Source organism: Lycium barbarum, chromosome 12 (assembly GCF_019175385.1).
Source record: "Lycium barbarum isolate Lr01 chromosome 12, ASM1917538v2, whole genome shotgun sequence".
Classification (NCBI taxonomy): Eukaryota; Viridiplantae; Streptophyta; class Magnoliopsida; order Solanales; family Solanaceae; genus Lycium; species Lycium barbarum.
In genome coordinates, this window is record NC_083348.1 from 94120645 (window position 1) to 94243493 (window position 122849).

General features: G+C 35.5%; 7 protein-coding genes, 1 long non-coding RNA gene and 1 pseudogene across 9 annotated transcripts; 8 read left to right on the forward strand and 1 right to left on the reverse strand.

The window, feature by feature from the left end:
- The first annotated feature begins 6049 nt into the window (after positions 1-6049).
- LOC132624989 (putative Peroxidase 48) lies at positions 6050-9727 on the forward strand. Its single transcript, XM_060339756.1, has 4 exons — positions 6050-6672; positions 8114-8305; positions 8747-8912; positions 9009-9727. Exons 1-4 carry the CDS (start codon positions 6415-6417, stop codon positions 9491-9493), a joined length of 1101 nt encoding a protein of 366 aa, XP_060195739.1. The 5' UTR covers positions 6050-6414; the 3' UTR covers positions 9494-9727.
- Positions 9728-15876: 6149 nt separating this feature from the next.
- On the forward strand, positions 15877-17144 carry LOC132623372 (ribulose bisphosphate carboxylase small subunit, chloroplastic 3-like). Its single transcript, XM_060338121.1, has 3 exons — positions 15877-16137; positions 16498-16632; positions 16726-17144. The coding sequence occupies exons 1-3, from the start codon at positions 15961-15963 to the stop codon at positions 16954-16956; spliced, it is 543 nt and encodes a 180-aa protein (XP_060194104.1). The 5' UTR covers positions 15877-15960; the 3' UTR covers positions 16957-17144.
- A 10641-nt stretch (positions 17145-27785) lies between these two features.
- Positions 27786-29695, forward strand: LOC132622971 (ribulose bisphosphate carboxylase small subunit, chloroplastic 3). The gene is made up of 3 exons (XM_060337662.1): positions 27786-28001; positions 29056-29190; positions 29284-29695. The coding sequence occupies exons 1-3, from the start codon at positions 27825-27827 to the stop codon at positions 29512-29514; spliced, it is 543 nt and encodes a 180-aa protein (XP_060193645.1). The 5' UTR covers positions 27786-27824; the 3' UTR covers positions 29515-29695.
- Positions 29696-32122: 2427 nt separating this feature from the next.
- On the forward strand, positions 32123-39460 carry LOC132623771 (ribulose bisphosphate carboxylase small subunit, chloroplastic 3-like). Its single transcript, XM_060338579.1, has 3 exons — positions 32123-32495; positions 38677-38811; positions 38905-39460. Exons 1-3 carry the CDS (start codon positions 32319-32321, stop codon positions 39133-39135), a joined length of 543 nt encoding a protein of 180 aa, XP_060194562.1. The 5' UTR covers positions 32123-32318; the 3' UTR covers positions 39136-39460.
- A 2679-nt stretch (positions 39461-42139) lies between these two features.
- On the forward strand, positions 42140-44059 carry LOC132623505 (ribulose bisphosphate carboxylase small subunit, chloroplastic 3-like). The gene is made up of 3 exons (XM_060338272.1): positions 42140-42358; positions 43458-43592; positions 43686-44059. Exons 1-3 carry the CDS (start codon positions 42182-42184, stop codon positions 43914-43916), a joined length of 543 nt encoding a protein of 180 aa, XP_060194255.1. The 5' UTR covers positions 42140-42181; the 3' UTR covers positions 43917-44059.
- Positions 44060-46066: 2007 nt separating this feature from the next.
- LOC132623341 (ribulose bisphosphate carboxylase small subunit, chloroplastic 5) lies at positions 46067-47283 on the forward strand. Its single transcript, XM_060338083.1, has 3 exons — positions 46067-46324; positions 46629-46763; positions 46857-47283. Exons 1-3 carry the CDS (start codon positions 46148-46150, stop codon positions 47085-47087), a joined length of 543 nt encoding a protein of 180 aa, XP_060194066.1. The 5' UTR covers positions 46067-46147; the 3' UTR covers positions 47088-47283.
- A 27197-nt stretch (positions 47284-74480) lies between these two features.
- On the reverse strand, positions 74481-83786 carry LOC132622157 (uncharacterized). Of its 2 annotated transcripts, none has more exons than XR_009575831.1 (2): positions 80598-83786; positions 74481-75098 (listed from the first exon to the last, which is right to left on the reverse strand). It is a non-coding gene; the product is annotated as an uncharacterized LOC132622157 (long non-coding RNA). The 2 variants fall into 2 exon arrangements; XR_009575832.1 differs by having other exon boundaries at positions 74481-79729.
- A 5890-nt stretch (positions 83787-89676) lies between these two features.
- On the forward strand, positions 89677-108521 carry LOC132623586 (caffeoylshikimate esterase-like; annotated as a pseudogene).
- LOC132624667 (uncharacterized) lies at positions 103964-108447 on the forward strand. Its single transcript, XM_060339410.1, has 5 exons — positions 103964-104044; positions 107026-107055; positions 107784-107997; positions 108078-108149; positions 108314-108447. Exons 1-5 carry the CDS (start codon positions 103964-103966, stop codon positions 108445-108447), a joined length of 531 nt encoding a protein of 176 aa, XP_060195393.1.
- Positions 108522-122849: the final 14328 nt, after the last annotated feature.

Consider the following 122849-nt stretch of genomic DNA (forward strand, 5'->3'; position numbering starts at 1 on the left):
GGTATATTGTCATATTTTATACATAGTATAATTGAACATATACTATACTGGTGTTAAGGTATAATATTATACACCTGGTATAAATATAATATACATGATATAATCAATTTTTAGAGGCATACTGATGTATTTTATACATAGTATAATTCAATAAATATAATATATAGATTACTAAAATGGAAAGGAAGTAGGAACACAATTGTTGGTGTGGAAGATAATTTTTTAGCAAAAATGTAGAAAAATAAGCAAGGTTGCTAATGACTCATCCAACTACATTCCTTTAATATAGAGGAATCCTTAGGATAGGTAACTCCTGACTGCCATTCAATGTTGATTAGATAATTATACTAACGTTTTGTAATTTTTTTAATATAATTGTATAGTTATGTTTTTTTCCACTTTAATTTTGGAAAAACATCACTAATTGCCCACTCAACCCAAACTAATGCTACCAGCCCATGTCCCTTCCCAAATTATTTTCACTTCTGTTCAGCCTAGCCCAAACTAATTACCTGACGTGCCCCCTCGCCCAAACCCCTTCCTCTATAATATCATCGCAGTATATTTATATATATATCATGATAGTATCATGGAGGACTAAGAGAAGGACTGAAGCAGTCCTCCGTGATACCGTCTCAGTATATTTATACACCGCGATGGTACCATGGTCTTGAGGAGTGTCTCATTGAAGGACTGAAGCAGTTACCATTAGGGGTGGGCGTTCGGTTCTTCGGTTCGGTTTTCTCATACATCGGTTCGGCTATTTCGGGTTCGGTGTTTTGAACGTGGACACCAAACACCGAACCAAACTAGTTTGGTTCGGTTCTTTCGGTTTTGGTTTTTTGAAGTTTGGTTCGGTTCGGGTTCGGTTTTTTCAATTCGGTGTTTCAATTCAGGCTTTCAGCACCACAGTTTCAGCAGCAGCAGCACAACTGAAACTGTGGCAGCAGCAGCACAGTTCAGCGGCAGCAGCCAGCTGAAACTGTGGCAGCAGCACAGTTCAGCGGCAGCAGCCAGCTGAAACTGTGGCAGCAGCACAGTTCAGCGGCAGCAGCAGCACAACAACCAAACGAATATTGATACAAAAGATACGTTATTAGATCAGATGTCTGATGATTGAATATTGATACAAAAGAATGAAAGTGGGCTTGGGTTATTTTCTTTTGGGCTTAAATTTAATAGGCATGGGCTTGGACTATTTAATATTTTTGAGCTGATACATAATATTTCGGTTTAAACCGAAAACCCGAATACTAAACCCCGAACACCGAACCGAATCCCGAAATTTTTGAAAATTGAAACCGAACCCGAACTGAAAACCCGAACACCGAAAAACCGAATTAATTCGGTTCGGTCCGGTTTTTCGGGTTTCAGTATTTATGCCTAGCCCTAGTTACCATCACATTATATGTATGTAAGACGATAGTATCATAGAGGGTTTTTTTCGAGAAAAGTGTGTCATTTTTAATAAATGAACATGATCTTTCATAATATCATCTCAATATATTTGTATACCATAATGGTATCATGTAGGCCTAAGAGAAGGGCTGAAGTATCTTTTATGATACCATCTCAGTATATTTACATACCATGATGGTATCATAGAGGACTAACAGAAGGACCGAAGCATCTTCGATAATACTTATATACCATATTGGTATCATAATTGAGGAGCATCTTGAGTAAATACTTTTGATTTTTTCTGGGGGTAGGAAAGTAATGGGAGTATGGGCGGGTAATTATTTTGGTTCGAGGGGCATGCATGATATTTCCCTTTAATTTTTGCCCCTCAAATTGGTGGTCTTTAATGACCCGACTTCTCATTTAAGGAAAATTTGTGGCCCAAAATACCTTTATTCGTTGGTCTATAAAACCAGAGATTCGGGTTCAACCACGGCAGAGGTAAAAAAATAAAAATAAAAATTAAAAACAATTTCGCAAGACAGAATTTCGTAGCAAATTTTGCCTATTCGAGCAAAAGTTATGTCTTAAGACCTAACTTCTGTATAATCCTACAGAACTATGTCGGGCAAGGGGTAAAGTTATGCCTTAAGGCATAACCTCTATATAGAAACTATGTCTTAAGACATAACTTATATATAGAAAGTATGCCTTAAGGCATACTTCTGTAGGACAACTTAATTTCTACAGAACTATGCCTTAAGGCATAACTTTACCCCAAATAGGCACAGTTTGCAATGAAATCTTGTTCTTATGATTTCTTTCACTCTGTTGGGTTTTGTATTTCTGCCCGAATAAGCACAATTTGCTACGAAATTCTGCCTTGCGATCTTTTTTATACTCTGTTAGGGTTTGAACCTAGAATTTCAGGGGTATTTTCAGCCATTTAAAGTGCCGAAGAGCAAAAATTAAAGACCACCCCTGAAATATAGGGCATATGTGTGAATAACCCCTCAAATGGGAAGAAATTACACGATTTGTCCTTTAAATGGGCTAGTCTTTAATTTTGCCCTTCAAATGGGCCGGTATTTAATTTTGAAATATTTACATGCCGGAGCTAACTATAAGGGACGTTAAATTAATTACAACTCGTAGCTATATTGTGTATTTAATTTACCGCTCATAGATATATTGTATGTACCCTTCTCCTAAATCCAACATATTCTCATCTTTCCCTCTCTCTTCTCCCTTAGTCTTGTCTTCTTCATCACTTCTCTTTCTCTCGCTGTTTCACCATTAATGACTCGCGCGGAGTTGGTGTATTTGCTGGCGGTGGCGGCCAGAGATAGGGTTTTTAAAATTCAACACCAGCATAAACACCACGCCGCCATTGAAGAAGAAGTCCCAGACAACAATGTTTTTTCGCTGAGAAAACTTAGACGATGACGATGTATTTGAGTGTATTCATCGATCTGTGTGTATTTGCTCAATTTTCAGAGGAACTTCTACATCTCTGGCGGGAATCCATGTATCCTTCTCCTTCTTGTATCTTAGATCTGAGTGTGTTTTTATTTCTTGTACCTCCAGATCTAAGTGTATTTGAGTGTATTAATCATTTTTGTTAGTGTAAATATTTGAGTATATTCGTCGATCTAAGTGTATTTGGTTAATTTTCAGAGAAATTTTACATCTCTGGACGTAATCCATGGCTTCTTCTCCTCTTGTATCTCAGATCTGATTGTATTTTATTTCTTGTATCTCCTCTTGTATCTCATATCTGATTGTATTTTATTTCTTGTATCTACAGATATGAGTGTATCTGAGTGTATTCGTCATTTTTTAAGTGTAAATATAAGGTATAAGTATTGGGTCGAGTGTATGTGTTGTTTGAATGATTTATTCACATTTTGACTGACTGTACTTTAAAACTCTGTATTTGGATAAAACTGAATACACGCATAATTGTGTATTTAAATACACTTAAACACACCGAAATAGCTATAACATAGCTACAACATGTAATTAAGAAAAAAATAGCTAGGGTTGGTTAAAAGCCTAGAAATTGTAGCTATTTGTGTAAGTTATCCTTTAATTTTTATTCTTCAAAATAAAACTTAAGCCTTGCTTTTAAGAGTTCGAGGCATAATTAGTGGGTTATTATGATGTGAATATAAACTTATGCCTTGCGAAAATATTATTTGCCTTGAAGGATAAAAATTAAAGACTAGCACAAAATTGGGACAAAGTGCAAATGACCCCTGGAGTGGAAATAAACTTTCCGGCCCAGATATTGATAGGATGGCCCAAATGACTTTTGGATTTGTGAAATGGTTTAGAATTAGAGAAAAGGACACCGCGTGTCCACTCAGCCAAACTAATACCACATTTAACCACTGTTTGGGCTTAATTCTACTAGGTGTCCGTTCGGTCCAAAATAATGCCAAAAAATGGCCGGTCGGCCCAAAATAATGGCAAGGCTGGCCGGCCTAACAGCCCAGGCGCTTAAAAAAAAAGAGAGAAAAAAAGACTTTTTGTGGTAACTAAGTCGCCACTAAAGGGCTGCTACAGCATATATACATGTGTTGGAATTATATATACACTTTATATACAAGAATTATACATTTTATATACATATGCTGGAATTAATCATACATTTATTATAAATAAATTATTCGTTAATTATACATTTATTATACACATATTATACAATAATGATATGATATTTATTTTTAACATATACAATAGTGATACATATTATATACCACAATGATACAATTTCTATGATACATTTTTTATACGTATGACACACTTTCTATACAAGACTTATATAGTTTATATACACATGCTGAAATTATATATACACTTTCTATACAAAAATGATACATATTATATATAAAAATGATACAATTTTCTATTCTATAATACACATTATATACACAAATGATACATATTATATACAAAAATAATACATACCTTAGTGATTCATATTTTATACAGTTTCTATACATACAGATAGGTACTGATACATATTTTTATACACAAACGATACATATTATATACAAAAATCGCCTCAGAGTTTTTTGGGATATTTTTTACTAAATATACACATATTATACATGTTTTGGAATATTTAACCTTTACTGGCGACTTTTTTAATTGCCACTAAAAAGCCTGATTTTTCTGACAGCCCTTTAGTGGCGACTTTTAGTCGCCACAAAAAGTCTAACTTTTTTTTTTTAAAGCGATGGGGCTGTTGGACCGCCCAGCCTTTAGTGGCGACTTTTCAGTCTTTTGTGGTGACTTTTAGTCGCCACAAAAGGCTCGCTACAGATGTTGGCTACGGATGGGAATAGTTTATGGGCTAATTTTTGGGTTTGGAAATAGATGAGTCAGCGCATGAGATTATTTATGGCCCAGCGGCCATTTGTGTCCTTTTCCCTTAGAATTAATTCGAATTTTCCCATTCTCTTTCCACTAAATTGAATTAATTTGTCCTAATTAATTTCTAGCAATGTATACATATATAAATTACATAAGTAACTTGGTAAACGTATTTATTTTAAAGAAAGAGTGATTTTGTAATTCGGAGAATAGAGTAATAATATGAGAAAATCATTAAATTATTAAAAGTAAAAATACCGATTGGAGTATCAAAATAGATTTAGGTGTTTATGTATAAAGTATAAGATATAATGTCAGTAATTTAATTAAAATTAAGGAGATACTATTTCAAAATTAATTATGAGATTTAGAGTTTAAAATAGATTAATCATTTAGGTAAATTATTCAGGACTATGAAGCATAATGAAATTAATTAAAGAAAAAATGAGAGTCAAATTTGGTGTCAAACAATTACTCCTGCATATCCTGCATATATATTGTGCTTGTTTCTTCCTAATTATTGTTATTCTAAAATTTTAGAAAATTTTCCCCGAATAGGGTTGCGGAAATAAAGACATGCTTGCCTCTTTCACTCTAAGAAGGACATTTGAATCTGAATCACTTATTCTTTTTCAGCGGATGAAGAAATAATATCGATTTTAAATGTTCAATCACAGCAAGATATTAGTATAATTTTTATTCACATAATTCATAATTTGTGTTGTTATTTATCTTTTGATTAGTCTCATTTTTTCACATAGGGACAATCCTTCTCGATTGGGCCAAAAATATCACTTCCAAATAAACTAAAAAATTGCTGTGTATTGGTATGTCCAAACCGTGGACAAGAAGTGAGAATTGCAATAAAAAAATATTCAGTGTATGAATTGTAATCAACAAAATATTTTGATACCCAGACACTTTTTGATCTAATTTTATAAGCATATTCAACGCAATGTCTATCAGAATCTTTCTCTTCTTATAATTTTTTTAAAAAAACAGACACTATTACAAATGTCGACTTGATGTGAATCTTCAAGATATTTGTGGCTCAATAATTGATATATTTATAAGCAAAGAATGGAAGAGATTTACGAGCAAGCTTCAGTTAATGTAAACATTCTAACTAAATTATTTACACATGTTCACTTTACGATTGAACTTGCAATTAGTATTATTTTCGACAAACTTAAAGAATCAAAATTGGTTAAATTATTTTTTAAGGACTATTTTAAACTTACTATATAAATAAGGGACTATCTTTATCATTTTGTCTCCTCGTTTTTTTCCATAGACCAACTTTCCCAATTCCTCCTAATAACTCCTCTACCTTTCTGATCGACTTTGCTTTCAATTTCTCATATATCTCAATGTCTCAGTTCGGGAACCCACTCTTAATGTACCCCCTTCTTCCAAAATCTTGGCCCAAAGGAGAAAAAAAAAAAAAAAAAAAGAAAAGAAAAGAAAAACTTATTACACCCCATTTTCTGTTTCAAATTTTGGCGCTAGCTAGTATAGTTCTCTCCGTGTGTGTGTGTGTGTATATAGTGGTGTAGGCGAGTGAGGTGTGAGTCCACGCCAACACTTTCACAATCTTTACTTTTCTCTTAAGCCATTTCCCACAAACTGAAAATGATGAGCAAGAACTGGGCTATTATTTCGGTTTCTTCATTCTTGGTTGCTTGTATTGTGATGAAAATGATGGTGCAAGCAGAGATTGTTCCAGGAAGTGCTTCTCAATTTCGTATTTCTCTCAGATATGATTATTATGATGAGAAATGTGAGAATCTTGAGAGCATTGTGTGGAAAAAGATGAAGAGTATTGTCCACCTGAAACACAATGCCCCTGCGCAACTCTTACGCCTTATGTTCCATGACTGTTTCATTGAGGTGGGTACTCTCCTTTTGATGAAATATATTCATTTTATTAATCTTTTCTTGGTTCTTTCCCAATTTCTGGGTGTTCTTGCATATGCAATAGTGTTGTTCTATTCATATTCTACATTTCGGTTCTTTGTGATTCTTGATAGTGCATGATGAGTTCTTTTCGCCTCGTATTAACGGAGTTTTGTGGGCGTAAGGGCTTTGTAAATGGTGCATACCAGTACGCTTCATGCAATTGGGATTTTTGTATTAATCTCATTTTTGGGGATTAGGGTAAGCGAGAAACTTAGATCACTATGAAAGTCAAGAAAAGGATTTAGGACCTTTAATGAAACAGAGAAAGGGGATTGAAGAAGCTTGTAGTCGTATTAATGGTGTATCTCATGTTTATGAGGGTTCCCTTCCACATGTTTTGGTGTCACTTTGATAATTGCTGATTAATTTTCTTACTACCATGAACTATTGATCTATTTTTGTCTTTCCTTCTCTTATTTTATGCAGTTCTTAGCCTTTTTTTGGGTTCTACAATCTCTATTGCGTGTAACCCCGATGAACACAAAATAGTTCTAAGTACTTCCAGCCTTTTGTCACTTTATTCCACTGTTACACGTTCTGTATTTCTCTTATAGCATTGTAGACATTTATTTAAGAATAAATAGCCTTATGATTTTTGTTATGTTGCGTTGTGTAAACTTTTCGTGCCTTGTCTAAGTTTTCTGTGTCAAGGTCCTTAACTGCTTCAATTGGATCAGTTCCAATCATCCTCTCTATTTTCAGAAGTGTGTTTTTATGAATTCAAATTATTCTCTCTATGTTGATTTATCTGTGGTTGTCCATGTAGATGTGTATTGGCAATGCTTTTGTTGATTTTGTATTTCTTCATGTTTGGCATTGCTTCCTGATGCGCGCATGTTGCACTTGCATTTCTTTGACATACTTGTGGATGTTTTTCTCTTTATAATTAGCCGTTTGATCTTGAACATCATGCAGTTGTGATTCATCATATGTTGCCATGTGCCTTGTGTTCTTTGATTGATTCAGATGGAGGTTTTAACTGATCCAATTTTCTCAGCTTTGAGTTTGGGGACACAGATAAATATATGTATTGTTAAATTCACTAGATTCAGCAGCATCACGTCTGTCTCTGCTTGTTGATTTTCGTATACTTTTCTATGTATATTTTCCTGTAGTTATATCCCTCTGTGTACATATCCACACCCCTTTTCCCATTTTTTCTTTGGTAATAGAAAGAGGATGGGATGACACTACATCTGAAAAAGCAGCGGTGAGCCTTTAGAGTCATAAGGAAGTCAAGAAATGATATTAAGCAAAGGAGGAGCTCAGAGCTAATTGTGAAAACAGTTAACCTGACAATGATTCTTTTTTTTTTTTTCCTTGATAAGGTAGATTTTCCAGACAATGAATTATCTGTTCTATTGATTTTCAGGGTTGTGATGCATCTGTTCTGCTAGCTGACAGTAATCAGAATGGGACTGTTGAACGTGAGGCTATACCGAACAGGACGCTGAAAGGCTTCAATTTCATTGACACCATAAAGGATGAAATTGAGGAGGCATGCCCTGGGGTTGTCTCTTGTTCTGATATCCTTGTCCTTGCAACAAGAGATGGCATTGTTCTGGTATGGATTTGGCCATGTCCTTTGTTTCTTATAGTCCAGCACCTTAAGTTTCTTTGATGATTTCTTTATTCTTACTCTTAGTACTTCTCTATTTTACATGGATTTGTTTTGTTTTCCCTATTCAGCAATTCAAGGAGCAATTAAGAGAATACAATCTGGCTAGTGAAATGGATGTAACTAATGCACTAGCATGTGTATCATCTTTCTTAAAATAGTTTAGTTAAACGATCTTGTAGTGCATATTTAGATATTTAATACATAACAGAACATTTTACACCTTCCAGTGGCATCATATGTTTACAACAAAGTTCCGAAAATTAGGGATATCCATAAACAGTGCATTATGGGATCTTCTAGCTTTTCGAACCAAATTAGCTTTTTATCATCAAGTATGTTTAGTTTTCCGCTTTACCTCTCACGTGCTGCTTTCCTACATTTTAGGCTGGTGGACCATATTATCCTGTTCTTACGGGCAGAAGGGACAGTAAGGAGTCATTCTTTGATAAGGCCATGGCTGAAATTCCACGACCAAATGGGAATATCAGTGAAACTCTTAGGCTGTTTTCTCTCAGAGGATTTGATGAGAGAGAAACAGTGGCACTCCTTGGTAATCTTTCCAATCCCACTACTTTAATCTTCATTTACTGCACCTCTTTCTGGATTATGCATATTTTAAAATTTCTACTTTTTTCATCACCTGAAGGAGGACATAACATTGGGAGGATTGGTTGTGAATTCATTCGGCCAAGGCTCAGTAATTTCTTGGGGACAGGTTTACCTGATCCAACAATTCCTACTGACTTTCTTGAAGAGTTGAAGCGGAAGTGTCCACACGATAACAACACCATCAATAATATGTTCCTCGAACATACAGCTAGAGGTCTGAGTGAGTCTGCTATGTCATACTCCCAGGGACTGTCAGTGTCGGCATTTTCGTCAATTGCAGCTTCATTTGATAATCACTACTACAAGACTTTGATGAGAGGAAGAGGACTGCTGTTTGCTGATCAACAGTTGATGGCTAATGAAAAGACGGCTGCGGTGGTGGAGGATTATTCTTTTGACGAAGGGACTATATTTAGGACAGAGTTTGCTCATGCCATGGCTAAGATGTCAAATATTGGTGTTCTTACTGGATCCAAAGGAGAAGTTCGGCACAGTTGCTCCCATCTCAATTCTGATCAATGAGAACTACCGGGAATTGTTTCATGACTTTTCCTGGTGCTAGATTTAGGGAAAATTTGGATGGCATATAGTGAACTATTTCTTTGGATGCTAATGATCTAGTTACAATTACTAACTGATTTGACAAACTTTCTCATGCTTAGCTTGCGTCTTTTGTCTGTACAACTATGTGTGTCAATATGATTTCCTGTTTTTGATTGGCATGAGCCAGACGGCAATAGGGTGTGGCGGAATGCAGAATTGCCTTATGCCGCATTAAGGTACGTACTGTTATATGGTAGTATAGTATCTTGTATCATCTTTCTGCAAGAAAAAAGGGTTTAAATCAACAAGAAACTCAAGAACTTATCAAGATTTCTGTTAAATTTCCAGAAGCATGGCTGAGCATGTATCACCTTCATCGGTCGCGGAAAAAATAATCATTGCATGTGACGTTCCCTAATGTAATTCCAATGCAAACATACATGCAGGAAAATTGAACCGGTTGGGACACCCTAAAATCATGCATGTGGCAAATATAAAAAGAGGGAAGGTTCAGTTCTTGAAGAAAGCAATTATCATCATGCATAAACAAGGGAATCATATACAGTAGGGTTATAAACACGAACTTTAAACATAAAAAGAGAGATTATCCAAGGTTTCGTCTCTTTAATTTCTTCAAGTACCCCCGAAACTTGCCAAATCTTGTTGGTCGAAGAAACATAAAACTATAATAACTCGTTCTCGAGTAGATCAAGGTATCAAAGAAGTGATTTCCAATAACTTTAAATTACATGAAACTACATAGAGTCATAGAGCACATAGCACGAGCAGACTTTGTTTTGCAAACAAAAGCGTGAGAAGTCATACCTGTTACTTTGTTCTAGCAGTAGTAGATCCAATAGACGCAATGTTCATTCATGGACTGAAATCATATCTGAGAGACACGGGATTGCAGACGAAGAAGCTGTTCATGTCTCAATCCCGTATGTCCCTCAGATATAGTTTCAATCAATGAAGTTGTTCATGTCTAGCTTGTGACTTCTTTGTTTTGTCTAGCTAATCAATATACTTGTATGTTTCTTGTGCCACCCTATTTATAATAGTAGTAAATGACCGACTTTAATTAGGAATTGGAAAACCTATTCCTATATGTATTTGGATACAAATCCTATTTAGACATGATGAATTAAGGAAACTAGCAAATACCAAAACCTAAATATATCTATATTAAGTTATACTAAAGGGGGGGTATTTAATGTAATTATCCATAAATAAAAAAAATTGACTACGGGTACTGCCGTACTGGTTGACAGATCCAGGCTTCCCAGTTCCAGTACTCAATAGGCCATGCTCCTATGTATTAGTGGAGAAGGTGATCAAGCCGAAGCGTAAGAGCTTATTCTTAGCCGACGAAATGTTTTCATATCAGTTTATAAAGTCTATACATAGATAGTATAATTTTTTAAAAATATCAAATCATTTAAAAGTTCCGTAAATATTCATAATAGATAAAATTATTAACAAAGAAAGAAAGGCACAATCCAATTACAACATAGTATTAGATTACATAAGTAAGGCACAATCTAATTACAACATAGTATTAGATTACATAAGTAAGGCACAATCTAATTACAACATAGTATTAGATTACATCCGTACGTATAAATTAAAATCTTTGCAGGTTCCATAGTTAAAGATTTCCTGTATGACAACCAATTATATTGAACATTCATGGTAGACAATGAAGCATTCATTAACCCAAGTAAGAAGCAAAACGATATTTTGAATGTATTGACATACAATTACAAAATTTTCATTCAACATTATTTAGTCGAAAAATGGAAGGTGGCCTTAAGCCTCTAACAAATGATAATACATGGATCAGGTATTTCATGACAAATTCTACAACAAAAGTATGTCTTCTACACAACAAAATTTGTTGAGTTAGATCTCGACTAAGTATTTACATAATCTTCTTCTATCTAAAGAAACAACTTACTGGAATATTGAGTCGCCATTGATATTGACACATATCGCCAAATGCTCGGAATTCCTCTATTCGATCCTTTTATAGCAATTTAATGTGACCTGGATTGCATGAATATTGATCAATGCAGTTGGTTTCGTTGTCTTTTCCAACCATCGTATTCGTGGATTAAGCAATTTATTAAGTTCCTTAAGTTTGTTAGTATCTGCGTTCAAAACAGTAAACAAAATATACGAAATAATCTGAAAAAAAATATTTAAACAATTATCCGAGCCCACATAATTCATTGTGTGTCCTTAAGGAACTTAACCCCCTCAAGTGCCCAAGGTATAGGATTATTTCCTTCCAGAATAGAACGGATATACCTGTTATTAGGGTAGCAGTACCTCAAACGCCAATCACTTCATCGAACTCAACAAACAGCACAAATTACACGACTCTACAGTTTTTTTTTTTTTTTTTTTTTTGAAAAAACAATGCAGAAAAGAGGGGAGAAATTTCAGAATTTTCAATCTCTAAAATCTGATGAAAATGGTAAGTATTTATGTTATAGCCAACAAAGTAAAGGAGAGTGAAAGGTGTGACGTCTTTTCCATGAAAAGTTACAATGGTCCATTTTCGCTTGACACCCATTCATAAAACCCCCACAAAATATTGGTGTTCTTACTGGTTCCAAAGGAGAAGTTCGGCACAGTTGCTCCCATCTCAATTTTGATCAATGAGTAGACTAGTTAATTCATGACTTCTCCTAGTGTGAGATTTAGGGAAAACTTGGATGGCACAGAGTGAATTATTCCTTTGAATGCTAATGATCTAGTTTTCAAATCACTGTCTGTTTTACCAATATTGTTTCTCATTCTTGCAACTTTTGTACGTACAAATATGCGTGTCAATATGATATCCTGATTTTCATTGGCATGAGCCAGACGGCAATAAGGCGTGGCAGAATTAGTATTATGTAGTATCTTATATGGTCGTGCTGCAAGAAAAAGGGTTTGAATTTATCAAGATTCCTGTTAAATTTCTGGAAGTATTACTTCATCACCCTTATCGATTGTGAAAAAATAATCATAGCATGTGTAAAAATCCTTCCTTTTCCCTGGAGTAGTAAATCCAATGCAAAAATCATGATATTTGATCTAAAATCATGCCACAAATAATTGGAAAAAAGAAGGGGGTCATGTTCAAAACTTGAAGATACCTGCTAAAATCATGCATGCATATTGCATAACAAGGGAATCATATACAGAAGGATTATAAACACGAACTATAAACATCAACAAATTATCCAATATTTCGTTTCTTTAATTTCTTCAAGTACCCCCGAAACTTGCCAAATTTTGTTGGTCGAAGAAATATGAAACTATAATAACCCGTTCTTGAGTGGATCAAGGTATCAAAGAAGTGATTTCCAATAACTTTAAATTACATGAAACTACATATAGTCATAGATTACAGAGCACGAGCAAACTTTGTTTTGCAAACAAGAGCGTAAAAACTCATACCTATTACGTTGTTCTAACAGTAGTCGATCAATAGACGTAATTTTCATTCATGGACTGAAATCACATCTGAGAGACACGGGATTGTAGACGGATGAAGTTGTTCATGTCTCAATCCCGTATGTCCCTCAGATATAGTTTCAATCAATGAAGTTGTTCATATCTCTCTTGTGACTTCTTTGTTTTGTCTAGCTAATCAATATACCTATATGTTTCTTGTGGCAGCCCTATTTATTATAGTACAAAACCTACTTTAATTAAGAATTGGAAAACCTATTCCTATATGGATTTGGCTACAAATCCTATTTAGCATGAATTAAGGAAACTAGCAAATATCAAAACCTAAACAATTTTTGGTTTGCTACTCCAACTTTAAATTAGTCTTGAATATTTCACAATTTTTTCTTGCAGAAATGATAAACATAAAAGATTGTAAAAATCTTTAATTTTAAAATATAGAAAATATATATACAATTAAGTTAATATAGGGGTATTTAATGTAATTTATCCATAATTAAACAAAAATTGACAATTGGTACTAGTTGATACATCCAGGCTTCCAGTTCCAGTACTCAATACCACATGCTCCGACGTATTAGTGGAGGTCCTCAAGCCGAAACTTAGGAGTTTATTCTTAGCCCACAAAATCTGTTCATTAAGTTTAGTTTTTATACATAGATAGTATACTTCTTAAAAAAAATTATCAGATCATTCAAAAGATAAATTTATATAACTTTTCAAAATAAATAAAATAAATAATTAATAGAATAAACCAGAATCTATTACAACACTTAAATCACATCATATGTATAAATTGAAATCTTTACATATCACATTGCTAACTGCTGGTCCTTATATATGTGGAAAAAAAAAGAAGAACCAGTCATATATGGTAGACAATGAAGCATTAACCCAAGTAGGAAGCAAAAAGATATGTTGAATATATTGACATAAAATTACAAATTTGCCCATCAACATTATTGTTTAGAAATTGAAGGTGGCCCTAAGCCTCTAACTAAGAGCACGTATCATCCTTGATGATATATATATATATATATATCATGGTGAATTTTTTTAAAATAATTGTGTCTTATGTGGAATTTAATAAATGAGATTTCGAGTAAGTATTTACGTAATCTTCTTTTGTAGAAGAAATGATTCAACAAAATAATGAGGTCACTATTGATATCGACACATATCACCAAATACTTAGGAATTCCTTCATTCAGTAATCCTTTAATTTATAAAAAATTTATGTGATCTGGAGATTTAATTTCATTATTTCACATACTGTTGATGCTTTACCTTTGAGAAGTCAACAATATATATTAATGGACATGAACGTACACGGACGTAAATTAATGCAGCTGTTGGTTACAATGAATAAGTTCAGGAAGATCACACGCTTCATGTTAAAGGATGAAATACTGGAAGAAAATATCTTTTCAATGCCATGGCACGAAATTACAAATTTGTCCATTCAACAAGATATTAAAGCCACTTGACAAAATAAAAAAAGATAAGGTAGCTGTAAAAAAGAGAACATAATGCAGTTTTGTCTTTCTGATAAGAATTTCTTACAAATTCTAGGATACAAGAAATACAATATCGTGCATTATTATATCCTCCAAGGAAATATACGTTAGCGAATATTATACATATTTGGTGAGGCTAATTTTCTGCACATCTAGACGAGACATAAAAATTTGCTAGTAAGAAAATATATGATCGAGGAAATGGAGCTTTTGCTCTTGACAGATTTAGCAATAGAACTTATAGAAAATTTTAATATTTTTATCTAGTATTTTTAATTGTACTGAAAAAAAAAAAAAAAAAGAAACCGGTCGTTTGTAACAGTATACGTTAACCATTCGTTTCTAGTTTTATACTCGGGACATCTTTTAAGTGGTTTGGAAGCAAATTAATTTAGATTATTTTTCACCACTAAAATGTAATTCTAGTGAAACTTGGACCTTCATAGATATGCAGTTCTAATTTTCTTGGTCTAAAATATAAGAAATTTAGTAGCTGATCAAATGGCCTGATTTTTTCTTTTGGAATAATAATAAAACCTTTTCATAGAGAAATTAAAGACTTGGCTATCAATTCTTGATCGGAGACGTTAAATTCCACAAAGGACAATGGTGATAAGAAGATTTACAAGTTGCAACCAAGTTTGGACAATGCAAGGAGGATTTGATTTTGAACTTGAAATCATCAAATTTTGAAGAAAAAAATAAATAGATAGGCACATATGGAAGTGAATGGACCAAAATTGAAAATGTTTTGCATGGAAACAAAAAAGTCTGAGTCGTCTGCACAAAGGAATGGTCTCCGAATCCAAGCAAAACGGCTGCAAGTCGCATCCAGATCCAATAATGCAGAGATACAAGAAAACAAATAAAAGACTGCCCCAAAGAGAAATTAACCAACCATTTTCACTCGTTCATATCCTATTCCTTACCCCTTTTAGGATGAGATAAGACTACTGACATTCTTCCACGTGGCACTCCTTCTTGTGGCTTAATGAAAATAACTTAGCTCCAAAAACAGAAAAGTAAATAAATAAAAAAAACAAAATAACATCTCCCAATTGCTACACTTAACGTGGTCAGGGCGGAGCTACAGTTCTGCTTACTAGTTCGCCAGAATCCACTAATTTTGGCTCAGACTTTATATTTCTATGTAAAAAATCACTTAACATTTATAAGTAATGTATTTAGACTAGTGAGCTACATATTCTAAAATTCAGAACCCATAAACTCAAAATTTCAGCTCACTTTTGTATGTGGTCATTAATTTTTAATGTCAAGAACAAAATAATCCAATGGTTACGAATGACTAATGAGGTTTGCTTGATTTGTGTCCGTGAGATGGAGAAATTATGTGAAACCTTCTCATTATATATACAAGGGGAGACTACAACTCAATAACCTTCCTGAAATTAAAGTTGAAGGGAAGCGTATCAGTAGCTTTAAGCTAAGCACTTATTTTCAACAATGGCTTCCTCAGTTATGTCCACAGCAGCTGTCGCCACCGGCGCCAATGCTGCTCAATCCAGCATGGTTGCACCTTTCACTGGCCTCAAATCCGCCGCCTCTTTCCCTGTTTCAAGAAAGTCTAACCTTGACATCACCTCCATTGCTAGCAATGGTGGAAGAGTTCAATGCATGCAGGTTAATTTGTAGTAGCTTGAAGTATCGATTATTGGATTTAACTTGTATACGATACTGGCAGTATATGAAATTTTTTCACTGTTAATGTATTTTAACATGTTTTAGTGGGGAAATTGCCTTATTTTCTAGGTTACTAGTCCCATTTTATGGATGCCACATGTAATTATCTTTAAGATGATGTGATAGAGTGAAATTTCGATAATATAAACTATTTTGCCTTAATTTCACCAAATATAAGTATGTACTACATGGGGAAGGACAAAATTTATTAACATTCCAATGAGTGTTAGATAATAAATTGTTATACTCCATATGTACTTGTGAAGTTTGTTTCATTAATTTTTTGTGGGATATGTATAGGTGTGGCCACCAATTAACATGAAGAAGTATGAGACTTTGTCATACCTTCCTGACTTGTCTGACGAGCAATTGCTCAAGGAGATTGAGTACCTTTTGAAAAATGGATGGGTTCCTTGCTTGGAATTTGAGACCGAGGTCAATATCTCTCTTTTAAACTTAGCTACTATTAACTATAACTAACATGAATATCTTAAGTTAATGTTTTGTTTATGTTGTGGATGTGTGCAGCACGGATTCGTGTACCGTGAGAACAACAGGTCACCAGGATACTACGATGGTAGATACTGGACCATGTGGAAGTTGCCCATGTTCGGGTGCACTGATGCTACCCAGGTCTTGGCTGAGGTCGGAGAGGCAAAGAAGGCTTACCCACAGGCCTGGATCCGTATCATCGGATTCGACAACGTTCGTCAAGTGCAATGTATCAGTTTCATCGCCTACAAGCCTGAAGGCTACTAAAATCTCCATTTTTAATGTACAACTGACCCTATGTATTTAGGGGAAGCTTGTTAATTCTCCTTAGGTTTTCCCCTGGAGAAACTGTATTGATTTTCAGCTGTTGCCGTTCTTCTTTCTATTCAATGTTATGAATTTGAATTCCAATTCAAGTTTGCGAGAACTATTAATGGCATTTGTTTCTTTACTAATATGCTTCAGATACTTGTTTAATTGGTGGTGTATATCAATTTTGATTTGTTAGAATAATATCTGCATTCTCAATGCAATTGCCTACATTAGCACCACAAACCCAGGCACCAACTTGCCCCTCCTAAATTCCTGCAGCTAAACCTGAACAATTACCCCTTCAAATATGAATCTGCTCTGAAGTCTGAACCAATGAGTACTCCTCGTGGAAAGATCCTGTTGGATATAATTTGGTAAATATGTCGTGATCTCAATCACACAAAACAGAAATTAACGAACTGAATGGGAATTGCGCGAGATTTTGGGACGATTTTCTGTATATTGATAAAACTAAATTGCGATTACAACCTAATTACGAAAATGAAAGATAGATTGGAGCTCCATTGTAGCTCAGATTTGCAGAAGAAGAATTAGAAGAGAATTATGTTGGGTTTAAATGATAGATTGAATGGGAAATGGAGGGAAAAGAAGTGGAGGGAAAATGAGTTGTTCTTCTTGATTTATAAAATGAGCATTTGTCCCTCATTGATAGTGGAAAGAAAAGTTCACTTACTTCAAAGTAGAAGTACTCCTTCTTGTTGCTAAAGGGTTAAGAAGAGGGTCTTCCCTCGCGCCGTCGTCGCTCGGCTCGGCTTCGGCTTTGAATTTGGATTTGGTCAAATGATCTAATTGATTAATAATCTTTTTGGACCAAATTTTCTTTAATTTTAATTAATTAACTTATCCAATCCTACCCGTTAGTGACCCGGATCCGCGTGTCTGACCCGCGACCCGGTTCTTTCCCATATTTTATTTAAATTTCCCACCGTTTTTAAAGTGACTGTTCAAAAGGGTTGCAAACATTCAGAAACAGTACTTCCGTGGCTATAAATTCGTTTGATTCCTCAGAAATTTCGTAACCTCAGAATTTTCCTTACGAAATTTCTGAACTTCAAAGCTTCTTCTTCTTCTGCACAAATAAATTCTAGTGTAGTTTACTGCTGTTGAGTGGTTCGCTGACACCGTTGTTTTAGGTACCGATACACCGGTGAGTAAGATCGTTCTATCCTGGGAGGATATATTCCATTAACCTCGGGTACTTGAGGGGAATAATTTCCTTAAGGACACACTGTGCATTCAGTGGGCTCGATTTTAATTCTTAAATATTTTTCAGAGACTGTTCTTATTTTTCCAGTTTCTGTTTTCGTTTTCTACTGGTTTTTCCAGAATCTGTCCAGTTTCTGTTTTCTGGTTTCACCAGTTTCTGTTTTCTGGTTTCAGTTTTTTTTTCAACGTTTTTGCAATACAGTTTAATAACAATCTTAAGGAAATTATTTTTTTTTATATTAATCTGTATTCTGTTTTGGAGACTAAAACCTGTGTGGTTTTCTACTCCGTATGAAATTTCGTATTCTGACTTGAAGTCATAAAAACTTCATTGGAATATTAAAGTTTATACTTGTACAACAATTTGAAGAACATAAAAACTTCATCGTTGCTTTTGTAAAAAGTTTGCTATTTTGAGTATTAAGACAGTTTGTCTATCTTGATAGTGAAAAGAAATGGCAACTGAAAGCGCTACTACTTCTGCAACTGTTGCGGCAACAAGCCGAACTGCTGTGCCACCGGCGGAAAAACCGGGGAAATTTTCTGGAGCCAACTTCAAAGGATGGCAGCAAAGGGTGTTCTTTTGGCTTACCACTCTTGGTATGCAAAAGTTCACCAACGAAGACCCTCCTGTGCCTGCTGCTAATATGCTGGCCAATGAAAAATTTATGATTTCTGAGGCGTGGAAACAGGCGGATTTTCTATGAAAGGGCTACATCCTAAGTGCTTTGGAGGATGATTTGTATAATGTCTACAGTGCTATGAAAACTTCTAAAGAATTGTGGGATGCACTTGAGAAGAAGTATAAGACTGAAAACGCATGCTTGAAAAAATTTGTGGTTGCCAAGTTTCTAGACTATAAAATGATAGACAGCTGAACCGTTGGAACCCAAGTTCAAGAGCTTTAACTTATTTTTCATGATCTTATTGCTGAAGGCATGGTAGTTAACGAAGCATTTCAAGTGGCTGCAATGATTGAAAAGTTGCCTCCCTCGTGGAGAGATTTCAAAAATTATCTAAAGCACAAGCGCAAGGAAATGAAGTTGGAAGATCTCGTGATTCGTCTCAAGATTGAGGAAGATAACAAAACAGCTGAAAAGAAGTCGCGTGGAAATTCAACGATTATGGGAGCGAACATCGTTGAAGAAGCTGCTCCAAAGAATAAGAAAAGGAAGAAACCTTTTGGAAAGAGTAAGGAGCAGAACAAGAAAAAATTCAAGGGCAATTGCTATAATTGTGGGAAAGCTGGCCACAAAGCCCCAGATTGTCGTCTCCCGAAAAAGGACAAGGGAAAGGGACAAGCCAATATGGTGGAGAAGAATGATGACATGGATGATCTGTGTGCAATGCTATCGGAGTGCAATTTGGTTGGAAACCCAAAGGAGTGGTGGCTTGATTCTGGTGCCACTCTACATGTTTGCGCTATAAAGGAAGCATTTGCAACCTATGCTCCCGCTGGACCCGAAGAGGAACTGTTTATGGGAAATACTGCAACAGCCAAGGTTGAAGGATATGGGAAGATACTTCTGAAGATGACTTCCAGCAAGGTGCTGACTCTCAACAATGTTCTGCACGTTCCAACAATTAGGAAGAATTTAGTTTCAGCCGGACTACTCGTCAAAACGGGTTTAAGTGTGTGCTGGTTAGTGAGAAAATTGTAATAAGTAAGAATGATATGTTCATAGGAAAGGGCTACCTCACCGAGGGCCTTTTCAAACTCAATGTAATGGTTGTTGACAGTATTAATAAGAATTCAGCTTCGTCTTACTTATTGGAGTCAAATGATTTATGGCATGTTCGTTTAGGACATGTCAACTACAAAACCTTGCGAAAATTGATTAATTTAGAAGTAATGCCTAAATTCGAGTGTAATAAATCAAAATGTGAAATCTGTGTTGAATCTAAGTTTGTTAAACATCCATATAAGTCTATTTATAGGAGTTCAAATCCTTTAGACTTAATCCACACAGATATATGTGATATGAAGTCAATACCATCTCGCGGTGGGAAAAGTATTTTATAACTTTATTGACGATTGCACTCGATATTGCTATGTGTATTTGCATAATAGTAAGGATGAAGCAATTGATGCATTTAAGCAATACAAAAACGAAGTGGAAAACCAATTGAATAAAAAGATAAAAATGATTAGAAGTGATAGGGGTGGAGAATACGAATCTCCTTTTGCAGAGATATGTTTGGAATATGGGATTATTCATCAAACTACTGCCCCCTACACACCACAATCAAATGGAATTGCAGAAAGGAAAAACCGAACATTAAAGGAGATGATGAATGCTTTATTAATAAGTTCCGGTTTACCGCAGAGCTTGTGGGGGGAAGCTATCCTTACAGCTAATCGAATACTCAACAGGGTGCCCCACAGCAAAACACAATCTATTCCATATGAACTATGGAAAGGAAGAAAACCCAACTTGAAATATTTCAAAGTGTGGGGGTGTTTAGCAAAGGTCCAAGTTCCTTTGTCCAAAAGGGTAAAAATCAGACCAAAAATTATGGATTGTGTTTTTATTGGCTATGCTACAAACAACAAAGCTTGTCGGTTTTTGGTTCATAAATCGGACAATCCCGAAATTCATGTTAATACGGTAATTGAATCAGATAATGCTGAATTCTTTGAAAACATTTATCCGTATAAAACTGAATGTGAGTCGTCAAGTGAAAGATCTAAACGACCGCGGGAAGAACCAAAGGAAAGTACACCAAGTGAAGAGGATCCAAGGCGTAGCAAACGTCAAAGGACATCGACTTCCTTAATTTGGACCAGATTTTGTGACATTCTTGCTTGAAAATGAGCCTCAAACATTTAAAGCAGCGATGTCATCTTCTGATTCAGCATTTTGGAAAGAGGCAGTAAATAGTGAGATTGAATAATTTTTTGAACAACCATACATGGGAATTGGTTGATCTTCCTCCTGGAAATAAACCTTTAGGATCAAAATGGATTTTTAAAAGGAAAATGAAAGCTGATGGCACTATTGACAAATATAAGGCAAGACTTGTGGTCAAAGGTTATAGACAAAAAGAAGGCCTTGATTACTTTGACACATACTCGCCGGTAACAAGAATAACATCTATTCGGGTGTTAGTGGCACTGGCGGCCGTATATGGTCTTGAAATCCATCAAATGGATGTCAAGACAGCTTTCTTAAATGGAGAATTGGAGGAAGAAATTTACAAAGAACAACCTGAGGGTTTTGTGGTTCCTGGTAAAGAAAGGAAAGTGTGCAAACTTGTTAAGTCACTTTATGGACTTAAACAAGCACCCAAACAATGGCATGCGAAATTTGACCAAACAATGTTGGCAAATGGATTTAAGATTAATGAGTGTGACAAATGTGTTTACATTAAAAATACTCCAAATCATGAAGTGGTTGTTTGTTTATATGTTGATGACATGTTCATAATGAGTAGAGATATTGCCGATGTAAATGCTACGAAGCGTATGCTCGCTAGCAAATTTGACATGAAAGACTTAGGGGTTGCTGATTTGATCTTAGGAATTAGGATCCATAAAACTCCACAAGGTCTAGCATTATCACAGTCACATTATATTGAAAAGGTACTTGACAAGTTCAGGAATTTAAATTTCAATGTTGCAAAGACTCCAATTGATGTAAGTTTTGCACTTCAAAAGAATGAAGGTGAAAGTGACCCACAATTGGACTATGCACGAGTTTTGGGAAGTTTGATGTATATTATGAATTGTACACGACTAGATATAGCATGTGCTATTAGTAAGCTGAGTCGATTCACGAGTAATCCCAATCAAACTCATTGGATGGCAATGAAACGAGTCTTGGGGTATTTGAAACACACCCAAAACTATGCTTTGCATTATAATAAATATCCCGCAGTAATTGAGGGATATAGTGATGCAAACTGGGTCACCGGATCATCTGAAGTTAAATCCATGAGTGGATATGTTTTCACCGTTGGTGGAGGAGCAGTGTCTTAGAAATCATCAAAGCAGACATGCATCGCCCGCTCTACAATGGAATCTGAATTTATAGCTTTAGATAAGGCCGGTGAAGAAACTGAATGGCTTCGAAATTTCTTGGAAGATATTCCATTTTGGCCCAAAACTTTGGCACCTATATGTATACAGTGTGATAGCCAAACGACAATAGGTAGGGCAGGGAGCGTTATGTATAACGGAAAATCGCGTCACATTCGACGGCGACACAATACCGTTAGACAACTACGTATAATCTCTAGTGGTGTTATCACTATTGACTACGTAAAGTCAAGAGATAACGTATCGGATCCGTTCACAAAAGGCCTATCTAGAGAGGCGGTTGAAAGATCATCTAAGGGAATGGGTTTAAGGCTAAGGACAAGTCATCATGGCGGTAACTCTACCTAGCAGACTGGAGATCCCAAGAGCTAGGTTCAAGGAGATCAAACAAAGTTGTGACTGACAGTTCGGCATTGTCAAATAACTCAATCCATTCTCATGATGAAGACAATGTTCAGGAATAAGGATAAAACGTTAAGGTTTTTTTTAACGAGTTAATAAAGCTTAAGTTTTTTAATGGTTTCTAAGTTTGGCAGGTTTGACCAAATAGTGTATCTACGCGATAACACGTTTAGGAATCACCTATGTGAGTGTGAAGTGTAAGCCGCTTCAAAGAGGATGATTGTAAGAAGCCCATTCTCTATACACTCATGAAACCAGGAGGTGTTCATGACTGAAACGAACACAACCGTAAAAACCATAGACGGTAAAGGATTGATTGTGTGACATGTGGTTGTCTAGGTATACACCAAAGCTCGACGGTTCAAAGATATCAAATCTACCGATTGACCGAGTATATCCGACATATGTTCACTACGGAAAGTTCAAAGGGAAACCTACTTATCCAGATGCAATTAATCCTTGCTTGTAAATTACACACTTGTCCGTGCATTCCTTTATCTTATAGCCATTCCCCATTCATGTGGGGGATTGTTGGGTTTAAATGATAGATTGAATGGGAAATTGAGGGAAAAGAAGTGGAGGGAAAATGAGTTGCTCCTCTTGCTTTATAAAATGAGCATTTGTCCCTCATTGGTAGTGGAAAGAAAAGTTCTCCTACTTAAAAGTAGAAGTACTCCTTCTTGTTGCTAAAGGGTTAAGAAGAGGGTCTCCCCTCGCGCCGTCGTCGTCGCTCGGCTCGGCTTCGGCTTCGGATTTGGATTTGGATTTAGTCAAATGATCTGATTGATTGATAATATTTTTGGACCAAATTTTCTTTAATTTTAATTAATTAATTAATTAACTTATCCAATCCTACACGTTAGTGACCCGAATCCGCATGTCTGACCCGTGACCCGGTTCTTTCACATATTTTATTTAAATTTCCCACCGTTTCCTCAGAATTTTCCTTACGAAATTTCTGAACTTCAAAGCTTCTTCTTCTTCTGCACAAATAAATTCCAGTGTAGTTTACTGCCGTTGAGTGGTTCGCTGACACCGTTGTTTTAGGTACCGATACACCGGTGAGTAAGATCGTTCTATCCTGGGAGGATATATTCCATTAACCTCGGGTACTTGAGGGGAATAATTTCCTTAAGGACACACTGTGCATTCAGTGGGTTCGATTTTAATTCTTAAATATTTTTCAGAGACTGTTCTTATTTTTCCAGTTTCTGTTTTCGTTTTCTACTGGTTTTTCCAGAATCTGTCCAGTTTCTGTTTTCTGGTTTCAGTTTTTTTTTTTTTTTTTTTTTACTGTTTCAACGTTTTTGCAATACAATTTAATAACAAATTAGAGTAGGAAAGAAGAATTAGAAGAGAATTAGAGTAGGTGAGAAGAGAATTTGAGGAGAAGAAGAATTTTGGAGAAGAGAAGTGAAACCTAATTTTCGTTCATGCCCGTTCCACAATAGTTCCAGTATATTTATGTTGAAGGATCAATAGCATGTGTCTCTCACGTGACACTAATTAAAGTGGGGTCATGACAATCCTTCTCGCTTGAAATTGACCTTGTCCTCAAGGTCACTCGTGATACTCTCAACTGGTATCCGTTGAGAATTGCTCAATTTATGCTAGGTAGAATTGAACACCGGCAAAACCACCGATGCCAATGACTGTAATTCAAACGGATCAGCTGTTGCAATAAAGCATTTTCAAGCTTGCCATACAAATAGCTAGTGTTCTTACTGATCACTTCTAAGCAATCATGCTTCAACCTGACAATTATTCTCCTTTTCAGTTCCTCGATCATTCCTTTGCACATTTCATAATGGTATACTTGAACTCAGCCTTTCTGATTTTCTTTTATCAAATTATATTTCTTTTATTCACTACGAGAAAGTATAGAAATGACAATAAAAAATTTAATATTTGGCAATAACTTAGTTTTATTGTTGGCAAAGAACTTTTTTGTTGCCAAAGAATTTAATGTTGTTGCCATAATATTGATTATTGTTGCAAAAAATACTTTTCGCACCAAAGAAAAAAAGTTGTTGCACTTTATTGCAATAGCAGCCGTTGGGAAAAGTCTATGCAAAAAAAAAATAAAAAAAAATTGTTGCCAAAAATACTTTTTAAAACACTAATCAATCTATGGCAACAAAAATAATTTTGTTGCCAAATATATTTTTTCTTGTAGTGACTCTTCGGAACCTAATGAATGATCATAAATCTTCCTCTTAGCAGCATGTAAAAGATATTGTTTGAGTCTGTGATCATAATTTAGGGATATTTCTGTTGCACCCCGTATCTTCGAAGAGCACTTATCAAATTTGAAACATAAGTACGTTGAGTTAGGGTTAAGTAAAATCACTTTGGAATATAAGGAGCAAACATTATTAAGTATATTTAATGAGTGAAGGATGTATATAAGGTATACCGGAAGGTTTTATAAGGAAATGAGTGGAAGAAATGGAGTAGTACGACTTTGGAGAAAGGACGGGTAAAGTTTCATGAGAAGATTTTGGTCCAACTTGAGGGAAGAATATCTCTTAGCATATGAAGTATTTTAAGGTGTTTCAAAATCTTAAAATGAATTTCGTCGAGTCTAGTTTCCAACGTAACAAACCACTCATTGATAGGACATTGGAGTGGAGAATTATGAACGTTACAAGTTCGGCTGACAGAACAGAAACGCATGCTACAGTACTGCTACAGCAACCGACTTGCTACAGTACTGCTACAGCGACCCCGACCCGAATTTGACCCTTATATAAAGGGTAATAACCCATTTTTTTCCATCAGATTTGCCTAGAAAATTCCAGAAAAATAGTTGAGGGTGTGAGAATATCAAAAAAATGAGCAATTTTCAAGTGACGGAATATTAGTTTAGGTCCGAATAGCGCGTGGTTGTGATTGTAGTCTTGTTTTGCGGTGGATTTTGACATGGATTCAAAGCGGATATCGGGGATATTGCTACTTCAACAAGATTAAGGTGTGAGTCTTTCTCTTTTGGTATTATTTAAGGCTCATTCTTGGAGACAAAGTCGTTAAATAATTGTGTAGTAAGTTGGTTAGTTATGGAAGTTGGAAAACAGTGTGTGGGCTGTTTTATGGTACATATTGGTGTTGTAAATGATGTTATTGATTTTGGTATTGTTTTTGTTGGTTGCTGAATTGAGATTCCGGGCTAGGCATAGAAACAGGGGAAATGCTGCCCGATTTTCAGCAGGATATAAAATAGTTTGACTTGAAAGCTTAGCACAAATATACTACGATGAGTCTAACGATTGTGTGAATCCTCTTAAATGTATACTTGCAAGCTCGGACAAATAAGTGTAGATAATTGGAGGTTGAACAGGTATGTTAAGGCTAGTCCCTTTCTTTCAAAAGGCATGATTCCTATGCTATGATTCCATATATGTTTCCATAACCTTCTTACTTCCAAAAGTTAGAAGTTCATGATTCTTAAAAGCTTTTTATGATACTAAAGACGATATTTTTTCTATGATGAACATGATGATGATGATTTTAATTCTAGAAATTCCAAAGCTTATGATTTTAATGCTAAGATGAGATTACTGAGCTTATTTCATGATTTTCTTGATTCCACTCATTGTTGTTGATCTCACCTTATAATCATTGTTCCTTCAATGTGAGATAGAGCGATGATAATTGCTCCATAATATGTACATATGGGGTAAGGAGAAAGGTGAGGCGTTATATACGCATAGCCACCTGATCAGCTGGATATCGTCGTGGACGCGGGATGTCCGGACGCGGGATATATGGGATAAATGGATCGGGCCGTTCGTTCTGCGGCAATATATATGCAAGATGATGATACGATATATGGATTGGGCTGCACGTTCCGCAGCAATATAAAATATTTATGGATCGGGCTGCACGTTTCGCAACACTATTATTTGTATATATATATGAGGAATGTTTTTTTTAAAAGAAAGCTAAGCATGTATGGTATCCGCCTTATGAGGCAATCAGATATACAGGTTATTTTTATTTTATGTTATGTTCTATATTTCCTATTATGTTGTTATTCATGCCTTACGTACTCAGTACATCGTTCGTACCGACATCCTTTCTTGTGGACGCTGCGTTCATACCCGCAAGTGTAGATAGACAAGACGAGGATCTTTCATCGTAGGCTGCCTTTAGGTACCAGTTATGATTGGTGAGCTCCACTTCTTCCTGGAGCGCTGCCGAGTCTGGATGTATATATGTTTGTATGATTTTTGTTCAGGGCATGTCGGGGGCCCTGTCCCGACTTGTATACTTCAGTCATGTTCATAGAGGCTTTGCAGATAGTTCCTGTGTATGGTTTCGTTATGTTATGTTGGTCGTTATATTGGCGTCGTGGGTCCATTGGACATATATTTATGCATGATATTACGTTCATAGCTAGCCTTAGCCTTATTTTGTCATGCGAGACATAGAGAATACAAGTTATAAGTTGGTTCGCTCGGTTTCCGTAAGGTGTCGGGTGTCAATCACGCCTTATTAAGGGTGGGGTGTGACAATTTCTTTGGCTATATTTACAATTAAACACCCCTTTTGGGTTGTTTTCGGAGGGTTAGATGAGATAGTTGATTATGTCAATTGAAAATACCGTGTATTATTTTGTTTGTCATTATTATTTGTTGCTATTTTAATTTATTAATTTTAATTCAAATGCTATAAAATGAGACAACATTTCATCATTTTGAACTTGCTATTTTTTTCTTTAAATTTTATTATTTGATGCTTTTACTTTTATTGTTTAAATAGTACTACAACAAAATGAAATAACATTCATCATTTTGAACTTGTACTGTGAAATTTTAATAATATATTAACATTAAAAAATGTTTGTGATCAGAACTAGTTAGAAAAAATAGAAGGAAAATGTTTTTTTTTTTAAAAGCAAATCCCACACATTAGTTTCAGAACTTGAAGATAAGGAGTGGGTAATAACAGAGGCCATCCATTTTGTAATGTCAAGAACCACTAAACCACATTATCCAATAGTCACCATTCCTCTAAGATGAGGTTATGGCTTGGTTTTGTCCGTTAGATGGGAAAATGATGTGAAACCTTATCATTGTATATAGATGGAGTGCTATATATAATGAACCTCCAGAGAGCAATAGCTTTAAGCTAATATTAGCAATTATTTACAGCAATGGCTTCCTCAGTGATGTCCTCAGCAGCTGTTGCCACCGGCGCCAATGCTGCTCAAGCCAGCATGGTTGCACCTTTCACTGGCCTCAAATCCGCCTCCTCTTTCCCTGTTTCAAGAAAGCAAAACCTTGACATTACCTCCATTGCTAGCAACGGTGGAAGAGTCCAATGCATGCAGGTTTGTAGTATATATTGTTCATTTTAACTTGTATGCACCAACTATGTAAAGAAATTGTATACTATTAGTGTATTTTAACCTGTTGTAGCAGATACCCTGCCTTAGTTTCTGTCGAATATTTGCTTACTGGTGATTTACTAGAATAATAAATGATTTAGTCATAGGGAGAATACTTTATTTAAATCTAAAATTAGTTAGATAAGTTTAGCTGAAATATTTTAGGGTTTTGAATTTTATTCAGCAGATTTTCTGTTTTTATGTTGGCATAAAAATTCAGAGACAATTTCAATCATTTTGGTCTTTCTGCTGTTCCGCCCTTTTTTAAAAATCAACAGTTTCCAAACTTTTTATGGAAGGCTAATTGTACTTATCTGGTGACGTGATAGTTTAAATACCCAGTTAGCGTACAGAAGTTGAACTCCATATTATTCTGCTTTGATTTCACCAAATAGCTATGGATGGTTTCAGAAGAGGTATAGGTAGGCCGAAGAAGTATTGGAGAGAGGTGCTTAGACAGGACATGGCGCAGTTCTAGCTTACCGAGGACATGACCTTAGATAGGAGGTTATGGAGGACTCAGATTAGGGTAGAAAGCCAGTAGATAGTCGCAGTTTTGATATAGTCTATTGTCATTTGATGCTTGCTACTATGTGTTGTTTCTTGTACTTCAATTATCTTATTTATCTGTGGTAGCTACTGTTTCCTTTTCTCAGACTGCTCTATCGTGATTTGTTTGCTTTCTTTAGTTTCATTTTCATTTTGCTTTAAACTGCTTGTGCTTATCTGACCTTTTCTTATGTTTTCTCTTGAGCCGAGGGTCTTCCGGAAACAGCCTCCCTATCTTCCAAGATAGGGGTAAGGTCTGTGTACACTTTACCCTCCCCAGACCCCACATTGTGGGATTTCACTGGGTATGTTGTTGTTGTTGTTGTAGATTTCACTAAATACACCATATACATGGGAAAGTACAAAAGTCACTGACAACCGTGTTAGATTACAAATGGTACTACTTCTGAAGTTTTCTTAATTAATTCTTTATGTGGGATGTGTATAGGTGTGGCCGCCAATTAACATGAAAAAGTACGAGACTCTGTCATACCTTCCTGACTTGTCTGACGAGCAATTGCTCAAGGAGATTGAGTACCTTTTGAAAAATGGATGGGTTCCTTGCTTGGAATTTGAGACCGAGGTCAATATCTCTCTTTTAAACTTAGCTACTATTAACTATAACTAACATGAATATCTTAAGTTAATGTTTTGTTTATGTTGTGGATGTGTGCAGCACGGATTCGTGTACCGTGAGAACAACAAGTCACCAGGATACTACGATGGTAGATACTGGACCATGTGGAAGTTGCCCATGTTCGGGTGCACTGATGCTACCCAGGTCTTGGCTGAGGTCGGAGAGGCAAAGAAGGCTTACCCACAGGCCTGGATCCGTATCATCGGATTCGACAACGTTCGTCAAGTGCAATGTATCAGTTTCATCGCCTACAAGCCTGAAGGCTACTAAAATCTCCACTTTTAATGTACAACTTAATTACCCTATGTGTTTAGGGGAAGCTTGTTTGAATCCACCTTACAGTTTTCCCTGGAGGAACTGTATACATTTTCCTTCTTTCTATTCGGTGTATGGATTCCAATTCCAATCAAGTTTATTGGAACTAATAATGACATTTGTTTCTTTACTATTATCTGCATTCTCAATGCAATTAATTGCCTGCTTAAGCACCACAAGTGCGCGCCCCAACTCCCCCTCCCGCTAATGTAGAACATTTCTCCCCCCTTCAAATTATGAACGTTCTAAGCCAATGACTCCTTCCAGCGGAGAAAATGTAGTACCATTTTTTTTCCTTTCGGATATAATCTATATATGCAGTATACCGTGTACAATTCCAGTAGTGTGAATGCATATAGAAGATTGAAACGACACTAATAGTATAAAATTTCCTTCTAGAATCAATGTGCATAACTTAAATCCTATAGCACTTAAATAACCTTTGCTATACAGAATACACATACTTCTCGTTATTACATTTAAGTAATTCGATACTATTTTGTACTCCTATATTCTTTATATGGGTAGTTCATAGTCTTTTCTTTCTCCCTTTTTCGTTTGTCTTTTCTACCATATGTCTGTATGTAACTGATGTAGCAAACCGACTACATTTGGCATCATTATCAGACAAATCTTTCACTACAGAAATATCTCAAATTAAAACCTTTCTAGCCAGAACTGAAGAATTAGGGGGAGATAAAGGATCATGTCCAAATCTTTTAAATTGAAGAAAAGATTGTGCTATTTGAACCAACTATCAAGTACCAAAAAACTCAAACAATGTACATTTAAACACAAGAAATTGTTAGAACTGTCTGCAGAGACAAAGAAAGCAGTACAACAGATCTTGGTATTCCATATTATAATGGTCCTAAGGAGAACAGATTCGTTTGTCTCTACTTATTCATTCCATTTTGATTGTAAGAACTATCACAAATGGTCTCGGGCAATTCGCAAAATTGCCCTTCTTTTGGGGTGGTCTTTAAATTTTGCCCCTCATATTTGAAATCATTAAATTTTGCCCTTCGGCTAAAACTCATGGGTTCCAGGTTCGAACCCACACACAATCAAAATTTTTTGAAAAAATCGCAAGGCAGAGTTTAAATTTCGCTATGCTCCCACCGTCATACACTTGTGAAGGAATTACCAAAGTTATGTCGGACCCGGCATACTTATGCCTTATGGGCAGACTTGGCATAAGTATGCCGGGTCCGGCATAACTTTGATAATTCCTTCACAAGTTTATGCCGGGTCCGGCATAAAAGTTTGCCCGTTAAAAGTATGCCCCCACCGGCATAAATTTGTGAAGGAATTACTAAAGTTATGCGGGAGGGGGCATAACTTTTCCTCAAGGCATAGTTTAGTTATGCCTTATGGGGCAAAACTTTTCCTTAAGGAACTATGCCTTATGGGGCAGACTTTTAATTAAGGCATAACCAAAAGTATGAGTCATAAGGCACAACTTTTCTTTAAGGCAAACTTTTAGTTATGCCTTAAGGAAAAGTTCCGCCTTATGGGGCATACTTTTAGTTATATTTTATGGGGCATACTTTTGGTTAAGGCATAACTAAAAGTATGTCCCATAAGGCGAAACTTTTCCTTAAGGCATAATTAAAAGTTTGCCTTGAAAAGTAAAAAAAATAAATAATAAAAAAAAAATGTCTCAAGGCAAAGTCTGCCCCTTCCGGCATAACTTTAGTTTTTCCTTAAGGATTGTATGCCGGATCCGGCATACACTCCCCCAGCCCTGCCTTGCGAAATTATTTTTTTATTTTATGCCTGAGCGGGGATTCGAACCCAGAACCTCAGGTATCCAAGCGTAGGGCAAAACTTAAAGAACACAAATATGAGGGGCAAAATTTAAAGACCACCCCAAAAGACGGGCAATCCGTGCAAAAAAAATGAATGGTCTCCCTAAACTTTTGTACAAATGTAAATTATTGAACAAGTAACCAGCAACGAATATAACTATAAACTGTATTGATAATCAGTTGAGAAACCATGGAATTGGCTTTAGATTACTTCAATTGTTCTGCTACCCATAAAATGGCAATGACCTCATGGTGTTCACATGTGTGGCCCCTGCTCAAAAATAGATAGATAGACTTACCAATTTTGTTGCTCCCCTTTGTAGACTCCTAGTAAGTCTGGTAAGGGATTTCTTCTTGTAGTTATTTAAGGATGCTATGACTCTTTTCACAATATATCTGTTAAAAAATAACATAAGAGATCTGTTAACTCTTCAGTATCAGACAATTAATAAATAATCTGGCCCAAATTCTTACAAGGGTTGCTTTCTATAGAATGAGCAGCTCCAATGCCACAAATTTACTGCAGTACTGCCAAAACAAACAACAAGAAAAAAAGCCCTTTGAAAAGTTGATTTCTTCGTTCTGAGGTTCTGATATTATTGTATTTTAAAAATGAAAAACTTGTCAGTCTATAATTAGAAGAAATAGCAGGAAATTGTTATTTTTAAAAAACATATTCCATCCATTAGTTTGGGAACTTTAAGATAAGGAGTGGGTAATATCAGATGGCAGACGCCATCCATTTTGTAATGCCAAGAACAACATAATCCAATGGGCTACCATTCCTCTAAGATGAGGTATGGCTTGGTTTTGTCTGTTAGATGGAAAAATAATGTGAAACCTTATCATTGAATATAGATGGAGTGCTATATATAGTGACCCTCCAGAAAGCAAAGTTCAAGCGAAGCGATAGCTTTAAGCTAATTATATTAGCAATTATTTTCAGCAATGGCTTCCTCAGTTATGTCCTCAGCAGCTGTTGCCACCGGCGCCAATGCTGCTCAAGCCAGCATGGTTGCACCTTTCACTGGCCTCAAATCCGCCGCCTCCTTCCCAGTTTCAAGAAGGTCTAACCTTGACATTACCTCCATTGCTAGCAACGGTGGAAGAGTCCAATGCATGCAGGTTAGTAGTAGTGTTCATTTTACCTTGTACATAGGGGCGGCTCATCAAATTTGGTGGCCTAAAGCCAAACTGCAATACGAGGCCTTAATTTATTTTGTGTCATTTATTCCAGTGACAAATGTAGATGAGTTTAGAGGTAATGTAAAGATTTAAATGAGTTATTTTTTTTTCAACACCAATATCAATCATAATTTCAAAAAAAAAAAAAAAAATTCTTTTTTATATATACTTGTTCCATCCAAGCATACTTGTCATATTTCATTCTACAGAGTCAAATAGTATACATTTTGATCAATATTTTTCGGATGTATTTTTTCATTATATTGATATCAGAAAAATTACAACTTACGGTACTTTTCGTATAGTTTTCGAATATCTTAACTTTTAATATATTGAATTAATCAAATCTAATTTAGTTTCAAATATTAATCAAATTGACTCTGGAGAAGTGAAAGATACCAATTATTTGGGAATGGAGGGAGTAAATATTTCATAGTTTCTATACTATACTTTTTAATAATTCTTTTTTAAAAAATAACTTATACATATACTATAATTAGAAAATGGGGCCCCGAAAATTTGAGGGCCTAAAGCAATGGCCTTAGGCCTTACCCTCTAGCCGGCCCTGCTTGTATGCACTGGCTGTGTAAAGAATTTTTATACTATTATGTGCATCTTAACATGTTATAGTAGATAACCTGCCTTAGTTTTCGAACTTTTTATGGGCGGCTAATTGTACTTATTTGGTGATGTGATTGTTTAAATACCCTGTCATCAGTGTAGAGAAGTTGAACCCTGTATTATTCTTCCTTGATTTCACTAAATATACCATACACATGGGAAAGAACAAATAATTCACTGATAACTGTTGACACCCAATTTTGTCCCTCTTTTATTTAATTTACTCATTTTTTTTTTAAATTTACTGACGAGCTAAATACTTTATTTTTTCACAATATTTTATTGCTACTACTATTAATATCATTACTTTTATTTTCAACATTATGAGCATTACTTTATCACAAATTTTAAACGGTTAGTCATAATTTCGTTTTCGGGTTTGGAATCGTTAAATTAATTACAAGACAACACTTTGTAAAATATTTATTTTTCTACATATTAATTATTTATTGTCTTTACACAGTCTATGTTGTACTACTTACTAAATTAGAAACCCAAAAATAATTAAAATAGCGGAGGAAGGAACAATTTCTTTTCAGCTAAATTATTAGCCCATACTCTAATTAATTTACCCCAATATTTCAGACCAGCCCACGTCATTCCCCTACCCAAAATAATGCAGCCCACTACCCTTTTACCCGGTCCAAAAAAAAAAATTTACCATGACCCGACCCGGTCCAAGCCCATCCCTTATTTCTTACCCTAAATCCTTTCTCTTTCTTTTCTTTTCTTTCTCTTTCCTTTTCCCTTTTCTCCGCCTCCCTCTCCCTCTCTACCCTACTCTCTCCCTTTCATCAGCATCATCGCCACCACGCTCCTCCCCACTCACCGACGACCCCACTCCTTCGTCTCCCTCCTCACGCTCCTCTCCACTTCCCCTTGTTCCCCCACGCCTCTGTCTCCTCTGTCTCCCTTGTCCCCCACGCCTATACGCTCCCCTCTCTTTTCTATAAAAGGGGATTTTTGAAACAGATTTTGTGGGGATTATTCAGTTTTGGGGGAGGACTCAACGTTTTCGAAGAAAAAGGAATCCCCACTCTCTGTTTTTTTAATATCTGGTTTGATTCATCAAAAAAAGGGATACTTTACTACCCTCAACATTTCTGCTTTACCTACTCTAAATCTGTGATTTTTGTTTAAATTCCGTTCTGTTTTCGGGTTCGTTCGAGTTCAAGTGTAGATTCGAGGCCTCGACGCCCCATTCACTGTACCACAAAAAGGTAAACCTTCCTCCTTAGCATCACGCTTTTAATTCAGTGCCTGTGTTCGTATGTTTGTATATTTGTGTTTGTTTAGATTAATATACAGTCAGTCTTAATAAGTTTGTTTTAGGTTTAATTATTATTGTTAAGTTATTGGTGGTTGACGATTGCATAGATTAACCTGGGCTCGGATTAGATATTTTAATTGCTCAAGTCTGTTGTGGGTTAGCATAACCCTTGGGAGTTCATTGACACTCGCTTATGCTCAGTTTTAATTGGTTCAGACACCTATAACTTGTTTACATGAAGTTAGTACGATTTAACACGCTATTGGTATAGTCCATAGATCTTGTTGGATATTGGAGTAGCTTAGAAATGTTATGTTGGTTCTGTTAGCTGAATCATAATTCTATATCGACTCGTAATTATGAAAACATGACTAGTTTAAACTTCAATAATGTGGAGGGTATTGCTTAGTCCAGTTCAGTTTGCCGAGATACCGGAACTGTATCATATAGTTAGTTTGCCTTAATGGGATTGTATGTGCTAGAGTAGTTGGTTACTAAGCATGTTGATTATTACTGGGTGGATAAAGTTTCCTTCTTTTGTGTAAGTTTATGGATAATGTGTTGGTTGTTGAGGGCCACCAGTATCAAGTTTTAATGATAATACCCCTTCATGTTCCTGTCTATATGAGAAGGTCAGCTGATATTGGTCTGAATGTCTTGAGATAAGAGCATAAATAGTGTAAAGAATATATGTGGAGAAGAATTTGGCTTCGTTGGTTTTTGCCGGCACTCATCCATATGTTAGTTTGCAATGAAATAATCAGATCATGACCCCAGCTTTCGACTAAACTGTTTTCAGTTCTTGTTTCTTTGTTTCGAATAACTTGAACCTTTGGAATCCTGAAAGGATTGAATGTTTGTTAAGAATATTGAGGTTTAATATTTATTTGTTTTTAAGGTTATTGTTTCTCTCTTAAAAATAGGTTCTCTTTTAATAACATGGGCATGAAACGATTTGTTTTCCTTTCTCGATTTCCTCTTTGTTTAAACAGACTAGTTCTTTCTTTTCATCTAAGTTTGGCCTGAAATATGACTCTATTCTCAGTTCTGCCTCTTTTTGTTACTTGGAATAGATTAGCTAAATCAGATTTGAACTATGGAACTAGTTTATCCTTTTCTTATTTATATGAAAACGAGTCTTGCTGTTAATATATGGTATCCTGTTTCTTGATGTCTAAACTGGTAACTTTGACTGTTGTATACATCTCCTGCTGCGCTGCTTCTTTTGGTTCTGGTCTGATTTTATTATTCCTAGTTTTCTAGTGCATAACATGCCTAATATAAACCCTCTAGGACAGTTGGTTGATTGCTTTTTGGTGAGTATAAAGCCCCTTTGTTCTTTTCTTTCCTTGAACTGCATATGATATGCTGAGGAGAACTAAAATATATACGCTGTTTCTTGCCTCTTATTATGTTCAGTGTTCTTCAGCTGCTTCCTTTTAGACACAAAACAGAGAAATCATCTGAAGCTAGAAAAAATAAATTTCAAGGCTAGATTAATTCGGAGTTATGACGGATACCTATGCTAAATAAATTTGAAAGATGTCTATTGTTGCTTAAGAATGAATTTCCAGGACTTAAGACATATTTGAAACCGCATATACATAGGATATACAGTGGGTTATCAACACAAGGAAAAGATATACATTCGATATACATCTGATATACACACCACTGTGTGTATATCTTAGGTATATTACTTATATGATTAGAACAGGCCAGCATTGTCTCTCTTTTACTCTATTTGTTCAAGTAATATACACCGATATGTATGTATCTGCTTGGGTTAGATACGATGAAATGGTTATATGACATGTCGATTTTGTTTTTCTCTGATTTGATTTTGTCGCTGTTATGTATTAGTAGTATAATATGGCTGTATTCAGGGTTCATTTTGGGGTTTAGATCTTGTATATAGGAATTCGACAACAACAAATAATGTCTTACAGTTTGTCCATGTTCAGTCCTATTTGCTTAATTCCCTATCTGTGGCTAACAGTATCTATTAACACATCTCACATTGCCTACGATGACAAATATACTATGCATTATCACATGTCTGTTTGCTTGTTCGAAACAATGATGAATTTGATCTAGCTTCAACTATGGGTCCATGGACTGTTGGGATTGTCTGTACAATATAGTTTGCTGCATTTTGCTGGGTTGGCTAAATGGGGGGGGGGGGGGGGGGGGGGTTAAGAAATCAAGAATTCGAAGTATGTATTATCATTCGTCACTGTTTTGCGATAAATTAAACTAGCTTGACAAGGTAGGTATTAAGATAAATCAGTGCTATGCATCCTAAATATGAAAGGATCTAGTGACTGTTGTCCCTATGCTTGCATTACAAAATGATTTGTGTGTTGTTGCCTGTTGACTCCTGTGGGCAATTAAACTGAAATATTGATTAGGTATCGTCGTATGCTATGAAACTGGTAGGTGTTTATTACAGGAATAGGAGACATCATGTATGCATTATGATATATACAGTAGAATATACCTGATATACGCGTAAGTTACTGAAACTGTTTTACTCGTTTCTTCTGTTATTTGGTCTTGCTGCCCCCTGTTATTTTGAAAGAAATTGATGCTACATTGGCTTAAGTATCTCCTCTCCCATGGACCATCTTTGTTGCGTCGCTGTTATTGACTATCTACCTGTTTGACAAAAGCCTGAATCAAAAAACTCAGTCCCTATATTGTGACGGGTATTTGATAGAAGCGAGAATTTTTTATGCAGATTACATTTTAGTTTCGGTTGGTTGTTGTCGTTTTTTTTTTTAGCTGGTTTAGTTTATCTCTTGTGCTAAAACTGTTCAGCCCATTATAAAAACATAATGCCTCCCCTTCAGTACATTGAGTTTCATTATTTGTTTTCATTAAAAATGTTTAGTTTGGACTTCCAGCATGTTTGTTTTGCCTTTCAGTGTTTTGTTATCTAGTTTTGGTTGATTCGTCTGAATGGATGCTAATTCTTTTCCTTCATTTTAATGCATGACTATCGAGCACGAGTCCAAGGGATTCGTCATCTTCCGCATCCGATGTTGGGTTAAAGGCCCAACGTAACATTCCTCGAGTCAGCCCCCATATAGTAGCAGCCAATTCGCAGCCAAACCAGGAAATAAAATCTGGGCTGAAGCCCAATAGGCGCGACAACAGCAGCAACACATAAAAATTGTTACTGGGCTGAAGCCCAGCTGCAAACGGATCACAGCAATCCAAATGGGCCAAGCCCATTTATATTATATCTATCCTTCTATTTTTATTTCTGTGTACATTTAACATGTAGTGTATGACTAACATTTGTGCTTGTTAATTAAGATAAACTTTAGTAACATTAAGGGTTTTAGTTTAGTAATGGGTAGTTAATTCCACAAATTACATTTACTTCTATTTTTAAAACTATTTATAGTATCTATAACATTTATTTGAGTAATTGATTTTCAAAATAGCATGACTACATCTTGTGGCTAAGAGAATCATAATTTATGCTTACTATTTTAGAAGTTTAAAGCGTCACAAATCTTACACTAACGTTAGTTTATTCTAAGAAATAAAAAGCAAATTAGTTTCAACGGATAACTTTTTTCACTTTAGTTCCTGTCTAGCACTTGAAATACATATTTGTTTTTAAAAAAAAAAACCTTCGCACAATATACGCTGAACTAATAGTCTTTCTATAAAACTTTATTAAATAAATCTTTTAAATTTGTTAGTCATTTTCTCCAAAACATATAAACATTACACATTCTGTTTTTTTTTTTAGTTCATTTGTAACTAAACTCTTTTATGCAATTATTATTTTCTACAAGTTTCACTTTAAATAACTTTAGCAATACTTACAAGGTATTTTCTTAAATATTTAAATATTTACATCTACATTTAGCCTTAATTAAATAACATAAGTCCGGTCGGTTAACCATTGTTAATGGGTCTTAAAGGATGCCTAATACCTTCCCTTTAGACTAATTGAACCCTTACCTAGAATCTTAAGTTTCGCAGACCTTAAACAGAGTTAACTTTAAACATAACTTTAATAAACTTTAGGTGTCCTAATTCACCGTAAATAATTAGGTGGCGACTCCTTAAACAAAACAAAAACAGGAATCTCCAATATGTCGTACTTTTAATTTAACCCGGTTAAAATGGGGTATGACAATAACCCTGTGTTAGATTACAAATGCTACTACTTATGAAGTTTGTAAACTTTTTTATGTGGGATATGCATAGGTGTGGCCACCAATTAACATGAAGAAGTACGAGACTCTGTCATACCTTCCTGACTTGTCTGACGAGCAATTGCTCAAGGAGATTGAGTACCTTTTGAAAAATGGATGGGTTCCTTGCTTGGAATTTGAGACCGAGGTCAATATCTCTTTTTTAAACTTTGCTACTATTAAGTATAACTAACATGAATATCTTAAGTTAATGATTTGTTTATGTTGTGGATGTGTGCAGCACGGATTCGTGTACCGTGAGAATAACAAGTCACCAGGATACTACGATGGTAGATACTGGACCATGTGGAAGTTGCCCATGTTCGGGTGCACTGATGCTACCCAAGTCTTGGCTGAGGTCGGAGAGGCAAAAAAGGCTTACCCACAAACCTGGATCCGTATCATCGGATTCGACAACGTTCGTCAAGTGCAATGTATCAGTTTCATCGCCTACAAGCCTGAAGGCTACTAAAATCTCCATTTTTAATACAACTGACCCTATGTATTTAGGGGAAGCTCGTTTGAGTCCTCCTTACATATTTCCCCAGTGGAACTTTATTTATTCTCCTTCTTTCTATTCAGAGAAGGGGAGCCTCGGTGTTACTGGTAAAGTTGTTGCCATGTGACCAGGAGGTCATGGGTTCGAGCCGTGGAAACAGCCTCTTGCAGAAATATAAGGTAAGGCTGCGTACAATAGACCCTTGTGGTCCGGCCTTCCCCGGACCCCGAGCATAGCGGGAGCTTAGTGCAACGGGCTGCCATTTTCTTTCTTTCTATTCACTGTATGAATTCCAATTCCAATAAAGTATACGAGAACTACTAATGACCTTTGTTTCTTTACTAATATCTGCATTCTCAATGCAATTAATTGCGGGCATAAGCACCAACTAGTGCGCGCCAACGACCCCTCCCGCTAATGTTGAACATTCTCCCCACTTCAAATTATGAAATGGATATATATACTCTAAGCCAACGACTCCTTCTGGCGAAGAAAATGTTGTACTTCTCCCTTTTTGATATAATTTATATACATACAGCATTCTGTGTACAAGCCCGGTAGTGAGAAATACATATAGAAGGTTCATGTGTCGAAATAGTTCTGTATTATGGCATATAGTTGATTGATTGGCTGACATTGGTAGTGTGATAATCTCAAAAAAGGCAAGCAGCTTGCTAGAATCACTGAAATGACACTAACTCCTTCTAGAACCAATGTGCATAACTTAATTCCTATGTTAATAAGTATCCTTTTTTTATACACAATACATCTTCTAATTACATTTCAGTAGTAGTTTGACACTATTATACAGATTCTTTAAGCGGTTAGATCATAGTCTTTCTTTTTCCCCTTCTCCTTTGTCTTATCTACTATTTGCACGTCTGCAATTAACTGATGTAGCGTAACAACTACATTTGTCATCATTATTAGACCATTCTTTCACTATTGAAATATGTCAAACCTTTCTGGTCAGAACTGAGAGGTGGAGAGATAAAGGATCATGTCCAAATCTTTTCAATTGAAGAACAGATTGTACTATTTGGACCAACTATCAAGTACTGAAAATTCAGACAATGCAGACTTTAAACACAAGATATTGCTAGAACAGTGAGCAGAGACAAAGAAAGTAATACAACAAATCTTGGTATTCCATATTATATTGGTCCTAAGGAGAACAGATTCGTATGTCTCAACTTATTCATTCCATTTTGATTGTCAGAATCTATCACAATTCACAAATGGGCTCCCCAAACTTTTGTACTATTTATTTAATTGAACAAGTAATCAGTACGGAGTATAACTATAACTCACTATAAGCTTTTTGATAATATTCAGTTGGGAGAACCTGGCTTTGGCTTTAGATTACTTCAACTCCTATCGAACTATATTTCCCCACCCCCGGTCCGTTATTACTCTGGTAGCCATAAAACGGTAATGGCCAGATGGTGTTCACATGTGTGGCCCCCGCTGCTCAAAAATAGATAGACAGACTTACCAATTTTATTTGCTTCCCTTTGTAGACTCATAGTAAGTCAAGTGGGTATATTTGGAGTAGTTGTTCTTTAAGGATGTTAGTTATATGACTCTTTTCTCAAGAGATTAAAAAAAAAAAATTAAAAAAAGACGGCTTAATCCATATGCGGCCCCTTAAATTTGTCCTTTTTTATTTTATTTTGACACATCAACTAAGTGTTATTCATATTGAACACTTGAACTTGGCCTCAGGTATATCTATCAAACACAATCCGACTTATATAGAGCAACATATATGGTGGGTTTCATTTTTTTTTAAGTCTTATGTGTGAATGTCAATCGCATCCTACGTGAAAAATTTAACTAATTATAACACTCCACTCAATTTAGAGCCCGTTTGGATTGGCTTATAAGTTGGCTTATAAGCTGTTTTCAGCTTTTTTGAGTGTTTGACTGGCCAGCTTAAAGTTATTTTGTGCTTAAAATAAGCTTAAAAAAATAATTGAACCCATTTAACTTAGTTTATCTAAAGCAGTTTATAAGCTGAAAACAGCTTATAAGCCAAAAAAAATAAGTTAGACTACCCCAACTTATTTTTTTCAGCTTATAAGCTGCAAACAGCTTTAAGCTATAAGCCAATCCAAACGGGCTCTTAATTATACACATCGGATAGGAAGAAGTGCGCTACTATGTTATACAAGTAAAGAACCACCACTTAAACCAATCAAATAATAAAACTGGAAAATAAGAAATCAAAATTGAAAACTAAAACTGAAATAAAAACTGGAAAATAAGGAACCAAAACTGAAAACTAAAACCCGAAAATAAAAACCCAAAACTGAAAAATATAAGAAACCAAACTGAAAATGAAAAACCTAAAACCAAAACTTAATATCTGATATGTATAATTAAAATGGGAGTGGTGTTTTAATTGGTTGAATTTTAATTAAAACTGACAATATATGTAAGGTGGATTTAGTTTGATACACACACTTAGGACCAAGTTCAGACATTTAATAGGAACAATACTTAGTCGAGGTGTCAAAATGAAAAAAAAAATAAAAAAAAAATCTAAGTTTAGGGGAAACAATTTAAGAGATCTATGAGTGTCAGCGATTCATTAACAATCTGGCCCGAAAATCTTAGAAGGCTTACCAAAATTTACCGCAGAAATTACTCTACTGCCGAAACCAAACCAGGAAAAACACAATGCAGGGGTTGCATATTAATTTTTATCTAAAGTTCTGATATTATTATTTTTAGAAATGAAAAACTTGTCCGCTTAAATTAGAAAGAATAGCAGGAAATTGTCATTTTAAAAAAGCATATTCCATTTATTAGTTTGAGGTATAAGATAAGGAGTGGGTAATATCAGGGGCCATTAATTTTGAAATGCAGAGAACCACATAATCCAATGGTTACCATTCCTCTAAGATGAAGTTTGCTAGCTCTTTTTGTCCGTTAAATGGGAAAAGATGTGAATGTAACCTTATCAGTTATCACTATAAATAGAGGGGGGGTTGCTACGGAGCAATTATTTACAGCAATGGCTTCCTCAGTGATGTCCTCAGCGGCTGTTGCCACCGGAGCCAATGCGGCACAAGCCAGCATGGTTGCACCCTTCACTGGCCTCAAATCCGCCGCCTCCTTCCCAGTTTCAAGAAAGTCTCACCTTGACATTACCTCCATTGCTAGCAATGGCGGAAGAGTCCAGTGCATGCAGGTAATTTGAAGTGTATATTATCTATTTTAACTTGCAGGGTACCGACAAAAGTAACTTTTGCATTGACTGTTTACTAATCTCACTTATTGTGGCAGCTTTAAATCTCTTTCAATGTTTAGTTTATAGAATTAAATTGAACTCTTTATTATTTTTTACTTAATTTCACCAAATGTACATATGGGGAAGGCAAAATTCACAAACAACCAAAAGTTTGATTAAAGATGTCTGAATCTGAATAGTCCAGCCCTTAGACTATTAAGTGTATATATTTATTGTAAGATTTAAACATTTATTTGGTCTGAATAGATTTTAATCATTAAGATCTTTAACAAAGTTTATCATTAAAAGATGTTTTTGTGTGGATTATTTTCATCATCACTCTGTCCACAACCACCACCACCAATCACCTCTGCCATCACAACGACCACTGGCTATCACCACCACTGCCAATCCACTACGGATACCATATTAACCACCTCCATTATCATAATTATATTCACTGCCACCACCAGCGCCATAGTCACCACTATCGGCCACTACCACCATTTTGGTAAATCCCTACTACTAACCACCTCCACCATCACTACTAGCACCACCGCTAGCTACTAACATCAACCAACACCACCACTACCAACTGCCACCAACAGGCCAAACATTACTCACCACAACACCAACCACCTCCACCATCACAACTATTACCACCACCATTACTAGCCGCTAGCACTAATCACCACCACCACTACAAACTATCTGCACCAGATCACTAGTAAATATAAATGTTCCTTTTGTTTTATCAAATTGATTTTATTTTAATAAATTTATATTTTTCTAATATTTAATTAAGTTAGTTGTATATTTATTATGCTTAAAAATAAACAAATTATGCACATTCAGATGTTGAAAAATAAATAGTCTTAATCAGTATTCAAATCTAAAGACAACATCTTTATTATGCAGATATACATTTAGATTCAGATGTCTTAATTTTTATGCAAACAAACAGGGCCAAAGTACTCGAGTAGGAGTGATACTTATGGAGCTTGTTTAATTAGTTCTTATGGAGCTTGTTTAATTAGTTCGTTATGTGGGATATGTATAGGTGTGGCCACCAATTAACATGAAGAAGTACGAGACTCTCTCATACCTTCCTGACTTGTCTGACGAGCAATTGCTCAAGGAAATTGAGTACCTTTTGAAAAACGGATGGGTTCCTTGCTTGGAATTCGAGACTGAGGTCAACATCTCTGTTTTATACTTTGCTCCTATTATGTATAATTAATATGAATATCATGTGTTAATGTTTTGTTTATGTTGTGGATATATGCAGCATGGATTCGTTTATCGTGAGAACAACAGGTCACCAGGTTACTACGATGGCAGATACTGGACAATGTGGAAGTTGCCCATGTTCGGGTGCACTGATGCTACCCAGGTCTTGGCTGAGGTGGGAGAGGCCAAGAAAGCATACCCACAAGCCTGGATCCGTATCATCGGATTCGACAACGTTCGTCAAGTGCAGTGCATCAGTTTCATTGCCTACAAGCCCGAAGGGTACTAGAATCTCCATTACTAATGTAAACTGACCCTATGTATTTAGGGGAAGCTTGTTTGAGTCCTCCTGAAGTTTTTCCCCGGAGAAACTGTATTTATTTTCCGTTGTTTGCCTTCATCTTTCGAATTAATATGACATTTGTTTCTTTACTTACCTGCTTTTGAAAACTTGTAATGTGTGTATATCAGTTCTAATTATCCGAGTAATATCTGCCTTCTCCTCCGCTAGATTCTTCTAGCTAAACTTGAACAATTACCGCTTCAAATTATGAAATGGATAATATATGCTCTAAACCAACGACTGCGGTTGGAAAATGTTGTACTTCTATTGTTTCTTTTTGGGAATAATTTATATAAACCATATTGTGTACAATATCCAAGTATTGTAAAATGGACATATATCGAAGATCACATATGGAACTAGTATTGCATTTACGCTTAGTTGATTGATTGACGGTTGAGTTGCGCAATAACACCGGAACTCGAAGCTACTATCAGATCCTATTGAATCTGGTCCTATCCGACCCAACCCCGGAACTTAGAACGGCTAGACTGTTTGGACAGTAGAACGGGGAGAGGAGGAGTCGTTGATTGATTGACGGTTGAGTTGCGCAATAACAGATTTGTAGGTCAACAAATCGTTGGATCGAATTCTCGATCTTGGGCAAATAGGAATTGAGACTTTCAATGGTCCAGTAAGCAAAGTACCCACCGATGATATACTCGGTGTAAGTAAGCTCTAGGGTCACATCTTTGTAATAAATTTCAATTAGAAACAGAAATTCAATTAGTGATTAGCTACCCATGAGCGACGTAGATAGTGTGGTAATCTGTGAAATATGTCAAGTAATTTGCTATAATTAGTGAAATGACATTAAAAAAAATAAAAAAACTAAAGCCAGCCCAGTGCACAAAACATTCCGCTTTAACATGGTTCGTGAAAGGGCCACACTAAATGCGGTGTGATGGAGCCAGTCTACGGTAAAATGATATTAATACTGTAAAATTCCTTTATACAATCAATTTGCATAACTTAAATATTTCATATGTAATTATCCTTTTCAGGCAAATAAAAAGAAGTAAGAACAATCACAAATGGGCTCACCAAACTTTTGTTCAATGTATTTAATTGAACAAGTAACCAATGAGGAGTGGAACCAAAAACTTTATGGTTAATCAGTTGACAAAAGCAAGAATTGGATTTAGATTATTTCAACCAACTAGAGGGTTCTATCGTATTGTTTTCCTCCCTCTTATTCCTGTGCTGGCCATAAAATGGCAATGGCCTCATGGTTGTCACATGTGTGTCCCCTGCTAACAAATAGATAGACTAACCAATCTTGTTGACTTATACTATTGATTTATACTAAGTTAAGGTGAGGGATCAGGCGATTCATAATGTCCCAAAATATTACCAAGTTCCCCAAATTTGCCATAGAAATTACTCTGCGACCGACACCAAACAAGAAAGAAACAATGAAGGGTGATACAGAAAATGGACCTTGGACATAACTCAACTCCAAAAATAAGCTCATTATAAGAAGACCTTATAAGAAGACCAATATCTACATCCCACCCAATGCGGGACAGTTCAACATATGGGCTACAAATTCGATTTTCTTCTCAAGTTTTGATAGTACTCCCTCTGTCTTAATTTATGTGAAATAGTTTGAGTAAGCAAAGAGTTTAAGAAAGAAAGCAAGACTTTTGAAACTTGTAGTCTAAAACAAGTCATAGATTTATGTGTGAGTGTAAATCATTTAATTTAAGGTAAAGAAAAGTTTTAAGTTAAATTATTTCTAAATATAGAACTGTATCTTTCTTTTTTGGATAAACTAAAAAGGAAAGTATATCACATAAATTTGGACTGAGGGAGTACTAATTTTAAAATTGAAAAATTTGTTGGAAAGAAGAGAAGCAAATAAGTGTTATTTTTAAAAGAACTTATCCCATTTGTCAGTACGGAACTTTGAGATAAGGACGAGTGAGTGAGTGTAACGTTAGGGGTCAAAATTCATGTGGCCATAAAGTTTGTAATGCCAAGAACCACATAATCCGATGGTTACCATTCCTCTAGGATGAGGTTTGCTACCTCTTTTTGTCCGTTAGATGGGAAGAGGATGTAAAGCCTTAGCACTATATATAGAGAGGGGTTGCTACAGAGCTAATAACCCTCTTGAAATTAAAGGTCAAGGGAAGCATAGCAATAGCTTTAAGCAAAGCACTTCATTTTCAGCAATGGCTTCCTCAGTGATGTCGTCTGCAGCTGTTGCCACCGGCGCCAATGCTGCTCAAGCCAGCATGGTTGCACCTTTCACTGGCCTCAAATCCACCGCCTCCTTCCCAGTTTCAAGAAAGTCTAACCTTGACATTACCTCTATTGCTAGCAATGGTGGAAGAGTCCAATGCATGCAGGTTTGTAGTGTATATTATATTAGATTAACTTATATATACCGACATTATAAGGAATTTTTGCATTATCTATGTATTTGACTTATTGTAGCAGTTACCTGCCTTAATTATTTGATTTCCACGTTACTAATCTCACTTATTATGAACAGTTTCGAATACTAAACTTTAATCTATACTAATATGTTGCCTTACTTTCACCAAATCTAGTATATTCACGGGAAATTAAGGGAAAAAATTCACTTACAACCCGGTTTTACATTAGAATGTTAAAAGTACTTATGAAGTTCGTTATGTGGGATATGTATAGGTGTGGCCACCAATTAACATGAAGAAGTACGAGACTCTCTCATACCTTCCTGACTTGTCCGACGAGCAATTGCTCAAGGAAATTGAGTACCTTTTGAAAAACGGATGGGTTCCTTGCTTGGAATTCGAGACTGAGGTCAACATCTCTGTTTTATACTTTGCTCCTATTATGTATAATTAACATGAATATCATGTGTTAATGTTTTGTTTATGTTGTGGATATATGCAGCATGGATTCGTTTACCGTGAGAACAACAGGTCACCAGGTTACTACGACGGCAGATACTGGACAATGTGGAAGTTGCCCATGTTCGGGTGCACTGATGCTACCCAGGTCTTGGCTGAGGTGGGAGAGGCCAAGAAGGCATACCCACAAGCCTGGATCCGTATCATCGGATTCGACAACGTTCGTCAAGTGCAGTGCATCAGTTTCATCGCCTACAAGCCCGAAGGCTACTAAAATCTCCATTTATAATGTATAACTCACCTTATGTATTTAGGGGAAACTTGTATGAATCCTCCTAAGGTTTTTCCCTGGAAAAACTGTTCGCATTTTTCATTTTCATTTCTTTTGCTTCTTCTTTCTATTCAGTGTATGTTTTGGGTCGGATTCCAATGGAGTTTATGAGAACTAATAATACTTATTTGTTTCTTTATTTTGCCTTTTGAAACATGATTTCTGGTGCATATATCACTTTCATTCCAGCAATATCTGCATTCTCAATGCAATTCTCTTTTCCCCCATTCAAGTTATGAAATAGATATGCTCCGCGCCAACTACTTTTTCTGTCCGAAATTCTTGTGCTCTTCTTTTTCTCTGTTTGATACAATTATCTACACTATGGCACTATTCAATGTACAACTACGATAACCTGAAAGGCTGAAATGGACAGAGAAGATTTATTAAGCTGATTCCAACTATAGTCTTGCATTAAGGCTTAGTTGATCTATTGAGTGAAACTGACAGTTGTAAGTACCAAGTACATTATCTTTTACATTGATAGGACAAAATTATGTATACTTAAAGGGAAATTATAGGTAACACTTCATGATAAATATTGATGATTGGTAATCTATAAAAATGACAAGCAATCTGTTAAAATTGATTTGTAAAAGTTCATTATACTATAAGTTGAATCTCCCTTTCCTTTTGATTGTCATGGTCTATATGTATAGATAGCTCATGATCGATGTAGCATAGCAACTAGGCTAATACATAAACAAGCACTCAAACTTGGCCTCAGCGGACAAGTATGTCTTCTAACTTTGGGTGTGCACTAGTAGGCACCTCAACTTGTATAAAGTTGAACACGTAAATACAAATGCTGATGTAGCATTTACGTGGAACATAAATTTTGAAAGTGTCTACATGATAATTTTGTAAGTTGGAGCGTTCAACTGACAAAGTGAAGACAAGTTAAAGTGCGTACTTGTGCACACCCAAAGTTGGAAGGCGTACTTGACAGCTGATGTCAAATTTGAGGGTCTGTTTATGTATTATGCTTAGCAACTATATTTGAAATCATTACTTTAGAGAATTGTTTCACAATGGAAGTATCTCTAATTCTTTCTGGCCAAAATTGAAGGAAGTGGAGATAAAAGGATCATGTCCAAACCTTTTCGATCGAAGAACAAATTAATTGTGTTATTTGAACCAACTATCTACCAAAATCTCAAATAATACAATGTAGTCATAAGAATTTCAAGAAATTGCTAGGACAATAGAAGCAAAGAAATAAAAGAATTAATCGCGGTATTCCATTTAACATTTTTAATTAATCATATCCTACTAGTATTTTTAATTTTCCCTCCACGATAATGATATTCCTTTGCCAGTCATAAGGATCATAATGGCAATGGCTTCATGGTGTTGACATGTGTGGCCCTGCTAAAAAAAAAAAAAAGAAGGATAGATGGCCTTAAATTTTTTGTTGTTTCTCTTTGTTGACGCAAAGTTAATGTGAAGTATCAGGCGATCCAAAAAGAATTTGGCCCAAAATATTGCTAGCTCCAATCCCTTTTATTGGTAATGTCACATTTCTCCTTAAAGAGAATTGGCACCACCAAACATGTGGTACATATCACACTAAATAGAGTACTCTATGCTGGTAACAAGAGTTATTATACTTGGTTTGCATCTCTCAAAGAGATTCTATTTTTCTCCTGACATTTTTCATTTTTTCTCTTTTTCCCAAATTGGAGGAATTTGTATAATGTGGATTTGTAAATTGATCCTTGGAACCATCGTACGGATGTCAACTAGCATTTCAGTAATGCCAATATATAATTCAAACAATGATACATATTCAAACTATCGTTTTAGTAATGACAGTATATAATTCAAACTATTGTATAGATGTCAAACTATCATCATTTTAATAATGACAATATATAATTCATATCGTACAGATGTCAAACTATCGTTTTGTCCGTATTCAATAAGGATGTTGGGTTTTTTATCCCTTTTTTTGCCAAACTTGTTTTACAATTCACCCACATTCAATCTGACCCGCCAATTTGTCGGCTCTATATAAGACATACTTAAGCTTTCTAATTAAAGAAAGCTGAAATTCTGTTACGAGCCAAATAAAGAAATATGTTATCAAGGAAAATTCGAAAAAGAAGTACGATTTTTTTTTTTTTACCAAAGAAGACTTATAGCGAATTTTAATACTGTAATAATTTGTTCGAAATATGACACTCAACTATTAAATATTGAAGACATCTAAAAGAAGTACGATTGTGTTTTAGGAACAAAGAGACTTCGATTTAGTTATGAAAAACCATAACTTTAGAAAATACATATGTTCTCATAAATATATACAATCAGTTATTAGAGGAAAATTGAGTTAGAAACGGAAAGAGCACACCATCCAGCTCTGGTTCCCCGGATCGTTATAGAGTTGAAATTTGGAGCAGGAGCACCTTTTTTTTTTTTCTTTTTCTTTTTTTAAGTTAGCCAATATAATTCACTACGAGAGTAATCTTTTTTTACCTATTATAGTAGGTAAACTGTCCTTATATAAAAATTACCTGTTATAGTAGGTAAACTGTCCTTATATAAAAATTACAAATATCACATTTGACATGATGTTATTAAATAAAAATAATACATTGTTGGGTATAAAAGTTAAGTAAGCATCCCCTTTAAGTAACCACATAATTTTTTGGCAGATTACATCGACAACCCCTTTAACTTATCAGTCAACTGACCAATCACTCATTTTACCCTCTAAATTAACAATTTTTGTTATTTTTTACCTTTTTAATATTATGATAATATTTTTCTCTTTTTAATCTATATTAATGACTTAACTATTGAACAAATAAATTTTATATGTAAAGTAAAAAGTAAAAATGTGAAAAATAATTTTCAAGCATATATAATGTATTGATGATTGGTAATGTATTGATGATAACTCAAAGGGAAATTGTAGATAACTCTTCATAATAAACATTGATGATCGGTAATCTATGAAAATGACAAGTAATCTGTTGTAATCGATTAGTGTAAAATTTCGTTATACTATGAGTTGATTCTTTCTTTTTCCCTTTTTCGGTTATCACGGCGTATATGTATAGCTCGTAATGTGAGTACCTTAAATTTTTCTGGTCACAATTGAAGAAACTGGAGATAAAAGGTTCATGTCCAAACCTTTTTGATTGAAGAAAAAATTGTGTTACTTGAACCAACTATCTACTAAATGTAGTCACAAAATTTCTAATCAAATAGAGCTTCGCATCCTACTTTTCCTTTTTTTTAAAAAAAAAAAAAAATTTAATTACGGACGATTATGATATTCCTTTGCAAGCCATAAGGCCCATAATGGAAGTGGCTTCATGGTGTTGACATAAGAAACACAGTACTGATTTTTAGCATTATTCTCAAAATAACAGTTATGGCCAGAAAATAGTTATATACTTTAGCAAAAATCCAAACCTAAACAATTTCCTTTTTTATCTAAATCAATTCCGAAAAAACCAGTGAAACAACTGTAATTAATTGGAGCTCTTTTGCCTGCCTAAAAAGTAGGGAGTGATGAATTCCTACTAAGTTTTGGGGATGTGGATCAATGAGGGCAATTGTTCCTTTCCGTTCCTATTATCTTTCTTTTTTATTTTGTTTCTATGTTGGCAAAATACTTGGTTTATTCTTTTTGGAATTCAAGTTTGAATAATACACATTATTTTACCATGTTATAATTTTGGATAGTGATGGTTATGAGTTATGCGTTTTTATATCAACAGTATATGTGATAAAACTATATTAGCAATATATATATATAAGATATTGTATGTACGTAAATGGTATATTTGAAGTAATACTGCAAATATAATGTTTTTGTACCAATATATATGTGATAAACCTATATTAACACATTTTTCAACTCGCACAAAACCTGCAATATATAAGTCATACTTAAGCTTACTTAAGAAGCCGTCACTCCACTCATATTTTGTCCGTATTAAATATGGCGGTTGCATTTTTTATTCGTTTTTTGTCTGACACGTTTTTCAACTCGCACACATCGAATTCAACCTGCCCATTTGTTAGCAATATATAAGACATAAGCTTTATTAAGAAACCGTCATTCAACCCATTTTTTGTCCGTATTAAATATGACGGCTGGATTTTTTATCCGTTTTCTAACACGTTTAAAACTCGCACATAGCGAATTCAACATGCCCATGATAAAGACATGATAAAGCTTTCTGAAGAAGCTGCCAATCAATTCATTTTTTGTTCGTATTAAATATGGCGGTTGAATTTTTTATCCGTTTTTTATCTAACACGTTTTTCAACTAGCACACATCGAATTTAACTTGCCCGTTTGTCAGCAGTATATAAGGCATACTTAAGCTTTCTTAAGAAGCCGTCACTCAACTCATTTTTTGTTTATATTAAATACAATGGCTGGACTTTTTATCCCTTTTTTTGTCTAACACATTTTTCAACTCGCACGCATCGAATTCAATCTGCCCATTTTGTCAGCAGTATATTAGACATACTTAAGTTTTCTTAAGAAGCCGTCGCTCAACCTATTTTTTGTCGGTGTCAAATATGGCGGATGGATTTTTTATCCGTTTTTTGTCTAACACGTTTTTCAACTCGCACACATCAAATTCAACCTGCCCATTTCAATAGTATATAAGACATACTTAAGCCTTCTTAAGAAGCTGTCACTCAACTCATTTTTTGTCCGTATTAAATATGGCGGCTGGATTTTTTATCTGTTTTTTGTCTAACACGTTTTTCAACTCGCACATCGAATTCAACTTGCCCATTTGTCAGCAGTATATAAGACATACTTAAACTTTCTTAGAAGCCACCATTCAACTCATTTTTTGTCCGTATTAATTATGGCGGCTGGATTTTTTATCCGTTTTTTGTCTAACACATTTTTGACTCGCATACATCGAATTGAACCTGCCCATTTGTCAGCAATATATAAGACATACTTAGCCTTTATTAAGAGGCAGTCATTCAACCCATTTTTTATCCGTATTAAGTATGACGGCTGGATCTTTTATCTGTTTTTTGTCTAACGGTTTTTCAACTTCGCACACATCAAATTCAATTGTCCCATTTGTCAGCAATATATAAGACTTACTCAAGCTTTCTTAGGAAGCCGTCTTTTAATTCATTATTTGTCCGTATTTAATATGGCGGTTGAATTTTTTATCCTTTTTTTTCTAATACATTTTTCAACTCGCACACATCAAATTCAACCTACCGTTTGTCAGCAATATATAAGACATACTTAAGCTCAGGATTGCCCATTTTTGTTAATTTCAGGGTTTCTTTAAATTTGAAATTTACCGCTAAGTAAGTTTCCATATCAAGGCTCAGTCTCACGAAGTCGTCATTCATCAACTAATTTTTTGTCCATATTAAATACGGCAGCTGTATTTTCATTTTTATCTAACACATTTTTCAACTCGCATACATCGAATTCAGTCTGCCCATTTGTCAACAGTATGTAAGACTTACTTAAGCTTTTTTAAGAAGCCGTCACTCAACCCATTTTTGTCCGTATTAAATATGACCACTGAATTTTTTATCCGCTTTTTGTCTAACACGTTTTTCAACTTGCACACATCAAACTCAGCTTGCCCATTTGTTAGCAGTATATAAGACATACTTAAGCTTTCATAAGAAGCCGTCACACAACCCATTTTTTTTGTCCGCATAATATGGTGGCTGAATTTTTTATTCCCTTTTTTTGTCTAACATGTTTTTCAACTCGCACATAGGGGCGTTCATGGTCCGGTTTGACTCGATTTTTGGTTAAAATCTAAGCAAACCAATTAAGCCCCTTTTTTTAATATTCAAACCAAACGAAACCACTATATAAATTTTATCGGTTCAATTTTGTCGGTTTTACTCGTTTGGTTCGGTTTTTGCGAATTTTAAGAATGTATTTTGTAATACAAAGAATCTTTGAATCAAAGGGTAACTAAATGTTAAAAACATTTTAGGTAACTCGTATAACTTAGGCATTTTTGTTGGTAAAACTTTATAGGGCTTCTTAAATAGTTTAGTCCCGAAGAGAATCACTGCTTCTGAAATGTTTCAACATAGTAAACTCTCTTTTTTACTCTAAATGTACTAATTCTTAGGTCATGAACTGAGTAATTTTTTTATATAACAGTTCACTTGATCAAGAAACCGAAGGATCACTTTTCATTTAGCCTTCAAGATCCAAATAGTATGCGGTATTTATGGGTCCTCATAAAAAATTGCAAAAATAAGTTTATACGATAAAAACTTACCCACACCGCGTGTTTACACCAAAATAATGTTTTGTACCCTCTCTCGTTACCGTATAAAAGGAAACTAGAATTTCATTATGACGCTATTCTATCGAAAGCTTCTTATATTAAGTCTTTACTACAAAAACTCGTATAACTTAGGCATTTTGGTGAATAAAACTATCTATTTATATTATATAATATTTTAAATATCTATATATTTATCGGTTTCGTTCATTTTTTTTTGTTTAACACCAACCCAAACCAAATGTTATCGGTTTTTTCAAATTTAAAACCAAATCAAGTCAAATCGAGCCGGTTTTTGGATTATTAACTCAGTTTGACTTGGTTAACCAATTCGATCAGTTTCTCGGTCTCATTTGAACACCCCTACTTGCACTCATTGAATCCAACTCGCTCATTTGTCACCAGTATATAAGACGTTTGGTTACGACCCAAATAAAGGAAAATGCTATCCTAAAGACAATTCGAAAAAGAAAGAAGGATTGTGTTTCAGGGGCAGAGGATTTGGTTTACTTCTTAAAAAATCCATAACTTTGAAAATATATTCTCTCTCAGAAATATATACAATCAATTCAGAGCTAGGAAGATCATATAGAAAAGGAGAGAGCATACCATCCACCTTGGTCTCCAAATAGAGAGTTAAAATATGGAGCAGGAGTACTTTAATTTTTTTTTTTTATGTGATACCTTTTCACTTTAAAAAAAAAAAAAGGCTAAAAACCGGCCTAAAAAGCCAACCTCCAAAAACAAACCGAAAAGACCGATCTATGAAGGCCGGTTTTTGACTAAATATTTCTTTTAAATATTCTTTAAAAAAACCGACCTCTGGAGGTCGGCTTTTTTTAGTGCCAAAATGGGAAAATTTTGTAACCCAGAGGTCAATACCAATATCCATAGGTCAGTAATTAAATAAAAAAATCATTTTAAAAATCGACATCTGGAGGTCGGTTTTAACAATTTTTTATTTTTTAAAATGACCGACCTCCGGAGGTCGATTTCTTTTTTCGCAAAAAAATAAATTTGAAGAGTATATCAAAAAAAAAAAGTCTTAAATCAACAAGTACAAATGGTCAAGTGGTAGAAATCTATCCTAACGTGTGTAATTTCAAAAACTGACCTTCATATTGAAGGTGTATTTTGAATGCCCTAAACCACTAAGCCAACCTCTAATCTTAAATCCAAGTCAACCTCTAATCTTATGTCTAGGGGATTCAAAATCTATGGTGTATTTTGAATGCCCTAACCACTAAGCCAATCTCTAATCTTATGTCCAGGGATTCAAAATCTATATATGTACATAAAAAATAAAAAAATACCTTATATTACAGTATATTTTTTGGCCGAGGGGGTTCGGGTGAATACCCTCCCCCCCCCCCTAGATCCACCTCTGCATACTGACTTCCGGAGGTCAGTATTTTATTACAGACGACCTCCAATTTTTTTTGTCGGTTTTTGCAGTGTTTCTAGTAGTGTTTCGAATTTCGAGAGTTAAACTGTTACATCCGGCATTTTTGCATATTTGAAAAAATAAAAAAATAAAAAATTCGAGATAACTTGGCTTGTAATGAATGAGGCCATATTTGGACCTTACTTGGTATGAATGTGTCGGCTAAGAATACATTGGTGTGGAATTACGAAAGGAGGCCAAGGGCAAAAATTGGAATTTTGGAAATTTGTTTCGGGAATTACAAAGTAAGATTCCTAATTAATTGGGCTCAAATAATTCAAGAAAAATTGAGGCCCAATTATAAAAGGTGGCCGGCCATGTGCATATGGCCCAAGCCCACCTTAATTAATTCATGTGATGAATTAATATAAGATGACCAAGTCATCTATATCCATAGAAAATTCTAGAGAGAACAAGAACAAAAAAGAACAAGAGAAAAAGAAAGAGAGCATTTCGGCCAAGAGAGAAAGAAAGGAAAGAAAAGGAAAAAAAATTCTTGGAGCTAAATCCTTGGTTCAAAAATCCATTTCTTGTGGGATTATTACTAAGTGCAAGATTCTCTACAACTTGGTACAATTATCTTGGCAAGAGGACAACTCTAGTGGCAAGTGAAGAACTTGAAAGAAAGGTAAGGATTTCATGCTTTTGTTATGTTATGGGAGATGTATGCATGTTGTAGTGTGTGGAAATGATTAAAAAGCATGGAAATTTTGTGTATTAAGGGTATGTGCATGTATGGCCGTGTATGTGCATAATTGTGTGGTTGAGATGTGTTGAATTTTGTATTGTATCCTAGTTGTGATTATGATGGAATTTATATTGGAAGTGAAAGTTGAATGAATTAGGGGAAGTTGGAAAATATAGCATGTGGCCGTGTGATGCTATGGTGATGATGGAATGTGAATTAAATTCCGTTAGTATGTTAATTGTGTTATTGTGAAATGAATGGAAGGATAATGGTTCTTGTTGTCATGGAAAACTTGTTGTTAAGTTGTTGTAAGAAATTATGCAAATTTATTGTAACTTATGTAAATATGGAAAGAAAAGTAGTAAGAGGTAAATTATGATTGTCATTGATGAAGTTGGAAGATAGAAATATGTCATGAACATATATGCTAAAGATTGGAAGTTGTGGGTAAAATATGACTTTGGTAGTAAGCTTGTATATTGTGTATACCTTACGTATATTTGGTGAAAACAATAGGATGTGCCTCCGAATTATGTTGTAATGATCTTGATGAGTGATGAATATGAAAATGGTAAGATGGGTTTGGAAGTGTAAGGTCGGAATGAAAGATGTTATGTTATGCCATATTATGTGTTTTGTAATGCTTGTTGTTGTTATTGATGTTGTTGTTGGGTTGCTGTGTTGATATATTAAGCCGAGCTAAGTCTCGGGGATGTCACATATATAGGGGAAATGCTGCCGAAATTTCGGTAGGCAATTATGTGATTGAGTATGGAATCTTAAAGGCTTGAATTGACAATTGGTAAACTTGACCATTTGTAGATTCTGGACGAAATTGGAAGTGAAGCTAAGCGAGTATAAGGCGCAATTGAGGTATGTAAAGCCTACCCCTTCATTCTTAGGCATGTTCTGAACATAATAGGCTCGGCCGCGAGCCTTAAATACGACTCCGTTCCTCGGAATTCGAGATGGAAATCCGCTCCAATTCCTTCAGTAAGATTGAATCCATTTTCTTATAACTTGTCTTCAAAGTGAGCCTTAAGTATGCAACCTTCCTAAACGGAGTCGGAATACTTCCAAATCATTATGGACGACCTCATAAGGTCTACTATCTGTAATTTACGCACGCCTCCTCGGGTTGGTCCGAGGTGGGCCCACAAGGCCCCGACACTTTTTGTATGACCTAAATTGCCCTATTTTTGTCCGTTTCTCACAGGCAACATCTGGACTATTATTCTGATCATGCTATGACTATTTTTTATATAAATTTTACAAAATGGCTTTGACATCTGAAAATCTGATTCTGGTAATAATCCGTCGTGCCTTCCCAAGCAGGAGATAGGCGCATATTATGAACGCTATCCGAATACTCTGATTTGACTTTCCATTTGGCCTACTTCAGTTTGATTGAGTCGGTATAACGATCTGTATGTATGTGGTTTCTCATTAATCTGTTCGTGGATGTCTCAAAGCTTCCTTTCACCGGATCCCGGGCCGGTTTATATCGTGCGGATGGGCCGCCGAGTCCCTTGTCGGGGGCCGGGTCCCATGTATGAATTCTGAAGTATGATGTGTCCGGTTCCGGGGTACTGTGGTATATGTCCGTCCCCGGCTACCGTGAATATGTTACGAAGTATGATGTGTCCGGTTTCCCGGCGTGTGATCTTTCCCCGGGGTTACCGTGGTTATGATGTGATGTGTTATGTGACAGAGATGTTCGAAGATATGAAATCTTCTGAAATATGATATGTTGTGGCGCCAAAGACAGGAGTGGCGACCACGTTCCTGTGCCCTGTTCTGATTCTGTCTGTCCGTATGGATTGTGATTCTGCCCGTCCGTCAGGACCATGATCCTGTCCGTCCGTTTGATTTATGGTTCTGTCCGCTATATTTCTGTGCTTCCGGTTCAGACTATGATTATGTTTGTTATGTTTCTGCTTTACATACTCGGTACATTTTTCGTACTGACCCCCGGTTCTTCGGGGGCTGCGTTACATGCCCGCAGGTACAGACGCACCTGAAGATACGCCGCCAGTCTAGGGCTCAGATTCTGCTATTTTGAAGAGCTCCTTTGTTCCGGAGCGTGTACTTTTGGTATATATCTTCTGTCTTCTGTATATTCTGTATGTATGGCAACTCCGGGTACGGCGGGGCCCTGTCCCGTCATATGACTCTGTATGTCTGTTAGAGGCTTGTAGATATGTTTGTGGGTTAGGGTCTTTCTGTACGGATGTGTGTATATGTTGTGTTTGGGGCGACCCCATTCGCCGCGGCGGCCGGTCCGCATATGTTTATATATTGCTTTGTTGGCCGGTGTGGCCTTTGTTGGTATTTTCTGTGCACAGGGTTATTTTGGATAGTATGTAAAACAAAGGAAACTCTGCCAAATTTTTTCTGGAAATTATCTAAATTTGAAATATAGCCTTGACGGCTTCTGCTTTATACTTGAATGCGTTTGATAACAGTTGAGATAGCGTTGGATAGATGTGTTTGGGTGCCCAGATCGGGTACTAGTCACGGTCTACGGGGTTGGGTCGTGACATAAACGAGTTTCTTTTACCATATTTTCTTGTATGCTTTATAAATATTTTTAATTATCAATTACTATGACTTATAATACTTTTAATAAAGTTTTCAAATATGTTAACTTTATTTCAAAATGTTTAAAGATTTCATGTCCGAATTCACAATTAATGTTTTAAAAGTTTGACTCTCAAAATCCGAACAGTGTCGCATAAATTGGGAAGGACGGTGTTGTTGACACTCAATTTTGACCCTCCCTCTTCCAGTCCACCTCCTCGAGCTTCTAAATTTATTAATAAACTAAATACTTATTATAATTCACTGTTGCTACTTTTACAATTAATAGACAACTTCATTTTATTATTACATCTACAATTATTTTACTGTTGATATTACATTATTACTAATTTATCACTTGCCAATAAAAAAGGTACAACTCAGATGATACTTTATTACAATTACTAGTAAGATTATAATACTAAATTATATCCTATTTACGCTAGTTATTAAATTTATTATCCTAGTATTTTAATGATATAAAGGAGCAAATGGAATGCATTAGGAGAATAGGGAAAAGGGCCTAAAATTTCGGCCAAACAAATGGCTCAAACAACCAAGCCTAACCAAAACGGCCCACCAGATTTCAGCCCTATTCACCAAAGCCCTTCAAACTTCAACCCGTGTGACCCCCTACTACACTCGAAAACGACTCTTTCTGCCACATTTTGGGCCATTTTTTAATGGACGTTTTGAAATTCAAAACCTTAGCCTCAAAATCCCGCCCAAACGAAACCCTAGAGTTTCAACTTCACTTATAAATATTGTCTCAAGCACTCAGCCGAAGAGGAGTTTTTTTTTAACATTCTTGAAATCTTACCATACACAACACTTTATTTTTTGACTACTACTCTAAACCTTGGGATCTTTTAAACTTTTCATTCGTTCGGATCTGTTCATAACGAGAGAGTAGATCTGAAGAGGCCCCGTCTCAGTTCATTGCACCCACAACAGGTAAAATCTGATTCTATTCCGACTTGTCCTTCTCTAGTTTCAGATTATGTGTTCTTATAAAGAAAAATCATGTATTGAGGTCCTCTTATATTAATATCTATTTTGGATTAAATCACGTGATTAGTTACTCTTTTGAACTTTTTGTAAAATGTATAGCATTTGAATGCAATAGCCGACATGCCCTCGATTGAAGTTTGAGTATCCATACGGCGCTAGGAATCGTGTCTTTAAGGCGTTATGTTGTGGTCATACCATGTTCAACTGAATGCTTGTATAGAAATTGTATCATGGAGATTACACGGGCTGTTTTGCTTCACTAGAATTTTTCATGAGAAATGGTTATGTTTCTGCTTTTGTAAAAATTTTGGTGTATAAACTTGATATCATGTTTTAAGGATTTTTGCACCAGATTTTGGTAGCTCCCTTCATCTAGAAATCATGAGCTTGATTGTTTTTGAGATAGTTTAAAATGATATTAAGTGAATCACTGGCTTTGCTCTAAGCTTTTAAGTCTTGTTAAATCATTTTAGTCTAAGTCAAGTTATAAGAAATATGAAGATTAAAAAATGGACTCTGTTTAGTTTTCTTGATAATACATGTCATATATCGCTATGTGTCTAAATCATGTATTAGGAAGTGGTTTATTATCATATGGTAGTGCACTGTGCAGGTGGTCACATTATTTTACATTTCACCTTGTCCATCTTCCGTGATCATGTCATCTATTAAGTGAGATCTTTCTTAGTACCGAAAAAATGTGCTTCCAAGTGATTACAAAAATGTTTGTTTTGATATGGTGTAAACATTTAAAGAATTAGCTTAAATTTCTCAATTGCTGTATCTGATAACAATGCTCTTATACAAGCGCTCGGATGAATATTTGACTTCTTGTATTTAAGAATCAAAGACAATGTGATTTCTCGTTCCATCTTAATATGTTGTCAAGAACCAGATTTCTCTCTAACTATCTTTCTCCTCTTCTATTTTTTTTGCATGAACACCGGAGCCGAAGAGTTTCACTTTTAGACTCAACGATACTGCTTACGGAAGTCCGCATATCATTCACTGTGTACTCTCTTATTTTGCTTGAGCGAAATTTGCAGAACATTGCCACCCCTTCTTGAAAATCGAAATGGCTCTTATCATTTCATGTTACCATTTTGTTTATCTGATAGTGCGATTAAGTTTTCTTATGTGACTAACCTTTGTTTACTGTTTGTGTAATTGACTGGTAGGACTTAAGTTACTTCATAATTTGTAACTAAGTTTCCTTTGAAGTCTTGCTTCAGTTAATAATAATAAGACTACTTACTTTTTCATATGGAACATGACATTTAGATATATGGAAATTGAATAAGTGATCAGTTTACCACATTGTACTGGTTTTAAAATTGGTTCTCCAAATTCGTATTTGCCCAGTTGTAGTTTAGTACAAGTGTCCTACTAAAGACTATTCTTGTGCTTCTTTTTTTTTTCTTTTTCTAACGACTCATGGCTTTCTTTAATCCAAAATGGATCTTCAGGTTATTAATTCTAGGTTGTATTTGTTTCATCATGGAAGAAGCTTTTGTATTTACAAAACCATTCTCAGTTTTTGTCCGTTTTACCAAAGTGGATTTAAATTAAAATATTTTCCAAGCATCAATTTTGAGTATTGTCCACACTTTGACATAACTTTTTACAACCTTGCACTAGCCTTCTTGATTAATTTAAGTCCGGTCGATTAATCATTTTTAATGAATCTTAAAGAATGCTTAATTCCTTCCCTTTAGATTAATTGAACTCTTACCTAGAATCTTTAAGTTAAGTAGACCATAAGCGGAGTTAACTTTAGAAAATAACTTTAATGAACTTTAGGTGTCCTAATTCACCATAAATAATTAGGTGGCGACTCTTTAACTTTAATTAATCCCGGAATTACTGGAATGTTGTAAATCATTTTGACCCTGGTTAAAATGGGGTATAACAGGAGTAATATAATTCACTGGCATTCTAATATTTTTTTACGTTATCTGATCACATTTACCTATTATAGCAGGTAAACCGTCTTGCCTTATTCTAAGGAAGATTACCGAGAAAATACTCAAAATACCCCCAACGTTTGACCAAAATCCCAACTACACACCTAACCTTTGCAGGGGTCCTAATACCCCCGGACAATTTAAAAGAGGATTAAAGTGACCCTTTTTTGCTGATGTGGCAGTCATATATGCAGACCACCAAATATTGTGCGGTGTTTGTCTACACGCGCTAGGCCCCACCTGCATTATTTTTTATTTTCCCTCTTTAATTGTAACCCGACCCATACCCATACCAAAATCTAAAATTACTCATTTCTCTTAATCAGCCCCATTTCTCAAATCCCTAACCCAAAACCTGTTCAACTCCATTTTAACCCAATAAGTTCTGGGCAAAGATATTCTACACGGACTTCTATTTGCCAAAATATCTTTGTTTTCCAAAACCAAGTTGAAATATTGATTGAACCAAGAAGACAGATTATCAAATTTCTTGAGCAGTTTCGTTTTAAAAATCTTTTGTCGCTAAATAAATGTCTTTCTCGACCATCCCATGTCGGGGCGAGCCAAAGAGCACTGACATTCATTACAAGAAAAAATGCATTTGAGCCTCTCACTACATACTTTATTGACATTACATCTCAGCAAAGATCCTTGAGCCTCTTTAAGGTTGGATTTGAACTTCATTTGTTGTTGCTGCTCCTTGTGCATCAAGTGAAGGTTAGTTTTTGACATTGCAAAGCCTGACAGATCGAAAACAAGCATCTATGAACTATAATTTGGGAAGAAATTTTGAAACCCTAACTTTGAAATGGAGTAAAGATAACAATACACACCAAAATTAAGAGAACATACTTACAATACATCCAAATCCGACCGAATATACTAGCTTAATTCTTCAAAAATGGCCTGAAAGAAGAAGAGAGATTGAAGCTTTTAATTTGGGATAAAATAAAAAAATGGGTCGGGTAAAATGTAAGAGGGTATTATTACTTTTTGAAGTTTAATTGCTGATTTGGACTACCAGGTGGACATTTTACAACAGTTGATAAATAAATTTAAAGTGTTAAACGCGCCATGATAAAGTGACAACACGCGCACTGCCACATCAGCATAAAAGGGTCACTTTATTTCTCTTTTAAATTGTCTAGGGGGGTAATAGGATCCCGCATAGGTTAGGTGTGTAGTTGGGATTTTGGTCAAACGTTGGGGGTATTTTGAGTATTTTCTCGAAGATTACCTAGAGATATCTTTCGAATGATATGATGGTATAAAATAAAAATATTACATCATTCAAACCGTGAAAGCAACCATTAATACTAGCATTAGGGTAGGTTGTCTACATCACACCCCTTGAGGAGTTACGCCCTTCCTTGAACCCCGCTAACGCGGGATGCCCTTTTTCTTTTTTTGCCGGTGTACGTAAGTGAACTAATCATCCCTTTTACGGGACTACATAAGTTTTTCTAAGTTCTGAATCTCATCCTCTCCATCCATGCCTTACTTTATGTTGCCCCTCGATTTCTTATTCTAGTTTTTCATTAGTCCAATTTCAGGAGTAACATAAACTGAGAAAGCTTATTGGTTCTCGTTAATTATGTTATTGTCAAACTGGGGAGAAGTAACAACACAGAGACAAAATTGTCCAAATGTCATGCAAAATCAAACACCTGCTATTCTGGTGAAATTTTACAAACTTAAAACACCTCCTTTTCAATTTATTTGATAGTACAACTAGGGGCGGCTCAATGATATTTGTGACCTAAAGCGAAACTTCAACGAGAGGCCTTAAGTTTTTTCATTAAAAAAATCATATTTGATTTTATTTGAGAAAAAATTGTGCTTTTTGAGATACAAAATTATTAATAATATTTTTATAGTCAATGAGCCCGTTTGGATTGGCTTATAAGTTGGCTTATAAGCTGTTTTTAGCTTTTTTGAGTGTTTGGCTGACCAGCTTAAAGTCATTTTGTGCTTAAAATAAACTCAAAAAAATAATTGAGTCCATTTGACTTAACTTATCTAAAGCAGCTTATAAGCTGTTTTCAGCTTAAAGGCATAAGCCCATCCAAACAGGCTCAATGTCTTCTAATAGTCCTTTTTCAATTGATAACATATGTTTTTTGGAATGCAATTATTCAATTCTTATAGAATATCTTGATTTTTTGGAGGATATATGTCCGATTTTTCACAAACTACTTCTTCTTCTTGGATTTTATTATAGTTTAACTCAACTATATCGTTGATTTGTTAATAATTCTCCCACATTTTCTTATTCTGAATACTTATTGTTTATTAAAAATTATCAAGGGCTCCTTTATGGGATTGTATTAAAGTTTCAATCTTTCTACTTTTTTGAGTTTGAATATCTGGATTCATACTTTCTCGTTGACATATTAAAATTCTAAAAAATAACTAAAAAGACAATATATTATGAAGAAAAAAAAATTAAATGTAGAATGATAAAATATAACACAATCAAACTTGGTTCAACAAATAGAAACTTGCTACTCCCTCTGTTTCAATTTGTTTGAACCTATTTCCTTTTTAATCCGTGCCAAAATGAATGACCTCTTTCCTAATTTGGAAACAAATTCACTTTATGAATGATTTACAGCCACACAAATTTTCAAGGCTTATTTTGAACCACAAGTCTCCCTCTTTCTTAAATGTCGTGTCCAGTCAAATGAGTTCATATAAATTGAAACGGATGGAGTATTATTTTCTGTTAGTATTATGTGTTCAGAAAGTTAGAAATTGAAAACCAGAAAACAGAAAAACAGAAACTGTGTAAACTCAAAAAAAAAAATGCAGAAACAAAGAAATATCCGAGATCACAGAATTCACTGTGTGTCCTTAAGGAATTTAATCCCCTCACTGTACCCGAGGTTATTGATTACTTCCCCCCAGGAGGGAACGGATATACCTGTCGCAGATGTAGCGGTACCTCAAATTTCTACGACTTCGTCGAACTCAAATTAGGCAACAAATCACACACACTCCATTTTTATTTCAAAAAAGAATGCAGAGTATGAAAATTTCAGTGTTGAAAAATGAGGCAATTTCAGTTTATATAGTCGCGAATATACCTGTTCAGAAAGGTTGGTGACTGTTCGAAAAGGCCTTGCCTTTTCCGAAAAAATAAGAACGTTCCGAAGCTGAGCGACGACGACGGCGAGAAGAGAGTCCCTCTTCTCAACTCTTTAAGAGCTAGAAGAAGTGTTTTCTAATACAGGCACATAACTTTCGCTTTCTACCACCAATGTGGTACAAAACTCCTTTTTAATGGAACTTTACTTTAAACTTCATTTTCCTTCGATTGTCTTTTTTCCTTCATTTTTCATTTACACCAACTTAGCTAGCTTCAATCATTACCTAGCTTTGACATTTTCATCGCTCTAGAACTTGAGAAAGGTCAAAGTAAAAGTTGACACGTAAAAGTAAAAGATAATAGACAAGTCAGAAGAGAAAGACCATCAAAGATAAATATAACGGGGGGCCTTATAATGATGATGATTGTGTATAAATGAGGAAGGGGCTATTCACCGGTAACTATTGGGAGAGATTCTCAAAATACAATTTGACTTCCCAATTAATCTCAGCAGTACCATTTTTGCCTTGAAAACTGTACTTTTTAATTATTTTTTTAAAATAACGTATAGTACCTACTTTAGAAAATTATGGGCCCCTATAATGATGGGGCCTCAAACAGTTGCTTGAGCTGCCTTCCCCTTGGGCCGCTTTTGTGTACAACAGACAGTTACATGTAGTTGAAGTTCATACTATACATCTATATATAATATAAAGCTAAACAATAGAAGAGTGATATGACATCTTTTTTTGGTCAATAATTTTTTTTTTTTAATTTTTCTCATTTATTTTATTTTAAAAAGACATCTTCATAACTCACACCTCTTCATCTTAATAACTCCTACTCTTAATCAGTATTAGTAATAGTAAAATTCATAACTCCCAAGCTTTTTATGTTCATAACCCCCAATTATTTAATTATTAATATGCAAGTTTATAACACCTTAAAATTACACCAAAATATTTCCTATCCAAATAATTTTATTCTGAGATCGGTTATCCTATACTTCTATAGTGCAATAGCCACCGAGAGAGGACAAATGGTTTGGCTTCTTCAGGGCATGAATGGAAGAATTCTTTCAAAAATGTTTTCAATTTTTTTTTTCTTTCTCTCTCTTCTTATTTCATAAAGGATTTTGATTACTTTATGGTGACAATATAGTTATTCTTTCTTCTTTGATTCAAAATTATAGCACACTCTAAAATTTTCATTTGCTTATTTAACTTTTTTCTTTTGTTTTTTTTCTTATCGGTAATAGGCTGTGTCCAAGCTATGGATGTTTTCGAGAGTGAAAGCAGGGGAAGGAAGCCAACGTATATGTGCATGCTGCTTAAGGAAGTATGTATATATCTTTCAGCAATGATGTTGGTTAATTTTTAATAAGTCTATTGATAGAATATGGGAATACAAAATTTATTTGTTATTTTCTTAATATAGTTTAACTCATAGAAAAGTTATTTACTTATATGTTAAATTGCAATCCTCAAATTTTTCATTTTATGTTGTTGAAAGCTCTTAAGGTTTTCATATATTGTGGGCCTCAAGTTTAACTCACAAAAAAGTTACTATTTGTTAATACGTAAAATTGTAGTCCTCAAGTTCTCATGTTATGTTGGTGATAAAAGTCCTCAAGTTTTCAGATTTTTATGGATCATTGTCGTCTATTACGTTTAGTCTGAACCCTTCGAGCTTACTTTTTGAAAGAAAAAAAAAACTAGAAATGCGGTCAGTATATTAGTTTTGACAAAGGTGACGTGGCACATCTCTAAGGCCAAGATACTTATTTATCTTTTTTATTAAGTTTTTGCTCTTTTCCCTTCTTACTTTGTTCAAAAATCTCCAATACTCTTGATTCTTTTGGAAGTAATGGCTGCACATATTGTTTTAATTAATTTAGAAATAGAAAATAAGTTATCACTAAATTATGGAATATAAAGGGGTACATGAGAGCTGAAATTAATTAATTATGCGAATTGAAGGGTACAACACTTATACACATAGACTTGTATCCTCCTAATGTTCTGCTTTTTCATAGGTGTATAAAAGAGATATGATAAAAAGAAGCAGCTACCAGATCTTTACCATAAGCAAATTTAATGAAGCAAGTTTCACTTCTTTACACCATCAAAGAAGAGAAGAAGCAACGACTAAATGAGATGAAGTTAAAAATAACTTTACGTTTTCTTACCCTTCTTTGATAAAATTCTCCTTCTCTTATATTTACTTAGTTCTAATAAAGAATGAAAAGCAACTTCATGGGCATCAAAATTCAAAAGGTTGACAATGATGGCGTTACAGTAGAAAGACGACGAAGTAAAAGTGTAATTCTTTAAAATTTATTGACAATTAATTATCTCATGTTATAAACTGCTTGTACATATTGTCCGCTTTGGCGCACCTCACGGCTTTAAAACGCGTATACGAAGGAGGAGGGCCACCAGGCACCATAGCTCGCTTGTATAAACTGTCCGCTTTGGAGACTTCAGGCTCCTCACGGTTTTATAACGCGTATACAAGTAAAGGCTTCAGGCCCAGCTTATAAGCACGCACACAATCCCGTGTGCGAGCGATGTGGGAACTTCAAGTTCACAACACACCCCCTCATCGCGAGCATCGTGCTGATAACGTGTTATAAACTGCTTGTACATATTGTCCGCTTTGGCGCACCTCACGGCTTTAAAACGCGTATACGAAGGAGGAGGGCCACCAGGCACCATAGCTCACTTGTATAAACTGTCCGCTTTGGAGACTTCAGGCTCCTCACGGTTTTATAACGCGTATACAAGTAAAGGCTTCAGGCCCAGCTTATAAGCACGCACACAATCCCGTGTGCGAGCGATGTGGGAACTTCAAGTTCACAATGTCAAAATATCCCAAATAGTGGATATCCAAAATATCCCAAAATATCCCAAAATATCTCAAAATATCTCATTTCCTGTTTCTCTATAAATAGGATGCACAGATGCAATGTTGAAAGAGCAGAAGTAAGATAATCTGATATCTCTCTACATATTCTTTCTCTACATATTTCTTCTGTGTATCTACTTCATAGTTTTATTTCATAAGGCGTTATCAGCACGAGACTCTGTCATCTCGAGCAAATACTTTACAAGCCTCGAAGGTATTGATTTCTTTGTTTTCCATTACTAATGGCAAATCTTTCTAGACGTGAATTTGTAGCCTTAGATATATCCGGCAATAGCTATATGTCTTGGATTCTTGATGCCGAGATTCACCTTAATGCGATGGGTCTGGAAGACACCATCAAAGATAAAAATGAGGCATCAAACCAAAACCGTGCTAAGGCAATGATATTCCTCCGCCATCATCTTGATGAGAATTTAAAAATGGAATATCTCACGGTTAAAAATCCTCTTACGCTGTGGAATGATCTGAAAGATAGATATGATCACCTGAAGTTGGTCATACTTCCACAAGCACGTTTTGATTGGCTCCATTTAAGGTTCCAAGATTTTAAATCTGTTAAGGCATACAATTCTACTATGTTTAAAATTATTTCTCAATTGAAATTATGTGGTGAAAATATTACTGATCTTGATATGCTGGAGAAAACATTCTCCACTTTTCCTGCCTCGAGTATGCTCCTGCAGCAGCAATACCGAGAGATGAAGTTCAAAAAATATTCTGATTTAATCTCACATCTTCTAGTGGCTGAACAACATAATGAATTATTGATGAAAAATCATGAAAGTCGACCCACTGGTACTGCCCCATTCCCTGAAGTGAATGAGGCAAATTTTCGCCATTCTAGGCGTGGAAGAGGTCGTGGCCCCAGTCGTGGTCATGGTCGTGGTCGAGGAAGGGATTTTAATCATGATTCTCGTTTTGCACCATATAATACCCTTGACCACCAGCAGTGTAAAAGGAAGGATGAAAAGCATGAAGTTGTGCAAAAGAAAAATTCAGAAAATAATTGCTTCCGATGTGGAGGAAAAGGGCACTGGTCACGTACCTGTCGTACGCCAAAGCACCTTGTTGAGCTATATCAAGCCTCCCTCAAAAGGGCAGAAAAGGATGCCGAAACAAATTTTATTTCTGAAGATAATGTTGAGCCTATGCATCTAGATGTGGCAGATTTCTTTGAATTCCCTGAAGGAAAAATAGATCATCTGATCGGTGATGGATCTGTATTAACTTAGATATTTCATACATGTCGTTTGTATTAGCTATTGTGGTTATGTTTCCATATATATGTAATAAAGTGTGTGTAATACTTTGTCTAATCAAAATATCTACTTCGGTGTTTACTTTGCCTATTCTTTCGTTTTGAAGAATATATGGAAAATCCTCAAATATTATTTGGATCAATGACCAATCATGAAGATATTTGTGTAATTGATAGTGGAATAACGCATGCTATATTCAAAGATGAGAAATACTTTTCTTACTTGCGTAGAAAAAGGGGAAATATTAATACAATTTTTGGTAATAGAAATTAATGATCAAAGGCTCCAGAAGAGCTAATTATTTATTTACAAGTATCATGACACTAGCAGTGTCCAAATAATATATGATTATGGTGAACAAATTAATGTCTCTCGAAGAGCTTATATATGATAGTACCATTCATCTCAGATCATAATTATTTCGATCGGAAAATAAATTATAGTAAACCTGAAGTTTACTAGCGAGAAAAATGGTCATCATATTGAGACTACAGATGATTGGAAGATTGAATATCTCCAACTTATTACGGGTAGGGTCGCGTGTGTAAAAGCGTTACCCGAGCATAATGAGATCGCATGTCACAATAAACCAGAAGTTTTGACATAAAATTTCATGCAACAGCAAACCAGAAGTTTATTAAAAGAAATAGCACTCGTCATAGTAAACTTGAAGTTTACAGGTACAGATAATTTTATCAGTTGACAAGACCATTTTGATCGTCCTGATTTAAATCTGATGTGCTAATTGAGTATTAAAAACATATTGAAGAACTAGAAGATTCTTCAAGAATTTGTTTGTGTTGCTTGTTCTCATGATAAGTTGATTACACCAGCTAATGTTGGGACTGAATCCCCAAAATTCTGAAAAATATAAAAGGTGAGTGTGGGCCCCTTCACCTGCAATGTGATGTCTTAAATAGATGCATCTATGAGACGGTCACATGTATGTTTATTGGCAACTGGCAGTTTGACATTTATAAAGTTGCTTGCTCAAAATAATTGAGTTGGAAGCACAATTTTCAGAATATGTAATCAAGACAATCATCTTGATAATGCTGGTTTATATCTAAGTTGGTTTGGCATTGGATGCCTCCTGACCCAACTATTTCATATTTCATCTGCAAAATATGCTCTTAATGTCCCTGAAGGACAAAGTCTACAACGTGCATGGAGCATGGTAGACCAATCGGTTCCAAATATAATAATCCTTGAAAAAAGGAGGAACAAATGATCATAATAAGGAGGCAATGTGCTCTTGAAGAGCTACGACATAACACTTCATAAACCTTATGGGAGGTTCAGGTACCTGAAAATAATGAAGTGATAAGATCTCAGTAAGTTATGTCGAATTGCGAACCGATACAACATGATATCTTCTCGACAATATACAATATAGCGCGCAATATTGTATAAGGTTGTAAGGATTTGATTTCTACGTCTCTTAAAGCATGTTGACGTAGAATAATTACCAAGTAAAATGATGCATCTTGGTAGACGTAATGTTTATTGGGCCAGCAGTCCAAACAACAGAAGATGTCACATTATTTATACTGATGGATGCTGTCATGGCCTATGTGGCTTACTTGATGAAATTTATATGAAAATTCCTGAAGGATATAAAATGCCTGAAGCATTTGGTTTAAAATCTCGGGAAATGTATTCAATCAGATTACAAAGATCATTATATGGTTTAAAACAATCAGGGCGTATGTGGTATAATCGCATAAGTGAGTACTTGATAAATGAAGGATATATAAATGATGCCATTTGTCCATGTGTTTTTATTAAGAAAACAAAATCAGGGTTCATAATACTTGCTGTTTATGTTGATGACATAAACCTCATTGGAACTCCAGAAGAGCTCCAAAAGGCGATTGAATATTTGAAGAAAGAATTTGAGATGAAAGATCTCGGAAAGACAAAACTCAGTCTTGGTCTGCAAATTGAACATTTCGCAAAAGGAATCTTTATCCATCAATCTGCCTATACTGAGAAAGTTTTAAATCGGTTTTACATGGACAATTCGCATCCTTTAAGTACTCCTATGATTGTTTGCTCACTTGAAGTGAGCAAAGATCCGTTCCGACCTCAGGAAGAAAACGAAGAGCTACTTGGTCCTGATGTACCATATCTTAGCGCAATAGGTGCACTTATGTATCTTGCTAATGCTACAAGACCTGACATAGCATTTTCTGTTAATTTGCTAGCAAGATATAGCTCTTCTCCTACACGGAGGCATTGGAACGGGATTAAGCATATATTGCGATATCTGAAGGGAACTAGCGATATGGGTCTGTTTTATACTAACAAAGGTAGTACAGATCTTGTTGGTTATGCAGATGCAGGTTATTTATCTGATCCACATAAAGCTCGATCTCAAACGGGCTATCTGTTTACATGCGGAGGTACTGCTATATCATGGCGATCGACCAAGCAGCCCATTGTTGCTACTTCTTCAAATCATGCTGAGATAATCGCTATTCATGAAGCAAGTAGAGAATGTGTGTGGTTGAGATCAGTGATACATTTCATCAGAGAAAGATGTGGCTTGAAGTGTGATACAAAAATACTAACAGTATTATATGAAGATAATGCTGCATGCATAGCTCAATTAAAAGGAGGTTTCATAAAAGGAGATAGAACAAAGCACATTTCACCAAAGTTTTTTTTCACACATGATCTCCAGAAGAATGGTGATATTGATGTGCAACAAATCCGTTCAAGTGACAAACCTGCAGATTTGTTCACTAAATCTTTGCCAACTTCAACTCTTGAGAAGATGATATTCAAGATTGGAATGCGAAGACTCCGACATCTGAATCTTGGTCTTCGTCAGGGGGAGTGAAATACGTGTTGTACTCTTTTTCCCTTAACCAAGTTTTGTCCCATTGGGTTTTCTTGGTAAGGTTTTTAATGAGGCAACTCTCAAAGCGTATTATTAGATATGCGCACTCTTTTTCTTTCATTAGGACTTTTTCCCACAGGGTTTTTCCTAATAAGGTTTTAACGAGACACATCATCTATTAATGGATATCCAAGGGGGAGTGTCAAAAATATCTCAAATAGTGGATATCCAAAATATCCCAAAATATCTCAAAATATCTCATTTCCTGTTTCTCTATAAATAGGATGCACAGATGCAATGTTGAAAGAGCAGAAGTAAGATAATCTGATATCTCTCTACATATTTCTTCTGTGTATCTACTTCATAGTTTTATTTTATAAGATCTCAATCTTTCTATTAAAATATTGTAGTTATTGCCAAAAGAAGGTCCGACAGAAATTATATGAGTTTTAAACTTTTTATCGTTGGTCTTGATTGTTCTATAATATATTTAAGCGAAGGACAATTTGAGATGAATTTAGTAAATAAGGGTTGTTTGGTGCTAGAGATTTCTGGTTCAAATACTAGAACGGGAAAAAATTCTGGTAGAGAATGTTTTCCTCTTTAATGTATTTTACGCCGCCGCGAATTAGATTTAGTCGAGGTCGAGCTACTGAATGAGGAATCAAAATGAAGTTTGTTTATAGCTTATACATGTAGCGTATTTTCATAGCCGTGCGAAGCACGGATATATTCTCTAGTGTATATATACACACTTACATAGACTTTTAGTACATAACACACAAAGAAAAAAGCTAAGACAAGGAAAAAAAAACACACACACACACTCATTACAACACACAACAATCTGCTCTTAGTAGCAGTTTAATTCCAAAGTGGGGAAATTATGATCATTAATTATCTTTGATAATAAAAGCGCAGGTACTCTTCATAACTGTATGGGGACCAAAGCCACTCCATAATCTCATGATCCCAGTTATCATTAGCACCTGAAAATAATGGTCCCGCCACAAATTTCTCTTCTGGTGGAGGTATCTCCATCCATTTCTCCAATTCCCTAAATTGTTCAGATGTGGGCTCTGAAAAAATAAATTCCGCCTTCTCATAATTCATTTCCCTCTCTTCTTCAGGAAAAAAGTCGGAAAACATAGCATCAAAATTAACGCTAGTTTTCTCCAAATTGAAGTCATCTTTGCCTAGTTCTATTATCAGCCCCAGCTCCTCGTAATCCTTCACATCTAACGGAATTTCTTCAAATTCTCCAACATTTTTCGACCTTTTCACTTCCTCGTCATTTTTCACCGCTATTTTCACATCATCACCCTGTTTAAGAGACCCCATAACGGAAAAAGAAGGGACAAGAAAACAAAGAAATTAAAGATCAAAAGAAGAAGAAGAAGAGAAGTTTTTTTGTGCTTCGATAGAGTGAGGGAGAGAGTGTATATATAGTGAGGGGAGCAACGTTATCGTTTTTGGATTATATGCCTGCATGCATGAGTCATCACATAATCACACACGCAATTAAGGTGATGTTTGTTTTTTTCTCAGACAAATTAAAAAGGGAGATTAAAGAGAAGTAAATCTGGAGTTTTGTCCCGGACACTAATCTGATTACATGTATTAATAAGTGGCGAGTTTAGATGTCTAGCAGATAGAACACAATAATTAAACTGGAACAAAGAGGCAGCTACCGAACTACCTCTTGTCCGTTAAAAGAATCAAGCATTATGCATTAAATTCAATTGAGGGTTGTCTAAAATTCAGTACTAAAAAGTAAAGGTAGTTTAGATAAGATTAGTTGAGTTTAACTTCTATGATAATGCGTAAACATTTAAGATAACTACAGTAGAATTAACGTGGGATTAGCTAGTAACCTGGTAAATAAGATAAATTATCCATTATGACGGATTAAAATAATACTAATGGTAGTATCCAGAGCATGGCCTTGTGCTTAATGAAGTAGGCTGAACAATGAGGTCTAAGGTTCATTTTCCAATAGAAGTAAAGGAATACTCCTATTTGTCACGTATCGCTTCTTAAGAGTCTAAATGCATGAATTTGACTAACATTTTGAGATGTAATTTTCACCACATTGATTTGAGAAAAACTGCGACATATAATACTTTTCGTATAGTTTTTGAATATCTAAATTTTAATTAAATCTAATTTAGCTATGAGAATTAGTCGAATTGACTCTCAAGAAGTGAAATGTGGCAACTGTTTTGGGACGAAGGGAGTAGGTGTTTCTTCTCGTCTGTCCAAGTTTTGGCGGACACATCGGTTACCCGATAGCAAATGCCCGGTAAAATTAGTCAAGGTACGAGCAAGCTAACCCAAACATATGTACAATATTATCAGTGTATATAAGTTAAATTCTAAATATATTGGGTAGTTTAAATTGTTAAATGTTAGAAGAAGAAAAAGAATTCACTTTTTTTTTCCCAAAAAGGATAGAAAGAGGTCATATACCGGAAAGGAGGATAGCCCATAGCATTTAAACCTGTAACCCCAACCGGAGAAAAGGTAGAAATCTCCAAAAAATCACCGACCACTTTTTTGGCACCTTTATGAAATTTCTAATGCGAAAGCTTCCTTCTTCTTTTTCTTTTTGGTGGTTTGCTAGTTTTAGAGCTAAATTTATGCATGTATTACACTTGTGTCAGTAGATTCTAGAATCTATGTATGTGTCAGTTTGTTTCAGAACTTTACAAGAGATATAGTTTGTTTGTATTTGAGAATGAACTCTAGTACGTAGTTCAGTTTGGTGGTTCTGTAGTTGGCATGGCGTCAGTTTTTATTTTTATTTTTCTTCACTGAAATATAAGGAGAATCAAGATAGGGTGGGGTGTTAATGCCAATTATGTATCTGTTGATTACTTGATCCATTGTTTTGTGTTGTAGAAATTAACGGTACAATCGAGGTTGTTGGAACCTTCAGCAACAAGTAGATGAGCTTTCAAAATGAAACATGAAACTAAATTCAAGGAAAGTTTATGAAAGCAAATTCATTCAAGGAAGGTTGATCACGTGGAAATGCATTAGTAACCCCAATTTTTTGCCAGAGCCATTTCTTTTTCCGATTCAGTCCCCCGCATTAGCGCTTATCTTTTGATTTTTTTTTGAAAGAATTAACTTAAGTCTCCCTTGATTTGGCCGGAAGGAACCGAAAGTGTCTCCCTTCTTCATTGATTTGGGGAAAAAGGAACCTAAAGCACGACGAGAAAGCTATATACTCATTGGTAAATGAAACTTAACTAAAGCATCCACATACAAAAAGGAAACATATTCCACTCTGTACAATATTATTACATATTTTCAAATTCTCAAAATTTGTGAAGAACCACTTGAGTGCATTTACAGAAGGCAATAAACAAAATTGATGAACCATCAATCCCTTTACATAAATAATTGCTTAAGATAAGAGATACTTGCATAATAAATATAAAATTGAAAACTTTCCTCTATTGCTAATTAATGCCCAAAATTTCCATCTTCTCTTTGTTTTTTCTAGTCAAAATTTCTTCTTTATTGAACATGTTTTATAGTCGAATTTCCCTATTGAATGTTCAACTGTTGAAGTTCAAATTGTAGCAACTAGACGAGAGTTTTGGCAATCAAAGCCTTCAACTCTAGCTGGTGCTTTAGTTTGCCCAAGTATATGTCTTGCCCTTTGCACATGACCTTCCTTTACAACTCGATGATGGAGAACGTGAAGCTGAAGTCGATTGACTTGATGATGATGATGATGATAAACAGGTTAATTGCTTTCGATAATTTGCAAAGTACACATTATGAATCAATGGATTCATCGCTCGGCTATGACCCATTAAACAAAAAGAGGGGGATGATGATAATAGGGATGCTGATCGCATTACTATACCATCCTGTTAAACCACATATAGATGATCAATTTCAGAAAGAGGATTTTATATTTAGAGTTTAAGCAAATACACTAACAGTGTAAAAGAAAGTTAAACCATTAGTGTAATTCATTACACCGTCCTTGAAATAAGTTAAATCTCTTTATACTTCCATTATGTAACAGAAGCAACATTTGAAGCAATGGTTCGGGAAAAAAAAACAGCAGGATAAGTGTAGATTGTAGAAAGGACAGAACCACCCCCCCCCCCCCCCCCTCCCCGCGGAACCATCGAACAAGGACCAATGTATGGAAGAAGTCCAATCAACAAAGTTGAGCTACAGCAAGATTGTCATCATGTACAGGGAAGAAATTCTTCGTCTTGAAGACATAACCACTAATCTTCAAGGGATACATGTGATGGTCCAGGTATGCAACCCCCTTGTAAATGGCTATTTTCTGCGATTTATGCTAGTAATGACTTTGCCCTTAAACAGTCTCTTCAGGACGATCTCATTAGAATAAGCAATACGAATCACTGTAAGTGGTTGGTAGGTGGGGATTTTAATAAAGTTTTAAGAGCTTCTGAAAATTTTGGGGTTAACCCCATCAGTAGGAGAAGAGCTAATCTATTTTGGGACTGTCTTACCAATTATAATCTGATAGATCTAGGATATAAAGGTAGTAGGTTCACCGGATCAACAAACACTAAACTAATAGACAGATCTGATCCTTGAGAGAATTGACAGGTGCCTTGCTAATAATTCCTGGATTGCTGACTTTCCTGAAGCCATTGTTACTCACCTACCTAGAGTCCTAGAGTGCACTCTGATTATTGCCCCCTACTAGTCTCCTTAGCCAACAACAATCAGAGGACTAATGATAGACCCTTCAGGTTTGAAACTATGTGGAGTAACCACCCCGAGCTGAACATCATTGTGAGGAATAATTTTTGGCCAAGAAACCCCCTTTGCACAGCCACTAAATCGTTTCAACAAGATGTCATCACTTGGAATAAGCATACCTTTGAAAACATTTTTGCTAGGAAAAAAAAATCCTTGCCAGAATCAATGGCATCCAGAGTTCCCCCAACTATCATCTGCGCAATTTCTTGGTAGATCTAGAGGTGACCTTGACCAAAGAATTCAGTGAAATCCTCAGGTTAAAAATAGAATTTTGGGCCCTTAAATCTAGGATTAATTAGCTAGCTGAGGGAGATGCCAACACTAGTTTCTTCCACCTCACCACCCTTAACAAAAGAAGAATGAATAAGATCATGGCCCTAAGAAATGATGCAGGATAGTGGATCCATAATCAGCTAGATATTAAACTGCAAATCCTCTCTTTCTACTTAAATCTCTATAAGTCTGAGCTCAGCTCCTCCCCTAGGGTCACTGACCAGGAAAACCCTAGAGGCAACATTTTAAGCCAAGTTGTTGTATCTAGTCTCTCCTCTCCACTTAGAGACAGTGGAATAAAAAAAAGCCTTTTTTTCCTTTGAGCCCAAAAAAGCAGCTGGGTCTGATAGACTCCATCCCCTTTTTTATCAAAGGTATTGGGAACTTGTAAAGAGCTAAGTCACTTCTTTTTGTCATAAAGTTTTCTCCTCTGGAAAGATGGACCCTGAAGTTAACTCTACCCTTCTTTGTCTCATTCCCAAGACCCCTGATGCCTCAATCCTAAAAAACTTCAGGCCTGGGCTTTGTAACACTATGTGCAGCTTCATCACTAAGATAATAGTAAATAGAATCAAACCTCATCTCCTCAACACTATTGGGCCCAGTCAAGCTAGTTTCTTGTACAATAGGAGAGCCTTTGATAATGCCATAATTGTACAAGAATACATTTCCCACTTCAAGCCCATAAAAGGTAGAAATTCCAGCATGATCCTCAAAATTGACCGGAGAAAGCTTTTGATAGATTAGAATGGTCCTTTATAAAATAAATGCTTTTTTTTTTACTTTCCCCAAACCTCTCTAATATCATCATGTCTTGCCTCAGCACCAGTTCCATCTCTATCCTGGTGAGTGGAGGGAGGACACCACCCTTCTTGCCCACTAGAGGAATCAAACAGGAGGACCCCAGGTCACCCTATATCTTCATCATGTGTATGAAACTTCTTTCCAGAAACATTGAACAAAAAGTCACTCAAAGGAATTGGTCCCCCATCTCAATAAGTAGAGGAGGCCCTAAGATCTCACACCTGTTCTTTGCTGATGAACTTACCCCGTTCGCCCAAGAAAACAATAGGAATGTTAATACCATTATGGACATACTTGCCACCTTCAGTACCAGGTTCGAACAAAAGATTAACTTCTCAAAGTCTAAGGTTGTCTTCTCCTCAAAGATCTCATCGGAATCCAAAAGAAACATCTCCACAATGTTAGGTGTCAGGAAGAGTGACAGCTTTGGATTGGGATTCCCCATATTCCATAACAAGCCCACTAATTCTAACTTTCAATACATCACTGATAACCTAAATAACAGAATGGCTGGGTGGAAGACTAAATTCATGAATCTGGCAGGAAGAACCACCTTTGTTACAACTACCCTCAGCAGCATCCTAAATCATGTCATACAGTACGTCACTCTCTCAAGCACTATCACAAAGCACATCAATAGAGCCTAAAGGAACTTCATCTGGGGCACCACCTCTGAGAATGAGAAGATGCATCTAGAAGGGTGAGACACCATTACCTTACCAAAAAGTAAAAGGGGCTTGGAAATCCAAAAAGCTGAATCTAAAAACAAGGCCCTACTGGCCAGCCTTGCTTAGAGATTACTAAAGAACCCTACCTCCAACTGGGCTTCAATCCTTATTGCTAATCGCTATGGAATGGACCTAAATCCTAAAACAATTCACTCCAAACCTTGGAAAGCCATTCTCCAAGGATGGAGAACTTGCAACAAAGGTATCACTAATGTCATCCACAATGGTAAGAGCAATAACTTTTGACACATTAATTGGATCCCTAACAGAGGAACCATTAGAAGTTGCATCCTTGGCCTCATTCCCCTAGGTATGGAAAATCTAAAAATTATTGATGTCTATCACGACAACAGATGGAACCTTCACCTCATCCCTTTTGAACTCCCCAATAACATCACTGAGGCCATTCAGAACATCTTCATCCCTGCTAACTCTGGCAAGGAGGACACCATTGCTTGGAACCTCCATAGTAGTGGTAAGTTCACTATCGAATCTTCCTACAACATCATTGACTCCTCTACCAGAACCACCCAGCAGGCAAATACAAAAGAATTCAATTGAGACTGGAAACTCAATGTCCCAAACAAGTTGAAATTCTTTATGTGGACCTTTAACCATGCCAGACTCCTAACCAACAGCTTCATTTCCTCTGTAGGAATACCTATTCCTAATACCTGCCACCATTGTAATACTCAAAATGAATCCATGAAGCACATCTTCTTTGAATGCCACATTGCTTCCTCCTTCTGGAATGAAGTATGTGCTAAAGCCTCTATGGACTCTAGAAGCATCATGATCAGTTTTTCCCCAGTAGCTGGCAAGCCACATGGGACATCATAAAAACAAGTACTATAATAATTGCTTGAAATGGATTGACTTCATCCCCTTCTACCTCTGGAACATATGAATCAATAGAAATAAAAACCAATGTAATCACCTCCACAACCCTATTAGTTACACCACCACTATTAATGTGCCCTAGAATATAACTTGCTTCCTATTTTACCTAGCAACAAAGTCACTATCAATGTCAAATGGAACCCCCCTAAAAGAGGTTTCTATAAACTTAACACTGATGGAACCTTTCATGAAAAAACGGGCATAAAAGGGATTGGGGGAGTCATTAGAACCAACAGTGGAAACTGGATTATAGGCCTTACCAAAGGACTGCCAAATTCTTCTATTATTCATGCAGAATTAACAACTTTAATGCAGGGAATGAAGCTAGCCCATAAGCAAGGATTCTTTCACCCAGAAGTGGAATGCAATTCGACTGAGGTACTAAATATTCTGGAGCATGGCCATGACGCTTATACTCATTTGATTCTTGAATGCAGATGCTTGATAGAGAGGCTGGGGAATCCAACAGTAGGACACTACTACATGGAGCAAAACTCAGTCGCTGATGCACTGGCAAGAGAAGGACCGAGGAGGAAGCTTTTTGGAGAAAGAATGATACTGGTAGCAGGGGCGAATCCATGTGTAAAAAATGGTTCACGTGAACCCATGATCACCCGACTAAACTCAGTATATTGTGTATATAATCCTTCAAATATATCTATTTTAACTGAAGAAACATATAATCAAAATAGACTGAGTGGAGCACTGGTTAAGTAATGGGATTTAATCCCCTAAGGTTGTGGGATTGAACCCTACTGAATGCACTTTTGCATCTTTTTAAAAATATAATAATTCTAAGGTGAACTCATCCTCCTGAAATCCTGGATTCGCATTTGACGGGTAGTTCCACCTATGTATGCAGCTGCAAGTTTTTGGGCAGACATGGAAGGAACTACATATGCTAGATCTTTTTGTAACCTAAATGCTCCTAATGTAATTGTTGCTAGCAAACATTCCCGGAATGATCTTCCGGAAGTTTTTCTAACTGCTACCCGACTGTTTCTGGTGTTGCCCGTGATATTGTTCCGGACGAGGCACCTAGTTAACTATGAAATGAAAAGCCTTGATTAGTTGATTTACCAAATAAAAACAAAAGGTAATGAGCACTAATTTATTGAATGGCTATTGAGGACACAAGGGGTACTTCGAGACAACTCCCATATTTCGATTTACTTATGATTTACCCAGATTTACTCCACTCCACGACTTATACATGTTTACCCTAGATCCGAGCATTACTTCGAGACAGTGCAAACTAATCAACTTAGACTGTCAATTTTATACACTGACCCTTATTTTAAGAAAAACGGATTTATGCACTAATGGTTAAACTCTCATCATTTGAAAGAAAAATGACACCTGTGAGTGTTTATAACTTGTATGCATTTACTTAAGCATCGAAGTTACTTGGCAGAAACCACGGGTATGCAGTTTGCAACACTTCAGCGATCTACTAGAGACTAGATTCATGACCTTACCTCGTAATCCATACATATATATGCCACTCAAAGTTAAATAGAAGCTTCATCATTGAGAGTTCTAATGTTTTATACTGTTTTCACGCGTGTAAGATTGCATCTAGCTTGAAATCAACAACCTTTGGTAGATGAAAATGTTGAATTCCACGTTGACAATTACTTATAACTGCAACTATATCCCTCGAGGTTCCAAAACTCTCATTTCATTTACATTTCCCCTCTTACGTGGAAATGGCTAATTCAAATTTTATACAACAAGGTATATTCAAACCCTGAAAATTATGTGAACTTATCATTGACGCAATAATATGAAAATCTTTCCTTTTTTGGGGAGCAGTAAGTATGTGTGATCATCCCTATTAATGAAACGAGACTAAGGCAACAAACAAAGAGTTTTGAAATGCAATTTGCTGAGGCCAGAAATATAAAGAAATACCTCTTTGAGAATGAGATCCAAATATACTTCTGCTCCAGCTTCCTCAACTTGATTGTTGTTCATTAAAGAACCCCAAATTAAATACAGAATGTTAAAGGTTTAATAGTCTATGAAAAATATTAACAAAAAGAAAGACTAATCACCTGAAGGGAAGTTTCATAACCCTTTGGGAATTGCAATTTAGTCGACCAGGTTTGGGACAAACAAGCCGAATCATAGGATTATATGTGCCACAATTCTTGAAGGTGGTCAGTAGTAATGGGAAAAGAGAAGGAAATAAATTAATTTAATTTTTAGCTAAATCTGCTTGCCTAGGAATAAGCTCCTTCTAAGAAAAAAAAATTCATTTATTAAATATAATTCTTGGAATCAACATTAAGTAATTAAAGATCAACTTTTTATAGATTATAGTATTAAATTATGTAAGAATAATGTAACACATTATATATTTTTTAATTTGATTTAATTATTGGATGTGAGTAAATTTGATTATGTTAATATGGCATTCATTTTTAGTAAAAGCCAATTGCAATTTTACTAAGAATAAATTGATTAGGATATAGGAGAAAACTATATGAGTGTCTTTTTTGTTTCAGTTGTTCTAATAGTCAAGATTAGCATATATCTAAATATTTCATTGCCAAAATTAGATCCAAGATCTTTGATTAAGATAAAGGAATTACATTTAATCCTTTCCTATAGTAAGCCCAGGCATGTCTGTCCCAATTCCTTCGCCAACCTCCAAATTGGTCAAGACACATGCTTAATTGTTAAGATTAGATATGTGTTAATTGGAGTAATTGTTGTCACACCCCTTTTTTGCGCCCCCGCACTATAAACGCGCAAGTTTTTATTATTAAAGGGTTTTTCCAATTGAAGTGACGGTTGTGAGTAGGGATTAGTTATTTTACAGAGTCGCCACTTGGAATTGAGTTTTGGTGTTCCAAGCCACCTTATAATCCCTAATCAAAAGGAAATGACTCTTTTATTATGGTCCGCGAAAACAGAAGACCGGGTAAGGAATTCTGTTGACCGGGGAGAAGGTGTTAGGCATTCCCCGAGTCCCGTGGTTCTAGCACGGTCGCTTTATCAACTTATACTTAGCTTAAACTATTTTGGATAAATTATGTTCCCAAGCCTTGATTTGCTCGTGCTTTTATTGTTGAACATTTATTGGTTTTAACTCGGATGCGTAACCGCATTCCGGATCTTTTAAGCGTCTCAAAATAAGATGCATAACTGCATTCTTACTCGAAGCAAGATTAATTATTAAAACGAATTTAGCCAAGGTGCGTAACCGCATCCTTGAGTTATTAAAAAATGTCTCGAAATAAGATGCGTAACCGCATTCTTCATCGAAACAAACGTCTTAAAACGTGCCTAAAGCTCGTCTAGCGTTAAAGGCAATTATTTGTCTCTAAAATCCAAGACTTAAAAGTATTATTCGGTTAAATTTTCACTCTTATGACAACGGGTTTTGAAACGTGTTCGCAACCCATCTCGCTCCCTCATGATTGGTTTTTTCCGCTCTTTTCTTTTACGCTTAACAATGAGATTTGAAATAACTCGCATCTCGTCCTGCTTATCTCACCACTTAATATTTAATTGGGCCTCGAACATTTTGGCTAGGCCCAAAGTTAACTGTGAACCAGCAGCCCATTTAAACAAAATCACGGAATGACATTAATACTCCTAAACAATATAACTTCGAAATCGGTTTACCACTGTGACCCACCTCTTCTTTTAGATTTGTCAAAATGATTTAACTTTTTCAAATGTTTTCGACGCATTTTTCTATTTTTTACAGCAACACCTTAAAGCTCTACATCAATACAAGTCCACTCATCATTCAATAACAACTACTGTAATTCATTTCAACCATAAGAATCGAGCTTAAACATCAAGCTAAAATTTTACCAAATTTGTTAGATTGTGGAATCAAATTGAAGACAGCAAAGAACCGGAATGAACCTCTAATAGAGCTTTAAATTACAGTAGTTTAGCAACTGACCAGTTGATTTGTTTAATTAATTCCAACTTACACGATTTTAAGGAAAAACAAATTGTGATGAATGTTCAATCTTACAAAAATTCATTAACTCCCTATAAAATCATCGGATCCTATATTATGAGAGAGAAAATAATTCTTCTAAATTGTAAACCACCGATCCAAAACATTTAGATGGAACACAAACTCACTTGATACCATATTCAAAAAATGGACAACTTCATATTATCACATATAAGAAATTCATGGCTTCACACTAGTGTATATAAACTCATAGAATGAAATAAGGGAGGTGAGAAAATGGACCTCAAAGTAAAAGCTTTTCTTGATTAATGAATCTCAAAAATGGACACATCAACTGGCATGACAATAACTGAACTTGACGAAACAAGGATCCTCCGACCGGAGCTTTGACGGAAACCTCGAACAAACTCGCTGAACCTTTCAACCCGATAGAATATCGACCGTGATTGGTGACCTTTTTTTTTAGTTTTAGATAGACAGGGGGTGGTGACGGGGTTTTTTCCGATTGGGGTGGCGGTGGTGGTAGGCTAGTAGTTTAATGGTGGGTTTTGGTATGGAAAATAAATGAAGAAGATGATGGGATTTTTTCTTTTTTTCCCCTTGTCCGTTGCTTTCTCTCTCTATATTCTATATGTATTCCTTTTCTATTCCTCCCCTCTAAAATGATTCCCCCCTCCTATCTGTGTATATATCATTCCCTTTTTCCTTGCTTTTCTTTTTCCCATTTTTTTTTTCATTGTGTGGGCCCCACCCTCAACAATATATTCCCTCAATTCACGTGAACCCCCTCCTTTTTGTGATAAGGTTTGTTATCAAACTTTGTCATTTTGTGGTGAGGTGGTACAATTCTATTTGTTCATTTTTTAATGTAAAAATAAAAAATATTTAATAACTATTTTTAGATAACTGAAAAATAAAAAATAAAATAAATCATAAAATAAATGACTGGCTAAACAAAATTAAAACCTATAAAGTATATTTTTGTAATTTTTCTTTCTTTAAAACACAAAACTTATACTCTAAAAACAAGTATTTTTGTTCTTTTTTTTTTATTTTCGCAAATAAGCCTACTAAATAAAAATAGAATAAAGTCGACACGTCAAAAATTAAAATTAAAATAAATATTTAAACACTATAAGGTGAAACACACGGGGAGGGTCAAAATTACGTGTCTACAATTGTTCTTTAAATGTACCATTCTTTACTCAAAAGGACATCATATATCAACCTAAACCTATTAACCGGTTTGAACCGGACAGGACCGGTAACCGGTTATCAAACCGGCCGGTTTTCGGTTTAAAAATCGAAACCTGCCACCGGTTCCGATTTACCGGTTAAATAACCAAAACCGGACCGGTCCGGTTCAAAAGTGTCAAATTGTATATTATATATATATATATATATATATATATATATATATATATATATATATATATATATATATATATATATATATATATATATATATATATAAGTTATATGTATACTATATATACTTATATATTATAACTTAAATTATTTATAGCTTAATATTTTTCTACGTTTATAAATTCGTATTTTATAAATTAAGTATATTTATATTATAAGTATATTCTTAATATATTTTAGTTATTTTTCAAGTATATAACTTTCTAGTTTTTAATTTAAGTAGATGTATATTATAAGTATATTCTTAGTATATATAGTATATATATATATATATATATATATACACACACACATACTTATATATTATAACTTAAGTTATTTATAGCTTAATTTTTTTCTACGTTTATAAATTCATATTTTATAAATTAAGTATATTCTTAGTATATTGTAGGTATATTCCTAACTTAATATGAGTAAAAATATGAACACAAGAAAATAGAAGAAAGCTCAATGACCATATATTTTATTCATTCTTGGATAACATATATTTGTAAGTTTTAGTTTTTTTTTTTACTTGCAAATAATACATGAGTTGCAAAGAAATAGTAGAATAATAAAATCACCAATTCTCAATCATTTGGTTAATTTCTCCCACATCATATTCGGCCATGGAGATATATTCAAAGTCTTCCATTTGGTCCGCTCCACTTGCTATCAAATCTTCAATCTCTTCCTCTTCGCATTCCTCCGCTTCTAAGTTTTGATTGCGTCGCTCCGATCCAATCCAATCACGAATGCACACTAGTACTTGCAAGCTAAAGTCAGATAATGAGTGTCTATAGTATCCAATTTGTTGTCTTCCTTGGCTAAATGCGCTCTCCGAAGCCACGGTTGGTACTTGAACCGTAAGGATATCTCGAGCCATTCTTGAGAGTATCGGATGACTTGTCTTGTACTTCTTCACCATGCTAAGACGTCCAAATCATCTAGTTCCTCGATATCCACATTTGGCTGCATCAAATAAAAGTTATATTCATCAAAGTTTGCATTACAAGAAGGAGTTGAATATGAATGTAAAACTTTTAAATGCGACAAACCCGACAAGCCCTTTTTGCTACTTTGAGAAGTAGTAGGGTGTGGAGCAATGAGTGTAGCATGTTCTTCCAAATTAGAATAATGAGTAAAAACTTTTCTAAACTCGGCATCAATAGCGAGTTCGGCTTCAGCTAAAGATAGTTAAACTCCTTCTTCAATTTCTAAAAATGTATAAATTTGATTAACCAATGCTTTAATATAAGACACTTTTAAACAACGATTTAAAAGAGAACCCAATATAAATAAAGTTGGGATGAAAAAAAATACTTCTTTAAATTTTGTTGTCATATCAAAAATAGCCGCTTGATAACTGGGTTTATATTTATACTCTTGTAAAACTCTATCTATTTCCGCTAAGTAGGCTAAAATTTCGGTTACCGTGGGATAGAATTGTGTAGAAAATCAAGAGTTGCATTATAAAAAATTTCTAAGAGTTCAACACATTCCTTAACATCTTCCCAATGCGTAAAATTTAACCAATCATCATTATTAATATTATATTTGCTGTGAACTTGTTGTATGAGAATCCTATACTCATATGCTTGTTGTAGCATAATGTAAGTGTAGTTTCACCTAGTCTCAATTTCTACTTGAATTTTTTTAGGTCTAAGGTTATTTTCCACACAACAATTTTTAAATCTCTAAGTCTTCCCCTATTAGTATTACAAAAAAGAAATGCAACCGCCTCTCTAACTTTTTGAATAGAATCGTCAAAACACACAACACCATCTTTAACAATTAAATTTAAAATGTGACAACTACATACCACATGAAAAATATTTTTTAGAGGAGGGTTTAATTCTATTTTTAAAAGACCAATTGCCTTTGTATTATTAAAAGCATTATCTAAAGCAATACAAAGTGTTTTTCTATAAATATTAAAAAATCTCATAATAATAGACATTGAATCCGCTAAAAATTTTCCATCGTAACGACCTTTCCCTTCATCATATAAAAAAGCTATAATTCTTTTTTGCATAACCCAATTATCATCAACCCAATGACATGTAATAGCAAAAAAATCTAACTTGTTAAGAATAAGACCTAAATCAGTGGTAAAAGAAATATTACAATTTAAAGAATTAAATACATGGCGCAAATAAAATCTATATTTTTTATACAAATCTATAACATCCGCTCTACAAGTACTTCTAGGAATACCCTCAATTAACGGATTATAACAACATTGAATGTAAGTAACAAACCCCAAACCCAAAGGAAAGGAAAATGGTAAACAATCATAAGCTACCATTTTAGCTATTTCTACACGCTCTTTTTTCTTGTCACACTTAAATTTTTTACCAGTTCGTGGGTCTATCGTCATTTGAATACCCCCACATTTGAACCCATTTTCTCTCCCCAAACATCCATATGTTTCTTTCTTATATGACCATTTAGTGTACCCGTTTCACCATCCATACTAGTTCCTTGTCTAAAAGCAAATACTTGTTTACATATGTTACATTTAACCGTTTGGCTTTCCTTATCCTTAGTCATAAAATTCCAAATTTCAGCGGTTGGCTTACGAATTCTAGGCGGTTTATCTTGTGTATGTGATTGTGCAGGACTTGTATCTCCTATGGAATTTTCGGGGGTTTGTGTTTCATCATCATCATCATCATCAATTTCATTAAAAGTGTCGGTATAATGTTGTTGCATTGCCTCATGACCTAAAAGTGGATTATTTCCACCAACATTAATATCTAAATTAGGTGTTTCTTCCATAAATGTTTCCTCATTAAACTCACCCCTAACAATACCACTACTACCGAGACCACGTCTAAATCTCTTCGCCATTATTAAATAGAATTAATTTAAATCACACTCAAATAAATCACAAGAAAATAAATTGCAACAAATTAAATTGCTAGAATTAAATTGCAAAAAATAAAGATAGAGTTGGAACGAAGGTACCAAATTGCTGGACTAATTTCCAACAAAGTGAAGGCGGCTAGAATTGCAAATCCACCAAAGCTACTTCGGATTGTTGCAAAATCACCAACTCCACCAACAATATTATAATTGCAAAATTAATATTTGAAACTATAATAAGACTTTATAATATTTAATTGAGAGAAATTTAAAGTGGCTAATTGTTGCAAAGTAACTATAATTGAGAGATTGAGAGAAAGAGAAGAGTGAATTGGTGTGGATTAAAATGGAAATGGAGAGAAATTTATATATAAAAAAAGTTTGGGGGGTTGGGGGGGGGGGGGGGGGGGGCAAAATATTTGTTTGGGACCGTTTGGCAACGACCATTTTTGTAAATGGACAGTTGGCCTACGGTCCAACAGAGCAGCCCAACGGCTCTATTTTTTTTTTAATTCCACCGGTTTTACCTGTTTAACCGGTCCGGTTTCGATTTTATCGGTTTAACCGGTTCCGGTTCTAAAAAAATTGAAACCGGACCGATATATAATAAACGATTTACCGGTTCCGGTTATCGGTTTGAACCGGTTAACCCGAACCAATTGACGGGTTTATATCAACCTGATGAGCGACCAATCAGTTTCAATTTTCTCAATTTATTCACTTATCACATTGACTGAAAAGTAAACCAGAAATAAAGAATCACACCCATCTGAAATTTTCTCGTCAAAGATGTATAGAGCCTGTTTGGATGGGCTTATGCCTATAAGCTGCAAACAGTTTATAAGCTAAAAAAATAAGTTGAGGTAGTCTAACTTTTTTTTTTTTTTGGCTTATAAGCTGTTTTCAGCTTATAAGCTGCTTTAGATAAGCTAAGTCAAATGGGCCTAATTATTTTTTTGAGCTTATTTTAAGCATAAAATGACTTTAAGCTGGCCAGCCAAACACTCAAAAAAACTGAAAACAGCTTATAAGCCAATCCAAACCTTTTTATTTTTTTGCGCGGAGTGCCCTTCTTTTGGGTTGGTCTTTATCTTTTGCCCCTCATTTATGCCTTCTTTAATTTTTGCCCCTGCCGCCTGTTCAATGAATTTTTTTTGACGAAATTACCCTTACCCCATTAAAACCTTTCTATTTCGTCATTTGCCCTTTTCTTTTCTTTTTTTTGCTTCTTCGTTCCTCCTTTGTTTTGTGTCTGTCTTATCTGTTCTAAAATTTAGGTACGAATTTGGATCTTTTGCTCATTTCAATGTTTGTTTTTATGTTAAATTGTTGTTTGTTGAATTGATATCTTTGTCTTCGTCGTTTTTTATATTTAATCGATCCTTTTTTATTTAAAATTATAGTGTTTTGTTAAAGTGTCTGTATGATTTTTTGAACTTTAGTTTCGTTCCCCATGTATATATTTTAGTTTTTTGAATGTCGTATTATGAATGTCGTAATATGTTTTAGTTGATTTTGATATGCGTTTTGGTTTTCTCTTTGTTGAATCTTTGAAGTTTGCTTACTGACTTTTCTAGTTCTTAACACTTGTATACTTGATGTTTTGCTTATGAAAATGAAAGTTTGCCTCTAACAACATACTTTGTTCTTTTGTAAAGTGAACTTCTGCCTCCTCCGGCAGACTTGTCTAATTCTTAACACTTGTGTACTTTTTTATTTTGCTTATGAAAACGAAAGTTGCCTCTAACAACATACTTTGTTCTTTTGCAAAGTGAACTTCTGCTTTCTCCGGCATATTTTTCTAGTTCTTAACACTTGTATACTTGATGTTTTGCTTATGAAAATGAAAGTTTGCCTCTAACAACATACTTTGTTCTTTTGTAAAGTTAACAACATACTTTGTTCTTTTGTAAAGTGAACTTCTGCCTCCTCCGGCAGACTTGTCTAATTCTTAACACTTGTGTACTTTTTTATTTTGCTTATGAAAATGAAAGTTGCCTCTAACAGCATACTTTGTTCTTTTGTAAAGTAAACTTCTGCCTCCTCCGGCATACTTTTCTAGTTCTTAACACTTGTATACTTGATGTTTTGCTTATGAAAATGAAAGTTTGAATCTAATGGGATACTTTGTTCTTTTGCAAGGCGAACTTCTGCCTCCTCCAGCATACTTATTTAGAACTTTACCTGATTATTTTTTGTCAATTGAAGTTAGTGTAATTTCAAGTTTAAGTCATTGAGCATTGTATACTAATCAAATGGAACGTATAAACTAATCAAAATCAGGACAAAACAATAAATTTGATCAATTCAATATTGTTGAGTAAAATTATGATTCGCAAAGTTGAACTCAACTGAATATCAGTTGTTTAGTTCATAGAAGATGATTTGTTGTTATTTTCAAATATTAACAAATCTAAACTTAATAAAGCATCAAATTGAGTTGAATTACGTTCAATTGAAACACTATATCTTATGTATTTACCTTTTCCGACGTTGTAGCAGCAAAATCAATGGAGATTTCTCTGGTGAAATGTTGGAACGATAGAACGATTGAAAGGTTTGTTGTTGGAATGATGGATAGGTTTAATTGGATGTTTGGGGTTCGTTACAGACTTTCAGATTTTTATATGTTATGGGTAGGGATAGTAACGTTTTTTTCTTATTATCTTTTAGCTCAGATGGGCAAATATTAAAGACCACGCATTAGAGGGGCAAAAATTAAAGACCAGCGCATTTGAAGGGCATTCGCGCCAATTGCCCAACAGGCTCATAATCCCATCCTAATACTTCTCTTTTTCTTCTAAATTTTACACCTTCTCCAAGGTTGTTACATGATTCTTTGTGTTGAATTGACTACTCTCTCCCGATCAATGAGTGTTCACTTAAATTTTATTTTTAGTTAAAAAAGAGTATTAGTTGCCAAATAAAAAAAGAGCCTCCACTTACCACCGGACAAAAATATATAATTAAATTCAATTAATAGGTGTTGAGAAGTTGGTACTCCCATCACAGCGGTGAAGCCATGAAAGCTTTATAAAAGTTGCCCGTCAGATTCTAATATGTGTTTTAAATTTCCTTCATTTTTTCGGTTTCTTTTTGCTTAACCAGAAGAGCCATTGAGAGAGGAGTGGGAGAGCTTTGTAATGGGGAACCAGGTGAAATTTCCAGGTATAAGCGAGGGATTGCAGAAGATATTAAATGCAGATATGGACAACGTGGAGGCCAGGCGTCGTGCTAGGGAGATATTCAGCTCTCAATTGATCATATATATTATTCAAGGTATAATGTCTTGATCTTGCTTTGTCATTGTTAATATAATACTTAGAAAGAAGGAAAAAAAAAAAGAAAAGAGATAGGAGTTAGCTTCGAAGTTCGGATTTTTATTGCGTATTGCTGAAGTGTGCGACCATCTTATGTAAAAGCTTAAGCTATAAGAGCACAATTTCAACTCATATCACCGACTGCAATGTTTTCTCAAAGGGGTATGGTCTATGGTGCAAACTGCAAAGGGACTGAAGTATTTGTGTGGGATTCTAAATAGATAAAAGGGGAAAGGGTCAAAAGTACCCCTTTACTTTGGGAAAAGGGCTAAAATATACTCCATTACAAATTTGGGTCAAAAATACCTCTTCCGTCATGAAAGTTTTCAAATATACCCCCGTCTTAACGGAAATTCTCAAAATAATCCGATTTTATTTTTAAACCCGACCCAACTAAATAAAAAACTTATATGGGTTACCTGCTCTTGTGCCTAGTGGCTCCAGATGTAGGACTCAGGAACAAGTTGGTTGTATATGGGCTTTTTTATGTAATTAGGTCGGGTTTAAATGGAGGGGGTTTAAAAATGAAATCGGGTTATTTTGGGGATTTCCGTTAAGACATGGGTATATTTGAAAACTTTAATGACGGAAGGGGTATTTTTGACCCAAATTTGTAACAGAGAATATTTTTAGCCCTTTTCCCAGAGTAGAGGGGCATTTTTGACCCTTTTCCCTAAATAAAATGGTTCTTGCTCAATAGACTGCAAATAATGTTCTATCTTTACAGTGCATTTGGAATATATGGAGCTTTATGCCATGAAATGTTTTACCCTGAAAATTTATTTTTCTTGAATCATTTTCCAGTGTTTAATTGGATACTATAAAATTTGGTGATATATGGTAATTTTGCAAGGTGTAGGATCAGGTATGAGAATAGTGTTTTGACATAATTTTGAATAACAAAGGTTGATAGAGAAACCATTAGTCGAAAAAAGTGACATGCAGTAAGATTTAGGATATTTGTAAAGGAAAATAACTGGACATTTGTGGAAAGGACATTTGTCACTTGTATATTCTTGTAAAGTAAGCAATTATCTGGTTAAAATTGTTTTGTTTACGTCATCTTTGCGAAAGTACCTTCTACTATAAGCTTGTTATGTCGTCTTCGTAAATATTTTGTAAGCGTTGACAGTTAATACTTGTATACATATTTAAGTTTTAACCTTTGTCGTCTACTCTCATGGATGAACATGCCCAAACGCGCGTGATATCCGTTGTGTGGAAGTAATGCATTTCATACTGATCTTTTAGGGTATTTTAATGATTGCTTCTATCTTTGCACCAGGTGCCACGTGCTGGATTGAGGATGGAGAAGGTAATGCTTATGCTATTTTCCTTTTGGATTGAAGATGGAGGAGGTAACGCTTGTGCTCTTTTCCTTTTTTTTCTGATGTTGGAAACGTGTCGATGCCTTATTGCCTAATTTTCCTTGCTAAAACAGCCAATCTTGTGCATCATTAGCTTGTCATGTACTTTGCAGTACAACAAGTTATTGATTGGCCTTCTTCCTACTTTTCCTTTTCAAATGAAAGACGACGTTAATATCCCATTAAAAAGAGAGGAGATTGAGCTATCGTGAGAATTTTTTACTGGGCTCTGCAGTTTTAGGAAATGCTATTTGCTTCACTTCTTATTTGGTGAATTGAGATCTAGCGTTTGAATGATAGGATACCATTAGAAGAACTAAATTGGGATTTAATTTCCTTATCACATCCACTTTTAACTGTCAACCTTATATTTTGATTATAAGACAATTTCATACTCAAGGGGAGGTGAAATGCTTGGTTCATAAGATTATACGCTCCAAATGTATTACATATTATCAGTAACATAGACGCTCTTATATATCACATTCATTAAATTTATCGCAAGTGACAAAGAGGATAGTTAGAGAAAGATGACTTGGTCCCTCAAGGCTGCGACGCAGATAGACTTTTTGCTCCTTAGAAAGGATGATAAAGGCCTTTGTAAAGACTGCAAGGTCATTCCGAGTGAGAATCTTACGACCCAACATAAGCTATTGGTGATGGATTTGGAGATCAAGAGGAAGAAGAAGAAGAGGGTCGCCGATGACCGGCCGAGGATTAGGTGGGGGAGTTTGACTTTGTCTAGTGCCCAAGAATTAGGGGAGAAGTTGATGGCTTTGGGGGCGTGGGAAAGCAGGGGAGATGCGAGCAGTATGTGGGATAGGACGTTCAGTTGCATTAGAGAAGCAGCTAGAGAGGTTCTAGGAGTCTCAAGAGGTCACCGTGGTGGGCACCGAGGGGATTGGTGGTGGAATGGGGAAGTCCAAGGTAAAGTGGAAGCAAAGAAGTAGGCATATGCGAAGTTGGTAGACAACAAGGATGACGAAGAGAAGCGGACGAATATGGAAAAGTATAAGATGGCGAGAAAGGAGGCAAAGTTGGCAATGTTGGCAGCGAAAATGGCGGCGTTTGAACGCCTTTATGCAGAACTAGAGGACAGAGGCGGGGATAAGAAGTTATTCAGGCTTGCCAAGGCCAGAGAGAGGAAGGCACACGACCTGGATCAAGTGAAGTGCATCAAGGACGAGGATGGGAAAGTGTTGGTGGAGGAAGCTCTCATTAGAGGGAGATGGCAGTCGTACTTCCATAAACTCTTGAACGAAGAAGGGGGCAGAGACTTTGTGTTGGGAGATTTGGAGTACTCTGAGAGGCATCGCGATTGTGGTTATTGTAGGAGTATAAGGGTCGACGAGGTTAAGGGTGCTGTCCGTTGGATGTGCAGGGAAGAGCGACCGGACCTGACGAGATTCCTGTGGAATTTTGGAAGAGTGCAGGAAGGGAAGGCTTGGAGTGGCTGACTGGGTTGTTTAACGTCATTTTCAAGACGACGAAGATTCCCGAAAAATGGAGGTGGAGTACAATGATCCCTTTGTACAAGAACAAGGGCGACATTCAAAGTTGTAACAACTATAGAGGTATAAAGCTGCTAAGCCACACTATGAAAGTGTGGGAAAGGGTGGTAGAGATGAGGGTGAGGAGAGACGTGTCTATTTCAGAGAATCAGTTCGGATTCATGCCGGGGCGTTCTACTACTGAAGCCATTCATATTGTTAGGAGATTGGTGGAGCAGTATAGGGAGCGGAAAAGAGACTTGCACGTGATATTCATCGACCTAGAGAAAGCTTACGATAAAGTGCCAAGAGAGGTTCTGTGGAGATGCATGGAGGCTAAAGGTGTACCTGTGGCGTACATTGGAGCGATCAGGGACATGTATCATGGAGCCAAGACCAGAGTAAGGACTATAGGAGGAGACTCGGAGCACTTTCCAGTTCTGATGGGTTTGCATCAGGGATTAGCCCTTAGCCCATTTCTATTTGCCTTGATGATGGATGGATTGACGCGACAAATTCAAGGTGAGGTGCCATGATGTATGTTGTTCGCGGGTGACATAGTCTTGATAGACGAGACTCGCAGCGGAGTCAACTCTAAGCTAGAGGATTGGAGACAAACGTTAGAGTCTGAAGGATTCAAGTTGAGTAGGACCAAAACAGAGCACTTGGAGTGCAGGTTCAGTGGTGTACCTCAGGAGGCTGACGTGGAAGTGAAGCTTAGTACCCAGGATATTCAAAAGAGAGGGAGTTTCAAATATCTTAGGTCTATTTTACAAGAAAATGGGGATATTGACGATGATGTCACACATCGTATTGGTGTAGGATGGTTGAAATGGAGGCTTGCTTCCGGAGTGCTGTGTGACAAGAAAGTGCCACCAAAACTTAAGGGCAAGTTCTATAAAGTGGTGGTTAGACCGACTCTGTTGTACGGGGCAGAGTGTTGGCCAGTCAAGAACTCTCACGTGCAGAAGATGAAAGTTACGGAAATGAGAATGATGCGGTGGATGTGTGGGCACACTAGGAGAGATAGGATCAGGAATGAGGACATCAGGGACAAGGTGGAAGTGGCATCGGTGGAGGACAAGATGCGGGAAGCGAGGTTGAGATGGTTTGGGCATGTGAAGAGGAGAGACATAGATGCCCCAGTGCGGACGTGTGAGAGGTTGGCTTTGGACGGTTTTAGGAGAGGTAGAGGAAGGCCAAAGAAATATTGGGGAGAGGTGATTATGCAGGACTTGGCGTTGTTTCAGATTACCGAGGACATGACCTTAGATAGGAGGTTGTGGAGAGCTCAGATTAGGGTAGAAGGCTAGTAGGTAGTCTTGCTTTTCTGTCGCACTAGTAGGCGTAGCTTTGCTCTACTTTTTATGCCCTATGTTTCCTGCTTTTATGCGTTGGGTCTTGTCTCTCCATGCAGTTTTAGCATGACTTCTTTGCCCTTGTTTTTTTTTCTCATTTTCGCATTGCTTTGATTTGCTGTCGGTATCTGACTTTTCTCCCCTGTTTTCTTGTTTTCTTTTGAGCCGAGGGTCTTTCGGAAACAGCCTCCCTACCAAGGTGGGGGTAAGGTCTGCGAACATTTAACCCTCCCCAGACCCCACACTGTGGGATTCAACGGGGTATGTTGTTGTTGTTTGTTGCTGTTGTATTCATATCTCGAGTATGCTATTGGCATTTGGATGTTATAGCCATAATTTGATGTGATTTGCATTGTATAATTTTTCGCCATTCCATGGCACAGTCTTATGACGTTAATTCTCGAGGGCTGGAAATCTTCTCCAAAAGTTGGCTTCCAGAGACTCATCCAAAAGCAGTTGTCTTACTTTTGTCATGGTTATGGAGATACATGCACTTTTTTAGCCGAAGGTTTGTGGCTTGCAAAAACATTTGAAGTTTTACACAAGTTAATTTTTTTTATTTTTTTATTTTATTAAAAGGAAAAAATTGTAAAAACTGTCCTTACATGTAGGCATTGCAAGGAAATTAGCATCTTTTGGTTATGGAGTTGTTGCAGTGGATTACCCCATCTTTGAGCTTTCAGAAGGTCTTCATGGTTATATACCAAGTTTTGACAAGCTGGTTGACGATGTCATTGAGCATTAATCAAAAGTTTCAGGTATGAGTGAATTGGTTGATAACCTAGTTCATCATTAAGTGGATTCTTCTGAGAGGGTCAAGACACAAATAATATTAAAAATTGGATTCAAAATATCTTACATGTGAAGGTGTGACTCTTTGAGCTTAAGTTTTCATTTCCTTATTTTTCTATAGAGCATAGCTCAGCCGAAGATGTTTTAGATCTGGCTGATTAAGCGTTTCAACACGTCTTAAACCGGAGGATAGCTGTTAGCTTTTGTCTTCTGCTGCATTAGTGAAGTCTGACATTACTTTTGGAACCCTTCTGTATGTGTGAAGCACCGTCTATTATTCATATATGTAATTCTTAATGTTTACATGTCAGAAGAATTATCAAACTCTGACCGCCATAATACTTGCGGCAGAGGTGTATGAATCTAACAAGCTAATTTATATATAAAAGTTTCTGAGAGTATTAGTCAAGTGTCTCCTCTACATATATGCCAATAGACACTTCCTCAGCTCATTTTCTTAGTCCTAGTTTGACGAGGACAAACTATAAGGGTAAAGTTAAAACTGTTTAGTTGTCAAGAGAAGTCTGTCATACCTTTTAATAACTTTGAGATTCTATAATCTAAAAAAATCAGATGTAACTGGTGAAGCAGATAACTTTAAAATCAGCAAAAAGTGAAAGGGAGAAAGCTTCCATTTACAGTAAGCAGAGATTATTGGGGGGCAGTTTAATTTGGTCAGCTGAGTGACCTAAATAATGTTTGCGAGCTTGTGAAGCATAGGGTATGGTTGACCTTATTTATACCTGGCCGCTATTACCCACATAGAAGCTTTGTCATCTGTGAACTGCAGAGTGGTAGCTATTAAATAGAATATATACATGTTTCATGCCAGAAAAATCCGTGTCCTGCATAAGATAAAAACGTAAAATATATCATTGTAAAGCAATGTTGGTACTTTGACTAGAATCTAGCAAGAAAATCCTGAACCTGATGACTTGGCAGTGAACGTCATAGCATTTTCTTGCTCTTTTTGATACTCTACTGGAAACATATTGACAGCTGATATTTGGTTGCAGAAAAGCCAGAGTTCCGAAATCTACCTAGCTTCCTATCTGGGGAATCCATGGGTGGAAGCAATAGCTTTGAAGGTGCAACAGATGCAACCTAATGCTTGGAACGATGCTGTTCGTGTTGCACCTATATGCAAAGTATATTTCTGGAAATGCTTCTCAAGTCTTGCTGATGCTTCTGGTCTCTGATTCATATAGAGTGATGACCGATCTGTTATATAGACTGCAGAAAACATGGTTCACCATGGTTAGTAACAAAAATCTTAACTGGCATCGCTAAGCTTCTTCCAACACAGAAGCTAGTTCCAACACAGGATTTAGGTGAGTTGCCACTTGGCAGTCAGAGATGCAAAGCAGAGAGAAATGGTAAGTATGCATTTGTTTTCTGTGTTAAATCAAGAAATGATAGATTTTAGGAGAGCAGGAAAGTGATGGTTAGAGGCTTATAGTGTTTGTGCCATGAATGCCGCCATTACCTCTCTCATTTGCATCAAGTGATATTCAATAGCTTCTAGTAGGGATATCTTGATTTATTGGAAATAATAATGAAATACGGCCAGTGGCGGATCCAGGATGTTCACTGAGGGGGTTCGAAAAATAAAAATATAGTGCCTGAGATTTGAACTTGGAACCTCAAGGTGAATTTTGAATTCCCTAAACCATTGAACCAAACATCTACTCTTGTGTTTAAGGTATTCAACATCTTTATATGTACATAATTTTTTTTTTTTTATATATATGGTGTAATTTTTTGCCGAGGGCGTTACACCCTCTCCGGGCCCTAGATCCGCCCCTGCATACAACACCCAAGGATGTAGCCTAGTGGTCAATGAAGTGGGGCGAGAACTATGAGGTCTCAAGTTCAAATCCCAGCAGAGATAAATAAACTAGGTAACTTCTTCTCATCTATCCTAGCCTTGGCGGATAAAGTTACCTAGTACCTGTTGCTGGTGGGAGGTGGCAGGTATCTCATGGATTTAGTCGAGATGCGCGCAAGTTGGCCGGGACACAACGGTTATTCAAAAAATAATAATGACATGCACACACACAACCACTAGGTGATGTCTTCCGTCTGTCCTAGCCTTGGTAGACAGAGTTACCTAGTGCTTGTTGTTGGTGAAAGGTGGCAGCTATCCCGTGGATTTAGTCGAGGTGCGTGCAAGCTGGCTGGGGCACCACGTTTATCAAACGAATAATAATGATGATGACATGCCACACACCCCTGCTTGAACATGTATGTACTATCCCCAGTTTTCTCATATAAGATGCAATCTGTTTCTTCTGTGTGCGGATTGTTTATAATAACATCTCTTGCAAACATAAACCTCGTTTACAGACCGTCTTGGAGTTACTGAATGCCATAAAAGAGATTCAAATTTTCTTTAATTAGTGTAAAATTTCATCACCGTATTAACTGTTTAAAGGTTGATATGTGAATCTTTCGCATTTATGGAGTTGCTCCATGCAGAGTTTACCTTCCTGTGTTTCTATTTTAATGAGTTTCCAATGATTTCTTGATATTAAAACCCTTTTTTTTTTTGTTTGTTTGTTTGTTTTTGACCTTGTAATTCATTCTTGCTGGTGTATCATCTTTTGCTCTTATAGTTTAGGAAACACTTGTACTCATTTACCTTGACATATAGCGCCGCCAACTATCTATAACTGTGATGAACTTGCAGAACTTTCTTTCTTCAAAAGAACAATACTTCGGATGGGTGATAAAAGCAAGAGTGTACTCGCGGGAACATTAACTTATGCTAATCCTTCCCAAAAAAGGATGTCAAATGCCTCATATAAACTCCATTTCGTGTGCTTTATCTTGTGATGCTATCCTCGCTTAGTTTTTTCCTGCTTTACTGGGACCGTAGCAAAAGAAAACCAGATATTAGTTATATCAAATTTTGTCTCCGGGAGGTTAGTTTTCTGAAATTACCTGAATCTCTTTACAAAAGTTGACCCTAGACCCAAAAAAATCTTCCCGCTATCACTTCTGAGGACTGACTAATGTAGGAAAGCGATAACTTCGCTAGAATTTGATTCTTTCCCGAAAAGACTTCCCCTAAAGCAATTCTTTTGCCTTGCTGACTTAAACTTTAAAGGAGTGCTATGGGATGTGTTATCCAACAGAAAAATACCTAACAATGGGAAAGACACATTTCATAGAATGGTTCTGCAATCACTAATATTTAATGGAAGGGACTAGGAGGTTTCAAATGAAGGGAAGCACCACGTGATTAGCTTTGACACTAAAACACAACGCAAAAGATCTATATAGGCTATGCTATACCAACTAGTTGGATTTTAGTTGTCTGCGTAAGCATTAGTTTAAGATTTAGAGAAGCCTTGAATTTGTTTTAAAATTTTGACTCTCAAAATCCAAACAGTGCCGCCTTCTGGGTTGAGCTCGTCGCACGGGGCTTGTCTAGTGTGGGTTATATCTTCTGTGTGGTTTGCGGGCTATTACATAGGAGCAGGGTTTACCCCCGTGTGCACCCGAGGGGTAGCGGCTGCGGGTTCTCTTGTCATAAAAAAAAAAATCCAAACGGTTCCACATAAATTGGGACAAACGGACTATATAATTCACTGGCAGTGTAATATTTTTATGTTATGTGATCATATTTACTTATTGTAACAGGTAATCCGTCCTACATTTTTTCAAAATTATGAATCTCACATTTTATTGAAGATTACCTATAGATATCTTAAGAACGATATGATGGTATAAAATAAAAATATTTACACTATTCGATCCATGGAAGCATCCACTAATGCTTGTATTAGGGTAGATTGTCTACATTACACCCCTTGGGGTGCGGCCTTTCTCCGGACCTGATAATGCGGGATGCCATTTCTTTTTTGCTGGTGTATGTAAGTTAACTAAACATCCATTTTACATGACATAATTTTTCCAAGTTCTGAATCTCATCTTCTCTATCCATGCCTTACTTTACGTTGCCCCTCATTTTCTTATACTAGCTTTTCATTAGTCCAGTTTCAGGAGAAACAGAAACTCAGAAAGCTTATTGGTTTTCATTAATTAATCTTATTGTCAAATTTGGGAGGAAGTAACGACACCTAGACAAAATTGTCTAAATTTCATGCAAAATCAAACACCTGCTATTCTGGCGAAATTGTACAAACTTAAGACACTCCCTTTTTTATTTACTTGATAGTACAACATACACTTACATGTAACTGAACTTCATGCATATATATAAACTTACATAGACTTTTATTACATGACGCAAAAAGAAAAACAGCTTAGACAGAAATAAAATAAAACACACAACAGTCTGCTCTTAGTAGCAGTTTCATTTCAAAAGGGGGAAATTTATGATCATTAAGTATCATTTATAATAAAAGCGCAGGTACTCTTCATAACTATATGGGGACCAAAGCCACTCCATTATCTGATAATCCCTATTGTTATTATCACCTGAAACTGGTTGTCCCTCCACAAGGTTCTCTTCTGGAGGTGGTATCTCCATCCAGTTCTCCAATTCCAAAAGTTGTTCAGTTGTGGGCTCTGGACAAATAAATCCCGGCTTCTCATTATTCAGTTCCAGTTCTTCTTCAGGAAAAAAGTCAGAAAACATAGCATCAAAATACACGCTAGTTTTCTTAAAATTGAAGTCATCTTCGCCTAGTTGTATTATCAGCCCCAGTTCCTCGTAATCCTTCACATCTAACGGAATTTCGTCAAACTCTCCAACATTTTTTGACCTTTTGACTTCCTCGTCATTTTTCACCGCTACTTTCACCCCATCACCCTCGTTAAGAGACCCCATGACGGAAAAATAAAATGGACAAGAAAACAAAAAAAGATCAAAAGAAGAAGAAGTGTTTTTTTTTTTTGTGCTTCGATAGAGTGAGGAGAGAGTGAATATATAGTGAGGAGAGCAACGTTATCGTTTTTGGATTATATGCCTGCATGCATGAGTCATCGCATAATCACACAAGCAATTAATGTGGTGTTTGTTTTTTCTCATACAAATTAAAAAGGGAGATTAAAGAGAGGTAATCTTGAGTTTTTTCACTGATATTAATCTGATTACATGTATTAATAAGTGGTTGGTAGTTTAGATTTATAGCAGAATTAATAATTTGAAAGAACACAGTAATTGAACTGGAACAAAGAGGCAGCTCCCTAACTACCTCTTGTCCGTTACAAGAATCAAGTATTATGCATTAAATTTAATGAAGGGTTGTCTAAAATTTACTACTAAAAAGTAAAGGTAGTTCAGATAAGATTAGTTGAGTGTGACTTCTATGATAATGCATAAACATTCAAGATAACTACAGTATAATTAATGTGGGATTAGCTAGTAACCTGATAAATAAGATAAAATACATCTGTTATGATGGATTGAAATAAATACTAATTATAGTATCACTCAGAGTGTGGCCTTGTGCTTAATGAAGTGGACTGAACAATGACGTCTAAGGTTCATTTTCCAATGGAAGCAATGGACTACTCCCTTTGTACCAAAATATTTGCCACGTTTCGCTTCTTAAGAGTCACAGTACGTGAAATCTGACTAACATTTTAAGATGTAATTTTCACCATATTGATTTGAGAAAAATTGCAACATATGGTACTTTTCGTATAGTTTTTGAATATCTAAATTTTAATTGCAAAATATTAAATTTATGTAATCTAATTTAGCTACAAGAATTAGTCGAATTGACTCTCAAAAGTGAAATGTGACAACTGTTTTGGGACGGAGGGAGTAGGTTATTTCTTTTCGTTTGTCCTAAGTTTTTGTGGACAGAGTTACCCGGTACCTACGCTAGTGAGAGGTAGCAGATGCCCCGTAGATTAGTCAAGGTGTGAACAAGCTAACCCAAACATCTGTATTATAATATCAGCATATATAAGTTAAATCCTAAATATATTGGGTTTAAATTGTTAGATGTTAGAAGAAGAAAAATAATTCATTTTTATATTTATGGTCTTATACCGGAAAGGAGGATAGCCCATAGCATTTAAACCTGTAACCCCAACCGGAGAAAAGGTAGAAGTCTCCAAAAAAACACCGACCAATTTTTTGTCACCTGTATGAATTTTGTAATGTGTAAACTTGCTTCTATTTCTTTTTGGTGTTTTGCTAGTTTTAGAACTCAGGTTATGCATGTATTACACATGTTCAGTAGGTTCTAGAATGCTAAGTATGTGTCAGTTTTATTCAGAACTTTCCAAGAAATAACAGTTCAGTTTGGTGGTTCTGTAGTTAGCATGGCGTAAGTCTTTTTGATTTTTCTTCACTGAAATACAAGGAGATAATCAAGATAGGGTGGCGGTGTTAATGCCAGTTATGTATGTGTTGTTTACTTGATCCATTGTTTTGTGTTGTAGAAATTAAAGTTGCAAGCGAGGTTGTCGGAACCTTCAGCAACACAACTTAGATGAGTTTTTTTTTTTTTTTTTTTGTAAATGAAACACAAAACTAAACTCAAGGAAAGTTTATGAAAGCAATTTCATTCAAGGAACGAAGGTTGGTCAATAAGCATCTCCTTGAGTGTGGAAAAGCATTAGAAATCCTAATATTTGGCCTGAGCCATTTCTTTTTCTGTTCCCGTCCCCCGGCATTAGCGCTTCGCTTTTGATTTTCCGAAAAAATTAACTTACGTCTCCCTTTTTCATTGATTTTCGGGGGGACGAGAAACTTATATGCTTGGTGGGTAAAATGAAAACTAAAACATCCACATACAAAAAGGAAACATATTCCACGCTGTACAATATTATTACATATTTTCAAATTCTCAAAATTTGTGAAGAACCACTCGAGCGCATTTATGGAAGGCAATAAACAAAATTGATGAACTATCGACCCCCTTACACAAAAAATTGTTTAAGATAGAGATACTTGCTTAATAAATATACAAGAAAATTGAAAACTTTACTCTATTGCTAGTTAATGTCCAAAATTTGCATCTTCCCTTTTTCTTTTCTAGTAAAAAATTCTTCTTTATTGAACATCTTTATAGTCAAATTTCCATATTGAATGTTCAAAATGTAGCAACCAGACTAGAGTTTTGGCAATCAAAGCCTTCAACTCTAGCTGGTGCTTTAGTTTGCCCAAGTATATGTGTTGCCCTTGCAGATGACCTTCCTTTACAACTTGATGATGGAGAAGGTGAAGCTGATGTCGATGGACTTGATGATGATAAACAGGTTAATTGCTTTCCATAATTTGCAAAGTACACATCATGAATCAATGGATTCATCGCTTGGCTAGGCGGTGACCCATTAAAAAAAGGAGGGGATGATGACAAGAGGGATGCTGATCGCATTATTATACCATCCTGTTAAACCACATATAGAAACATAGATGATCAATTTCAGCAAGAGGATTTTATATTAGAGCTTAAGTTAATACACTAACAGTGTAAAAGAAATTTAAACCATCAGTGTAATTCATTACACCGTCATTGAATATAAGTTAAATCTCTTTATACTTGCGTTATGTAACAGAAGCAACATTTGAAGCAGTGGTCCGGGAAAAAAAAACCAGCGGGATAAGTGTACTAGTGTAGATTGTAGAAAGGACAGAAAAGGTAAATGGGACAGTAAGGAAACAGATGATGTTATTGAGGATACAAGGGGTACTTCAAAACAACTCCTATATTTCGATTTACTTATGATTTACCCGGATTTACACCACTCCACGATGTATAGATGTTTACCCTAGATCCGAGCATTACTTCGAGACAGTGCAAACTGATCAGCTTAGACTGAAAGTTTTATACCCTGACCCTTATTTAAGAAAAAGGATTTATGCACTAATGGTTAAACTACACTGATCATTTAAAAGAAAAAATGACACCGTGAGTGTTTATAACTTATATGCATTAACTTAAGCATCAAAGCTAGTTTGCAGAAACCACGGTATGCAGTTTGCAGCACTTCACTGATATACTAGAGACTAGATTCATGACCTTAGCTCATAATCCGTACATATATATGCCACTCAAAGTTAAATAGAAGCTTTGTTGTTGAGATTTCTGATGTTTTATACTGTTCTCGCACGTGTAAGATTGCATCTAGCTTGAAATCAACAACCTTTGGCAGATGAAAATGTTGATTTCCACATTGACAATTACTTATAACTGCAACTATATCCCTCATATAACGTAGCAGAGAGGTTCCAAATCTTACCAAAACTCTCATTTCATCTACATTTCCCCTCCCACATGGAAATGGCTAATCCAAATTTTATACCACAAGGTATACATTCAAACCCTGAAAATCTCGGTGAACTTATCATTGGCGCAATAATATGAAAATCTTTCCTTTTTGGGAGGCAATAAGTATGTGTGATCATCCCTATTAATGACTGGAGATGAAGGCAACAAACAAAGAGTTTTAAAATGCAATTTGCTGAGGCCAGAAATAAAGAATCACACCCCTCTGAAATTTTCTCGTCAAAGCTGTATATTCCCATCCCAATACTTCTCTTTTTCTTCTAAATTTTACACCTTCTACAAGTTTGTCACATCATAGCCGTGAAGCCATGAAAGCTTTATAAAAGTCACCCATCAGATTCTAATATGTGTATTAAATTTCCTTCATCTTTTCAGTTTCTTTTTGCCTAGAGGATTTTTTTTTTTTTTTGGAACCAGAAGGGCCATTTGAGAGACGAGTGAGAGAGCTTTGTAATGGGGAATCAGGCGAAGTTTCCATGAATAAGTGAGGAATTGCAGAAGATATTAGATGCAGATATGGAAAATGTGGAGGCCAGGCGTCGTGCTAGGGAGGCTTTTAAAGATATTCAGCTCTCAATTGATCATATCTTATTCAAGGTATAATGTCTTGATCTTGCTTTGTCATTGTTAATATAATACTTAGAAAAAAAAGATAGACTTTTAGCATCGAAGTTTGGATTTTTGTTGCATATTCTTGAAGTGTGCAACTATCTCGTCTAAAATCTTAAGCTATGAGACACACTTTTATTTACGTAATTATATTCTCAACACATATAACCGACTGCAATATTTTCTCAATGGGGTATGGTCTATGGTGCAAACTGCAAAGGGACTGAAGTATTTGTGTGGGATACTAAATAAATAAAATGGTTCTTGTTCAATAGACTGCAAATTTGTGTAATGTTCTACCTTTAAGGTGCATTTGGTATGGAGTTTTATGCCATGAAATGTTTTACCCTGAAAATTTTCATTTTCTTGAATCATTTTCCAGTGTAGGATAAGGTATGAGCATAGTGTTTTGACATAATTTTGATTATTAAAGATTGATAAATAAAAACCAATTATGGAAGTAAGTGACAGTGTGAATGGAGTAAGAATTGAGTTAAAAGCTTATATGATCACTCAACTTTGGGTAATTGGCCACCAGTCACTGAACTTTTTTTTTTTTTTGTCTTCCAAAAGTCACTCAACTTTGGGTAAGTGGCCTCTGTAGTCACTCAACTTTGTTTTGTCTCCCAAAAGTCACCTACTTTGGGTAATTGGCCTCCATAGTCACTCAACTTTGAGTAATTGTCCTCGATAGTCATTTTTAACCGGTAATATAATTTCCGGTACATATTTAATGACGTGGCAGTTATAAATTTTTTATAAGAAAATCTTTAAAAAATAAATCTAATAATTAAATTTATTTATTTAGGATTCAATTCATCCATATAATATTATAGTTTAGGATATTATTCATCATTAATACATAAAAATAATGAACTTAGAAAATATATCTCAAGTAATACTGCAATGCATAAATAATACAACAACAACAACAACCCAGTGAAATCTCACAACGTGGGGTCTGGGGAGGATAGAGTGTACGCAGACCTTACTCCTACCAAGGTAGGACGGCTGTTTCCGAAAGACCCCCGGCTCAATAAAAAAGGCATAAAAAGAGGTCAGATAAGGCTAAGAGATTCAAAGCGATATGGAAATGAAATAACGCAAGCGACACAGATAACATAAGATAATCAAAGCACAGGAAATAACAGATAATAGCATAAATCAAAGAACAAGAAATTATACATCGATAATGCGACTACTAATAAGACAGGATAATGAGACTATCTACTAGCCTTCTACCCTAATCTGAGTCCTCCAAACCCTCCTATCTAAGGTCATGTCCTCGGTAAGCTGTAACTGTGTAATGTCGTGTCTAATTACCTCTCCCCAATACTTCTTCGGCCTACCCCTACCTCGTCTGAAACCATCCATGGTCAACCTCTCACACCTCCACACTGGGGCATCTGTGTCTCTCCTCTTCACATGCCCAAACCATCTCAATCTCGCTTCTCGCATCTTGTCTTCCACCGAGGCCACTCCCACCTTGTCCCGAATATCCTCATTCCTAATCCTGTCACTCCTGGTGTGGCCACACATCCATCTCAACATTCTCATCTCGGCAACTTTCATCTTTTGAACGTGAGAGATCTTAACTGGCCAACACTCCGCCCCATACAACATAGTCGGTTTAACCACCACTTTGTAGAACTTGCCCTTAAGTTGTGGTGGCACCTTCTTGTCACATAGCACTCCGGAAGCAAGCCTCCATTTCATCCACCCTGCCCCAATACGATGTGTGACATCATCGTCAATCTCCCCGCTGCCTTGCATAATAGACCCAAGATACTTGAAACTACTTTTCTTCTGGAAGGCTTAAATAATAATAAAAAAATTATTATAAGGAGAAAAGCCTAACTATTTAGGCTAATTACCCAAAGTTGAGTGATCATATAAGCTTTTAACTCAGTAAGAATTAGGATATATGTAAAGGAAAATTACTTCTACCAATAAGTGAGTGAAGTCATTTCCGCTCTTGGTGGAAGTGGAGAAAATATTTTCCAGAATTTAAGATAAACTAAACAATAAGGAAAGATTTTGAAGGGACATGCTTTCAGACATACTGAACAAACCACCTCATATAATCCACAGGCAGATTTAACAATAAAGCCATTGGAGTGGTAATAACAGTATCCATATCTTTCGTGGATTTGCTTATTTGGCGGGGAGTTATCGCTAGTAGATCTTCTCGATGGAAGAGATTCTAGAAGTTCTCTATCAAGTGTGAATTCACTTTGGACCACTGTTAGCAGTTCAAGGGCATTTCAAGAGATCATTCCCTTTTCTGTCGATTAGTTGTCACACTACATTAATGTCACACTTTCCCTAAATCTAGGCAGAAACTTATTTGCCGCTTTAAAAAACTGAAAAAACAGTTAACAAAATTGGCTTTTTGCATATTACATCAGATTGGGTAGCTATTAATTCTGCTCGTCAATCATCATTCGATTCCGGAAAAGGTGAAAGGACATTTGTCACTTGTACATTCTCATAAAGTAAGCATTTATCCGGGTAAAATTATTTTATGTACGTCATTTTTGCGAATGTACCTTCTACTGTAAGCTTGTTATGTCTTCTTCGTAAAGATTGTTATAATTTTTGGAAGCGTTGACAGTTGAGACATGTATACGTATTTTACCTTTGTCGTCTACTGTAATGGAGGAATGTGCCCAAACGGTTGTGATATCCTTTGTGGAAGTAACACGTTACTTGCTCATCTTCTATGTTCTTTTAATGATTGCTTCTTCCATCTTTGTACGTCATCTTTGCGAATGTACCTTCTACTTTAAGTGAGTTATGTCGTCTTCGTAAAGATTGTTATAGCTTTGGCAGAATTGACGGTTGAGACTTGTATATATATTTTACCTTTGTCGTTGTGCCCAAACGAGCAGGATATCCTACGTGGAAGTAACGTGTTCGTACTGTTTTTTATGTTCTTTCAACGATTGCGTCTTCTATCTTTGCACCAGGTGCCACATGCTGGATTGAAGATGGAGCAGGTAAAGCGTATGCTTTTATTTCCTTTTCTCTAATGTTGTTGGAGACGTGTCTGATGTCTTATTGCATAATGTTCCTCGCTAAAGCAGCCCATCTTGTGCATCATTAGCTTGTCGCGTACCTTGTAGTGCAGCCAGTCATAGATTGGCCTTCTTTCTAGTTTTCCTTTTCAAATGAGATATGATTTTGAAAGCTCATAAAAATAAATAAATAGAAACAAAACCAGTTGGGGCTCTGCAGTTTAAGTAAATGGTATTTGCTTCACTTCTTATTTGGTGAACTGAGATTTAGCATAGGAATGATAGGATTCCATCAGAAGAATTAAATAATTAAATTGGGATTTACTTCAACAAAAAAAAAAAGAATTAAATTGGGATGTAGTTTCCTTATTTAACTGTCAACCTTTATTTTGATTATGAGAAATTTTCGTCCTCATATTGGGAGGTGAAATGCTTGGTTGATTATAAGCTCCAAAATTTATTACATATTATCTGTAATATAAACATTCCTCATAAATCATATTCATTAAATTTCTTGCAAGTGACAAAGGGGATAGTTTGAGAAAGATGACTTGGTCCATCAAGGATGCTTTGAGTATTAGTGCTTTGGCCTTGCTCGTACTAAGGCAAAACGAGAAGAGTCTATTTTAGCGTTAAAATTATTGACATTTGGATGTTATAGCCATAATATTGATGTGATTCACATTGTAATTATTGACATTCCATTGCAGTCTTGTGAGGTTAATTCTCGAGGGCTGGAAGGCTTCTCCTATAGTTGGCTTCCGGAGACACGTCCAAAAGCTGTTGTCTATTTTTGTCATGGTTATGGGGATACATGCACATTTTTAGCTGAAGGGTTGTGCCTTGCAAAAGCATTTGAAGTCTCAGACAAGCTAATCCTTTCTTTCTTCAAAACAAAACCAATTGTAAAAACTGTCCTTATATGTAGGCGTTGCAAGGAAATTAGCATATTTCGGTTATGCAGTAGTTGTGATGGATTACCCTGGATTTTGGTCTTTCAGAAGGTCTTCATGGTTATATACCAAGTTTTGACAAGCTGGCAGATGATGTCATTGAGCATTACTCGAAACTTAAAGGCATGACTCTCAATTGGATAATCAACTTCATCATCTTCATGGTTAAATGATTCTTCGGAGTCAAGGCACAAATAATATGTAGAAATTGGATTCAAAATATCTCACATGTGAAGGTGTGACCCATGTGAGCTTAAGTTTTCATTTCCTTTCTTTCTATGGAGCAGATAGCGCAGCTGAATATGTTTTAGATCTGGCTGATAAAAGGCTTAGGCCATGTCTTAAACTAGAGGATAGCTATTACTATTCTTCTGAATTTGTAAAGTCTGATGTTACTTTTGGAATTGTTCTGTACATGTGAAGACCATCTTAGTATTGTTCATTTATGAAACTCTTAATGTTTACAAATCAAAAGAAGTATCAAATTCTTATGAACCTAGTACTTGGGGTTGAGCTGTATGAAAATAACAAGCGAATCTATATACAGAAATTTCTGAAAATAGTAGTAGTCTCCTCTTCATATATGCCAATCAGACACTCCCTCAGCTCATTTCTTAGTCTAAGTTTGATGGGAACAAAGTATGAAGGTAAATATTGTCAAGAGAAGTTTGTCCAGAATTGGATATGAAAGGTACCTTTTAATAAGTGTTAGATTTTATAAGAATCTAAATAAATCTAATGTAACTTTTGAAGCAGATAACGTTAAATCAGCAAAAAGTGAGGGGAGAAAGTTACCAATTATAGCAAGCAGATATTATTGGGGTCAACCTAAAGGTGAAGTAAGATAATCTTACTTTTGGGATGGAAATTTGTTTGAATGGTAAAATGAGGGCCAATTAATGTTGGTCATCTGAGTGACCTAAATAATGTCCGTGAGCTTGTGAAGCGTAGGGTATGATTGAATTAATTCGAACTTGGCCACTATTTCCCTCGAAGAATCTCAGTCATCTCTAGGCTGCAGAGTGCTAGATAGTAAACAGAATATATATATAACATGTTTCATGTTAAAAAAATCTGTGTCCTGCATTAGATAAAAAATGTGAAATATTATCTATGTAAACTAGTTCTCTGTGGAAATGTTAGTTTTTGACTAGCATCAATCAAGAAAGGCCCGAACATAATGACTTGGCATAGAATGTCATATTATTTTCTTATTCTTCTCGACACTCTACTGGAGAAAGAGTTGACAGTTAAACAGTTGGTTGTAGAAAAGCCAGAGTTCCGCAATCTACCAAGCTTCCTATTTGGGGAATCTTTGAAGGTGCACCAGAAGCAATCTAATGCTTGGAACGGTGCTGTTCTTGTGGCACCTATGTGTAAAGTATACCTCTGGAAATGCTTCTCAATCCTTACTCATGCCTCTGATTCATATGGAGTACTGACTGGTTTGTCATATAGATTGCAGCTAACATGGTTCCCCCATCGTTAGTAACACAAATTTTAATTGGCGTCGCAAAGTTTCTTCCAACACAGAAGCTAGTTCCAACACATGATTTTGGAGAGTTGGAGATGTCACGTCCTGTCGAATCACCTCCCCCAGTTCTTCCTAGTCTACCCTACCTCTCATAAAACTTGCCATAGCCAAACTCTCACACCTCCTAATTGGTGCCTCCGCACACCTCATCTTCACATGCCCGAACCATCTCAGCCTCGCTTCCCCATCTTGTCCGCCACGGAAGCCACTCCCACCTTATCTTGTATAACTTCGTTCCTAATCCTGTCTCTCATAGTATGCCCACACATCTACTTGAGCATCGTCATCTCTGCTAGTTTCATCTTCTGAACATGGGGCGTTCGTGACGGGCCAACACTCTGCCCCATACAACAGGACAGGTCTAACCACCACTCTGCAGCACTTATCGTTGAGCCTTGGCGACACCTTCTTATCACACAGTACCCCGAACGTGAACTTCCATTTCATCCACCCCGCTCCAATACGATGGACAACATCATCATCAATCTCTCCGTTTTCTTGGATTATAGACTCAAGATACTTGAAACTTAGGTATGACTTGTGTATGGATCTTCACTTCCACCTCCGCGCTCCAGGTACTCAGTCTTAGTCCGGGTTAGCCTGAAGCCTTTAAATTCTAGGGTCTGTCTCCAAACTTTCAACCTATTGTTAACTCCACCGCACATCTCGTTGATCAATACTATGTTATCTGCGAATGACATACACCACGGCACATTCCCTTGAATATGTCGAGTCATTTTGTCCATCACTAAGGCAAATAAAAAGGGGCTAACGGTTGATCCCTGGTGCAACCCCATCAAGACCAACAAATAAAAACGGGCTAAGGGTTTATAATTTTTTTACAAATATAAACTTATGTTCAAGTTTCACATTTAAAAAATTTGGAATCATTGATTTGGAATTCCCTTTCCTACCTTTTGGAGAATTTGGGATTTGAAATCATGATTTGAAGTTGAAGTTGAAATTTTGCAGATTTCATAAACAAACGTGATTTGAAATCATGATCCCAAATCACATAGCCAAACGCCTACTAAGGACAATTCGAAAACGAAAGTACCATTGTGTTTTAGCGAAGAGAATTTGGTTTACTTCTAAAAGACCCATAATTTTAGAAAGTACATTTTCTCTCAAAAATATATACAATCAGTTCAGAGCTAGGAAAATCTTATACTAGAAAATGAAGAGCATACCATCCAGCTTGGTCTCCAGATGGAGAGTTAAAATACGGAGCAGGAGTACTGCTCTTTTTTTGAGTTTAACTACTTGTTTTGTCGCAGTTTATTTGACACCTTTTCACTTTAAAAAAAGGACCAAAAAGCCAACCTCCAAAAACAAACTAAAAAGACCGACCTCCGAAGATCAGTTTTTGACTAAATATTTTTTTAAAAATTATAGTTTAACAAAATCGACATCCGGGGTAGGTTTATTTTAGCGCCAAAACTGAAAAGTTTATAACTGACCACCAGCGGTCGGTTTTAAATTTCCCGGAAATTTATTTAGAAATAGTGGTAGAAATGTATCCAACCATGTTAAGACGGGTTCGATCCCCGAATGGTGCATTTTATAATTGTGTAATTTAAAAATCAACCTCCATACTTGCCTCCAATTTTTTGTCCATATTTGCAGTTTTTAAGTGGTGTTTCAAATTTTGAGAGTCAAACCAAATTTTTTTACCATATTTTTTCATATGCTTTAAAATATTTTTAATTGTCAATTATTGTGACTTATAATATTTTTTTATAGAGTTTTCAAATATGTAAACTTTATTTCAAAAAATTAAAGATTTCATGTCTGAATTCACAATCTGTGTTTTATAAGTTTAAATTGGGACGAACTGGATAATATAATTCACTGGCACTGTAATCTTTTTTTAAGTTATTTGATCACATTTACCTATTATAGCAAGTGAAACGTTCTGCCTAGTTTTCGAAATAATGAATCTCAAATTTTATTGAGGATAACCTTTAGATATCTTTCTAATGATGTTATGGTATAAAACAAAAATATTACACTATTCGAATTGTGGAAGTAATCACTAAAGCTTGCATTAGGGTAGGTTGTCTACATCACACTTCTTGGAGTGCAACCTTTCCTCAGACCCTGCTAACGCGAGATCTTTTGTACACTGAACTGCTTTTTTCTGTTTTTGCCAGTACTCATCATCCCTTTTACGTAACTACATAATTTTTTCTAAGTTCTAGATCTCATCTTCTCTATCCATGCCTTACTTTACGTTGCCTCTCGATTTCTTATTACTAGCTTTTCATCATTCCAGTTTCAGGAGCAAGAGAAACTGAGAAAGCTTATTGGTTCTCATTAATTATCTTATTGTCAAACTGGGAAGAAGTAATGGCAACATTGACAAAATTGTCTAATATCCATGCATGCAAAACCAAACACCATCTATTCTGGCGAAATTTTACAAAATTAAAACACCCCTTTTATTTGATAGTAACACACACTTACATATAACTGGAGTTCATGCATAAATATATACACTTACATAGACTTTAAAGTTGGAACATAACATAATTACACAAAAAGAAAAACAGCTTCGACAGAAATAAAATAAAACACACAGACATTACAACACACAATAGTCTGCTCTTAGTTGGGGTTAAATTTCAAATGGGGGAATTTATGATCATGAATTAATCCTTGATGATAAAAGCGCAGGTACTCTTCATAACTGTTGGGGGACCAACACCACTCCATTATCTCATAATCCCAATTATTATTAGCACCTGAAAATGAAGGTCCAGCCACAACTTTCTCTTCTGAAGGTGGGATCTGCGTCCATTTCTGCAACTCCATAAATTGTTCAGTTGTAGGCTCTGGAAAAATAAATTCCGCCTTTTCATAATTTATTTTCATCTCGTCTTCAGGAAAATAGTCGGAAAACATAGCATCAAAATTAACGCTGGTTTTCTCAAAGTTAAAGTCCTCTTCACCTAGTTCTACTATCGGCTCCAGCTCCTCGTAATCCTTCATATCTAACGGAATTTCCTCAAACTCTCCAATATTTTTCGACCTCTTTACTTCCTCGACATTTTTTACCGTTATTTTCACCTCATCACCCTTGTTAAGAGACCCCATAATGGGAAAAAAAAAAAAAAAGGACAAGAAAACAAAGAAAGATCAAAAGAAGAAGAAGAGAAGTTTTTTTTGCGCTTCGATAGAGTGAGGGAGAGAGTGTATATATAGTGAGGAGAGCACCGTTATCGCTTTTGGATTATATACCTGCATGCATGAGTCATCACATAAGCATACACGCAATTAAGGTGGTGCTTGTTTTTTCTCATGCAAATTAAAAAGGGAGATTAATTAAAGAGAAGTAAATCTTGAGTTTTTTCAAAAATATTACTCTGGTTACATATATATTATAAGTGCCGTGAGTTGTTTAGATTTCTAGCAGAATTAATAATTCGAAAGAACACAGTAATTAAACTGGAACAAAGAGGCAGCTACCAAACTACCTCTTGTCCGTTAAAAGAATGAAGTATTATGCATTAAATTAAATGAAGGGTTGTCTAAAATTTAGTACTAAAAAGTAAGGTAGTTTAGATAAGATTAGTTGAGTTTAACTTCTATGAGAATGCATAAAATTCAAGATAACTACAGTGTAATTTATGTGGGATTAGCTAGTAACATGATAAATAAGATAAATTACATGTGTTACGACGGATTAAATAAATACTAATTATAGTTCACTCAGAGTGTGACCTAGTGCTTAATGAAGTGGACTGAATAATGAGGTCTAAGGTTCAATTTCCAGCGTAAGCAAAGGAGTACTCCCTTCGTAACAAGATATTTGTCGCGCTTCACTTCTTAAGAGTCAAAATACACGAACTTTGACTAACGTTTTGAGATGTAATTTTCACCACATTGGTTTGAGAAAAAATGCAATATATAGTACTTTTCGTATAGTTTTTTAATATCTAAATTTTAATTACAAAATATTAAATTAATTTAATCTAATTTAGCTATGAGAATTAGTCAAATTGACTCTCAAAAGTGAAACATGACAACTCATGTTTTGAGACGGAGGGAGTAGGTGATTTCTTCTCGTCTAAGTTATCTGGTACCTATGCTAGTGAGAGGTAGCAGATGCCCCATAGAATAAGTCAAGATGCGAGCAAGCTAACCCAAACATCTGTATAATATTATCAGTGTATATAAGTTAAATCCTAAATATATTGGGTAGTTTAAATTGTTAGATGTTAGAAGAAGAAAAAGAATTCATTTTTTTTTTTCAAAAAGGATAAAAAGGTCATATACCGGAAAGGAGGATTGCCCATAGCATTTAAACATGTAACCCCAACCGGAGAAAAGGTAGATTCCAAAAAAACACCGACCGCTTTTGGCACCTTTATGAATTTTGTAATGTGAAAGCTTCCTTCTTCTTTTTCTTTTTGGTGTTTTGCTAGTTTTAGAGCTAAGATAATGCATGTATTGCACTTGTGTCAGTAGGTTCTAGAATACTAATTATGTGTCACTTTATTTTAGAACTTTACAAGAGTAACCGTTTGTTTGTATTTGAGAATGAACTCTCGTACGTAGTTCAGTTTGGTGGTTCTGTAGTTGGCATGGCGTCAGTCTATTTTATTTTTCTGCACTGTAATACAAGGACTTAGTTTGGATAGGGTGGCGGTGTTAATGCCAGTTATGTTTTTGGTGTTTACTTGATCCATTGTTTTGTGTTGTAGAAATTAAAGATGCAATCGAGGTTGTTGGAACCTTCAGCAACAAAACATTATATGAGTTTTACAAAATGAAACACGAAATTAAATTCAAGGAAAAGTTTATGAAAGCAATTTCACTCAAGGATGGTTTGATCAATTCTTTCAAAGACTATCTCGTTATTTAAGTGTGGAAAGCATTAGGAACCCTAAATTTTTCCTGAGCGATTTCATTTTTCGTTATGTCCCAGCACAGTGCTTCGCTTTTGATTCTTCGAAAGAATTAACTTACGTCTCCCTTCTTCATTGATTTGGGAAAAAGGAACCTAAAGCGTCTCCCTTCTTCATTGATTTGGGGGAAAAGGAACCTAAAGCGCTACCAGAAACCTATATGCTCGTTGGGTAAATGAAACTTAACTAAAACATCCACATACAAAAAGGAAACATATTCCGTGAAGTAAAATATATATTACATATTTTCAAATTGTCAAAAACAACTCGAATGCATTAACAGAAGGCAATAAATAAAATTGATGAACTATCAACCCCCTTACATAAAGAATTGCTTAAGATAGACATATTTGCATAATAATATAAAAGAATCATATACTTTCCTCTATTGCTAGTTAATGTCCAAAATTTCCGTCTTCCCTTCTTTTTTTCTAGTCAAAATTTCTTCTTCATTGACATGTTTTATAGTCAAATTTCCATATTGAATGTTCAGCTGTTGAAGTTCAAACCGTAGCAACCAGACGAGAGTTTTGGATATCAAAGCCTTCAAATCTAGCTGGTGATTTAGCTTGCCCTAGTTTATATATCTTGCCCTTGCACATGGCCTTCCTTTACAACTCGAAGACGGAGAAGGTGAAGCTGAAGTAGATTCACTAATTGGTGATGATGCTAAACAGGTTAACTGCTTCCCATAATTTGCAAAGTACACATCATGAACCAATGGAACCATCGCTCGGCTAGGTGGTGACCCATTAAAGAAAGGAGGGGATGATGACAAGAGGGATGCTGATAGCATTGCAGCTGTACCATCCTGTTAAATCACATCTAGAAACATCGATGATCAATTTCAGAAAGAGGGTTATAGTTAGATCTTAAGTTAGCACACTAACCGTGTAAAAGAAATGTACACCATCAGTGCATTTCATTACACCGTCATTGGATATAAGTTAAATCTCCTTGAACTTTCATTAATAGAAGCAACATTTGATCACAGTGCTTCAAAAGAAACGGCAGCAGCATAAGTGTAGAAAGGACAGAAAAGGTAAATGGGACAGTTGGTAAGTGAAAATACGATCTATACAGACAAAAAGCTTTGTGGTAGTGCACATTTAGTACTCTGATGAAGTTTGGATATCAAGAAAACAGTTAAAAGCATTTAAGGTAATGAGAACTAATTTGCTGAGTGCCTATTGAGGACACAATGTGTGGGGTTCATATATCATGTGATGTACACATCAACAAGTCCTCCATTTCGACTTTCTTATGATTTACCCAGATTTACTCTACTCCACGACCCACATATTGATGTTTACCCTAGATCCGAGCATTACTTCGAGATAGTGCAAACTGATCAACTTAGACTGTAAGTTTTATACAATGACCCTTATTTAAGAAAAAAAGATTTATGCACTAATGGTTAAACTACACTGACTAATGGTTTAACTACTCTGATCAATTAGTGTTTATAACTTGTATACATTAACTTGTAAGCATCAAAGCTACTTTGCAAAAACCACGGAACGCAGCTTGCAACACTTTACTGATCTGCTAGCTAGAGACTAGATTCATGATCTTAGCTCATAATCCATACATACATATGCCACTCAAAGTTAAATAGAAGCTTCGTCGTTGAGATTTCTGATGTTCTATACTGTTCTTGCGCGTGTAAGATTGCATCTTGCTTGAAATCACAACCTTTGGCAGACAAAAGTGTTGATTTCCACATTGACAATTACTTAAAACTGCAACTATATCCCTCATACAACGTAGCAGAGAGGTTCCAAAACTCTCATTTCATCTACATTTCCCCTTCCACATGGAATGATAAACATTTGTTAGTCTACGAAAGAAACTTGACAAAGAGAAAGAGTAATTACCTGAAGGGAAGTTTCATAACCCATTCAAAATTGCAATTTAGTCGATCAGGTTTGGGACAAACAAGTTGAATCATAGGATTATATGTGAGACAATTCATCATCAAAATCATAAATTAATCGGCAACAAGGAAAAAGCAACGGTCCATGACTCTTGAAGGTGGTCAGTGGTAATGGGAAAAAGAGAAGGAAACAAAAATTAATTTTCCTTAAAACAAAATTTTGGCTAAGAGCATGTTTGGCCTAGCAGCCAAAAACTGTTTATTTTGAGAAGTGCATTTCAAAAAAGTACTTTTGGTAAGAAGCAATTTGTGCTTGGCTAATTCATTTGAAAGGTGCATTTGAAGCAAATTGTGTTTGGCTAATCTTCTTAAAATTTTTTGAGTATCAAATTACGAAAAAGGACAATTATCAATGAACGTTTACTATCAAGATTATTTTGCAGAGAGAAATTATTTTAAATATCTTTTATGAAAGATTTAATTATGTTTATACTTTTTTTTAATCAAAATTTTCAATTAATATAATACATAGATGAATAAAAAAAATTAAATATTGATATAATATCAACACGATGATTTAAATATACTAAAAATATACAACCAAAATAAAATTCAAAATCATTCCACAAATTATAAAAGTCTATTACATACGTGAAAGCTAACTTTATACTACGAATAATTTTTATTTAAAAAAAAGAATTATTAATAAAAATTAATGGATTAATGAGTGATATACTTGGTAACATGTATTTATGGTAGGGATATGGTTTTCTTGAAAAAAATGTTATATCCCGTATTTTGCACATTCGGATAATTCAAGATAATGGCGGGAAGTTAAGAGCAAGGCTATATTTTTGATCTTGTTTAGCACACAAGTTGTTTATGAAAGTTATTGATGTGGAAATATTAAGAATGGCTAGGGGTAAAAAGGGAAATTCACAAGGTGGTTCATGGTAATATTGAGGAAGGCTAAGGGCAAATTTGGAATTAGGAGAAAATAATTTTTCATGAATTCCAAAACAAAAAAAAAATGGTCTTGAAAAAAAAAAGGGCCAAGTGGACCGTCCAAGTATGGTGTGGGCCAAGGCCCACATGAAGGCATAAAATAAATAAGACCAAAAGATGACTAATTCATCATATTATCATCTTCCCTTAGAAGACTCAAGAAACTTGGAGAAGGCAAAAATTAAAAGGTCATTCGGCCATACACACCAAACAAGAACCTTGGAAAAAAATTTGATCAAAAATTATTTCCTTCTAGCTAAACCACCAATTGGAAGGTCCCTAGCAAAGTGAAGTAGTCATTGGAGCAAGTAAAACATCTATTCTTGCAAGCTACAAATCCTAGCCAAGTGTGGAGTTAAGTGGAAGAGGTAAGATTTAATCTTCTTTTATATGTTATGGATGATTGTGTATGTTGTAGTATGTAGAAATGAATGAAAATTGTGATGTTTTGTATGTTGGGGGGTTGATCCGTGTGGTGTGGAGCTTGGCCGTGCATATGTGTGTTATGTAGGAATGATGAACCAATTATTTTATCTAGTGTTTTGGTTGTTGTTGTTGTGGATTCTATGTTGATAATGAAAGTTTGATGATTCTAGTTGAAGTTGTAGGTGTTGAAGAGTTGTTTTCGAAGTCAATGTGATTTGAATGTAGTTTCTTGTATTTATGAAAAATAATGTTGTTAGTGTGTGAATTGTTGATGTAGTTCATGAATTTGAAGGAAGGAAATGTGTTGTTATTGTTCTTGTTGCATTTGGAAGGTTTCGGGTGGAGTGGAGCATTGGTTGAATTGTTTTGAATATTGTACGGTTTGTTTGAAGTATTCTTGAATATTGTTCGAATGGTTGCGGATTAGTACTTGAATATCTAAGCAATTATGAATGGAACGTAAATGAAACGCCGTCGAAGTTGGTAGAAAGAAGTTGCTAACGTTAGTATGCTTTTTGAATTGATTGTGGATATTGTTAGAATAACTGTTAGTATTGTTGTTGATAATTTGGCCGAGTTGAATTCTCGGATTGTTGATTGATCATTTGGCCGAGTTGGATTCTCGGGGTTAGTTGTATTTACAGGGGAAATGCTGCCGAAATTTCTGTAAATAAAGTGTTGGTTGAAGATTGAACTTCTGAGTATCTATAGCTAATGTTTGGTACACATTAATATTGTTGTAGATCTTGCGAAGCCAAAGACTTAAGTACGGATTAGCGTAGGAAGCGGGTGTTGACACCCAATTTTGTCCCTCTTTTATTTTAATCTACTCGGATTTCTATTTTTTACTGACGAGCTAAATACTTTATTTTCACTACTATTATTTTTTTTCGCTACTTTTATTTTCAACATTACGAGCATTATTTTATCACAAATTTTCAAATGTTCGTCATCGTTTCATTTTCGGGTTTGGAATCGTTAAACTAATTACAAGATAACATTTTGCAAAATCTTTATTCTTCTACACATTAATTATTAATTACATAGTATATGTTGTATTAGTTATTAAATTAGAAGCCAAAAAAAAAAAAAATAGCGGAGGAAGGACCAATAATTTTCAGCCAAATTAATGGCCCAAAATACAAATACAATAATCAGCCCAAAATTTTATTCCCCAGCCCACTATTTTGATCCGATACCCGTCCAGCCCAACATCTTGACCCGGTCCAGCCCATTTCCCCTTCCCCCTTAACCTAATTCCTCTATTTCTCTTTCTCATTTTTTCAGCCGCACTCCCATTTCTCTTCCTCTTTCGCCGCTCTCTCCCTTTCCCTCATTCCCTCTCATCCTTCACCCGTCTCTTTCTCTTCTCCTCTACCTTCTCCACTCACTCTTGTCCCCCACGCCTGCTCCACTTACCCCTGTCCCCCACGCTTTTGTCGCCTTGTTCCCCACGCCGCTTCTCTCCCACGCTAATCTTTTTACTTTAATACAAATACAGTCCTATAAATGGCATCTGAAGTGGAATCGAAAAGGGGGGGGGGGGGGGGGGGAACAAGATCAAACAGATCGAAAAAAAACCCAAGTATCTTCCACACATGATTTTACTTTTCCCGGTGAACGATAGCCGGAGATTACTCAACGTTTTCAGAGAAATTTTTGGGGGATTTTTGGGTTACAGGCAAAAACAACACTGTTGATAACAATCCTTACTTTCTACTTTCTAGCATTTTCGTTCAATTCACCCAAAAGTGAATACAAAACTTTAGTTCACAAAAAATCCGCAATATTTTCATTCGAACTAGTTTGGCTCAAGGTTCGGGTCTATTTATAACGAGAGAGTAGATTCGACGCCGCCGACGCCTCATTTCACTGCACTCGCAAGAGGTAAACTTCGATATATTTATTACTCATGGTCTTTAGTTTCTGTTTTGGTTAAGATTTTAGTTTATTCCGCTGTATGTTTAATGATTATACAGTCTCTCTGTCGTCGCGTTATTTGTTTGATGTTTGGGAGCTGTTAGGATAAGATATTTAATCATTAGTCGAATTTGAAAGATGTCTATTGTTGCTTAAGAATGAATTTCCAGTACTTGAGACTTATTTGAAATCGCATATACATAGGATCTACAGTGGGTTATCAAGATAAAGAAAAGGTATACATTCGATATACATCTGATATACACACCACTGTGTGTATATCTTAGGTATATTACATATACGATTGGAACAGGCCAGCATTGTCTCTCTTTTACTCTATAAAAAAAAAAAAAAAGAACAATACATCCTATCATTCATTTTCGCATTAGCATATAAGTGTTTATTTTGGTTTGTGTTCTGAGAAGATCTATTTCAAAGTATTTAGCCTAATGTCGACAGAAAGTGGTGTTGTTTTAAGCTTTAAAGGGTGTTGGCAATCGTTTAAATACTGCAGTATTATCGGTTTAACCATAATATGATTTGTGCTTTGTTTCTCATTATGATTAGTTTAGGTTAGCATCAATGTAGGAACTGATTCACAAGTCATTTGGAGGGGTTAAATTCTTATTTTTTTTGCTCCCATCGTGGTTGAGCATATAATCCCTGAACAAGAGGATTTGATTGCTTTAATTTCCTTTGGGATTTGACTGTACCTATGTGTGAAACTTGAGAAAATTTGACCATTTACTCGTCATGTGTATATCATTGCCTCTGGTTGTTGTTCCTTTTCCTTCATACCCCTGTTCACTGCCTCACAATAGATTAGCTAAAGCTGAGTTGAATTACGGAACCAGTTTATCTTTCTTATTTATATGAAAACAAGTCTGGTTGTTAATATGTGGTACCCTATTTCTAGATGCCTAAACTGGTAATCTTGACTGTTGTATACATCTTCTAGTGCGCTGCTTCTTTTGGTTCTGGTCTGATTTTGTTATTCCTAATTTTCTAGTGCATAACATGCCTGATATAAACCCTCTAGGACAGTTGATTGATTGCTTTCGCTGAGTATAAAGCCCCCCCCCCCCCCCCCCTATGTTCTTTCCTTTTCTTTTAACTGCATGTGATATGTTGAGGAGAGCTAAAATATAATACGTTGTTTCTTGTCTCTTATTATGTTCAGTGTTCTTCAACTGCTTCCTTTTTAGACACGCAACCGAGAAATTATCTGAAGTTAGAAGTAAATTTCAGGGCTAGATTAATTTGGAGTTCTGTTGGACATCTATGCTAAATGAATTTGAAAGATGCCCACTGTAGTTTGGACACTTAGACTGAGTTTCCGGGACTTAAAACCTGTCTAAAATCGAATATATATTCGATATACATCATATATACACAGCATGGTGTGTGTATCTTAAGTATATTGTGTGTAGGATTAAACAGGTAAAAAACACGTAAGGCCCGATAATGTATACTTATACTCTATATGCTATCCTGTTTATAAAATATATGCACGTATACATAAGATATATTTAAATATACACAACATATACATAATCCATCAATATGTTTTTGAAGTTATATGTTTAACTCTACTCCTTAATTGTATACTAATCCTTTTCTTTCATCTTATGCATGACTATCGCATGCGAGTCCCTTGGACTCGTCTCCTTCCGCACTTGGCGTTGGGCTAAAACCCAACACAATTCCTCTCGAGTCACCCTCCATACAGTAGCAGTCAATCCGCAGCCAAACAGGGAATAGAAAATCTGGGCCAAAGCCCAACAGGCGTGACAACAGCAGCAACACTGTTATTGGGTTGAAACCCAGTTGCAAACAGATCCCTGCACTCCAAGCCCATTCACATTATATCTACTCTATTCTTGTTTCTATGTGCACTTAACTTATATTGTATGACTAACATTTGTGCTTGTTAACTAAGATAAACTTTAGTGACATTAAGGGTTTTAGTTTAGTAATTGGTAGCTAATTCCACAAATTACATTCACTTTTATTTTTTATAACTATTTATAATACCTATCGTATCTATTTGTAAACGGATTTTCAAAATAGCATGACTACATCATTTGGGTTAAAGGAATAATTTCTCATTATTACCACTTTAGGAATTTCAAAATATCACTAACACATAAAATATGAATCCAATCGTATTTCATAAACATTTTTCAAGATTTACCCAATTATACATATTTTTAGTCAAAATTTATTAAATAAAGAATGAAAAAAAATGGAAAGAAATTCATGGCCTTTTCATTGTATTTAAAAACATAAATCTAGGCATTTACATTCACATAATATCATTTTTATTTAAAGATCACTTTGCGTCAAATTATCTTTTTAAAAGACTATTATTCATAGGAAAATCATCCTATTTATCTACAAATCTTATTTTTGAATAACATTACTATATTTTTTATTTAGGGACTTAACAATATCTTTTTCTTCTTTTACGCAAATTATTATGTCTTCCACAAGTATTATTTTAAAAAATACTATTTTACTTTCGTTTAAAATCTCAACAACATATATAAGCCATATTTCAAAAATAGCATTAAAAGTACTCTTTTATACAAATTATTAATTTATATAAGTCCTATTTTAAATAGCATTCTTACATGGCTATTTACAACCTTAGCCATATTTACAAAATTATGTTCTTTTCTGTAATATTATAATTACACTTAGCCTAACTAATTGTAAGTCCGGTCGGATTAACCATTATTAATGGAATTTAGAGGATGCCTAATACCTTCCCTCTAGGTTAGTTGAACCCGTACCTAGAATCATTTGGTTTCGTAGACTTTAAAATAAAAATCAACTTTAGATAGATAACTTTAAATAAACTCTAGGTGTCCTAATTCACCGTAAATAATTAGGTGGCGACTCCCGTACTTTAAATAACCCCTGGAATTATCAGGATGTTGTAAACTATTTTTTTTTACCCCGATCAAAATAGGGTAAACAACGGGCAAGGTATGTAAGGCTTACCCTTTCTTTCTTTTGGCATGATCCTTATGAAACGAGCAGATGACGTATATGTATGATTTCAAAGAAATTCCTATTCTTAGAGCCACTAGGATGGCTAATATTCTTGACCTCCATAAGCTATTTCATATGGTTTTGATGCGTATCTA

Coding starts and splice junctions, on each gene's coding strand:
- LOC132624989 (XM_060339756.1), top strand. CDS start 6,415: ATGATGAGCAAGAACTGGGCTATTATTTCGGTTTCTTCATTCTTGGTT. Junction 8,306..8,746: donor CAAGAGATGGCATTGTTCTG/GTATGGATTTGG, acceptor CCTACATTTTAG/GCTGGTGGACCATATTATCC. Junction 8,913..9,008: donor AGAAACAGTGGCACTCCTTG/GTAATCTTTCCA, acceptor CATCACCTGAAG/GAGGACATAACATTGGGAGG.
- LOC132623372 (XM_060338121.1), top strand. CDS start 15,961: ATGGCTTCCTCAGTTATGTCCACAGCAGCTGTCGCCACCGGCGCCAAT. Junction 16,138..16,497: donor GAAGAGTTCAATGCATGCAG/GTTAATTTGTAG, acceptor GGATATGTATAG/GTGTGGCCACCAATTAACAT. Junction 16,633..16,725: donor GCTTGGAATTTGAGACCGAG/GTCAATATCTCT, acceptor GGATGTGTGCAG/CACGGATTCGTGTACCGTGA.
- LOC132622971 (XM_060337662.1), top strand. CDS start 27,825: ATGGCTTCCTCAGTGATGTCCTCAGCAGCTGTTGCCACCGGCGCCAAT. Junction 28,002..29,055: donor GAAGAGTCCAATGCATGCAG/GTTTGTAGTATA, acceptor GGATGTGTATAG/GTGTGGCCGCCAATTAACAT. Junction 29,191..29,283: donor GCTTGGAATTTGAGACCGAG/GTCAATATCTCT, acceptor GGATGTGTGCAG/CACGGATTCGTGTACCGTGA.
- LOC132623771 (XM_060338579.1), top strand. CDS start 32,319: ATGGCTTCCTCAGTTATGTCCTCAGCAGCTGTTGCCACCGGCGCCAAT. Junction 32,496..38,676: donor GAAGAGTCCAATGCATGCAG/GTTAGTAGTAGT, acceptor GGATATGCATAG/GTGTGGCCACCAATTAACAT. Junction 38,812..38,904: donor GCTTGGAATTTGAGACCGAG/GTCAATATCTCT, acceptor GGATGTGTGCAG/CACGGATTCGTGTACCGTGA.
- LOC132623505 (XM_060338272.1), top strand. CDS start 42,182: ATGGCTTCCTCAGTGATGTCCTCAGCGGCTGTTGCCACCGGAGCCAAT. Junction 42,359..43,457: donor GAAGAGTCCAGTGCATGCAG/GTAATTTGAAGT, acceptor GGATATGTATAG/GTGTGGCCACCAATTAACAT. Junction 43,593..43,685: donor GCTTGGAATTCGAGACTGAG/GTCAACATCTCT, acceptor GGATATATGCAG/CATGGATTCGTTTATCGTGA.
- LOC132623341 (XM_060338083.1), top strand. CDS start 46,148: ATGGCTTCCTCAGTGATGTCGTCTGCAGCTGTTGCCACCGGCGCCAAT. Junction 46,325..46,628: donor GAAGAGTCCAATGCATGCAG/GTTTGTAGTGTA, acceptor GGATATGTATAG/GTGTGGCCACCAATTAACAT. Junction 46,764..46,856: donor GCTTGGAATTCGAGACTGAG/GTCAACATCTCT, acceptor GGATATATGCAG/CATGGATTCGTTTACCGTGA.
- LOC132624667 (XM_060339410.1), top strand. CDS start 103,964: ATGGAAAATGTGGAGGCCAGGCGTCGTGCTAGGGAGGCTTTTAAAGAT. Junction 107,056..107,783: donor CTGGATTGAAGATGGAGCAG/GTAAAGCGTATG, acceptor ATTCCATTGCAG/TCTTGTGAGGTTAATTCTCG. Junction 107,998..108,077: donor TGTAAAAACTGTCCTTATAT/GTAGGCGTTGCA, acceptor GTCTTTCAGAAG/GTCTTCATGGTTATATACCA.